This window comes from Mercurialis annua, linkage group LG2 (genome assembly GCF_937616625.2).
Source record: "Mercurialis annua linkage group LG2, ddMerAnnu1.2, whole genome shotgun sequence".
NCBI lineage: Eukaryota > Viridiplantae > Streptophyta > Magnoliopsida > Malpighiales > Euphorbiaceae > Mercurialis > Mercurialis annua.
In genome coordinates, this window is record NC_065571.1 from 56708392 (window position 1) to 56834734 (window position 126343).

General features: G+C 30.4%; 9 protein-coding genes and 3 long non-coding RNA genes across 20 annotated transcripts; 3 read left to right on the forward strand and 9 right to left on the reverse strand.

Moving 5' to 3' along the window:
• Nucleotides 1–16553: 16553 nt before the first annotated feature.
• LOC126667462 (uncharacterized) lies at nt 16554–23869 on the reverse strand. The gene is made up of 5 exons (XM_050360438.2): nt 23219–23869; nt 18499–19058; nt 18147–18329; nt 17858–18062; nt 16554–17395 (listed from the first exon to the last, which is right to left on the reverse strand). Exons 1-5 carry the CDS (start codon nt 23751–23753, stop codon nt 16710–16712), a joined length of 2169 nt encoding a protein of 722 aa, XP_050216395.1. The 5' UTR covers nt 23754–23869; the 3' UTR covers nt 16554–16709.
• Nucleotides 23870–27298: 3429 nt separating this feature from the next.
• Nucleotides 27299–29780, forward strand: LOC126666700 (E3 ubiquitin-protein ligase WAV3-like). Its single transcript, XM_050359547.1, has 3 exons — nt 27299–27883; nt 27957–28294; nt 28948–29780. Exons 1-3 carry the CDS (start codon nt 27314–27316, stop codon nt 29639–29641), a joined length of 1602 nt encoding a protein of 533 aa, XP_050215504.1. The 5' UTR covers nt 27299–27313; the 3' UTR covers nt 29642–29780.
• On the reverse strand, nt 28778–33862 carry LOC126666701 (uncharacterized). The gene is made up of 2 exons (XR_007637972.2): nt 33760–33862; nt 28778–33437 (listed from the first exon to the last, which is right to left on the reverse strand). It is a non-coding gene; the product is annotated as an uncharacterized LOC126666701 (long non-coding RNA).
• Nucleotides 33863–35357: 1495 nt separating this feature from the next.
• Nucleotides 35358–39330, reverse strand: LOC126666971 (auxin efflux carrier component 2). The gene is made up of 6 exons (XM_050359912.1): nt 37956–39330; nt 37334–37607; nt 36559–36644; nt 36304–36461; nt 36024–36100; nt 35358–35704 (listed from the first exon to the last, which is right to left on the reverse strand). The coding sequence occupies exons 1-6, from the start codon at nt 39166–39168 to the stop codon at nt 35638–35640; spliced, it is 1875 nt and encodes a 624-aa protein (XP_050215869.1). The 5' UTR covers nt 39169–39330; the 3' UTR covers nt 35358–35637.
• Nucleotides 39331–46618: 7288 nt separating this feature from the next.
• Nucleotides 46619–50298, reverse strand: LOC126667084 (plant intracellular Ras-group-related LRR protein 6-like). 2 transcript variants are annotated; one of them, XM_056104522.1, is made up of 4 exons: nt 50179–50298; nt 49809–50029; nt 49355–49524; nt 46619–47517 (listed from the first exon to the last, which is right to left on the reverse strand). In XM_056104522.1, the coding sequence occupies exons 1-4, from the start codon at nt 50267–50269 to the stop codon at nt 46803–46805; spliced, it is 1197 nt and encodes a 398-aa protein (XP_055960497.1). In that variant the 5' UTR covers nt 50270–50298; the 3' UTR covers nt 46619–46802. The 2 variants fall into 2 exon arrangements, with proteins under 2 accessions (XP_055960497.1, XP_055960498.1); XM_056104523.1 differs by having other exon boundaries at nt 49809–50009; nt 50179–50220.
• Nucleotides 50299–52726: 2428 nt separating this feature from the next.
• LOC126668777 (choline monooxygenase, chloroplastic) lies at nt 52727–56752 on the forward strand. Its single transcript, XM_050361954.2, has 12 exons — nt 52727–52837; nt 52885–52951; nt 53687–54025; nt 54110–54155; nt 54516–54651; nt 54753–54827; nt 54929–55141; nt 55348–55443; nt 55656–55777; nt 55872–55965; nt 56200–56250; nt 56330–56752. Exons 1-12 carry the CDS (start codon nt 52727–52729, stop codon nt 56465–56467), a joined length of 1488 nt encoding a protein of 495 aa, XP_050217911.2. The 3' UTR covers nt 56468–56752.
• Nucleotides 56753–58170: 1418 nt separating this feature from the next.
• On the reverse strand, nt 58171–80187 carry LOC126670710 (calcium-transporting ATPase 8, plasma membrane-type-like). Of its 7 annotated transcripts, none has more exons than XM_050364524.2 (38): nt 80040–80187; nt 79880–79931; nt 76566–76624; nt 71950–72014; nt 71487–71804; nt 71061–71177; nt 70921–70960; nt 70548–70660; nt 70339–70470; nt 70128–70217; nt 68470–68539; nt 66566–66636; nt 66381–66464; nt 66209–66286; nt 66056–66127; nt 65002–65085; nt 64839–64921; nt 64642–64750; nt 64516–64571; nt 64232–64274; nt 64062–64145; nt 63514–63651; nt 63350–63415; nt 63167–63265; nt 62344–62454; nt 61950–62120; nt 61679–61738; nt 61154–61318; nt 60936–61052; nt 60488–60586; nt 60126–60263; nt 59860–59960; nt 59637–59682; nt 59416–59550; nt 59219–59326; nt 59025–59116; nt 58603–58694; nt 58171–58505 (listed from the first exon to the last, which is right to left on the reverse strand). In XM_050364524.2, the coding sequence occupies exons 5-38, from the start codon at nt 71646–71648 to the stop codon at nt 58492–58494; spliced, it is 3240 nt and encodes a 1079-aa protein (XP_050220481.1). In that variant the 5' UTR covers nt 71649–71804; nt 71950–72014; nt 76566–76624; nt 79880–79931; nt 80040–80187; the 3' UTR covers nt 58171–58491. The 7 variants fall into 7 exon arrangements, with proteins under 7 accessions (XP_050220481.1, XP_050220477.1, XP_050220476.1 ...); XM_050364520.2 differs by having other exon boundaries at nt 71487–71768; nt 79880–79935; XM_050364519.2 differs by having other exon boundaries at nt 71487–71792; nt 79880–79935.
• A 1326-nt stretch (nt 80188–81513) lies between these two features.
• On the reverse strand, nt 81514–86524 carry LOC126667690 (suppressor protein SRP40). 2 transcript variants are annotated; one of them, XM_050360739.2, is made up of 7 exons: nt 86166–86523; nt 86003–86070; nt 85829–85872; nt 85077–85735; nt 83951–84040; nt 83814–83875; nt 81514–81961 (listed from the first exon to the last, which is right to left on the reverse strand). In XM_050360739.2, exons 1-7 carry the CDS (start codon nt 86415–86417, stop codon nt 81856–81858), a joined length of 1281 nt encoding a protein of 426 aa, XP_050216696.1. In that variant the 5' UTR covers nt 86418–86523; the 3' UTR covers nt 81514–81855. The 2 variants fall into 2 exon arrangements, with proteins under 2 accessions (XP_050216696.1, XP_050216697.1); XM_050360740.2 differs by lacking the exon at nt 81514–81961 and adding an exon at nt 82018–82201 and having other exon boundaries at nt 86166–86524.
• A 232-nt stretch (nt 86525–86756) lies between these two features.
• LOC126667692 (60S ribosomal protein L7-4) lies at nt 86757–89444 on the forward strand. Its single transcript, XM_050360741.2, has 6 exons — nt 86757–87021; nt 87110–87207; nt 87429–87486; nt 88585–88664; nt 88767–88869; nt 89039–89444. Exons 1-6 carry the CDS (start codon nt 86839–86841, stop codon nt 89252–89254), a joined length of 738 nt encoding a protein of 245 aa, XP_050216698.1. The 5' UTR covers nt 86757–86838; the 3' UTR covers nt 89255–89444.
• Nucleotides 89445–99612: 10168 nt separating this feature from the next.
• On the reverse strand, nt 99613–100193 carry LOC126669432 (uncharacterized). The gene has a single exon (XM_050362893.2). It carries the CDS (start codon nt 100001–100003, stop codon nt 99800–99802), a length of 204 nt encoding a protein of 67 aa, XP_050218850.1. The 5' UTR covers nt 100004–100193; the 3' UTR covers nt 99613–99799.
• A 4919-nt stretch (nt 100194–105112) lies between these two features.
• On the reverse strand, nt 105113–107579 carry LOC126666845 (uncharacterized). The gene is made up of 3 exons (XR_007637996.2): nt 107425–107579; nt 106095–106182; nt 105113–105385 (listed from the first exon to the last, which is right to left on the reverse strand). It is a non-coding gene; the product is annotated as an uncharacterized LOC126666845 (long non-coding RNA).
• Nucleotides 107580–112830: 5251 nt separating this feature from the next.
• Nucleotides 112831–115297, reverse strand: LOC126666844 (uncharacterized). Its single transcript, XR_007637994.2, has 3 exons — nt 115143–115297; nt 113813–113900; nt 112831–113103 (listed from the first exon to the last, which is right to left on the reverse strand). It is a non-coding gene; the product is annotated as an uncharacterized LOC126666844 (long non-coding RNA).
• Between the last annotated feature and the right edge of the window lie 11046 nt (nt 115298–126343).

The window sequence follows — 126343 nt, forward strand, 5'->3', positions numbered from 1 at the left end:
AGCTCCAGCACGTCCAGTTTGAAGTCCGAAACATCAATATCGGCTCCAAACCGGCCTCTCATATACTCCCCGGCCTGGACCTCCCCGATATACAGCATTTTTCGGAAGTCTTCATACAGACCTTCTTCCCGAACTACCGACTCGGCGACCTTGGCCTCAGCATCCCCGGCCCTCTTGGTGGCCTCCTCCAGCTTCTTCTTCTGGTCGTCCACGGCGTCCCGGAGCCCTTTGCTCGCCAACTCATTCCGGCTAGTTATGTTAGCCAGCTGCTTTGAAAAATCTTCTTTGTCAGCAGCCTTCTCGGTCTCCAGCCGACCAACATCCTTTCGCAAAGACTCCAGGACGCCCAAGTCCTCGGCACGCCGGTCCTCGGACTCCTTCAGCTGTTTTTCTAAATTCGCCACCAAGGAAGCCCCTTCCGCGGCCTTCTTCTCCGCTTCAACAGCTCGCTTCTCGGCATCCCGGAGACTAGACCTCGCCGACAGCAGAAGGTCCTTGGCCAGAAGAAGGTCGACCTCGCTCTTATTGGCATTTTGATCAGCCAAATAAGACATCTGCGCAGCCTGCAACATAAACAAAACATGACTAAAGGATAAATAAAAGAAAACACTTAGAAAAATTTTAGTCAAACTGAAAAATACCTGCAGACAGAGAGAGGAGACCGCAGCCAAGAGGTTCTCGGGCTTATGCGTCTTGTAGTGGGCCAGGTCTATGGGCAGCGTGGTCACCCGGGCTACGTCCCCCGCAATGGGCAGCTCGGTCAATGACGGACGGGCCCCATCGTTATGACGGCTCACCCACTCGGCAAAGCTGGTCCTCGTTATCGTCTGAGGACCGGGGGCGGTGGTGCTGGTATCAGACGAGATCTCCGGCAGATCCGAGATCTCACGTCTAGGCCGGTGAGTGCTCGGACCACCTCCCCCAGGAGCTCCTTCCTCGGGAACCTCCTCAGCTCGCCTTGGACCCACCACGGTCTCGGCTGACCCTAGGTCCACGAACGGAATGTCCCCCACGGGTTCTCCAGTAGGGGGAACATCAATCCCTCCGGGCAGTTGAACCCGAAGCGGGATAACGTGAATGCCAGCAGTCGAGGCCTCTTGATTACCCGCAGCCCGCGGAGCCGAGGTCGCATCCGCAGCAGCTTTTGGAACAGACGGGGGCGCCGGAGTGGCAGCTCGGGCTGCCGGTCTCTTGCGTTTCTTACTCGCGAGCTTGGCCACATCAATATTATTCACTGCAGAAAACAACCAACAACAATCAAAATAAAAACAAGCAAGTTCATAAAAAATAATAATAATAAATAAATAAACAACAGCACAAAGAAAACAAGCACCAGGATCCGAACTCTTCCAGAATTCAAAAAACTTCTTCGGACAAAGATCATCAGCATGAGCTTTGTCCGCCACGGGAGAAGCATCCCGGAGCTTAATAATGTCGGCCCGTTCCAGAGGGGCAGGGGTATGGAACCATTTATCTGGTTTATAACACTTGTCCTGCCAAGCAGTCACCATCCCCTCAAAGGCAGTCGGGTGGGTGATCTGGAAGTAATCCTCTTTGAAATCCCTTAAGGAGTCAGTTATCCCAGTAACTAAGCCTCCTACCACCTCTTTCCTCTCTCCTCGGAGCCGGATGTACGCGAAATGATTCCGATCTTTAAACGACAAAAGGTACAAGCAGCAGAACAGTCGCATAGAATCTACCACCCCGGTCTGCCGACACAACTCCAAGAAGCAAGAATAATGCCGAACTCCGTTCGGATGAATCTGAGATAGCGGCACCTCGAAATAATTGCTCAAACGCTTGTATTGCTCCGAGATAGGGAAGCGGATCCCGGACTGGAGATGTTCCAGGGTCAGCATAATAGTGCCCTTTGGAGGCGCGTCGTTCAGCTTTTTCCCCTCCGGGATCACAGACAGCTGGTACTCCACCGGGATACCAAAAGTGGCCCTCACGGCCTCCAAAAACCCAGTCGTGCACCGAGACGCTTTAATATCACGATCATCAGGCCGGCCACCAGCATCCACGGTTGTGCTTTTCCCCTTTACTTTCTTCGAGACTTGAGGTTGGGAGGTCCCCACCTCCTCTGGCTCCGAGAAGTTAGCTCGACTAGAGCGAACAACGTGAAATTCAACGGACGCCTCAGCTGTCCCTTGATCATTATCATCATATCCCACCCCTTCCTCGCGATCTGATGGGTCACCCGACATACCTAAAGACACAGAAACCAGCTCGGATGAGACAAGCTTCACTAACAAGAATAAACTAGCTAAGACTCAAAAGTACGAATCAAAAGACAATTTTAGAGGGTGACACCATCAGAAACACGAAGACAACGAACGTGAATTTCCAGATTTCTGGAAATCCACACCCCAAACAAGAACATGAAAAACACGCATGAACCTCCAGATTTCTGGAAATCCATGCCTCACAACAAAATCACAGAGAAACAAAGGCATGAAACATGAAAATCCTAAACAAATACACTAACGCAAGGAAGAACTCAGTCAAAATATAAGAACATGCATCTAAACCAGAAAAACAAGAAACAAACAGCAAATCAGAAACACTCACTTGTGCAAAGGAACGAGAAATTCCGGAGAAGACGATCGTAAATACAGAGAGTATCTGGAAAACAGAGGCAAACACAGCAGATGCAGCTTCAGCAACCAGGAAACGAAGACTTGGAGAAGACAAGGAACAGAAATCTGGTGATTCGCAAGAACAGGTTTCTTTTTCTTCAAAGGCAGAGAGAGAACAGAAATGGAGAAAGGAAGCGAAAAGTCTCTCAGTTTTGAAAAACCAAATTTATAACGGAAGAAAAGAGAGGGAAAACCAAAAGGCACCTCTTAAATTTTCTCTCTCTTCCCACTAAGCGTGACTCCTAGAAACCAGCACCAGCAATAACTGCTAGACACGTGGCTCAAGTGTAAGAAGAAGTACAACCGCCATCAAGGAAGTCCATCCCACCAGCTGTCAGAAGAGACAACTCGACAGTCACGTCCTTTCACATAACCATATCAGCTCACCCATCTTCCTGACAAGAGGCTCGGTGTCAGAGATCACCCAAAAACAAAGCAAGCATGCCCAGACTCACGTGACCTAATAACTCGGATGACACTACCATCTCGGACATAAATATCCGACACACTGGGGGGGGACTAGTGATAACGTAGCACATCTAGTAGGGGCGAAGCAACCTCGCCAGGAACGAACATCGCTAAGTCAAGCATTTCACCGACCTGGTAACAATTTCCGACCTTCTCGAAACCACAGAACGCATGACTTGGGGGGTCACCGGATCGATGGGAATTCAAACATCATCCGAGACAATCATGCCTGATAAGGTCGGACCAAGAATCTTACCCGAGCTCTGACGTATGCTCGACTTAGACCTGAGCCGAGCTCCGAGCTCCTAAGCCCGAAAGATTGGACCATCTGGTTCGAGCTCTGGGCTGCTCCAGATACGGGAACTATGATAACTTGACTCCCAAGTTATCCGGGCTCCGAGGTCCCGTCCAAAGAGCGCTCACTCGTGTACCAGATCCTGGGACCACAGAAGATCTTCTGACAGGTACGTGGGGAATGTTCCCTCTGACACACCTAACAACCCGTGCCTCCCGCAGGGATATTCTACCACGTCAGCATAACTGATTTCTGGGACCACTGGGCTCACAGCCTGCCAGCAAGGCAGGTTTGTCCTTAAACCCTAACTATAAATAGAGGGTTTAAGGACAAACCCTAGGTAATTTCTTTTTCTCTACTCTAAACACTCTCTTTTCTCTTCTTCTTCTTCCTCTACCTAAAATCTTACTTGAGCGTCGGAGTGAACGTCCGGTGACCCCCACCGGAGTTCTTTCTGACCTCTGTCTGCTTGTGGTGTGCAGGTCACTACAGCTCGGATTCAGTTTGGTGATTCATCAGTTCCCAAAAGTATTTTTTTTTGTCTTGGCTTGGTAAAGAAATTCTCCCATTCATGATAGTTTTCACATTAGATCGTAAGCACTAACTTCTAATTTCGATTTAATTAGGAGGGTGGAATTTAATCATTTGCCTGTTCTAAAAACTTATGTTCGATGACGTGTTTTTCGATTATTTTAAAAAATAATTGAAACGGCATTATCATTTGGCTTCTAAAATAAATAAACTAAATAATGTGTAGCTTAATATTTTTAAAATTTATTTTGCTAACCACATGTTCAATCCAATAAAATTTAAAAAAAATTAGAATTATTAGATAAGATATGAAAAAATATATATAAAAATTAGTTTTGGTTTTTATAATATATAAGCTGAAAAAATTGAAAAATTGTGGGCCAAAAATAGTTGAGGAAATTGCACAAAACACTCCCTTTTATAATTTATTTGCAATGAATACCTCAATTTTAAAAGTTTATTTTTTTACCTCATTTTTCTATTGTTTTTAGTTGTACTCCCAACTAAATTTAATTTATTTGTATTCTTACTCTCCTTTCTATACACACATGCACACCTCATTTTTCTTTTTCTTTTTCTCTCTCTTTCTTTTCTCTTTCTTCTTCCTCCTCATTCTCCTTCATCTTCGTCTTTTTCTTCTTCTCTTCTGCAACTTTTTCTTTTCATTTTCTTCCATTGAATTTCTTAGCAAATTCTATTTAAATTTCATATAATTTATTTAATATATTCGATTTATAACACAAACAATCAGAGATCTGAAACAAATAAGAAATTAAAGATGAAAAAATCAATCGTGTTCGTTTCAGAGAATTTGAAGTAACAGAATATTACGCCATCGTCACCGTCATATCCTCTTATTCTGGATGTTCTTCTTCCTCTTTCTATTTTTTTATGTATTAAATTTTTGTTCATACGTTTGAAACTATTGTAAATTGTTTGAAACTGTTTTTAAGAAATCGTTTTAAATTGTTTGTGTGAAACCTTTATAAATTGTTGAAAACTTTGTAAACTGTTTTAGACTGTTTTTATAACTAATTTAATTTTTTTATGCAATGTTTGAAACTGTTTTAAAAATCCGTTCGAATCTGGTTGAAACCTTTGTAAACTGTTTAAAACTTTTATAAACTGTTTTTGAAATTTTTGTAAGCTATTAGAAAATGTTCTATTTTTAACTGTTTGAAACCTTTATAAACTGTTTAAATATTTTTAAACTGTTTTAAACTGTATTTAGATCAAAGTTGCAAATTTTATTTTATGAAACTGTTTGAAACACTTGTAAACTGTTTGAAATTTTTGTAAACTGTTTTTTTTAAACTGTTTGAAACGCTTGTAAACTGTTTGAGACCTTTGTAAACTGTTTGAAGTTGTTTTTTAAAACTGTTTGAAACTCTTGTAAACTGTTTTGAAACCATTGTATAAACTTTTTTAAAATGATAATAAAACTGTGCTTTAGAATTTTTTTGAAACCGTTTGAAACTGCATTTGAAAATGCATTTGAAACTGTTTGAAACCGTTTTTAATAGATTTTTAATGCGACCAAGTAAATTAATAATTTACAGTTTTTTTGTTTTTGGATAAATTTATGATCGTTGGATTTGAATTCGATGTGAAATTTGAAGCGATTTCATTACGAATTAAAAATTCGAGCGTATCGAAAACTAAAGTTGAAACTCATAAAAAAGTGATGTTAGAATTAGAAAATCAATCTATTTAATTGATATGAATTGAAAAATTTGATTTATTTATTAAATTATTAGCTGTTTTGTTTTGATGAACTGAAACAATAAGAAGAAAAAGAAAAGAAAAAGAAAAAGAAGAAGAAGAAGAAGTATAAAATCAAAGCGGCAGAGTATAAAAATAAGAGAGGAGAGTAAAAAAATAAAGATGAAACACGCTGGAGTACAAAAAGAGAGTTGGGAAATTATGGTTAAGAAATACTAATATTTTTCTTTTTTAGGTATTCTCCTAATTAACCCAAAATAGTTTGGCTAGCTCAGCGCTGAAATCCAATTAAAAGAAAATCGCCAAAAAAAATGGGATTATTTTTCAAAAATCTGTTTTGGGTAAAACATTTACACCATCTATCCTATTTTTTACTCTTATCCTACATTACCTAATAATTTAACTTATTTACCAAAAATACCCAATATATAAAAAGCCTTATCTCATTTTTGGTTAAATTTTTATATAGCCACTTTTTTTTTCTCTCTCTTCTCTCTCTTCCTCTCTTTTCTTTCCTTCTTCTTTTTCATTTGATTTTCAGTTTATCTCCTCTGATTACTTTTCCGTTCGCCTTTTTGTTCGTCTTTCCAGTCGCGCTTCCGTTCATCTACTTCCGACAAATTTCTCGTCGTTTCCGGTCGTTTTTCCGTTCGTCTTTTTCGTTCGCGCTATGGATTTTTCGACTCGTTTTTAGATTTGTGTAATCTTTTAGGTTTTTTTTAATGATTTAAATATTTTGTAAATAAATTATTGCAGATCTATAATTTTTTGTTAATAAAATTGTTCTATTATTCATATAATTATTTATTTTGTCTTCTTTTATTCATAGATTTATTTGTTGCTACTGATTTTGTATTGATTTATGGTGCATTTGTAATAATTTTATAATATCTTTACGTTTTAGTGTATATTTGGTGTATTAATGGTGTATTTTTGCCGTTTTTTAGTATATTTATGGTGCATTTACAGTGTTTATGGTGTCTTTGCAGTGTTTATGGTGTATTTGCAGTGTTTCATGGTTAAACCACAAAAAACACTACAAAATGCATAAATACACCACTTATACACTATATATACACTAATTTATACTATATAAACACCATAAAAACACTATATATATACTACTGTTACACTATAAAAAAAAAAATTCAGGAAAAAAATATAAAAAAAAAATTAACACTATATATACACTAATCTTACACTATATAAAAAAATTGCCGGTCAGTTCGGTCGGTTCGGTCGACCGAACTGAAAAAGCGAAAACCGAAATCGAAAACAGGAAAAGGTATTTATGAAATTAAAAAAAAAGTATTTTTCGTAAATGAAAAAAGTTAGAAAAAAGTCAAAACTTGTAATATAAAGTTGTAAATAAAATGCCAAAACATGTATTTTAGGAAATTACCATAAAAAAAATTTAGATCCGCAAATTTGTAGACGAGATTAAATTAATGGAAAGAGTGAGAAATTAGCTCTAATACCATGTTAACAATAATAAAAAAAATCCAACTACCATTGATCAAGAGAAATTGAAGAAGAAGAAGAAGAAAATACAAAAAGATGGAAGATAATATTAAAAGAGAACTAAAACAATACCAGAAACTTTTAGGGCTTTTTACACAAACAACCTACTTTGCCCACTTTATAACTTTTATACGGGTGCAGGTTTGAGTTTTTTAAACTACCATGTGCGGACTGAATTATAACTTTTATACGGACTCTATATATCAAACCCTAACAGCATACAAATCATAATTTCATTTATTTTCTCTCTCCTCATCATTCAATTCTCTCTTCCCTCAGTTCTTCCTCTCTCTTTTTTACCGTTCGCCGTCTTCCGCTGAGCCGTCCTCTGTTTCTCCGCTCCTCCGTCATCGTTCTCATCACCGTCTCCGTTGTCATCTTCGTCAACGCCATCATCTCCTCGGCTCATCGTCGTCATCTATTTGATTTCAGATCTATAATTTATTAATTTTTCTTCTTCTTCTTCTTCTTCTTCTTTTTTATTTTCAGATCTACAATTTTTTTACTGTTTTTCACCATTAAACATGTATAGAGATTATATTTTAAGAATATTAAACTAATTTCATGTTATGTAATATAAATTTATGGTTATATGGAATAAATTTTTGTTATTTCTGCATTTTTTGTGTTTGGTTGTATTTCTGTGTTTTTTATTCTGCAGTTCGATTTATTGATGATGGTTGATTGCTGAAATATTATAATATTACAGTATTGTTGATTTTATGTTGATTTTGTGTTGATAATTAGTTGGTATTTCCTTAATTTTAACATTGAAAAAATTTATTCTAAAAAAACATTAGCAAATTAGATAATTTTGTGCGTGAAATAACTAAAAAAAAAACAAAATCTAAATGAGATTAAATAAGGATATGTTAGCATTATCATGTTGACATGTTGTTGACTTCTTGTTGATATTTTATCGATTGTCACAATTTTTCAAAAAATTATGTTTTATTTTATTCCTTATGTTGATTCGTTGTTGATTTATTGTTGACATTATGTTCATATGTATTTCAACTTTTTTTGATTTTTAATTTTATGTTGACATGTTGTTGATATACTGTTGATAATATGTTGATTTTTCAATCATTGAAAGAAAAATAAACTTAGTCTTAAATTGATGTATTAATGAGCTATTGATATGTTTTTGATAATATGTTGATTGTTTTTGACTTAAATCAATCAATGTTCTAATTTTACAAACATCTTGACTAAATTAGCATTAATTGTTGATTCTTTGTTGATTTATTGTTGACATTATGTTGATAAGTATTTTAACTTTTTTTGATTTTCAATTTTATGTTGACATGTTGTTGATATACTGTTGATAACATGTTGATTTTTCAATCATTAAAAGAAAAATAAAGTTAGTCTTAAATTACTGTATTGATGAGTTATTGACATGTTTTTGATAATATGTTGATTGTTTTTGGCTTAAATCAATCGATGTTCTTATTTTACAAACATCTTGACTAAATTAGCATTAATTGTTGATATCATGTTGACATTATGTTGATAACTTGTTAATATGATAGTAGTAATTATACTAAAGAACAACAAATGTACAAAATGTTTAAAATAAATGAATCAGATAAAGATATTAGCAGAGTAAGTAATCAAAACAATATGAAAAAACAACAACAATAATTCAAATGAAAAAATAAAATTATTCTTACATATAAAAATAAAAATATATTAAATATACACTAACACAACAGTTCACAAATTAAAAAAATCTATTTTAAAATATATTTTTTCTCAATTCTCTTTGCAGCTGCACAGTTTCTTCAAAATCGCTTGTATAATTGTTTTGCGTTCCACCTCTCATACCTAACTAAATTTCGACAAAGACGATTATGATACAGTTTCATTTCATCCAACGAAAGTTTATTTCACAGACAATATTATCTTATTTGTCAATGTTAAAATAAAAAGAATCAGTAGATATCAACATAATATCAACATAAAGTCAACATAAAATCAACAACACTGTAACATTACAATAATTCAGCAATCAATCATCATCAACAAATCGTTCTGCAGAATAAAAAAAACGCAGAAATACAACAAAACACAAAAAAATGCGGAAATAACAGAATTTTATTATATAAAATCACAAAATTATTCTATAGAACATGAAATAAGTATTGGATTCTTTAAAAATACTCTTTATACATGTTTAATGGTGAATCAACAGTAAAAGATAAACAAATTACAGATCTGAAAATAAAAAAAAAAAGAACAAAAAATTTCAGATCTAAAACTAAAAAGATAAAAGAAAGATGGCGCGGCGAGACAAAGGCGGAACGATGGAGGCGAAACGGCGAAGGCGGAACGGCGAAGGCGGAACGACGAAGGCAGAACGGCGGAACGGAGGAGGCGGAACGGCGGAAACGGAGGAGCAGAAATCGTGAAAATTTTCTTTCACAGCTCAAAAGAAATCGTGGAGAAGAAGAATAATTGAGAGAAATAAGAAAAATCGTATAAAAGAAAGGAATTTGAAGTACAAGTTATCAAAGTAAGAAAATGAGGTAGGTAAAGTAAAGATTTGGGTTGGGCCGTATAAAAGAAAATAGTGGCTGATTTCCTGTATTTTATATAAAAAGCCCAAACTTTTATATAGGCTAAGTTAATTACATAAGTAAAAAACTATAGTACTACCTTTTATAAATATAATAATTATATTAGCAGTTATTACAAATAATTTTTTTTTAAATTTCAAAAAATTAGATATCGGATATGGCAATTTTTTTTTTATTTTTTCTTTTTTAAATTTAATAAACAAAATTTTAAAATTATATTTAATTAATTAAATATTAAAACCACTTAATTAACTTATAAAAATAATAACCATTAAATAATTAAAAGAAATAATTAAATTTGACCCATGAATGTGTTAAAGTTGCAATTTTATTTGTAAAATATGATTTGACTCTGATTAGATCCGCAAAATTGTAATTTGACCTCTAAACTTTCTAAAAAGACCAAAATTCGTCTTATAAAATCATAAATTGATTACAAAATTTTAAAAATATTCAATTAATATATTTTTAAAAATCATTCATTTTGAGTTAAATGGCTTTGACTATCATTATTGAACACCAGTTCCCATCCTTCAAAATCTCTATCAAATGAATGGTTACAAGAGAATTAAAAGTTAAAAAGCAAAAGGTTTACACCACACACAATGAAAGTAAAAAAAATTACCTCGCTATCATCTATATATACCTATACTATGCTATAAAACAGAGCTCGAAAAATAATTTTTAAAATGATTTTGAAAATTGGAATCTCCTACCAGTATTCATCTAAATAAACCTTTAAACAGTTTAAAAAATGTTATGCTCTTCGGATTGTTCCTTATAACGATATCTTCAAACCAACGTTACATTACATTCTGTCAACTGTAATATTTGAGCAAAAGAGAAAGCTATGGCTAGAAACCTATTAAAACAACTCTCTAAAATCTCCCTCATCTATACGTTTTAACTTGAAATTCATTAAACACTATTAAACTCCAAGAATTTTCGCTTCAAAAACATCTAAGATACTCTTAAACGCACACGAGACTAAAACAACATCAGCATAACTATTTAATTCAATAATATTTGATAGTTTTTCTAATCAATTTAATTGTATCAATTTTCAGACAGATTATTATACTAACTCTGTAATTACCAAATCTATTTTTCATAATTCTAAAAATTTAATTTTAATCTAAAACTTAAAAAAATAACATTAAATATAATTCTAAATATTCTGATTTTTGGTGTTTAAAGCAAAACAAAAAACAAAAACAAATTTGAAAAATGATTAGAAAAATTAAATAAAGCAAATAGGTATTATATGAGGCAAGAGATTGGAAAAATGAAATTGATTGAATAAAATAGTTAGAATAGCAGGGAAGTAATGAAATCGGAATATTATTGTAAAGATTATAATGTTTGTTTAATTGCAATTATTTATAAAAAGTTTGAATTTCTTTGATAATTGGAACCTTTTGTAGGAAAAAAAATTAAATAAACAAAAAAGGCCAAATTTTTAATGAAAATTGTGTAAATCTTTCAATTTCATCCAATTTAACTTGAAACATATGATTTAGTTTCAATTTTGTTTAACCCTCAATTAGCACATGCTTGAGCTTATGAGCTGATGTGGCGTGCCACATAATATGTAACTATGTCTATTAGTAGGTAAAAATGCATTTAAGTTTTTAATTTTTTTAAATATCTAGACCTTTAAACTGTAAATCATTTCTTCTAAATAATCGTTAGTCTTTTTTGACCGTTCCACCTCGGACACTATTTTTCAGCCGGCACACCCTTTTCCGACTGTCCCACTATCTTCCGTCCGCCTTCCCTGTTTTTCATTTTCAAAACTCGATTAAATCAACTGAACTAATTTAAAATATCAAAATTTTATACGCCAGTTTTTCTGAATTTTTTTAATTTTTTTCTGAAAAACTAAGGAGCAACTGTTCCTCCTCTTCTAAGGAGCAGCTGCTCCAAAATTGAGGAGCAACAGCTCCTAAGGCGAGGAGCTGCTGCTCCTCAGACAAGGAGCATACCTGCTCCTAGCCGGAGGAGCACATCTGCTCCTCGTTTTTGGAGCAACAACTCCTTAGATGAGGAGCAGATCTACTCCTCGGAAGAGGAGGAGCATCCTCCTAAAAAAAAAGTAATAATATTTTTTTAAAATTGTTGGGAAAAATAATTATATTTGTTTATAAATAAAATAAATGAAGAAGAGGGTGAAAATGTGTAAACAAATTCATAAATATAAAATTAGTAAATATTTTAAAAATTAAGTTGAAATGATCTAATGTTTGAGGGTGTAAATATTCTTTTAAGAGATTTAAAAATTTATTTGGACTTTATACCTTGTATTCGACAAGGGCGTATGAGTGACATTGCATCGCTAGAGCCACATAGACGTCATATATACAAAATCAATTGAAAATTTAGAGTTGAATAAAATTAAAACGAAACCACATGTTTCAGGATGAATTGAAAATTTTGAAGTTGTGTGAATTTTTTTTTTAAAAATTTGATTTTTATTTATTATTTGGCCAAGAAAAAACTACCTTTATTAGAGCATCTAATTATGTTTTGTGAAGTTTCCTTCGAGATTATTTTTTAATTATAACTCATTTATGGAAAATAAAATAAAATTACAACTAATTTACTTGAACTAATAGTTGTACGTATTAAAATAGAAACTATTATCAATAATTAATTAATTAAACCGTTGTCATGTTGTATTAGTCTGATGTGGTCGTTGTTTGGTGAAGTCATTTTTTATTTAATCTCTTTTTCTTTGTTTGGTTAAATCATTATTTAATCTATTTGTTCAGAAAAGTCTTCTTTTATGTCTTGGCTTGGTAAATAAATTCTCCCATTCATGATAGTTTTCATACCCCCACAGTCCTAAGAAAAATAGGCCATCTTTTTATTTTTAAAGTCTTATATTATAAGTAACTTTTTATATTTAGTAAACAATTTAAAAATTTAAAATTTTATATAAATAAATATGTCTAGTTATTATCAAATAAACTCTTTTTCCTGGCTTTTCCCAGTAATAAATTCTGAAAGTACCTAAACAGCAATTTTTTTTGTTGATTCTTTTTTATTTTGATTATTAATTTTAAAAACAAAAAAAAATATTCCGACCAAAATTACTTAAATGGCAGCCGAATTTTGCTTGTTTTTCATTGAAAACTTATCCCGAATACATAATTTTATTTTGGAGAGAAATTTTAGGCCAAATTAATACATGACAAATTTTTAGATAAAATAAATAAATTATAGCTTCCACCTAAGTATTTTTTTCGAAAAAAGCAAAATTTTACAAAATATAATTTAGTCACAAAAATAAAAAAAACAACATTTAAATCTCCTCATCCATTGGTAAATTCCTCCTTAAAAACTCTCCCAAATGTGATTTTTCCATATCCTCGTATTTCAAAAATACTACCTTGTTTGGTGTTTATAAGCTTGCTTTCCAATAACTTGTTTGATCGAGTGGCGGAATCTGGGGATGGTCGGCCTACCCTTCTCGTCGAAAAAAACAAAAAAAAAACAGTTTTTTTCACGTAGGGGCTGTTTTACTACAGATGATATTTGCCTATTTTTCATCTATTTTACTATCGTTTTATTTTTCTAAATAGCTGAGCGTAAGAATTTCAACCCTCCTGAATTGAAGTCTTGATTCCGCCTCTGATTTGATCCTAATAGAGTCCATAGAGGCTAATTCCTCGACACTATGGCTCATAAACATCTTCCAGTTAATGGTTTGCGCTAGGGTAGGATGTTTTAAAAAGATAATATATACGTTAAATGGCTACTTTAATTTGTCCATTAATTATTGGAAAACAAAATCACATAAAACAAGCGAGATGAAAAACTATTTTAATTCGTTTAATACATGTTCGCATGAAAATATTTCCATACTCGAATTTTTAAATTTATAGATGGGTACTTTACAGCTCGATACTTTAACTGGTTCGGTCCGAAAAGTTGAATAAGGTTTAATTAAACTAAATTAAAACATTAATCTGGATGTTAAGAAACTCAAGCGAGATTATTGTTTAAACTACTCTTACTCCTAAACTACTTACTCCTAAACTACTTACTCCTAAACTACTCTTATTCCTAAATTAACAAACCGCGGAAATTGGGGATAGAAAAGCTCAGAGGTTTGAAGTTTGTTTTTGATTGATTTGAGCTGTAGAAAATATAAACCTAAAACTAGATATTTATAGGGGACAAACCCTAAAATAGAAAACCTATTTTAATAAGATACAATCTCTTATTAGATACTAAGCTAATAAATAAGATGATGACTAGCTAATAAATAAGAAAATGACTAACTAATAAATAATAGGGCTTTTTACCTAATATACTGAAAATCGGCCCAAGTTTACTTTTATACAGTTCAAAGCCAAAATTTACATTTCATACCATCCAAAATTAAAATTGTAACCTAATTTCTTTAAATTTTTATTTTTCTACTGTTTCTTCTTTTTCTCTTGAATTTTGGCAGCTTCTTCTTCTTCTCCATGAGTCCAGCAGAGTTTCTCCACGTTCTTATTCCTTCGCTTCCGCCGTTCCGCTTCCGCCATTCCGCCTCCGCCGTTCCGTTTTTGCTGTTCCATCCCCGTCGTTGCACCTTTGTCTCGCCGCGCCATCTTTCTTTTCTCTTTTTGATTTTAGATCTGAATTTTTTTGTTCTTTATGTTTTCATTTTCAGATCTGTAATTTGTTTATCTTCTACTGTTTATTCACCATTAAACATGTATAAAGAGTATTTTTAAAGAATTTAATACTTATTTCATGATATGTAGAATAATTTTGTGATTTTATGTAATAAAATTCTGTTAACTCTGCATTTTTTTGTGTTTTGTTATATTTCTGCATTTTTTTATTCTGCAGAACGATTTGTAGATGATGATTGATTGCTGAATTACTATTATGTTACAGTGTTGTTGATTTTATGTTGACTTTGTGTTGATATTATGTTGATATCAACTATTTTTTTTTATTTTAACATTGACAAACAAGATAATATTGTCTATGAAATAAATGCCTCATGTAAGTTTGCGGAATAGATGTTTATTTGAAAAAGCAGCAGGATGGAATGTGGAGTGCACATATTTGTTTGAATGATTGATCTCTTTATGTTTTTTCTCGATAAACGTTCTGAAATTCCCTACATAAACATATGTTATTGGTATTCAGCCATTTTTATATAACTTTCATTTTCTAGAGTGTTATTTTATTAGAATGTACTAAATTCATTTCGGCATTTTTGAAATTTGGTTGGGTTTTTTGCTCCTTATATTATGTTCTACGTACAAACTTTATTATAAAATCAATGTTGAATTTTATTTATGTACAATTATTTAAGCTATATTAATCAAAATCAACGCAAAATCAACTCGATGTCAACCTAATATCAACCTAAAATTAACATGCACATATCCGTAAAATTAATTGAAGATCAACACAAAATCAACATGTGTATACTATTTGTCATTAAAATTAATCAAATATCAACTCAAAATCAACACAAAATCAATATAAAATCAACATGTGTACATTATTTATTGTTGACATTTTTGTCAGTTTTAATATCAACACAATATCAACATAATATCAACCACATTTAATAAACTGGATACTATTAATTTTGTAAATTTTTTTTAACACTAATTTTTATTTTTAATATTTATTTACCTTTATTTTTGCTAATAATTAATCAAAATTTATTATTTATCATATATTTTATTTTTTATATATATCAATATAAAATCAACATTAAATTAATCAAAGATTAATAAATTATTTTTCCAATCTAAAATACCAACACAAAATCAACATAATATCAACATAAATTCAAATTTGTAATATTATAATAATTCAAAATCATTATTTATATTTTTTACCTATACCAAAATCAACACCATGTCAACACTATATCAACATAAGATCAACATTGTAACGTTACAATAATTTAACATCATTATTGTCTTCTTCACCCATGCTAAAATCAACAAAATATCAACCGAAAATCAACACCATATCAACATTGTAACATTACAATAATGCAACATCATTATATGTCTTCTTCCCCGATGCTACCATATCATTATCTAGTCTCAATTTAATTTAATTTAATTTTTTTAGTTTATTTCACAGACAATGTTATCTTAGTTGTCAATGTAAAAATAAAAAAAAAATCAGTTGATATCAACATAAAGTCAACATAAAATCAACAACACTGTAACATTACAATAATTCAGCAATCAATCATCATCAACAAATCGTTCTGCAGAATAAAAAAAACGCAGAAACACAAGAAAAATGCAGAAATAACAGAATTTTATTCCATAAAATCACAAAATTATTCTACATTACATGAAATGAGTATTAGATTCTTTAAAGATAATCTTTATACATGTTTAATGGTGAAAACAACAATAAAAATAAACAAATTATAAATCTGAAAATGAAAAAAAAAAAAGAATTAAAAACTTCAGATCTGAAATCAAAATGATAAAAGAAAGATGGTGGAACGGCGGAGGCGAAACGACGGAGGCAAAACGGCAAAAATGGAACGGCGGAGGCGGATTGGTGCGAAGAACAAATCTGAAATTTGTGTGGAAGGTGAATTGAAAGAGAAAGGAGAGAGAAATTTGAGGAGAGAGAGAATAATTGTAATTATGAAGATTTGTGTTATTAGGGTTCTATTTATATGGATGGTATAAAAGTAATAATTTCTCCATTACATGTTAGTTTTAAAATGTCAAATATGTGTTGGTATAAAAGTAAATCAAACATGAATGTTGGTTATTTGAATAAGAAGCCCTAAATAATAACTAAAACGATAAATAAGTGGCTTTTGGGTCAAAAAGCCGAATTAGCCCATATGAGCTCTTTTTGGACCAACGTAAATAATACAAATTTATTGAAAAACAAAATCACACAAACTAGCGGAATAAAAAACCAAGCCATTTAATAGAAACACAAAAGCAATCAACAACGCCTTTTAGGGATACAGAGATGACCCGTCATGTGCCAACTTTCACCTCCACCGGAATTCATGTAAGGGCATGCTGGCGAGTAGAAACCCTTGAAGAACATGTTCCACTGTGCATTAGGATCCTCCGTTGAAAACCCGGTCCAAGTCGGAGTAGAATTCTCGTATCTACTATGCGTGACGCGAACAAACTTTTTCAAATCCTTATTCTTATTCAGATTATCTGAGTCAATATCGACATTGAAGATGTCTCCGTAAGGCCTCACAGAGTGGTCAATAATAGGTAAGGAAACTGGATCAACAGACACAGCAGCAAAATCCGCAGATACAACAATGCTCTTCATGTCGGGACTGAAAAATGGATGGTTCACATGCCCCGCAAAGTCATCCCCGCTCCTTATAACTCTGACCACTGTCGAATCTCCCGCATTCACAATGTACACAGCAAAATACCCTGGATCGAGACCATTGTCAAGCAGTGGTGCATTTTTAGGTTTATCACGGGTCGATGAGAACACTATCCAATCTCCCTTTGGAGCCCATTGGCAATGTGTGTCGGTCCATGGACCGTTTGTTAGCCTTGTAATCTCGCCGCTTTCCCCTTTTTCTGCATCCATTATGTATAGATTCTTGTGTTTTTCATCTCCTCCATCCCTTGTTGATCGGAAAACCAATTTTGTCCCTTTTACAAATTTCAACACATTTTACAAATATTATCATATAATTAATGTAGATCTAATGGTCCAAAAACATTTAATTTTAGATTAATATAAAAGATAAATTATAATTTTAGCTAAATTTTATTAATTGTTCAATTTGACATGCATCTTTATTTTATTTAATTAAAAAATAAAAAGAGAATGGAAATGAAAATCACCGGTGTCTATTTAGTAGAGCCACGACTAAAAATTAGATTACCTCTTTAATGAGGACTAGAAAAATTATTAGGTTGTTTTTTTTCTAATATATCATGTTGCATGTAAATTAAACAATTTTGAAAACTATTTTCCACTATTAACTTTTCAAAATAATTTCTTTGATTATATTAAAAAAAAATTCATATATTTAGTAAACTTATAATAAAAGGGTTGAAATAATTTAATATTTTCAAAGAAATATAAATAATCATGAGTCTAGTAATTACCAGCTTCATTGGTGGATGGGAAGGCATTATTGAAGGAGCCTATTGTGAGTAGTCGACGTTGTCGTGCACCTTTAGATACTTCCGGGATGGCGCAAATTTGTAGTTCTTCTTTAGCCATGAACGAAGGTCCCATGCACACATACAACATATCTTTGTCTGGATTTGAGTTCCAAACAGGTGCAAAGATGTTGTTTGAAGTTTTTGTCTGCACAACCAACCATGCATGACTCAAATTTCATAAGGTGAAATATAAAACATTCATAGAATCTTATGATTGGATGAATTATACTTTGTAGACAATGCGCAAGCCTTGTTTGTCGGCGACCCAGACAGCTTTAAACTCATTGTCAACGAACGCAAGCTTGGAGCCGTCTTTAGAAAATGTGGGGAATACACCAGACACCCTAAATAGTCCAACATCTTTATGCGGAGAGTTGAGCTTATGGAAATTCCTATTGATCTGCTCTCCACTCTGCAAAACTAACAATTTTTAGCTTCACGTACATATTACATTAGCTATTAGAAACCTATTGCAGCGGTCACAAATATAGATGATCTAAAATTATTGCAATATAATTAAGGTATCGGTTTTTGTACATTCAGCTGCGGTTTGATATTGCTACGGATAATGATTTGTGTACCTGGAGAAGTTCGCTTTTGCTACGGTGAAAGCCAATGCGGTTTCCTCCATCCACCACGAAGGGGTTGAAATGGTCAGCCTCTGGTCTAGTATTCTGAGTTATTTTTACAGATTGGTCTCGAACATTTGAATCAAAAATCTCAATATGTCGATAATGTGCTTCTTGACGAACCTTGGTGTAGTCTGATGCTTGGCGTTTAGTTACCACAGCCACTTTGGTGTCGTTAATGGCCGCCGGAGTTACCGAATCAAATCCATCCGGTGTCACTTGGGCGATTTGACCGGTGCTAATGTTGGCTCGGAACACAGCCCAGAAATCATTTCTTGGGTCTCCACCTTTTACTATTTTCCGGTGGAAAAATATGATGTTGTCGCTTCCCCATGTTGGCCACCCACCATTTTCGATCACTCTGTTGCGATCCAAAGGATTATTTTCTACGTTCATCACATAAATATCAGTCTTCAGATCTTCAATCTCCCCATTCCAACCTTTTCCCTGAAATGAAGCCACTGCTACCTTTTCCCCAGATGGAGACACAGAAGGGCTTAGATCACTTACTCCTGTCGAACCATGTCAGGATAAGTTGATTTTGATATTACACCATCTGACTAAAATGGTATATACGGTTTCGAGCAAACACAAGCATAATACAAATGTGATGAGATTTTTTTTATCTTTTTCTATTTTTTTTTAGTTTCCTAATAAGCCTAATACCTTAAAAAAATCCGACCTTTTAGCCACTTTTCGATCCTACTCTGACGTTAAAAACTTATCAATTTTACTCTATTTCGCATTTTATCGTTTCAATTGTATCCTGAAATATTAAATTGACGTCCTTTTCATTTGGAAAAAATTTAAAAACTTTCTCCATATATAGCATATATTAATTGTACACGCTTACAATTTATTTAGATTTAGTTAAATTAATTAAGAATTTAAATTAGTTTTAATTTGATTATGATTTTTAGTAAATTATTTTTTAAATAAAAAACTTATTTGTACTTTTTTAAATGAAAATGCATTTAATTTTATCTTTAAACATGGTGAATTGTATAATTTCATCATTTAAGTAAAAAAAATTGACAAAAATTAAAAAATTGGGGTGCAATTGAAACGATAAAATGCAAAATAGAATAAAATTGATAAATTTTCAACGTCAGAATAAGATCGAAAAAGGATTATAAGTTTCTGCTTTTTTAAGGCATTAGGCCTTTATAATTATACAAATAATACATTACTCCATTCCATATACGTTTCGAAGATATACAAAAAGATTTAAAAGAGGAGTAATTCATATGCGTATAAAATAGTATAAAATCTTCAAGGTCAATTATTTTTGAGGTTAACAAACTATATAAGTTTTTCTATAAAATGATTATCTAACTATAAAAAATTATAAAATAGTTATCAAACTATAATCTTTTATAAAAATGGTTACCAAAGTATAAAGAGTTATAAAATAGTTATCGAACTATTATTTTTTATAAAAGGATTTTCCGTCGCTAAAATTGGCAGGAGCACTTCCACCAATTAAATAATGATTTAAAAATCCATCGGCAAAAAACAAAAGCAACGAAAATTGAATATGCCGCTAAATTTTTGTTTTTTAATTGTAAAGGACAAGGAAAAAATGCATAGTAAGAAATTCTTTTTTAAAAAATTAATAGTTCGGTAATTATTTTGTAATTTTTTATTGTTCGGTAACCGTTTTGTAAAACAATATGTTTGGTAACTATTTTGTAACTTATTAAATTAATTCGGTAGCCGTTTTACAAAAAAGTTACAGTTCGGTAACCTGAAAAATATTTAACCCATACTTATAATAACTTTCTCCCTTATTTATTACATCTGTATATTTTTAAAAATAGTGAGTAATAAAGTAAAATAGAAAAAATGTACTATAAATGCATTGGATGTTGAAAATGTCAATTTAATTGGAGTAAATTGTTTTACCCAAAAGACATCAATTAATATAAAATGGAGGAAGTAATAATTAGTTTTGTTATTATTGTATCAGATAAATTGAATAGTCTAACTTGTTTGTATTGTTATCAAAATTGATACTTATTCTATATTGAAATATCAAAAATGATATTCACCCTTTACATATTCATTAAGGCATTATTTTGGAATAATGGATTTTGAAAGAGTAAAATTTATGAATTTTATCAAAATTTATCGTTTGGTTTGAAAAATGTTATGAGAAGCTATAGATTATAATTCTTTTCATTTTTTAAAATATCTCATTTAAAATCTCAACTTTCAGACGGGAAAGTTGAAATTCATCGTTTAATGAATGACGGACAACGTCAAAATTTAATTATTTTAAAAATATCTCTATAATTTCATGAATTTCAATATACAATTCAAATAAGAGGAATTTATAAATATATTAGTTTCATGTCTTATGAACTCTCTATCCAAAGGGAAAAATTCGGTTTGGTTCGGTTCGGTTCGGTGAAAAACCGAATTTTTTTACTTTCTCTATTTTTTAATTTTTTTATCATAAAATAAATTTTAATATTAAATAATAAGTGTCTAATAAATATTTTTATATATTTATTAACATAATTATATGTTGTATGAAATTTATTAACTTACATATCAACTATAATTAAAATATTAAAACCAAAAAATATAAATTTACATATATTTAAATAATTTTTTTATTTTTTATTTAATTTGTTCGGTTTTTCGGTTTTTTCGGTTTTTAAAATGCTCAAACCGAACCGAAAACCGAACACCAAACGTTCACCTAATTACAAACCGAACCAAACCATATTCACCAAAAAACCGAACCGTAATTATAATTTCGGTTCGGTTCGGTGAAACGGCTCGGTTTGGTTCGGTTTTTGCACAGTTCTAAAGGTACGTGTGACATGGATATAAACTTTAGCTATTATAGTTTGTTTTTGGACCGATATCTCAATTGCCTAAGAACAATTACATTATTTATGTTAGTTGTGTGATAATGAGTTATGACTCTGGTGAGAATATATGGTTTGTATCAAAACTTTATTTTGATTTATTAAGTATATTCTGTTTTACTTCAATCGTTTTAATCTTCAATTTTATGCTTTAACTTAGTTTGTTTCTATTGATTTTGATTTTTTTATGTCATAGGGCATTTATATTTATAATAGCCACCATGAATGTTGTTTGACCCACGTAGATCTTTCTTATTAGGGTTTGCAACCATTAATGTATCACTTTTTCATCTAATTTATGTCAGTTACAACATGATAATAAATCTATATATGTTAAAACATAAAATTTAAGGACAACTAATTTAATTTAGTATTTTTTAAGGATTGTAAAATTTTATATTTAATAATCTAATTGATATTAATTAGTCATACAAATATTTTGTATGTGCTACAAGTATATTTAATAATTCAATTCATATTAATATCATATTATTCAATATTTTTAATATATAACGGGTCATATAAATATCGCTTACGTGCGTAGCACGTGGCGAAAAACTAGTACTATATATAAAAGCACGGATGGGGGGGGGGGGGGGACAGGCAAAATTACGAGATTAGTCTTCATTAAGGGTATAATTTATATTTATATCTAAATAATATAAAGAGACTAATTCTATTTAAATAACTTTCTCATAGATGCCGGCTAAATTAGTTATGTCACACTTATTCATTTAAACTAAACTACTACCACTTAGAATACTTAACAAAATAAACTACCTTGTAATTAGACCTATATATGTTTCAAATTAGACAGGAAACTAATTATTGCTGTTTAATAACGTTTCTTTGCTTGATAATGTTTGCTTTGTTCGAGTCCCTCTGTTTTTTTATCTTCACTATGTGGATCTCCATTAGCACTGAGCATGCATAATGTTAAACATAAAGTAAAGGTTAGTAGTCACGAGCTATACATAATTTTAATGTGTAAAAATATATGAAAAAATAATATTATATTATTCTATTTGTTTAATTTAGTCTTTTTTGTTAGATTAATTAAAGTTCAATATATTTATATATTACGTGGATGGTATTATTTTAACTTATATAAAACATTATATAAAAATACAAATATAATTAATAGTAATAAATTAAAATTATATATAGCGGGTCATATTAAATCACGAGCGTGATATAGTTTCTATTTAAAATAAACTATTATATTAAAATAATTGTTTAGAGTACCAATTAAAATAAACTACTTAAAATATTTAATAATTAGTATTTTAATTATTTTTAATTATATAAAATTTTAAATAAGATAAACTACTTTAATTACTATTAATACAATTTTAAATATCATTTTATAATTTGACGAGTCACACTACAAGCCACGTGTGAAACACGTAAAGCGACACTAGTCTATTTTAAAATGCAAAAAATAGCGAAAAGGTGCCTATCAATTAATGATGCCTAGTTTTTCAGAATCTATTTTATATTAATATTTAATTTTGTTTTTATTATATAATTTAAAAAAATATTAGGTTTCTTCATTTTTTTGTCCTTAGTGTACTAGAAAGGACAAAAACAAGCGGGTCTATATTTGTTTATCAAAAAAAGAAAAGAAAAACAAAGCAAATGGTGATCGCCTGTGAAAATAAAACTGATAAATTTTATTAATGTTAAATTTATATTTGGATTTACTAAAATCCGTTTGATTAATTTTTAAATATTCAGTCGCTAAAACATGAGATTGAAGAATAAAAAATACTAACAAAGAAGAATGAGAGAACCTGATGGAGTAAGGCGTTGAGTGATTCCAGTCCTGAGATTGGTTTTGTAAACGGCCGTCCAAGGCTGACGACGTTCCTCCGGACGTTCCATGGTACTGACATAGACGAGAAAATGATCAACACCGTCCTCATACCCACCGGCAACGCAGCCACCGTCTTCCATGCGAATACCATTGAACGTGTCATACACATCAGCTAAACTGAACACTTTAACTACAGGTACGTCGTCACCGAAGCGGAGTCCGATATGAAGCGTCTCGAGGCCGTTGTCTCGTTCGGAGACGAAAACAAACCCCGAGAGACGGCCGGTTTTAACGTCATCCTCGTTGGCTTCTGATCTTAGTTTGGGACGCTTGATAATTGTCATGAGAGCTTCTGTTGGAATGACTTGGCAGTTGTAATTGTAGGAGATGCCGTCAGTCATGTGAAGCTCGTCTCGGCTTGATGTTGCCGGCACCGGACAAGTGAATATGTCCAGCGGCACCGGTGGTCTGTATGTTGAGAAAAAGGCTATGCTACCTCTCTCTTCTGTCATTTTTTATTCTTCACTGTGGCAAGATTTGAGAGTAAAAGATTGAAGATACCTATAAATCCTTTCGCTTGGTACTCAGCTCTCTAAAAACCTTTCGACTATAAATAGGCCAAGACTAAGAAATTCTTACGGTGAACTGGTTCATGGTTAATTTCTGGATTCATATTTAGATTTATTGAATATTCAAGTCTTATAAGTGTTTTGTGTGTGTAAGAGTACATTAGTTGACCATATAAATCCTTTCCAAAGAATTTTATTTTTTGAACATTAACAAGTTTCGCAACGATGTTTTTTTGGAAATTTTTTAGGTGAACCCGGTTTATAACATAGGATTATGAATCATTTCTAAACAATTTCCGCATGATATGATTATAATAAATAATCCGATCATCTCATGACACATCATTCTAATTAATAAGCATTTAAATTTAATAAATGATTTTATCAAAAAATAATAATAATAAATGATGTGTTATGAAACGATTGGATTATTTATTATAATTATGCTACGTGACACATCGTTTATGGATGGTCCATAATCCTACATAATGGACTAAATTCACCTACGAATTTTTGTTTTTTGTCAACAATATCCCTTGTTTTAAGCCATGAATCATTATAGAAATGTTCTATTAATAATATTAATTTTATTACCATTTTCCGATATGATTTCATATATTATTCCTTCCTCTTCCTCATTTGAACTACAATGTTTTTTCAACAAAAAAAAAGAACCAGCATACAGAAGCTTTTTTTTTTACTCTCTTAAATCTCTTGGAGAATATAACCTGTGAATTACATATTTAAAGGGTGTTATTAGATGGATCCTTACACAGTGAAGTGTAATTCGTATTGTGACTGTTTTATCCTGCGGACGACATGATTGCTAGATTGTCATGTACGTCTGTGCAGAGCTCCAAAATGTCTTAAAGTAGTCAATGCCTTAGCTGGCGAATTCGATCGGTAATCTGTTCCAATTTACATATACATCTTTAACAATTAACAAATATTTTATTTGTTTTGTTCATACAATACCACTAATTTTAAAATAAGTTTATTCTGCCATGAATACCAAATGGATTTTCTAGATCTCGACCAGCCACAATTGCTTATGAGATTAATATCGGAGGTACGGCTCTTGCCAATCAATTATAATTTTACATCCTTCGTGGAAGGATTCATAAATTAATCTTGTTGTTTTTATCATTATTTTAATTGTTGTTTTGTGTCCTTCGTGCAAGGATTTTCTATACGTTTTTAGTCTAAAAAATAAAAGTTTTTAAGAATCAGAATTGTAAGGAGGCAGAAAAACATAACCATAAATTTGAACTTCTTATTGTATCAAACTAGAATTCTACTCGAAAGTTCAATTAGATTCTGAAGTCAAATGATAAAGTCTTCGAGAATCAGAATTGTAATTTAACTCGTACAAAAACGTTATCAAGCAGAAAGCGCATTTTAGAAATAATATTAGATTGCTTGTGTGCTACAACACTAAACCCTCTCATAATTAATACTCTATAAATTAATAATTCTAATAATTAATAAAATTTTAGGAACCAATTTGAATATTACATCTTATAAAGTATTCAATAAATTAATAATTCTAATAATTAATAAATTTTTCGTCCACCATATATATTAATTATCAGAAGGTCGACTGTAAATTATGTCATACGGTACGCAAATGTCCAAACAGGATTACCTCTGGTCCATAGACTAACCTGACTAAAACGCCACAGCTATATCAGAGAATTTGTTAGCTTTCTATTATATACTTGGAAATTTAATTATATTAGGGAAATTATGTAATTATATTTTTATTTTATAAAGTATGCGAATAAAGCTATACGTATTAATATTATTGTTTAGAAATATCTTTTTATGTTAGGGTATTAAAAATGATCAAAAATACTATTCTTGAAATTTTTATTTTATAACTATCGATATTAATAAAATATTTTTTAATGTGGATAAAATTATTAAAGTATTTAAATAATCAAAGCGTTGTAATGTTGTATTATACTGTTATGGTCGTTGTTTGCTTGAAGTCTTTTTCTATTAAAGTGTGCTCTGATTTTTTTATTAAACCTAATTTACTTGAACTAATCGTTGTGAATTAAACTAGAAATTATTATCAATATTTAATTAATCTAACCGTTGTTTTGTTGTATTGTTCTGCTGTGGTCGTTGGTTTGGTGAAGTCTTTTTTCAATTAACCTCTCTGTTTGAATTTTATTGTAAAGTTTTTGTTTGATTGAGTCATTATTTAATCTATTTGTTCCCCAAAAGTCTTTTTTTGGGTTATGTCTTGGTTTTGAGAAGGTATTTTCTCATTCATGATAGATTTCATATTAGATTGTAAGTCGGTCTTCTAAAGGGTTAGATCGGAATTAAAATATAAATAAATATAAATTTGTATTTCGAAGAATTATTTAAATGAAAAAAATCAAGAGTTCAGAATCTAGAAAAATTATTTATTATTATTATTTAGAAATCTACAGATATTATTTATTATTATTATTATTTGAAGATGACGTAGTGTTTTTTCAAGGACGATCACCGGTACTTATTAAGAGAATATATATATATATATATATATATATATATATATATATATATATATATATATATATATATATATATATATATATATATATATATATATATATATATATATAAAAATTAATAATTTCTTAGAAAATATACATATAATATTTCTAAAGTATTATATTTTTATCTTATTAATTAATTACTTTAATATTATAATTAGACCTAATTACTTAAAAATCACTCACGTTAAACTTTTTTTCGGCTTATACACACGTTGAAAAAAACCGTTTGTACCCTTTTTTGGGTTTTTAGGTTTCGTCTCTACCCAAAAACATTAAATTGATTTTTTTTATTTGAAACATAAAATAAAATTCTTTCAATTTAAATTTATGTACTAATTACATGTTAATGTTATTAATTGTATAAAAACACCTTCTTCCTTAAAAATTCAACTAACCTTTTAAAATTAAAATCCATAAAAAAATATAATTTACATGAAATATAATTTATTTCAACTTTTACAAAAAAAAAAAATTGATTTACTCCTCGAAGGAGGAGAGCAAGAAGTCTTGTCTAAAATAAGAAGAAATTATCTGACCAACGTCTAAACGGTCTTTCAAAGCAACTTCTTCATGGACTGTAACCGATTCGCCAATTAAATAGAATGTATGCAATAAATAGACACAAATATGACTATTTTGTTCATTTGGCACAAACAAGGAAATAGCTAGAAAGAAATGCTAGAGAGTTTTGTTAGGATATCATTGACTTGAGAAAATAAATATCAATTAAAAATGACTAATATCTAAAATTTCTTCCTATATATCAATGGGAGTTTTTGTAAGCCAGTAATAAAAACTTAGCAACCACTCAGGTTTATATTATGATATCTTGTTCATTAATTTTAAGCTACGAAAAACTTCGTTTTATGATTAAATTATGCATCATACTTGATAACGTAGTGATAACGTTTAGTAGGATCCGTGATTTATCAGTACTTTTTCTTTTATATGTTTAAATTTTCAGGTGCGAAACCAATATTGACACTGATAGGTGGAAGAGTAGAAGTGATCACCGAAGATGAATATACCGCACCACTTAATGAAAGCAAACTCAAAGTATTGTTGGAGGTCAGGGGAGGAGACTCCACCGATGACAGGCCCGGATTGGATCTTGTGGCGGTTTTAGATGTCAGCGAAAGCATGGACGGCGATAAGTTAGAAAAGATGAAAACCGCCATACTCTTCGTGATCAAGAAACTTACCCCTATTGATCGTTTGTCGATCGTCACATTCTCGGACACAGCCAGTATAGTGTCCGAATTGTGCCCGATAAGTGAGAAATCTCAAAAGAATCTTGAAAAGCTGGTCAATGGTTTAAAAGTAGAAAGCGGAACGAACATATTAAATGGCCTTATTGTCGGCTTAGAAGTGGTTAATAAACCTGGTCGTAGCAGCGACCGTGTGGCTGGGATCATGCTTATGTCCGATGGGGAGCAGACGGCGGGTGATGCTGCTACTTTTACGAAGGCCGTAGTTCCTGTATTTACATTTGGTTTGGGCTCAAACCATGACCCTGTGGTAGGTTCAAACAGTACTTTAATTATTGCTAGAGCGATCCATATAATTTAAATAAAAAAAATTGTTCGAATAGGTGCTCAAAGCTATCGCAGACAATAATAATGGAACGTTCTCGGATGTGCAAAAGACAGACAACTTGAGCAAAGCTTTTTCAGCGTGCTTGGCCGGGCTTGTTACGGTGGTTGTTGAGGACCTGAAGCTCACCATCTCACAAGTGGTGGACGAATCAAGAATAGAGCATGTCTCAGCCGGAAGCTATCCCAAATGCAAGGACGATGCGGCCGGATCTGTAACCATTAGCTTCGGCGAGCTGTATAGCAAAGAGGAGCGCAAGGTCGTAGTAGACCTTCTTCTTCCTGCAGTTACCGATGGGTATGACGCGGATGTTCTCAAGATTACGTACTCATACAGGTATTACTTTCATACCATGCACAAGTATTAGTAATATTCAAGTCGTTGAAACATTTTCTTAAGATTATTAATGAAATTATAATTTTCATTTAGTTTTGGATTACACAAAATCAAAGTTCAGAAATTAATTGAACTCTCTTTTGTCTACTCTTTAACTACGTTGATTAATAATAAAGTATAAACGCCAGCTATATGAATTAAAAATCTAATTGATATTAAAGTGTATCCTATATTTTATATTTGAAACTAAACCTTTAATTTATGTCAAAGTGGTACCAAGCCTTCAATTTTAATTTTTGATTATGACATCTAATTTTTTTCAATTTCATACGATAACTAGATTAAATAGTATATGGATGTCATTTGATATGGCGCCTAACATAACAACATATTTTTATAATATTTTGATATTAGATTGCTATATAGGCTCATTAAAATGAAAAGCTAGAAATACTTGGCCTGAAAACAAAAATAAAACTGTGATGCATCAGAATTCAAGGTTTGATTCCAAATTGAAATATAAATTAAAAAATTTGGCACAACTTAATTCTTAAGTTAAATACAACACAATTTTTGGTTTAGATAAAAGCTAGGAATTAATAACAATCTTTAAGTATATCATCGTTTTTTTGCTCGTATGTATGAATGTGCAGCTTTAAGGGACAGAGACCTATTCCACCACCTCCCTCGATCCTTTTTGCGAAGCGTGCAGGTACCAATCAAGAACAGCAAATGAGTTCCAAATTGCTGGCCGAGGTAACTCGTATATCGACTGCACAAGAGATGAAAAATGCGAGAATACTCGCTGATGATGGGGGCGAAACTAAGACAACCATGGCCAAGAACAAGCTAATCTACGCCCAAAATAAATTGAAGGAGGCTGACAAGTCTGATCCAATAATTCAGATGCTACAATCAGAAATCCAGCAGTTGATTGGATTAATGGAAAAGGAAATAATCTACCAAGAACAAGGGCGTTCTTTCGCACTTTCCTCCGAGACATCCCATGATCGCCAACGTTTCGCTACAAGAGGTGATGATATTGATAATGTGAAACTCTTTGCCACTCCACGTATGGAAAAATACATTGAGCAAGCTAAGTTGTTCGACAAAGATCCCGAAAAGCCACCGCATTCCGCGGAGGAGGATGTGAAGAAAGAAATCACTGCCAATTCACTCCCTCCCGTTGCTGGAGTTTCTAGCTTCTATATTAAAGCGGCCATTCAATCTCTGCAATCCGCTGAAAGATTTATCAGTAGGGGAAAAGACATATATATTGAAAAGGCTATGAATTCGCTTGATGAAGCTGTTCAATGTATCGAATCAGTCAAAAAAGCAGTCAGTTAAATGCCGCTAATTTTAATTTTCGTCCGATTTTGTATTGAATAAATGAAATTATTGTAGTATATGGTTTCTGAATTGTTGAAGCTCGTATATGTACGTTTTATCCTCTGTTGTAACATTAATACTGGTTGTTGAATCTTTAGTATTGTCTTGATCGGTTTATAACCGGACTGGTATGTGCAGATTCGGTAGGTATTTAATTCTGAATTCTATCAACAAATAATAATATAGAAAAATAATAAATAACACAAAATATTTATGTGGTTCGGCGTTAAAGCGTACATACACGGGCGAAAAAAGCGAGTCATCCACTAATCATCAAAACGAGTACAAAATTGGTGAAAAATCACCAAATAGAGAACACCTCTAATAAATATTCCCTTAAAAGAAAAACCCACAAAGTGATTAACTCACTACAAGAAGTAACCTGAAAGGGTTAGAATTAACTTTTATTCCTCACATCACACGCACCCCCTTTTTCCCTTATTCACATTAATATATATATATATATTGTGTGTTCGGTTTTTAGTGCAATCTAAAAGATGAATAAGGTAGTGTATTTATAGGGAGTAAATAATCTAAATAACATTAGGAGTATTAATTCTAATTAGATTTATACTTCCTAATTAGCCAAGACTTAACCCATCTAGAGGTACCTGTACTTTACACTTTTTTTCCGTAGGTCTATATACTTCATTTTTGTATTATCTGGTCCTTCTACTTACTTATTTTCGATTTTCAGGTCCTTTTTGAGTTTCCTCCAGTCCCTCTACTTACAATATTTTTTCCCTACAGTCACACAAAAGGACAGAAAAAAACTCGAAAAGAACCTGAAAATAAAAAATAGATAAATAGAGGGACCAGATAATACAAAAATGAAGTATAAGGACCTACGAGTGTAAAATACATGGACTTCTAAATAAGTTTGGCCATTAGCCAATAATAACAAAATTATCCTTCTCTCAAATACTCCATTAATAAAATCTTAATACAATTTAAAATTATAATTCTGGACATATTACAATAATTTTTATGCTTTATTTTCATATCAAATGCGAAATTTTTTATTCTACACTTCTAACTTTTTCAAAATGTTAAGGTTTGATTTTAGTAGAGAAGTTGTCAATTTCAAACTCTTTCTTTTCTCAAAGGCCTAATATTTTAAAAAAAACCCGATCTTTTAGCCCCTTTTCAATCATACCCTGACATTGAAAATTTATCAATTTTACCCTATTTTGCATTTTTGTGTTTCAATTGTACCCTAAAAAATTAAAATAACTTCTTTTGCGTTTAGAAATTTGTTTAAAACATTGTCCATGTCTCGCATATATTAATTGTATATTTTTAAAATTTATTTAAATTTAGTTAAATTAATTAAGAATTTAAATTAGTGTTAATTTGATTATGGTTTTTAGTTAGTTTTTAAAAATAAAGGACTTATTTGTACTTTTTTGAATAAAAAAGAATTTAATTTCATGTTTAGACTTAATTAATTGAATGATTTCATCATTTAAGTAAAAAAATTAACAAAAATTAAAATATTGGGGTACAATTGAAAACGGAAAATTTAAAAGTGGGTAAAATTGACAAATTTTCAACGTCGGGGTGGAATTGAAAAAAAGTTTAAAGGTGAGGGGTTTTTGAGTGATTAGGCCTTTCTCAAATACTTGTTCTTCATCTTTTTTTCTTCCATTGTCCGACTGCATTTTTTTATCAACCATTTCTGCACGTTCTCCATATTCTCCATTCTTTTATTATTATCGTTTCTCTTTGCTATTTAACTTTATTGTTTCTTTATTATTGTTTTTGTTCATAATTTACAGCATTCATTAGTAGTTAAACCTAATATTTTCCAGAACTCATATGTTTACTACTAAGGAGAATTCTTCGAGTGAATCTAAAATTAATGAATATAATGTTGGCGCGGCGGAAAGCGAAGGTCGGAAAATATTTCAATTCAAATTCAAAAATATACAATCTACAAATTGATTAAATCAATACCAACACGGTGTATCATGTATCATTAAGTGTTAGTAGCATGCATAAAGAAAGCAACGAAGAATACCTTAATCGGTTCTCCAAAGATTTTTAAAGTCTCGAAAGTGCAGTGACATCTAACTCGTCTACATGAGTATGCTTGTGATTGAATACTTGCCTTAAAGTGATCGGCTCGAGTTCCTCGAGACAAGAGACCCAACCCTCAACTTTTAATTGATCACTCCTTGTTAGAATGTTTGAAAATTTCACTAAGTTTTTTGATTTATGTGTTTGAAGAACATGTAAGATTGTACAAAATCATTGAACTCTTTCGAATAAACTTCTAGCGTTCTCTAAAGTTATCACTTAAACGCCTTCAAATATGCTTATAGCTTTCATTTCTTTATCTTTTCCTCATTTCTTTCTCTAAAGAAATAGCAATTTGAAATAAAGGAGAAGAGTGTGTGTAGTAACTTGTTAACAACACAAACTTAGCATAAGCATTCAATTGTTGTACAAATGCAATAACCTTCTCTTATATAGCATTGAATTAGTGGAATGTGTTGAGACAATTCACTTTATCTCTTTAAGACACATATCTTAGCTAAGTGTCACACACTTAGACTATTAATCGACATTTAAGGATTATGTGTCAAACACTTAAATGTCGTAAGACACATAACAAACTTATGTGTAATTAGGAGAATATATTGTAAACTTAGACAACATCCGTAAAATTTATATAGTCGCCTTTGGACATAAATTAATACTGTCGCCTCGAGATCTGTAAGGACATTCTAGGCTTTTTCCATAGAAATCCTTCCCATGAGTTTAGGCCGTCACCTCAGACTTTCCTGGTCGTCGCCCGGACTCGATAACTCATCACATGAATGCTATACTGGTGATCAACAGCACTATTGCCGCCCAATAGTAAGTATGTTTTAATAAATTCAAATCGGTTCCAAAACTATGTGTGCATCTTAATGCAATTTAAATTTCAAATTAAATAAATCATTTATAAATCATGTAAAGCAGTTTGCAAATATTTTTAATACTAATTTTCATCAGTATAAATTGCAAACACTCATAGTACTCGCTTATTCCACAAATAAGATATTGTCCGTTTTGAAAATCAAAGCCGTTGCTCGTTAGTACCCGCGACAAAATTCGCTTGATCTAATTTAGAAATTAAACATTAATAAATGAATTAACTTCTAATTTTTAATTTCATCAAAAAAACTTCTAATTTTTAAGATACACTTTAGACCGACTAAGCAAAAGAAATCAAATAATCAAATATCCAAATTTGATTCCAACTATCTCTTTCCGAGTAATCGTAACTCTTACGATAAATCCTATCTGTCATAGTTTATTTAAATAAATAAATAAACATAGAATTATAATCAATTATAATTCCAAAATCCATATAAACCATCAATATATCATATATAAACCAGTAGGACATATTTCTAAAAATATTGACTTTTTAAAACATACGAATACGTCAAAAACTAAACGTTTAATCGCCAAAACGTTTTGTCTAATCGTCACAACCACTCAGGGCCTTTGGTCCTTGGGCCCCCGAGGATGATGGTTTGAGCCTCTAGTCAGGAGGCTCTGCCTCCCCGTCCTCATTTGGGCAGAAACTGCCGAGTCACTTCGGTAATTTTCTACCGAAGCCTTCTCGGCAACAAACTGCCGAGACAAGCATGCTATAGGTCTGTCCAGCTCTATCCCTTGTTGTCCACCTCTCCGGTTGCCGGAATCTGGTGGCCGGTGATACGGAAATAGGCCAAAAATGCCTAGAAACGTCAAAAAATGCCTTTTTGATCGGTTTTAACCAACCAAAAGCCATCAGAATCAATCAAAACACATTTATTTTAACAAATTAAAAATTTACAGCCCATATAAACTATAAAACCATGATCAAAACTCGAAACAAACGTCAGAAATACATTCATAAACATTTTTATAAAGAATACCAACCATAAAATTTAAGCTCATCAACATCAGCCCTTAAAAGCACAAATATCACCTTTTAAAATTATCTTGATCGTAAAATAAACTTTAGAATAAAAATCTACCAATGCCGATCTATGTGTTTCGTTTAGAAATCATAAAGAAATAAGTTCAAAATCACATACCTAAGAGTTAATGGAAAGCTTGCACCCACACAACAATGGAAAAAATATGAAATCAGATTTTAGATAAGAAGATGGCTTGATAAAAACAAGTTTTTTGAAAAGTTGCAAGTTTGCCCTTGGATAATTTCGGAAATAGTCAAAGTTTAGGGCTAAAAATGACTTTTCATCATTTGACTCCAAATTTTCAAAAACACTTCCAAATATTATTTCACTAATATTTGATTATTAATTTTCGGGCTCTTAAAATATTTTAGTTTATCTATTTTAGCAGTTTTAAGCCTTAATTCATAAAAATCATTTTAAATATTCAAAAAATCACAAAAAATCCCAAAATAATATTTTAGGCTTTTTGTATCATTGTCCACTTTTTCCTATAATTAAATTCATATTTTGAATTTAAGAACTATTTTTCATAATCTCGGTCACACAAATCGGAATATGTGGCTTAAATACGCTTTTAAAAAAAACGGGGTATTACATTGTTTTAGTTCATAAACAGCATACCATTAGTGCTTATACATGAACGATAATCATTAACTAATTTTAGTGCATAATCATGAGAAATTCACTAATTTCTCATTAAGTCAACAAATCACTTACTTGGCTAAAGTTCAATTTGGTTTCTTTTAAAGAGGCTTAGACTAAATTATAAAATCCAAATGTAGCCAAAAATTCTTACTAAAAAAATTATCCATAACTTTTTTTTTAACTCCACCAAACCAATGAACAATAAATCATGAGTGAAAATCAAACGACGAATAATTTATGCTTCCTGTTGTTGAATAACCCTCCTCTACAATTCCAAAAAATGAAACATAGGGGCAAAGACATAGATGGAAAAAAATCTCGAAAAGAAAAAAAACCTTAATTTTACTAAAAGCCAGTTATAGAATCCATTTTTTGCGCCAATATACACAGGGTGGCTGATTTGGTTTTACGCTGAAAAATAATCAGATCATGTCCAATTTGCCATATCTTATTTGCTTCATCCTTTGGAGTTGACACATTCAAAATATCCCCCTCGAATCCATTGCTTCTATTAATATTTGCAATATTCACATCTGATAACTCTTCACCGGTCGCCACTTCCCTTATGATAAGATATTACCCAAATTATTAACTTTCTTTATCTGTCTATGGGTTGCAAGGTGATGAGACCTTAATTTAATAGTTTTAGACTAGTAATTAAAAGCAATAGGCAAATTTAGATTCTTCTGGGATCAACATCCTTCTTATTCTTTATTACTTGTGTGATTTCATATACTTCTAAAATAATCAATAGACGCATCGTTGTCAGTAAAATTGAAGTTTAATTATATAAATTTCAAAATCGGTTACCACTCTATAAATACATTAAAGTTTGATAGTTGTATCAATATTCTAACCGGATTATGAACATATAAATATATAGTAATAATATATAACTCATTTGTTTAACTCATCTTATTGTATCTTCTGATATGATAATAAAAAGATGCATACATTAAATTTTTATTTTTGCACTATACACTTTAATAAGGAAATTGAATAAAAAACAATGTTTATAGGTGGTGTAAAAAGGTAAATTATAAAATATTTTTCATGAGTATAATAAGAAAGAAGTAAATGGAAATCTTCTTGTCTAAACTATGTAAATTTTGGAATAAAACAATGCTACTAAGAAAAAGGAGGTACATAACTAAAATGCCCTACCTACTACTCATAATTTTCTATTTTTCCCCATTGATTAAAATAAATAAAAATTGCTGAAGGCAGCCACATGCATATGATTAAGCAATGACTGTGCACTGCGCCAATTCCAATGGTCAAAATTAAACTAATTGACTCAGATCTGATTTACACTAATTTGAAGGTCTGGTTCCCTTGTTTTTCTTCGAGTCATAGCCCCAGCAGCACATAATAAAGTATTGTTATCGGTAATGCAATTAACATTCCAAAGATAACCCTGCACATACACGTTACAAAAATTAATTTAACAGCCACCAAATTTTAAAAAAATATATTTTGTTTAAAAATCTTTTATATGTAAATATTTGAATATAGAGAAAAATCTAATAAATTTCAGAAAGATACAAAATTAAATATAAGTAGGAGTATTTTAATTGCAATCTAAACATAAACCTTATATGTAAACTGTACATAGAAACCTTCGAAATGGAAGAAATATTTTTTATTTCTCCAAATTCATATATTAAATATTAAATTGTAATTATATTAGTAAATACTTATAATCATTTTTATGATCAAGATAAGTTAAAACTTACCCTGTGCTAAGTATGTCAGGGTGGACATTGTACTCCTTGGCAAATACAAATGGTACAATCCCTTGGGGAAGAGCTGCCTGCATGCATGTATTAAAAAAAGTAAGTTGCAATTGAAAAATCATATTTTGTACTAACCAAAACATATACAATAATGATTTAAATTTAATGATATTCAAATCTTTGATATAATTAATTAAAAAAAGTATGAAATGCTTTTATTATTTTAATTTAAAAATTAATTTTATTTAAATTAATCATTTTGGAAGTATAGGGAGTGAACCTGAACAATAGCCACATGAAGAAGTGTGCCACGAAGACCAATAGCAATAGAGGTAGCAGCAATAACAGCAGGACCCGTCAGAAACCTCACCGCCATCGCAAATGTGGCTACAGATTTTCCACATGCTATCAGTTTTGGTTGCAGTGCCATGAACAATCCTGTTTTAACCCAAATTAAGTTTTAATTTCATAAATCAAAACTGAGTTTAAATTATTTGACATATTAATTAGATGTATTAGATGAGAAAATATATACCTAGACTGAACATAGCCATCCCAAGGCCTGCATCGGATAATATTGATATAGATCCGCTTACAATTGTTGGCATTCGGATGTTCCACCTGCAAATTCATTTCTTACATTTAGACCCCTATATATTCGCATAAATTCATAAATTAAATTTCACTATTATTAGTAGTATATGATTTTGTAGTATAACTGAAACTCGAACGGACACTAACACAAACGTTATGTTTTTTTCATGTAAACCAGTTTGGTTAGGGGTAAATAAAGAGACAAAAGAAACATTTTCAAAAAGTAAAAAGTATATCGTTTTCGGAAAATATACAATTTTGAACCAAGCAAATTTGATAATTAATGTCTATTACACACATTATTACTAGGTTTAAAAACAATATTTGTTTCTTATTTTTATGAGCTTATAATTATTTTTAGGCTTAATTGCGTAAAAATCATAAATTTTAGCGTGTTTTGCAAATTTAACATAAACTTTCAATTTTGACAAATTAATACACAATTTTTTGATTTTTTGCAATTTTAACACCGCTCAATTTTCCTTCAAAAAAATAGAGAAAAATGTTGATGTGTACATCAGAATAACAACTGTTCCGGCGTCCGAATCATCATTTTTTTCATGAAAAATTGATCGGTGCTAAAATTATAAAAAAATTAAAAATTTGTGTATTAATTTGTCAAATTTAAAAGTTTATGGTAAATTTACAAAATATGTTAAAGTTTGTAAATTTTTACGCCATTAAGCATTATTTTTATGTGTTAATGGTGCACTTACCTGAATGATATAAGAGACCAAACAACACCAATAAGGCTTGAATATGTATTAGGGTTTCTTATAAGCTTCCTCCACACCATGATTAATATGAGCCTAGTCATTACACTGGCTGGTGGCATTTGGTGCTTCTTCGATCCATCTCCACCGTCCATCTTCTTTTGGCAACTGAACGGTGATGATCCATTTTCTGCAAACTTCATTCCATTTTCCATGTCCACCTTTTCTCCATTCACTTTTCCAATTGGACTCATATTGTCATTTAGTTTGTGCATAGCTACATAAACATTAATCAAATTGCATTAGTTTAAATATCAAGAAAAAATTAATTCATCTACCATAAATTATAAATTTAGTTTTGTGTTAAATATTATCAAACTTTCAAATTTTATCGGTTTTTTGTGCCATTTTTTATTTTTCGCTAAATATAGTTAAGATTGTTGGGAGTCGACGTGACATGATGTTATATATGCTAAATAGACTATAGTTTATATTAAAAGACGTACAATGTTGTCACGTCGACTACGAACTAATCGTAGTTATATTTGATAAAAACAAATAAATCAAATTGGCAAAATTCTCATATATTTAAACTAAAGTAGTACTAGTAATAAAAGTAGTCTACCTTTTGAAGCAAGATTCTCATGTTGAAGTTGAGGAATTTTAGAAGAGTCAACGGCCCCAAAGTCAGTGGAGGCAGCTCTATTAACTGCATGTCTAAGGTTCCCTTCTGAAACGGGAGAAGCACTCGAACTCCAAACAAACATGTGCAAGTCTTTATTATTGATATTATTATTACCCATCTCCTTCTTCTTCGCTCCACCGCTCGTCGACCCTGAAAACATGGGATTCGGCGGTGGATATCCATTAAACAACTCACCGCTCATACTTCTCCCTCCTCCGCCTCTAGTCTTGCTCTTCATCACCGTCTCCTCGTCAAAATTCGACGCTCTCGGCGTCGCCCCTTTCGAAGATTGCACCGACGAGAACACATCACCGACCCCAAAACTGTTCGTATAGCCATGCTTCGGACTCGCACTTTTAGCAGCAAACATTGTGTAAAAATCTGTTTGGTTAAAACTTGAAGCCCTAGGCGTTGGTTCTCTCGAGGATTGCACTGAGTATATCTCTACTCCGGTCAGATTCGAAGCTCTTGGAGTCATGGAAGCTAACGACTTGTTGAAAGACGAAACCATGGAAGATGACGTGTTAGATCTTTTAACAACCACGTGAAGCTTTCCGTCGTCTCCGATCTCGGCGTCGGCTTGTAAGGGCTCCCGTCCGTTGAGGGAAACGACGTCGGAGTCGACTCGGAAGGAGGTTATAGAGCCGGCGGTTTCAGGAAACTGTTCGGAGATGAGTAGCTTCGCGCCTCTATATTCGAACATGAAGAGCATTAAAGTGTACCAAATTACACTCTGTAGCACCACAATTTGGACCATGAGAGTACCTGAGGCATCTCCGTACATGGCTTTGAGGAGAGGAATTCCCATGACGAGAGTGTTGGGGAGAGTTGATAGAGAGAAGAGTGTGATCATCCATTCAAGACTGCCGCGTTTGCTGAACGTTTGCCAGAGAATAAGAGCGGAGAGAATTACTACTTTTTGTAGCGAATCCGCCGCGATGAAACGGTAGTTCATCGCGTAAGGATCATTCGAGGAAATGAAATGGAAAGAAAGTAACGGGACCGCGAAAACCGCCACGAATCGGTTGATCCCCGAACATTGATCCGGGGTGAAAATTTTCCACCATCGGACCGACCCGTACGCTAATATCATAGCGACGTATAATGGGACGATCGCGGCAAGAACATCGTAGATGTCCTTACCCGTAATCATCGTCGTAAAAAAATAAGAATAAGAATAAGAAGTAGTGTTGGTTTAGAGTGTAAGGTGTTGAAGAAGAAGTTGTTGAAAGAAATAAAGAGTTTTTTTGTTTTTGTTGAACAAAACAAAGAGTTTGATCTAAATTTTGATGAGATAGTATATGTAGAAAAATAGGGTTTGATGCCAGACATGAAAAAGACAGTGACCAAAAAACACATTTTCAATGCAGAATTTGTCTTCAGACAGATAGGATTCTGTTCAGTGTGTTATAAGATAGGTAACATGTGCAACATTTGTTATTCCAAATTCTTACTAATTTTTTTTATCATGGATAGATACTTGGTTTTAATTTCTCATAATCAACGCAAATAATTTTATTTTTATTAATCAAATTTAAAACATTGTAGAGTTTATGGGTTAAAATCTTTTGCAGTTATCGAGCTATATATTTTTAACAAAACAATTACCGATGTTTTACCGTAACATTTTGATCATCCAATTAATATTTTTTAAAACGAAAGATATGTTCATTTTTATTGAGTTTTATCAATGTGTTGCGATTTGCTTCCTCCCTTTTCAGTTTTGCCATGTCATCTTTCATAGCGACAAACACTTAGTAATAACCATACGACAAATCAAGTTGCATTGTATTTTTTATATATACTGTTTCATTTTTTGAATATGATATTTTTAGATGTTTCGATTGTTTCATTAAGTCGCATTGATTTTTTGTAATTTTTTTTTTAAATTTTTGCCTCCCGCTCTTTATAGGTTGAACTTAATGTTAATCATTTATTTAGAAAGAATGACAGATTATATGCACAAATGAGAGAGTAAACCTCGCACATCTATAAAATGTTAATTAGACTATTAAAATGTTAAAAATAACATGCCAATTACTGTTTTCCGAAAAGTGTATAATTCGGCAATTCTTAAAAAAATTAACCTGAAATTTATATTAACTCATTCATGTCCAACGGATAAGTTTCATATTAGATGATCAATAACTTTTGAATATATAAGATCTGTCCACTAAATATTATATTAAATTGAGCATATGATTCGGCAGTCTACTCGTGCATGCACATGAGTTAGACAAGCATCAGTGATCTGCGGCTGCAGGAGAAGATCTTTCTCATATATAAGTTAAACTTCTTGGTTTCTCATTAGCTGTAATCTAATTATATTTTGTAATTTTACTTTTTAATCGGATATGAAAATTGGACGTGAATTAAATATACCAACTGTTTATCAACTAATAGATCACCGAATAGTAAACTTTCTGTTACATTTCTCATGTTATTAAGTAGACTCCATCACGTTATTTGTAAATTAAACACGTCATTAAAATAGTAGTACAATTGTAATTTTATTTGTTATTTTTTACACTTTTAAATAGTAATATTATGATAGTTCCACTATTTTAATAACGTGTCAGATGTGATAGACTTAATCTACTAACGTGGTGGACCGAATATACCTAAAAAAATTCTATTTTTAAGATTTGTTTTTTCTTCATACTGTTAACTAATGGGTAAAATCTCAAAAAGAATTAGCAGACTTTAACTTTCACATTTAGGAATTATATCAAAACAAATTATGAATTTTATATATTTTTTTATTTTAATCACGCAGTTTATATTTTGTTATTTTCATGCACGAACTATCATTTTTTTCAAATTCATACAGGAAGCTGAGGTATCACGGCTTTATTGGTTTACGTCGCTGAGGTGGAGGTCATTTTATATTTATCATTATTGCTGGGTCCGGCAGTAGCTCAAGAGGGGGGGGGGGGGGGGGGGGAGGGTGAATTGAGACTTTAAAAACTTTTCTGAAATAATACTATACTGAAATACTTATCAAACTGGTTGATTAGAAACCTTTTAAAAGCTAGTCAAATATAAGCTAACTAAAGTCTTTTAGAAAACTATTTTGATAAACACTTTAGTAAGTTAAAAGTCCAAGCTAATATAATTTGTAAAGCATTTCAGAGTAATGGTATAAAACATTTAAAGTCTTTCAGAAAATTCTTTTGTAAAACAGTAAGCTAGAAAAACAGCAAGCTAATGAAACAGTAAGCTAATAGAGCAGTATTGAAAGCATAAAAAAAGAACACCAGATGTATAGTGGTTCGGTAACCCTGCCTTTTATAGAGAGGATAGAATATTCTGGAATTAGGGCTGAGTCATCCTCCTATTTTCTTCAATTCTTATCCTCAAGGCAAGATGTACAAGGTGACAAAAGGAGGAGCCTATTCTAGGCTGACTTGGCCAATCAGGTTGTGCTCACTTTTGTTTGCTAGTGCTGGCAACCTGATTTGTGTAGTACAAGGTACACTGCCAGCCTGTGCTTGTCTGCTGAGTTGGAGATCCTCATGCTAATTTCGAAAATGCCCTCTAGGCAATATGCTTGATCTTCAAGATAGAATATTCAAGACTCTTCTAGAATGTGGGTCTTGCAAGCACTCAGATAAATATGGGCCTTCAATATTTTCTTTGTCTATAACCATATGTGTGCAAGATGACAAATCACTAGCCTGCTGACGAGCTAATAGAGTTGTTGAGCTATTTCTGTCTTATTTTGGCAGAGGCTGATTTGTCCGTACGAGTGGCAGACTGACGTATCACGTTGTCTGGTCTGGTGTCAGAGACCGTTGAGCTAATTTTGTCTTCTTCTTGCAAAGGCTGGTCTGTCCGTACGATTGCCAGACTGATATGTCAGTTGTCTGGTCTAGTGTCAGAGACCGTTGAGCTAATTTTATCTTCTTCTGGCAGAGGCTGGTTTGTGCGTACAATTGGTAGGCTGTTGGATTAGGTTGAGAGACCGTTAAGCTAATCCTTTAGTTTACTGATGAATTATGTTTTCCCTCTTTAAGATCTTTACTTCTCCTTTGTTGCACATGGATGATATGTCATTGTGCTCTCCATAGATGACATATTCATTGATATTCCTCCAAGGATATATTAACCATTTGATTATCGAAATGCCCTTCTAGGTTTGGCTTAGCCTCCAAACTAGTAGCTTTATGAAACTTGTAGAACCTTCATTACCTATTGTATCCTTCACAAACACTTGATAGAAACATTAGTAAATATTTTGTTATCATCAAAACATGGGCATTGGAGCTAGGGCCTTTAGCCAACAATTATCTAATTATATAATAGTAATTTTTTTTGTTTTCTTTTCTTTCTTTTCTTTCATTGACTATATATAACTTATAAGGGTATACCATTCGACAACAATTTCTTAATAATTATTAAGTATATTTTCATAATGTAAAATAAAAAAACTTATAATTGTAAATTTAAGACGGATGAAGGATTATTTTTAGTGGCCTAATGGTAAATTAAATTTAAATATTTGCGGATCGTTACAATTTTATTTAAACCTTTTAATTTTTATAATGATAAGTGATAACCTAATTTTAATATTTTTTTGCAATTTTAACTATATTTTCAATCAATTTAATTTTTTTTAATTTTTTACCTCAATATAATACCTATTAATTTTGTTTGACTTTCGGGTCATATTTAGCTTCAAATTCATATTTTTTTTTGCTTCAATCATCGAAAAAGTTAGAGAATTTGTAATTAGATTTAATGTTATTTGTAGTTTTTTTATATTAAAAGTTACATTTTAAAATTTGAAAAATGAGTTTTTATAATTAAGGAGTTAATATATAAATTCAACTAAAAAATTAGAACAATTTAATTAATTCAAATATTTTTTGGCTAAAAATGCAATGAAATGTTGAAATTAGACTACTATTATAAAAATTAAATTTTTTTTATAAAATTATAACAATACATAAAAATTTAAATTTATTTTACTATTAAGTCTATTTTAATTGTCATTTTTTTGCTCTTTATTTTTTATATATATTTTTTGAAATGAAATATCAATTCACCAATCAGATGTGCACGAAATATTAAAAAAAAAGTCAGATGCTTTCAGGTTATTTACAATCTACAATAATCTTACTAAGTACATATATATACAAGCTAAATGTATGTATTGGATTTTCACGTTTGGTTCGCTTTTAAATTTATACCCTAATTAACTTTTTTTTCACGATAGAGATATTTAACGTTATAAAAAATTTACATCCTCCGAACTTAAATATGCCATATATCCGTTAGTGACTGGCTAATGTGAAACATCAAATTTAATACGGCAATAATAAATTGGCTGATCGCTAATAAACATGTGACATTTTAGATTCGAAAATTAATTTAATTTTTTTTTATAACATTAAATACCTCCATCGAAAGCTTGAAGGAACATCAACCTTCATGGTGAAGATCACATGAAAACAAAGCATTAATTGAAAAGAATCATCAGCAAATCAGTGACTAGCCAGCAAGCATTTTATTTCTATTCAATGAGGCTGCAGTGGAGTTAAATAACAATTTGCCCTTTTAATTTCTAAGTAATGGACAATTAACATATAAATTAATTTTATGTAAAATTAATCATAAATTTGGTGGCTATAAACAATTAACTCATTTTGACAAATTATTTTATAAATTGAGGGGGATAAATTGTCAATTTATGAGATAATTAGCTCACAGTTGAGGGGCAAATTGCAAAATGAAATTAATTATTATAATTAAAAAATTTATAACTGATTTATCTATAAAATTAATTTATATGTTAATTGTTTATTATTTATAAGATGAGGGGGAAAATTGCTACTTAAATGGGCCGTACTGCTACAAAATAGAGAAGATTAGGATAATACTCTATTTTTTAAAATAATTTGATTTCCTACCTCAATAAGAAAAAGATAGAGAAAATACCTCATCATTCTAATGTTTTTATTTTTTTACTCTAAAGCATGTTTATATTATGATTATACCTACTTTTTATTAATTTTTTACTCTAAATATATCTTTACTCTTATTATATGACAACTGTCATATTTTTATTTTCTTTCTCTCTCTTCTCTTCTTCTTCTTCTTCGTCAATTTTCTTCTTCTTTTTTATTTCTTCTTTTCTTCTCCACTTTTTTCTTTTTTCTCTGTCGTTCCTTCATCCCTCCGCCGCCGTTTCTTCATCGCTCCACCGTCGCTCCACTGTTCTTTCATTTTTTATTTTAGCGAACTTTTCTTTAATTCATGGTGATTATGGCGATTTTTTAACATTCAGATATAAATAAATTACTCTTGAATTTTTTTCTCAATTTTAAATCTAAAAATCTGTATGAAAAAACGATATTATGATGAAAAAAACGTTTTTCTGCACAAAAACGATTTTCTGCAAAAAAACAGCATCTGATTATCATATGATTATCATAACACTGCAGAAAAAATGATTTTTTATAAAAAAAAATAGTCTCTGATTATCATATGAGTATCACAGTATTATCATATTGTTATCATAACACTGCATAAAGAAAGATTTTCTACAAAAAATTGATTATCATGTTGTTATCACTGTATTATCACCTCATTCTCATAATATAATCATATGATACCGAGATGATAATGTATTATTGTACCTAAATGATAATATTATGACAACGACATAATAATAAAATTATGATAACAGTATGATAATATGATACCTATATGAAAAAAATTACATAAAAATTATGATAACGAGATGATAATGTGAAGAAAATAGTATGATAATGAAGTATAATAAAGTCATGTTATCATACTATTATCGTCACCTTATCATCTTATTATCATAATTTTTTTATAATTGTTTTTTTTCGTACATGTATCATATTATCATATTATTATCATACTATTATCTTCACATTATCATCTCGTTGTCATAATTTTTTTGTAATTTTTTTTTTATATAGGTATCATATTATCATACTATTATCTTTATATTATCATCTCATTATCATAATTTTTATGTGATTTGTTTACATATAGGTATCTTATTATCATACTATTATCATAACTTTATTATTTTATTATCATCTGGTTATCATACTGGTGTCATGAATTTTTTTGTAATTCTATTTTCACGTACGTTATCATCCAGTTATCATAAACTTATCATAATTCATTATCATCTAATTATCATACTCCAGTGTTATGATAACGACATGATAATCGAAAACTATTTTATCATATATTATCATAGATATTATCATGTATGTACCATAAATATTATCATCTCGTTATCATATGATAAAACATTATCATATGACACTATTTCTGTAATTTTTTTTCCATGTAAGTATCATATTATCATACTATTATAAGCTTATCATTATATTATCATAAAAACATTATCATACTATTATCATTATCGTATATTTGTATTATCATAACCTTATCATAATCATATAATGTTATGATAATGATATTTTAATACAGTGTTATTCATATGATAATCAGACACTGTTTTTTTTAATAAAAAATCAATTTTCTCTGCAGTGTTATGATACTTACATGATAATGCAGTGATGATACTCATATGATAATCAGAAGCTGTTTTTTTGCAGAAATCGTTTTTTTGTGCATAAAATCATTTTTTTTCATCATAACATTGTTTCTTATGCAGATTTTTAGATCTAAAGTTGAAAAAATTCAAGAGTAATTTATTTAGATCTGAAAATGAAAATAAATCATATTTATCACCACGAATTAAGAAAAAATCGCTAAAATCAAGATGGCGGAGTGATGGCGGAGCGACAGAAGAACGGCGAAGAAGAAAAGAATAAAAGTAGAGAAGAGAAGAAGAAAAAAAATGGTGAAGAAAAAAGAACCAGAGAAGGAGAAGAAAGAGAGAAGAAAGAGAAGAAAGAAAAAAGAGAAAAGAAAGAGAAAAACGAGAGAAAGAGAGAGAAAAATGACAGATGTCATTTAGAATAGAATAAATATGATTAGAGTAAAATAACAATAAAAGTTAAGTATAATTATAATATAAACATGTCTTAGAGTAAAAAAAAAATATATTAAAAGGGTGAGGTATTTTTTCTATCTTTTCCTTATTGAGGTAGGAAATCATATTATTTTTAAAAAGAGAGTATTTTTCCTAATTTTCTCTACAAAATATGAAAACCTGTCAACCGCCTGTTTTGCAAATGTTGAATGGGCTACTGAAGAAATTCTACTTATACAAAATATTGGATTAGAATTATTATTTTTCTTCATATATAATCCGGGTCAAATACATCGGAGGTTATTGTTATTTTATGTTATTTTAAAAAAGGATTTCGAATTCCAATTTATTTTTCTAAAGTTGCAAAACTTGAATTTTTATTTCAAAATTATATTTTCGATCTAATTTTAATATGGCCATCCGAATTAAAATATTTTTAAAATATATGTCACGTTAAGAATCCAATTATATACCACATAATTAAATTAGAATTTCATTTTAAATAAAACATATTTTTTTTAACATTTGCCAATGTGACAAATAATTTTAAATTAAACGGCCACATAAGTAAAATAAGATCGGAAAAATGTGATGGGAATAGCAAAATGTTGGTGTATTACAACACAATATAGAAGCTCCATTAATTAAACTCACAAGAGAAACATTCTGTATTGCACGCATATTATTACATAAATATTTAACATCTCTTACATAATACAAAACTACACAAAACCACACCTAGCCAAGTATTTTATAGCCACACAAAACTCATAGAGCTCATTATTACACCATTTAAACGCTTACCTAGTTGAGAAAATATTTCTAGGCGAGAGAAGCCTGCGAGGTGAGAACATTCCGACATACCGAGGCGAAGCAAGCGCGTCGATAGTCTGATATTCCGGCATGGCAAACCCGTCTCTTGTCGGACTATTACCACCGCCATTACCATCGATATTCTGATTATTATTATTTCTCATGCTTCCGTTAAAAGTACTGTACCTTACCAACTTACCTACCCATGATTTCTTCTTTGGCGGGCTCTTATGCCCGCCATTCATTTTCTCACTCAGATACTCTTTCACAGCATGCAACCCGTGCTCCACCACCTCCATCGGTGGCGAAACAAGAGGGTTCCCTTCGACGCTCAGCTTCTGAAGCTTCCTGAGGCAGCCGATAGAGTCGGGCAGCGAAGCGATTCGGTTGTAACTTAGGTCAAGTTCAACTAAAGAAAATAGTAGGCCGATGGAGTACGGTAGGGTTTCGAGGTGTTGGAAATTCTGGCTAATGTTGAGAACTTGTAAGCTTATAAGATTTTCGAGATCTTCGGGCAGGGATCTTAGGCTGTTAAGACGAGCGTCTAATACTTTTAGATTGGTGAGATGAGTGATGGAATATGGAAGGAAGACGAGTTTGTTTGAGTTTACGGATAGTTTCTTCAGATTCACCAGCTCAAATCCAATTGTCTCCGGCAGTGTGATTAACTTGTTGAAGTTGGCATTCAGTTCTTCTAAATTTCTGCATGTACATCATGAACATATTTTTACTAAAATATTAATTATCAAATTTTGGCGTTTATTACCATTAAGCTTAATATCCAAAAATAACTTATTTTATTTATTTTTAAAATCATCTTATGACTAATTTTTTAATTTTCAGTTTTAATTATATCCATTTTTTTGAATTTGATCTTTTTAATTTTCAGTTTTAATTTTTTTAATTATGTATTGGGAAATTCTCATCCAAATTTAATACATACTTTAGTCACCCAGTCAGAAATTTATATGTTTTTTAGAATTAAAAGAAAAAATAAACAGTGAAAAGTACATTTTTTTAAAATATGTGAATTTTTTGAGTCATAAAATCTAAATGTTAACTGAACAAATGGATAAATTTGAACCAATAAACACTATTAGCTTATTACAGTAACGTTTTTTAAGTGGTTAGTAAAAAATTAGCATGCAGCAGCTTTTTGAAAGAAAAAAAAACTAAATTAGATCGTGCTGCTTCACTAATCTAATTAAAATTGTAAAATATCAGAATAATGAAAAGAATGATAAGTTGAAGTTTTTTCAATTGTGAGGGTTATTGATTCTGGGAGTCACTGTACTTTTCCAAAGTTGCAAAATGGTCACCGAACAATTTTTTGTTCCAAAATGGTCACTGTACTTTGTGATTAGTAACTTCCGGCGATCACTAAATGAAATCCGGTGACTTTTGTCCTATGTGGCTTGCCGGAAGCTGACTCACACCTTTCTTTTTGCCGGAAAATGTTTAAAAAATTAGGGAAGAAGATGATGATGTAGAAAAATAAGAGTGATATCGACAATGACATGGCAAAGAGGAAGGTGTGAGTAAGCTTCCGGCAAGCCACGTAGGAGAAAAGTCACCGGATTTCATTTGGTGATCGCCGGAAGTTACTAATCACAAAATACAGTGACCATTTTGAAATAAAAAATTGTTCGGTGACCATTTTGCAACTTTGGGAAAGTATAATGACTCCCATAATCAATAACCCCAATTGTGATATAACGTGTTATCCGCGTAAGCAAAACAAGCATGTTAACTAGTACTATATGATAAAAAAAATGTTGACTAATGTAACATTAATTTAATTATGCAATTTGGCTTTTAACAAATATTTGCTGCATTTATTATACTATTACATAATTAATTAAACTGAATTAATGGCAAAAAAAATAAAAATTAGTTTTAAATTTTATGAAGAGAAATAATAGACTGAGAATTTAATTTTAAATTTAATTTTCCACTCTTTGCAAAGTTTATCCCTTGTCCAGTTGTCCTTATTCATTAAAAGTCAGAGAAGATATCGTTATGAAAAACATAGATTACTAAATTCAAATTTTGTTTTATCTTGAAACTTCTCCTCTTCATTAATTTAGTTCACATTACCACATTTAGATTCTAATTTCTAGAATTATGACACATACTATAATTCAATTACTTACTACTTTATAGTATTAATTTTTCTTTCACAAATTATTCTCTAAAAGTGTCATACTTCTGTTAATGAGTTACTCTTTTGTTTGAATATATATCCTTAATTTCAAACTTATATTCTCTTTTTCATAATTTAGATTTTTCATGTTACTAATTATTCTTCAAATAAATTAATTCCATATACTTTTATTTTATAAAAAATATTTACTAATACTCGATTTTTTAAGATTGAATTTAGTAATACTGAAAACCCACATAAATGTTAAATTTTAAAATATATTTTATTCATTCATAACTTAATTCTAAAAGGGAAAAATTAAAGTTAATTACTGATTAATTAAGTTTAATTAACCATACATGCAAAGTGAAAGTGAAAGAAAAAGGAATTAAAAACCTGCAATTCTCAATACTCTTTGGAAGAAAAGCGAGAAAATTGCCAGCAACATTCAGAATCTTGAGCTTGGACAAACATCCGATTGAATTTGGAATACATTTTAGCTGATTTGAGTGCACATCCAATACCACAACATTTAGCAATCTAGCCGTTAGAGATTCTGGTATGCTCTGTCCAATTTTACAAAAACAAAAAAAAAAACTTCTTATTAGGCAATATAGATATAGTATTTATTATAAACACATATACATAACTAAAAACATTCAATTCTAATTCGAGACCACAGAAATTTATCATGATACTACGTTTCAGCATTTCATTTTCGCAAACTCCAAAACTCTACATGTAAAACCTATTTTTATATTTAAAAAAGGTATTGTTTCGCGCTTTCTGTTTAAAAACGTTTTTCATTTTGCGTTTCCGTTCTAAAAAAAACAAAAATAATAAGACTTACCTGAAGATTATTATTGGAGAGATCAAGTTTACAAATAGTGATCAAATTTAGCGACGGATTAGGAACAGACATCAAAGATAAGCCGCTTAAATCAACAATTTCAAGCTTTTCTTTTTCTACAGAATCATTACTGCTACTAGTATTATTTGCCTTGTTCCTGAAATCCACCCTGATCGTCATTTGATTTTGTAGTTGCTGCTGCTGTTCATAAATCATCTTCACTACATAAATTAAACAGACCCACGAAATATAAATTTACAGAAATAAAAACGAACGACTCAAGTTTAATTTCATACTAGACAGAAACAAGAAACCCTAGTTTGTAATAAATACTACAAGACTGAAGACTTTTAGACTTTGAGAAACGTACGGATGAGGATAAAGATTGATGGAAGGAGATGATGATGAAGAAGATGACAAGGAAGAAAATAAAATAAAATAAAATATAAGTAAGTAGACATGACGATAATTGAAAGTACGAGACCGTATTGTTAGGGGTTGCTTGGCCATGTCTCTAACTAGATAAAGTCAACACATCACTTTTAACCCTATTTTTTGTGTTTTAGCTATGCATATTTAGCCATACACTAACCCTAAATATTTGTTGTTTTGACTTTATCATATTCTCGTTAATTTGTCTTTAAATTTTTATTAGTATATGATAAAATATGGTACTGAGTTTTAAATTGTTTTTAAGAAGGATATTGGTTTTAAAGAATAATTGACTTTTGAGGTTACCGTACTTTCTTATTTTTATAATTTGGTTACCAAACTTCAAAACGTAACAAAATACCGTACTATACTTTTAGTGATTCCAGTAGATTTCTAATAAAATCTGGCCAATTTATGTCTACGTCACAGCCAATTTGCACTTGAATTTCCTCTTACCTACACATCTCAACCCTTTTATCATTTGACATTTTTTATCCTCCCAAATTTAAGATTTCAAAATTAAATTTGGATTCCATATAAGGATAAATTGACCGGATTTTGTTAAAACACTGCCGGGTCACTAAAAACATGGTACAGTAACCAATTTGTTACATTTTGAAGTTTGGTTACTAAATTATTAAAAGAGGAAAGTACAATAACTCCATAATTAATTATCCTGAATTTATATGTATTTCTTTAAGGTTATCAACCTTCACTTTTAATTTTTTGTTTTGAAAAGATATTTCGGATCTAATTTTGATGATGTGGCCATCTAAATTCGAATATCTAAATAATATTTATGACGTCAATTTTTCAGTTATTTCACACGTAAACTAGTATTATATTTAAATGAATCTGGTAACATTTTCCTGCGTAAAAAATATTTTAAATTAACTGTCATATAATAAAATAAGATCAAATTTTTTCTTTTAAATAAAATTAAAATTGGATGATTTTGAAAAAAAAAATGATATCCAGTATTCCTTTTAAATTAATTTAAGTTTAGTTTCTTTTTTTATAATTAGGGAGGAGGAACGCTTGTGGAAGGATTTAATCTCACGGTCTAGCAATTTGCTGTCTGATTGGTATTTAAAAGTTTAGTTAACCAGAAAGTATTTGAGTCTTATAAATGTAATAATCTATTATTACTTCATCATTGAACCAAGGATATTCTACGGTAGATTGCCTTTAAATTGGTTTTAATAACAATGACAATGACTATTCATATTACAATATTAGTAAGATTCTTTTGTTCCATCTTTCGAAATATTTTAGAGAACAAATTGTATTCTTCTGGTCTATTATTTTTTATGTCGTTTTTTTATTATGGTCGGTAGTATATATTATTGAATGTTTTAGTTACAAACGGTAGAGATAATATCCTGAGGTCATTGGCCTGTACAATATTGACATTGGAGCTGTACCAAAAATAAAAATAATAATTAAAACATAATAATATCTACTCGAGCTCGAAGTCGAGTTTAATAAAAACAAATATATTTTATGTATTTTATATTTTTTATATTTTTTTATTATAAAATATATTATATAATCAGTTAATATGATATACATCCAAATTGACACGCATAAAAAATTAGTATAGTAAAAATAAATCATTGTTGTATATGTAAAAGAAATTCATTGAGGCTCGCGACCCTCTCAAGCCTCTATAATTGGTACTCGAGTTCGTTTTAAAATGAAATCCGACCAGCTCGAGCTTGATTCGAATTTTTCGAGCCCATACCCCCCCTCTCTCTCTCTCGTTTTTAATCTTATTGGATATTATAAATAACTTTTTAGTATTATGAAGAGGGATCTTATGTCTGTTCTTGGATGGAAAGATGATACATTCAATCTGTTTGATAAAATGACCAAGTGGAAAGTAGGGCCTTCAGTTATGTTGCTGAGTTGGATCTTGTTTTTTGGCAAAAGCTGCGATTTCTCCCTTCAGTTATTGATTAAAAAAGTTTTAAGTTCTTAAACTAAAATTTAGATTATGAAACCTATAAAATAATAAAAAAATTAAGTTGAGCTGTATGGTAATTAATATTTTAATTTTCAAAAATTGAATGAACTAGAAAAAAATGGGTATTATTTATCCCAAAAAAGTTAAAAAAAAGTAGCAAATAAAATCGGTCATTTAGTTTAGAAATCAAATGACACATTGACTAAGGACTAATAATCATTCACGGTCCCTAACTTTTGGACTCTCAATTCACAAACTCCCTGATTTTTAATTTCGAACCCTCTGAATTTTGATTTGGAGACCGATAAATCCCCTACCGTCCATTTTACACTAACACTACTAAATATTGATGATGTGGCACATAAAAAAATAAAAATAAATAATATATTCACAATCATACCAACGCCACTTGACAAATTATTAAAAAACTCTAAAAATTCAAAAAATCTAGAATACCCTTAAAAATTTAAAACCAAAAATCTTAAAAATTAAAATCTTAAAATTCTACCTACCCTTCCACATGCCACCGCCATCCACTCCGGCCGCCTCCGTTGAGGACGAGCTGCCGAAGTGGGTGGCAACTGCAGTAGATGAAGGGGTGGCAGCGGAGCGGATGGTGGCAAGTGAAGGGGTTGGTAGAATTTTAGAATTTTTAAATTTTAAGATTTTTAATTTCAGGTTTCTAAATGTATTTTAGATTTTAAAAAAATTGATAATGTGTCAGGTGATATGGAGATGATTCTGCGTATATATTTTTAAGAAATAATTGTTACGTCTTCAACTAGTTTAAAATTGATGGTTGAGATTTTACTCGCCTCCAAACTAAAACTCAGAAAATTATTGACCGAAATTAAAACTCTGAAGGCTAGGTAGCACGGAAACAGAAAACGAAAACGACACGAAACAGACATAGAGAAACGGAAAATATTTAAAATGAATGACATGAAACGTGGGAAAATGTGTAAATAATAAAAAATATAGAGATATATTTATAATATTAGAAACTATAAAATATTATATATAGTAAATTTTATTTATAATTATATTAATTAATAAAATAGATTAAACATAATTAAATCTTATAAAAATAAGAAGATAAGTTTTATTTTAGATAAAATAAATAGTGAAATTAATTCAGAAAAATTATTAGTTGAGAATTTTTTATGTTTTTTTTATATATAAATTTTTTTATTTATAAAAACGGCTCGAAATATTTTCTTATGAGTTTCCGAAAATTTCTGAAAGTTTTTGATTTCCAAAACGTTTCCGAAACAGGACATGCAACTTCATCGATGTTTCCGTGCTTCAGAAGGTTTATAGAGGTTTTAAAAATCAGGAATCATAATGATTATCAGCCGCTGATTGAACAAAAGTTATCCTCTATTTAAAATTTCTGCTAGACGAATTCCAGTTGGCCACTGGCTGATAGCTGAGGGGCCAAATTGCCAATTTTCCGTGAGAGAGGGACTGAAAAGTTAAAAGTTCATCCAAAAGAGCAAAAATTTGAGTGTCAATACATTGGAGCAACCGTCAGTAACCATAACCTCAGCAGCAGCCATGATCACTTTGAAACCGATCATCACTGCCACCTTCCTTCAAACCAAAAACCATAACACCAATCACAAAAATATTATAATCACCACTGCTCATCTTCACAATTCACAACATAATACTGATCACTCTCAAAAATTAGTTTATGAATTTGACCCTCTAATTCCCATTGAAAAAGCATTTACACCCCCCAGTTCTTGGTATACAGACCCTTCCTTTTATGATTTTGAGCTTCAACATATTTTTTACAGAGGCTGGCAAGCTGTTGGTCAGTTCTTTTTTTTTAATGTATTTTTGATGTATACCCAGTAATTTCATTTATCTAATACTTTGTTTAGTGTTGAATTTGCAGGGTTTACTGAGCAGATAAAGAATCCTCGTGATTTTTTCACTGGAAGGTACAAAAAACAGTGACCATTCTGTTTTTCATAATATTTATCGCATTTCAAAATATTTATTTATCATAATTCATAATATTTGTCACTTTGAAATATCAAAAGAGCATTTATTGTTATTTTTTTCAAGTTTATCCCCGTCAATAAATAAATTAGTGAGACTGCAAGAATTAGTCAGACCGGAAAATAGCAGAGATAATATGGACAATTTAGTAAATGTATATATAAATCAAAATATATTTATTACTTTCTTAATCTATGTGAAACAGGCAAATGCGACATATATTATGAACCGGATGAATATTATTTTGGGGTTCATTATTGTTATCGATGCTTATTTAATCGATGATCAAATTGTTGTAGATTGGGAAATGTTGAGTTTGTTGTGTGCTGCGATGAAAATGGAAAGATTCATGCTTTTCATAATGTGTGTCGCCATCATGGCTCGGTTATTGCGTCGGGTTCTGGCAAGAAGTCTTGCTTTCTATGCCCTTACCATGTGAGTTTCCTTATAATAAACTGTCTGCGGGTTTAATATGCTATCAATAGATTAGCCGATTTCTTTTGGCTAAATGTGTATCCAACCGTTTTTTTGTCTAGGCATGGACCTATGGATTAGATGGAGCGCTTCTTAAAGCAACGAGAATAACAGGGATGCAGAATTTCAGTTTAGATGTATGCTGAAACATTACGGTGGTAATCTCAATTTCTGCTTATACTCGGCTTTTTAAGAATTGACTAATAACTAGTTTAATTTCTCTGATTATGGAGTATAGGAGTTTGGCCTTATTCCTCTAAATGTAGCTGCCTGGGGTCCATTTGTTCTTCTCAATGTGGACAGGGAGAGTTCACCTCAGCAGGAAGTTGGTGGCAATATGGTGGAAAGTGAATGGCTTGGCAGTTGTTCGGAACTACTGAAAACAAATGGAGTTGATTCTTCTTTAAGCTATGTTTGTAGGCGCGCATACAATATCCAATGCAACTGGAAGGTATGATTTGTACAAGTTACTTCTGAGTCCAGTCGTCTGATGTTTATAATATAAGTTTTAGACAAAAGACCCAGTAACCATATGGGGTGACGACGAGTTCCTATTCTTTATGAAAAATACACAAACATTGAAACTAGTATCCTTGTTTTGCAGTACGTCTAGCATAATTATATTGCCTACTGATTTTTCCCCCCCTCTTTTTTCAGGTATTCTGTGATAACTACTTAGACGGTGGTTATCATGTGCCATTTGCACATAAAGCCCTCGCATCTGGTCTTAATCTCGATTCTTACTCCACCACTGTACGCATCCATAGTGTTTTCTTATCCTTTTTGGATTTTCAGTTTGTCGTTGTCGTCAACCAATAGGCATTGGCTATTAGTTATCTAGAAGACTAACATTAACTTATCACACAACTTGACACCTATATTTGTTACCTCAGTTGTTATCTATATGAGTCGCAGTGGAAGAATGTTTTGCCCTCCCACCTGAAATGTCTGCATTTCTGAGACAGATGTATGAAAAGGCTAGCATCCAAAGATGTGAAGGTGGCTCAGCAGGAAATGCGGAAGATTTTGATCGGCTTGGATCAAAAGCTTTATATGCTTTCATTTATCCAAATTTCATGATTAATAGGTACTTTCTTAACTGCTAAATGTAATTGTGATTGATTGTTAGTTTAACACTCATTCCCGTTATTTTGTGTGCTAAGCTATTCTCGGTTTTGTAGATACGGACCTTGGATGGACACCAATCTGGTGCTCCCGCTAGGACCCAGCAAATGCCAAGTGATATTTGATTATTTTATTGAAGCTGACTATAAGGTACTTAATTTCTCCTGCATTAGGTGATAATATTCAAAATAATGGGTTAGTTGCTTCGACTTCGACACAGAACACATGCTCAAAATTTTGTACTATTCAATTTCATCGAGAAGGAATGTGAATTTTGATTATTTTTTGTTGTACAAGTATTTGTAGATTACTCTAGTGGACAATATCTTGTAATTTTTGTCTACTAAATGCAATAATTCTAATGAAAATATTTTTCTGTGTCAGAAAGACGAAGCATTCATCGAGAGAAGTTTAGTAGATAGCGAAAAAGTACAGGTAAAGATATTGCAGAGTCCCTTGTAAAACAATCTTTCTACGTTTCCTATTCTTTTCAGAGCTCACATATGATTTGCAGATGGAAGATATCATGCTATGTGAAGGTGTCCAGAGGGGCCTGGAATCACCGGCATACAATAAAGGTCGATATGCTCCTACAGTCGAGAAACCAATGCATCATTTCCACCAATTGCTTCATCATAATCTTAAAACATGAGTGTCATTAGCAAATCAGGTACAAGTTTGCGGAATGAAAAAATTTCAAGCTTCGGCCTGTCCACATTTGTGCTTAATGTCATTGGCTTTACCTGATGATGTTCCCGGTTCTATACGGATTGGAAGAATACCTGAAATGCGAATCCTGTAAATTAAAAGACTCTGTTCACCACCTTTTGTTCTTTTATACTCCTTGATGTTGATGCAATTCATAACTTGCTAGAACGAGATCAGCCAAGGTGCTGGCTAGACAATTTCATCATTTTTCTTTCAGAATCTGGTTTAATTGTTGATGCCTTATGTTAGTACAGAAATTTATATGTTTCACCTTTTCATTATTAAATCTTCTTTTTTAGTAGGAAATTGGACATCTTTAAATCCTCATATTAACCCCTATATTTGAAAATGAGCTGTTAAAACCTTTTCTTTCCTATTAAAAATTAGAGATAATTACTTAAAAACACGGTAAGATAAGACCTAACTAATTAAGTCCCTCCACGGTTTAAAAATATCATATTTTAATATTTGATCTAATTCACTAACAATCCCCCTTGTTAGTTAATTGTGTTAGTTTTTTTTTATGTCAAAATAATAATTATATTGATTTGGAAAAATAGAAGTACATGTTTCTCAACGTTAATTGCCAGTTAACTAAATTTACTGAATAACTCCTAAAAAGAAGGTTTAATTGTGTTAGTTGAGTTGGTCAAAATACTCGAATGATCAAATTGTCAAAAGTAAAATTTAAATACCTTAACTAGTTTTTCATTTCCCATAGCTTCAAAAAATTATAAAAGTCAAATAAAATTTTGAGAAAGTAATCTATTATAATTATAATTTGAAAAAAATTAAAAATATTAGTTTTTTCTATTAAAAACTTTTAAAAAAATACAATATTAATTTATTTTTTCTTGTAAAAGTATCAAACAAATAAAAATATTTACTTCAGAATATAGTAGATAAGAAATATGTTTTGTCTCCGCCATTGTTAATTTCTATTTCATATCAAATACAATAAAACCATATGGTATGAATATAAATTAAAGGCCTAATGTCTTAAAAAACCCCGACCTTTTAGCCCCTTTTCAATCATACCCTGACGTTGAAAATTTGTCAATTTTACCCTATTTTGCATTTTTGTGTTTCAATTGTACCCTGAAAAATTAAATTAACGTCTTTTGCGTTTGAAAATTTGTTTAAAACATTCTCCATGTCTCGCATATATTAATTGTATATTTTTAAAATTTATTTAAATTTATTTAAATTTAGTTAAATTAATTAAGAATTTAAATTAGTGTTAATTTGATTATGGTTTTTAGTTAGTTTTTAAAAATAAAGGACTTATTTGTACTTTTTTGAATAAAAAAGAATTTAATTTCATGTTTAGACTTAATTAATTGAATGATTTCATCATTTAAGTAAAAAAATTAACAAAAATTAAAATATTGGGGTACAATTGAAAACAGAAAATTCAAAAGTGGGTAAAATTGACAAATTTTCAACGTCAGGGTGGAATTGAAAAAAAGTTTAAAGGTGAGGGGTTTTTGAGTGATTAGGCCTAAATTAAAAGCATTACCCTACAACGCCTGCGGATGAAGCCCTGTTGTGAAATCAAACTACGTATAGGCAGATATCAAATATTCTTGTAAATTACAATTGCCAGAAAATATTAACTGCATATTAAAATACAGTACAAGATTCAAATAACACGACATAACAGATATATAGATAAACGTCTAAGACGAGCATTGAATTTGAAAATTATCTGTACAACCAGCAAGTCACTTTGTATTTTCTATTTCGACACCATCTCATCCGGGTTAGAAGTACTACGTAAAAAATTTGTGAGGAGACAAAAGCTTAGAAAGTTCCTAATCATAGACTGCTACCTAACATTTTTTTTCTTTAATGAAACCTCCAGATCCATATATGCGTGTAACTATGTACCCATAACAAACCAGCCGAGGGAAAAAGGCGATCTTGCAACTTCTATATATATAAAGATCATTGCAACTTCTTAAAACCTTAAACTGATTCACCTGAAATATAAAATATGACAGAGATTAAGGTGTCTGAAAAAATGTCAAAGCAAAAAACTGCGCCATATGAATGGTTTAACTTTAAGAAGACCCTTACTTTGAGAGTTCCGACGTCGAAAACACATGAAGAATCTATGCAACGGTTTTTCTGGAACAGGAATAAATTTTCCAACCAGAGCAAGAGGCCAACTGTTGAGAAATAAGAGAAGCTTTTTATCATATGTCAAGCATCAAATGGAGTAATAATCAAGTTGCTATAAATCAAATTTGCAATATTCCATTCAGCAGCCATAAGGGTGTGCATTCCGTTCAAACGGAACCAAAATTAAATTTTGAATATTTTTTAACCGAGCCAAATTTATAAAACATTAAAATGAAGTTATTATCTCCGCAAACTGAATCGAACCAAAGTTACTTCATAATGTCAAACGGAATCAGTTCGGTTCGACTATTCGGTTTAATTTGGTTTTGGCGAACCCGTAGCCACAAGTAGCATTGAAAAAATGTGTGCTGCCTAACCTGATAAAGGCAATAACAATTGAAATCAACCATTGCTTCCAGTTAAGCTTGACTGTTGAAGTGAATTTCCCGATGAACTCGATGATAATCACCTACAACAGAAACCCAAAACGTAAGAATAAAAAAATGAACAGGAACTAACATTAAGATACAAAATGTCCACGAATTGAACTATAAACATGAGCAAGTCGGACCTGAAGAACAAGTGTCACTGCAACAATCCCGATAAAGAGATGGTTCTTTGTGATTCCCTCAAAAACATTAAGTTCATCTGGCTTGCGAGCGTTAAATTCATTGAATATCTGAATAAGCATGTAAAGTGTTAAAGTCAACAATAGAAAGGCTCAAGTGTCATACTGCTGATGTTTTAAAGTAGGAGCTAGGAACTAACTTGACAGAGCACAAATGCATTGAATATCAAAGTATTCTTCACATCATTTGCATGCGCAGGGTTATCATTCTTCAAACCTAATAAGCTCTTGCCTTGGAAATTAAGGGTGAGCAGCACGCTCACCTGATATGCTGCCTGAATTTAAAAAAGAAAAGCAGTGAATACATAAAAATTACCACAACCGTATTTATTACCAGAATAAATCATGAAACCGTACACACCTGTATCAGCAGGTTTCTCCACATGATGTTTGTAATTAGAGGTTCCCTGAGAATAACGCAATAAGAACCCAAAATGCAAAAAGGGTTGCAAGTTAAATTGGTCCGAATAAAATCAATTCTCGTGCATAACACAATGCCAAATTACTACAGAGCCAGTACAGTTTCAGAAACCTAAACAACACATAAGAATTTCCAAGGAAACAAAACATGTAACATTTTATACCTGCGACCAACTGGAGGCCTATGCATTAGGTGATCAGTAGGTGGTTCAGTAGCTAATGCCAGTGCTCCAAGAGTATCCATGATAAGATTAACCCAGAGAAGCTGTGCAGCAAGAAGAGAAAAACAATAACCACATACACACAAGAAAAAAGTAAATATCACTCCCTTTTCTATTATGTCTATAGCCTTTTACTAATGGACATGAGAGAGAGAGAGAGAGAGAGAGAGAGAGAGAGAGAGAGAGAGAGAAAAATATGGAACACAAACCTGGACGGCGTTTAATGGGACATCACCAGATGAAATTGCAGCTACAACGTTTATAACAAGAGCTGCAACATTAACAGTAAGCTGGAACTGGATAAATTTCTGAATATTTGCATATACAGATCTACCCCATCGTACAACCTGCATGAAACAAATACTTTTAATCATTAACATGACTACTTCAGCAATAATCCACAAAATAGAGGTATTAAATAAGAATGAAGAAAGGAAATAATAGGACCTCTCCAACAAATGATTTAAAAAATGTAATTACAAAAAGCTGATGCTAATCCTGATCCTATAGTTGAGTCTCTGAAAACTATTTCAAGTTCAAACGAGTTAAATTAACAGAAGAATATAGCTACCTTCACAACTGATGCAAAATTATCATCCAGGATAATAATGTCCGAGTTTTCTTTGGCAACTTCTGTTCCTGAAATCCCCATTGAAAGGCCAATATCCGCCTGAAGATAAGACATAAACTACCATAAGTTTACCTGGACTACAACAAAAGCAACACTTGATCTTTTCAGAAGAACAAGAACAGCTACAAACACCGAGTTCGTATGCACACACATAAGGATGGTTGACGATAACAGCAGCCCAGTAATATATTACAGTAGGATATGACTGGCCAAATGTGAGACTCATAAACACAAACAAAAATAAAATAAGTAATTAACTAATTATAATCCAAACTATATAGCACATTTGCTAGGATAACTGTTTATTATCCTTAGAAGTTGCAGAACCAAGTGTTATTCAACATACATACAAATTTTCAAACATTTTTAAGATAAGAACCAAACATACCTCATGCAATGCAGGTGCATCATTTGTACCATCCCCAGTGACAGCAACAACATGTTTTCTTCTTCTCAATGCTTGCACAAGCAGTAGCTTGTCATTTGGAGAAGACCGTCCCATTACCTACGACCATATTGGAAACAGATTAGTTCTCAAGAATTTATCACTGCAAATTAACACCAATTTAGATACAACATTAATTTCAAAAATAGATCCAGTCATACTGATATCTTCTCAGCAACTTTTTCCCTTTCTTCATCAGAGTAGGCCCGGAAGTCTTTTCCTTCAATAAGGGTAGGATGCACAGCATCTTCATCTGAGCTCAGAATCCCACATTCCAAAGCAATTGCTCTAGCAGTTTGAAGATTATCACCAGTGACCATACGCACCTATAAAAAAGAAGAGAAAACATAAGACTTTCTTGACATAATTCAATAGGATGCAATGAGAAGGAACTGATGCTCATAGTAGCTGGAAAATGCAATGTTGGGTTTCATCTAATTGCAACCCTCAAAAGACCCAATTATGTGATTCTCTCTCTCAAGGAAAAGAGGAAAAAATATTTTAAATTCAAGAACAGCAGATACTATAATACAAAACAGAAAGAATCACCGCACACTGACCCGAGTCATAGTAAAAGAACTTTTTGAAGAAAGGGACAGAAAACACTATAACAAGCAACTAAACATATTCATCACATAGGGTACAACGTTTTCACCATTTCGATCAGTAATGGGCATCACAAATACCTTAACGCCAGCATTTTGGCATAGTTGAACAGCTTCTTTGACTCCAGGTCGACAAGGGTCCTGCATCCAGTCTCAACACAGATTAGCATCTTACGCAGGTGTTAATAGTTTAGCGTGGTGCCCAAATGAGAGCAACTTTTAATCAAATGTTAAGCCTATCAGTTTTTCTTTAGAAAAATTTAAATGCCAGCCAAATTTTAATATGATTGAACCCAAGATACCAATGAAAAATAAAGCCTCGGACAACTGCTATTTCTTTGAAAACTATTACCTTCAAGCCAATAATGGATAGCAAAATAAGATTATCATCAGGCAACTGCCATTGAGTTAGTTCTTGTTCATTGACTGGGACTTTATCCAACTCATATGAACGATAAGCAATCGCAATACAACGCAAACTGCGTGCAGCCATATCCTCAATGGATCTCCTGAAAAATAAAGCCTGCAAAGAGTAGCCAATTATTAGCAACAGGGAACCTCTGAAGTATGTAGAACTAATAATAACAGAAACTCTTGTGCAGGGTTTTAAACTAAAAAAAAGGAAAAAATTAACTAAATAAGAAGTATTGACATTTGGAAATTGGCGGAGTTAGGGGGGGTGTGTGTTTGTGTTGGGGGTGGGCTTGAAAACTATATTTCCAACAAATAAAAGAATTTAAAAGGACCTTTTCATCATCCAGTGGAACCACTTCACCATTTTGATCCATGTAGGCTGTACATGAGGCTAAAACTATTTCAGCAGCTCCCTTCCAGTGTATATGCACTTCAGAATCATTCTGAAACAAACAGCAGAATTTTGAACTTAAGAAGTCAACAGTATGTATAACTATTTCAAACAGTTAGGGCTCCTCATTTAACTGCAAAAGTCCAATTTTAACATAGAATCTGGTCATCAATCGTTCATAGAATCTGGTCATCAATCGTTCATAGAATCTGCTGGTCATCAATCATCAAGGAAGACATGGACAAAAGCTATTTCCCAAGGTTGATATTAAAAGAAAGTTTCAAAATTGACCGAAGACTTTATAATTTAGTTGTGCAAGTTCTGATTAACAAATCCTGGATCAATATCATAAAGTAAATAATACTGACAGCTCTGTAGTTCCTGTAAAACATAATTTTCTGTATTTCCATCAGTCTACTGCTAAAAAAGGATTATCATTATAGTTTGGTCCTCAGAATCACTACTGACTAGCTCAACTGTGAGAATAGAGAAGCAAAATAGCCTAGTTACAGGAAAGAAAATTCGACAGACAGCATAAATAACTCGAACTCGGTACCAATTCAACCAGTCAGATCAGAACACTCGGTGACTTCTCATCCAGCCCTTGACACAATGCTCTCAAGTTTAATGGCTAAATAAGTTCATCACTTCCAAAATTATTCTAAAACTTGGTAGAAAATATATTTTGACTTCTAATAGCTGTCCTAGATAGCATCACTAATTTTCTACCGAATACAATCAATGATATAATCCAGTCATCTTACCAATTTCAATGCAAGACCACCTCTTTTTTTCTGAGAGTTGAATGGGAAAACATGAATAATAGTTGATTCTGATCGAACATCTTGAAATTTCATCCCCATCTATAAACAAAAACCAGTAATCGATGAGTTTGATAATTGATAAAATCTTTGAGTCATAATATAACATGGAGCAATAGAAGATACCTTGACTCCCCAAACAAGAATAGCTTTTTCTGTTGGAGAACCAGAAAATTCTGTCTCTCCTCCACCCTTCCAAAACAGATGGACAAATATCAGAATCCATTGATGATATAGTAGCTGTCTTAACCAAATTGCTCTTAATAAATAGAACTAATAGACATTCATACCTCAGGAATATAGACACTTCCATTTGTGTTCTGCGCAACAGCTTCGATTAGTAAAGAAGATAGCTTAGGAGACAAATTTGACTTGCTGTCAGGTGGATCAATTTTCTGACCGCCAACATAAGCATCGACAACAGTCATCTGCGAATAGAAAAAAGAAAATGTTGCTCACTCAAACAGATGGAAGAATTAGAAAGATCGTATTTCCATCTCTCTATGGCCCAAAAGAAAAACAAACCCAACATGCACCATAACATTTTTCTTTCCAGCATACCCACCCAACATTAAGAAGCACATATTAATGTAATTTGAAAATGTGTAATACCTGATCTAAACTCTTAAGGGTATCAAAACTAAAATCTTATAACGGGAACCAAATTTCCATAACATGGCTCTGATGAAATTCAGCGACATAAAAAGAAGGGAACTTATAAGCAAATTCATGCATCTCTACACATCTCCAACAAAACCCGCCCTCCATGTGAGCGACCCACTCTTAAAAAGAAAAATTGTGAACCTCAAAACTATCTTAAAGAAACATTATAATTCACCTGATTCAGGGTTAAAGTTCCGGTCTTATCACTGCAAATGGTTGTTGCAGAGCCCATAGTTTCACAGGCAGAAAGCCTTCGCACCTGAAGTTCAACCACTAATAAGGACAGGTGATCAAAGTTGAAAAGAAAAAAAGGAAAAAACGCTGACAGAATAAAATTCAACATACCAAGGCCTTATCTGCCATCATTTTTCTCATAGAGTAGGCAAGACTGCACCATTTATAAAAATCAAAAAAATATGAATTGGTAAAGAAAATTGGGAAGGAAGAAAAAAAGAAAAAAACAACAAATTGAGAAGCACATTATGCAGTGTAAAATAAAGTTGGAAGCTATAATAAAACATAACAAGAAGAGGAAGAAAGAGAATAATAGTTGGACAAGAGTACTAGTAACAAAGGTTAAAACAGTATTGTACAGCATACAGAGATATTTTCTGTGAAACTAAACTTACGTTAAGGTAACAGCCAAGGGAAGTCCTTCAGGTACTGCAACTACTACGATGGTTACCTAAAAGAGTTAATACATTAGTTAACAGCCAAAAATGACTATACTGAAAGCATTTCATTAGCACACGTACCGCAACAGTTAGAATTTTAATGGTTCCATCTATTGCATCGCCAATTTTGGTTTTACCAGCTTTGAACTGAGGAGTCCCATCCGGATTCTCGGTGTGACCAGTATAGAATCTATTGCAAAACAATTACAAATTTTAAAAACAAACGCGAAGATTAGATGTTCGTCAAGACAGACAAATAAGAGCAAGAGACCAGTTACCTAACCAAAAGGACGACTAAGACAAGAAAAGCTACCGACAGCCCCACAATACCAATGAAGGTTGCAACCCCATTTAGGCGCACCTGCCAGCATTAATTTATAGATAAGCACCAAATGTAAAACCTAACAATTATCAACCTGCAGCGATAATGAGAAAACTAACCTGCAGAGGTGTTTCTTCACCAGTGTCTTCAGAAACACTAGCCATAAGCAATCCCCATTCGGTGTTGATACCAACACTTGTTACCTGGAAAAGAAATATATGAAAGGCATGAAGACATGTTAAGACCGCCAAGGTCTTATCAATTTTCTTCATATTACTCCAAACTAAAGAGAGGATTTTTATAAAGCAGGACGTAAAAAACAGCATTGGTTGCAATGACCTTCTCATCAACTATGATATGCAACACTTGTAATTTAATATAATTTTTTGATGATGGCAATGGATAATATACACATCTTGAAGACAAAGTTTGTATTGCCACCCGAATAAGTGAGAGAACCACCGTTGGTAGTTCAGAAAAATCACCAACATAACAGAACAAAGAGTGAGGAAGCAATCTGTGACCATGAGATTAAATATACGGGGAAAAGCAGTTGAAAATAAAATGTTACCATGCAGATTGTTAAACCCATTGACAGTACTATCCTGACCCAGCTAAATATATCATCAAAAACAGGTTCAAATCATTGCAACAGAAGAACTATGACAGAATTTTGTGAAAATAATTAACAAAAACTGTAAGGGAGAAAATAAACAGGATAATATACTTTTTCCGACACGTAAAGCATAATTCTATAAACACATTAGCTCATAATAATTCATTCAATCTCAAACATCCCCCAAATTCATCTTATTTTTTTTATCTTCTATCCTTTTCTGCGTTCAGGTCTAAAAGTGGGAAAAGCAAATTTTGACGAATTTCTGCCTAAACATACTAAATTTGTGAGGAAATACCCAACAAGATTCTGGAAAAGTTTACAAGTTCACTAACATGATACTAGAATTTGTTTCCTTGATTAGCGTACTGAGAAATAAGCAAGACATCACAAAATTGTCTGTGAACGAATGAGAGCATTGAGAGGTGCTTGCTCAAACAAATATTTCTTAAGATCCAAACAATAACTTCATGCAATTCCTACAAAGAACTACAAAAAATTGCTTCTTAAGAAGTATAAAATGCTATGGTTATAAAGAAAACCAAATCAAAGAATACCAGCATAGTGCCACTGCCATCTGCTACTTTACAGCCAGACATTAGAAATGGCTCCCTTGAACTCTTGTGTACCTGCAGAATCCATAATATACTTATATGATAGAGGCAACTTTAAGCAATTGGCCAAATTTAAGGATGAGTCACGACGCCTACAATCTTGCTTTCTCCGGTCATGCTTGATTCATCAATAGCAAGTGAGTGACCAGTGATTAGAAGTCCATCAGCAGGTACCTAAAGATGTGTTTGCAGAATTAAAAAAAAAACGCTAAAGAAAATGGAAGCAGAATACAGTAGGAAGAAGAGAGAGCAGAGATGATGTGCCTACCTGGTCACCAATGTTGAGTGGCACAACATCTCCAACAACAAGATCATATATGGAAACATCAACTCTTTTTCCACCTCTGATAACCTGCACAGACATTTTATAATACAATTAATAAGAAGAGAGAAGATTAGAAAAAGGAAAATAAACTTCAGGTGCATTATTATTGTGATGCTGTGAAAATTCACCTCCATATGTATGTTTCTCTTCTCCTCATTCAAATTTTGGAACTGAAGAGACTGTTTATAATCACTGACAGCTGAAGAAAATAGGAAAAAAAATGTTAAGATCGTGGACGTAGAAATAGTATACACTGACTTTTCCTTATGGCTTCTTAAAGTTGGGATTACTTAATGGAGAGCATAATAATAGAACTAATAATTTAATTTTGGAAGTAAAAAAGACGAAAAGCTTCTTTGACCATCAAATATGAAGTCGAAGAAAACTTCCACTGCTACATAAACTTTGTATCTGACTGTCACTGGCCTTATCCTAAAAACAATTTCAAAACAATAACGTCGCAGTGAAACAAGAGAATAAGATTAAGTCTTTGCTAGAGGAAGGAGAGGATGGGCCTTATTGTAAAGGAGAAAGTCAAAACAATGGGTATCTTCTATGTTCAGATGGAAGAGAACAATAGGTAAATCACCTATGTGCATATACTATGTTTTGTGCACATGTCTTGTCAAACCTCCACAAGCCGGTACAAATAAAACCAATAAAGATATGAATACAATCAAATGAGCAACACTAAAGTTTTAAGTCATTAGCTAATACATATAAAATTAATTTCTATGGTTGTTAAAGGTATGCCTCATGTGAGAGGCTCTAGAGACAATTAAGCTAGCGCTTCGCACATCAAAGTGGGTTATATCACAAATGCCTACAATGAACTTAATGATGATGAATCGATGATGATTCGAGTCGACTCCCTAAGAGACACTTTGTGTCATTTAGTTATTCAGTAGGATCAACGAATATGGCTATGGTTAAATCTCTTGAACATGGACATGGTAATTTTCTTTTTGGTTCTAAATAGGAAATTTCCATCCTATGGTTTGTATGTATTTTTTTTTTAAGATTATAAAAAATTGATTTACATATTATGTGGAAATCTTTATTAGCTTTACTGTGCAATTTTTGTCTTCTTTAGCACCTAACATTCGAAATTGACTTGCGGCTCGAGCCTTGAGCTCTAAGACCCCCTTTGTGCCTTGATGCACCTTATGCTTTTAAGATCTATGCCTAATTGCATCCCTACTTTCCCAAATAATCATGAGTTAAAGAGTAAATTAATGGATCTTCAATTCATCACCATTTTGTACAAATATGAGAGATCAAATATTCAAGGGTTTAATTCCTTAAAAAAACCCCACCTTGTATTTTTTTTTCGTTTATACCCTGACCTTGTAAAAACACCATTTGTACCAAATTTTGAGTTTTTATGTTTCATCTCTACCCAAAAGCATTAAATTGTATTCTTTTCATTTGAAAAAGAGTTTAAAACAATCCTTTATTTTTAATTTATATACTATTTAGATATTAATATTATTAATAGTAAAAAATACCATTTTCTTCAAAAAAATTAAAAATAATTTTAATTTTTTTTTAAAAAAAAATATTTCCGAATTTTTTTTAAATTTTTAAATTTTATTTTATTTTTTTAAAAAATGTTTCCGACAAAAAAAATTAAAATAATAATAATTTTTTTTATTATTTTATAAAATTAAAAAAATTAATTAATTATTTGGATGTATTTGATTATTTTTTAAGTTTAAGGATTTATTTGTATTTTTAAAAATAGAAAAAAGTATGTTTTAAACTCTTTTCCAAATGAAAAGAGTACAATTTAATGCTTTTGGGTAGGGATGAAACATAAAAACTCAAAATTGGGTACAAATGGTGTTTTTACAAGGTCAGGGTATAAACGAAGAAAAAGTGCAAGGTGGGGGGTTTTTAAGAAATTAAGCCAATATTCAATTGTCCAAAATAGAGTATCCCTATGATAGAGAAGTTCTTCACATATCACTCCACTGCTATATTATGCTTAAAGCAATATCAATTAGATAAAAGCTTTCACTAAAATGCATACCTGTCACAACAATAACGAGAATAACAGCAAAAGCAATGCTAGCTCCATCGTACCATCCCTCCTTAATACCCTACACGGAAAATGTAAATGAAGTACAAGACATGAAACAAAAACATAGTATATAGATATATTTGGTCATGCAAGTGGCACGTGAAAGGGACCATGACCAGAATCACAAAAGTACAGCAACAAAAAGGGGCAGAAGGTTTTCCAAATACTTGCAATTTATGATGAATTAGAGCTAGGGACAGGAATGTTTTCCGTTATACCAAAAAAAAGTTGGGGAAAAAGAATAATTGCTTTGCTTCAAACAATAAATTACATTACCAATCAGCAACAAAAAATAATTTCAATAACCCTAAGGAAAGACAATAACAAACATAAAGCAACTTACACATGCTATACAACAAGACAAGGTTCTTACAGTTGGAAACTAATCAAATATCCGGATATTAATTAGCTACTAATCTTAAGTTTTACATTCAATTTAGGAACCTCAAGTATCTTTTAAAGTCCTCTTCAGCATATCCCTTCATAGTAAGAAGCCGAAGTAAACTTCTCAAGGAAAGGAAAGTTTCAAATTTAGGCTTCCTTTGTTTTCAAAAAGTTATTATTCTTGGATACTTTTTTTCTACATGAAAATTTCTAGAAAATGACAAGATCTAATGCTGATATACAAAATGAATTAATAAATTGGATATATCAGTTTTTTCGGTGAAAAGGAAAACTAGAAAATGCATGCTGATCATACCTTCAAGTTTGAATAGCACATCCTAAATTGTGTGAATACTAATCAAGCCTTAAGTATCTTTAAAATTCCTATTTCAGCACATCCTCTGACAGTAAGAAGGGGAAGCAAACTTCTCAAGGTAAAGAAAGTTCCAAATATCACACTTAGGCTTCTTCTGTTACCACGGACATTAATTATTCTGGGATAATTTTCTCTCCAGAAAAGCTTCTTGAAAATGACAAATTCTAACATTTAAATACAAAATAAATTGATAAATCAGTTTTTTCAGGGAAAAGGACAATTCAACTTCGAGTCATCTCGAGTTGTTGGTAAAGTTTATTTTCTTTTGTAACTAATTTGAAATATTTATTATGACTTTGTATTTAAAAATGAGATTTTCCTAAAAGATTTTGCTGTCCCTTCAACCATTACTTGGTTAATTTTTCTACGAGCACTAAACACTTGAAAAGAAGAAATTGTTCTCGCCAAAAATATTTTACAAAGCATTGCTCGCTTTAAAATATCATATCACTGTTGCACAGAATGTCTATGTAAATGTCAAACCAACAATGTCGATCCACTAAATTAATTGCTTCCATAACTCTTGTTGTTCTACTACTACCATAAAAATTGAAAATCAGTATCATATCATGTTGATTTACATGTCTTTTCTTATCATATACTAATTGATGCCTGTGCTAAGATAACTATAGAGGAGCCATGTTCATATCTATGTAAACAAGATGCAAATGAAGTTAGTCAATCCAACTTGGCAACCTCACTCCTCATAGTGCTACTACCAAGAGAACAATTTTTTTTACCTAGAGAATAATTAGGTTTCCAAAAACTAAGGATAAATAAATGATCAAAAAATCTAAATAGATACTCATATATGGTGCAAAATAATAAGAGCAATGAGCAAACTCACCTCTGTTTTTATACCCAGCACCAAAGAAGCAACAGCAGCGACCATCAATATGATTAAAGTAAGATCTTGCCATGCTTCCCAAAGAAACATCTGAAAAATCAAATGCATCAGTGAAGATTGTGGAGAGCCGATTATTTCTTCAATAGTATCAAGTAAAATGTGGAAAGAAAAACTAAGAAAAAAGCAAAACACAAACTCCAATAGCAATTACCCAGAAACTTCTTCCTTTTTTTTGAGGATATGTATTTGAACCAAATGCATTCTTGCGCTTAAGTAGGTCAGCATCGTCTCCATAAATCCCCTTCTCTGTTTTTGTTTTTAACATATCAGCAAGCCCTTTTACCTAATGCAAAATGAACCAAGATAAATCTCAAGATACTCCAAAATCAGTCGAGAGAACTTCATATTTGATGAACTTACCCCTCCAATTTGCTCCAGCTCATCAAGTTTATGATCTCTTGTTATTGCTGATAGTTTTTCTTGTCCAATTCCAAAATCACCCTTAGGTATTGACTCTGATTCTACAACAGTTCCTGTCAGGAAAATATTACAAAGCAATTAGAGCAGTAGATCCACTTGGACATAGGTGACAGTCCACGACAGAATTACACATCATCAATTGGGGGAAAAAAGCTCAATAGACTTGCTAAGTTTAGCAATTTAGAGTCATGTAAGTGCAAATGCTAACAAGAGTTACTAAGACCTTAATAGATGGCAAACTCAACTCCTATAATGTAGTAAAGAATTGTTACATAAATTAAGAACAACAACAACCAGTAGATAAAACATATACCATTTGCTTGTTCCCCAGCAGCTCTAAATCGATATGCAGCCTGATGCATAAGAACACAAATATTAAACCAATAGCTTAGTTAAAATGCTAATGAATACAAATACATTAAAAAAAAGCATCAGCCAAATTCGAGAATGTACTCGTATCACTTGCGCATGTGCCCTAATCTTTCTCAATATTTGCTGCTTCTCTTCTTCCTTCTTCAAGTCCAAAGTGTACCGGAATCTACGCGAAGCATTAAGTACAAGTGCAGCTTGCTACAAACAAATTTAAAAAAGAACAATTAGCATAAAAACTACACTGAGCTATTTACTAAAAATAGAACATCCACATAAACCTATAAATAACTTAAAAACAAGACACCTTTTATTACACAAATAATTCTCTCAATGTTGAAAAAAATAAAACAAAAACAAAATACATTTTACTCAAAAGAATTTTTTATAAACAAAACACACACAACATTCAATTTAGCATGAAAACTACAATAAGCTAATCAGTAAAAAAAATCACAAAAATAACATTAAAATACACATTAAAAATAGAGTTAAAAATAATTAAATTACCCTCCAGCGACGAAGACGTTCAACAGACGCGTTCTTCGTGTTAGGAATATCGAACGGACTGGACAGAGCATCGTCATCTTCACTATTAGAACGACTCCTACCAGATTCGAGATCATGCCTCCGTCTATAAGGCGACGTTGAGCCTTTATTAAACATTTCCATTTCTTACTTTTCACTGTCGCAGGAGATGTGGCACCGTTAGTCAGTCTTCTTACTCCAATTTTTTTCCTCTATTTACGCCATTTTTCTCCTCTCCGGTCACCGATTTTCTTCCGTTTTTCTCTAGAACAACAAAAAAACGCGTTTCTATTTCCGAAACTTCAATTAGAAAGGAAAAAAAAAACAAAGAGTCACTGATGAACCGACTAGGTTTAATAAAATCGGAATAAAACGACAAATTAACGAACAGTCAAAATAAATGAAAATAACTTCTAATTAAATATAATTATAATAATAATTATACCTTTGCTGTGATATAGAATAGCTAGAAATTTTCTTCTTCTTCTTCTTCCTCGAGCTCTGGTTTTGCTTCAAAATGTGAGAGAAATTAAAGCGTTAAAATAAAAGGATTTTTTCAATTGGCATCTGATAATGCCTTTGAGAAGAAGCAATTAGTTTTAGGAAATAATGAAAGTAAAAAGGCGAAAGAAATATATTTGGTTCCTATTTATATATTTTTGACAGCGAAAAAGCGCGTTATATTTATTTTGTGCTCAAAATAAGTAAGCAAGATTCTTGTGTTTTTTGCTATGTATACGGTTACTGCTGCCTGTTTTTATGAGCGGAGTGTTGTCAGTTTAGGATGTCTGGTTTAACTATAGTTATTATTACAGGTAAAATTGGTAATAATTCTAAAATTTAACTACTGTTTTATTCTACTTTTAAAAAGAATGTTTAATATAAATTCAGTTAATCTTTATTTTTATTTATTTATTGATGTATTGGAGTTTTATTTCTATTAATCTAAAAGATAAAAGTAAATTGTTAGTGTTAAACATATAAGAAGTTAAATTAGCTTAAACTAACTACATTGAGATTCAAAATCGAGATTTAGAAGTGCATTTAGAAAGCTTAGCCGTCCGAGTTAATTAAAGATAATAATTATAGTTGTCTTCTTCTTATTCTCTTCTCCATGAGATATTTTTTCAATCGTTGAATTTTAAATTTATAAAATATATTAAAAGTTGTAATTTTTATTGTTTGAATTAAACATGAAATTCATAAAATTTGCAAGTTTTATATAATAGTATAATTTAACTTTATATGTACTTAATAAGTGAAAATTTCGAAAAAAGATTTTAAAAGATGAAAAATTCTAAAAAAAATATAAAATTGTAGCAATTTTGTATCCTTATTTGGATTTTGTTCAAATTTATAGGTTGTGTAAATCATTGAAAATCCTTCAATTCAAAGTGTATATATATATATATATATATATATATATATATATATATATATATATATATATATATATTGATGAATGTTATATTTTTGTGTGGAATTTTTCATATTACTCTTTATGAGTTTTGTTATTATTTATTATCGTCAATTTATAATTTAAAATAATAATTACACGAAGCATTTGAAATCTCTGAACTATAGGCAATTCTACTTTATCTATTATATAATTTATTTGATTCAAATTTTAAATTAGCTAGATGTATGTCTAACTCTAAACATACTTAACACTACCGAACATGAGTAGTTAGTTGTATCTAAAGCAAATTTTGCTCATCCAGCAGCTTAAGAATTCAACAACTTTTATCATTTATCATAAAGAATTTAATAAATTAATTGATCTTTTAAAACTTGTGATCTATGTGATTAATGACAGGCAAAAGAAAACAAATCATGAAAGTAGATAAAATGATAAAAGTAGTAAATGGACCATCCAATTTTTGAATTAGTACAATTTTAATTTTTCTAAAAATTAGAAGTATACAGTTTAAAGAAATTTAAATTTGAATGGTTTAATTTAGTTTTAATTAATTTAAAAATAAAACTTTACTATCTTTAATAGGTCTAAAAATATAAATCATAGTCCTTAGTTGATCAAAATAATTGAGAGTTGATTATTTGATCTCGAGTCATAAATTTAAGGGTTAATGTCATAAAAAATCACAAATTTTACACGTTTTCTCAATTTAATCATGTTTTTAAAAACTTCTTATAAACATACACCAACTTTTATTTTTTTTCCCAAATTCATACACGGTGTTGACTTGTCACTCATTCATTAGTTAAAAATGACTTACACCTCAGCATATTGCACCAATGAATAAGTGTCACGTCAGCACCGTGTATGAATTTGAAAAAAAATAAAAGTTGGCGTATGTTTATGAGAAGTTTTAAAGAACGTGATTAAATTGCGAAAATGTGTAAAATGGTGAATTTTTATGATATTACCCCTAAATTTAAAATAATAATAACCATTTATTTAAGCAAAAAATATTATTTACGAAGAAGCAATAAAGATTCAGTTTTTTAAAAAAAATTACTATAAACTACTGTATCAAACAAGATTGAGATTATAACTTTTTAAAAAAAATAGATTTAACATAGTATCTCGTTTTACTTGTTCAAATATGACAAAATATGATCAGAATATTATATATAAATTGAAAATGAAAATGAAGTGAAAATTATTGATTGAATAATTTGAAGCTGAAATGGTAAAATAAAACTAAAAATATTTTTTCTTAAATCAGAAATTAGTCCTGTTTGATTTTTGCGTCAAAATTAAGGACGAAAATGAACTTTTGTTGCAAAAGGAAGATGAGGGAGGCAAACTAGGGAGAAAGTGCCACATTACTACATTCCTCAAACTTGAAGAAAGGACGTGGCTTAATTTGCTGGCACGTCTCTCACAGCCAGGTGCAATGTGTCCATCATAACTCACTATTTTATTTATTAACAGATCATATATTATACATGTCCGTCCAATTAAAAATTTTAATATAATGTTTAGGTTGCATAAAAATGTTTGAACAAAATTCTGTAGTTTGATTACATATATTTAGACAGATGTCATCATTACATAAAAAGACAGGTTAAAAGTTAAAACTAGATGAGTAAGCATATTTTTAGTCAGATTTCAAATCGAGTTTTCTCGAATTAAGTCAATTAAATAATTATATAGTTTACATCAGATCGACCAAAATTTGACACAATATCATACCGACATAAACGAATAATATAAAGTTCATGAAAGTGTACACTGTATAATCATTTTTAGTCGGTTAATGTAATTTATAAATACCACGAACTAATTGATAAACAAAAATATGAATTTCAATTAAGTCAAATACTAAATTAAAAAAAATTGTATAAATTAATTTAGTCAAAATATGATTATTTTTTTGATCGAATCCATTAAAATTCTGCTGAACTAACATGAACTATCAAAATATGTTAGTTCATTAATGTAGTTAATATCAATATATATGCGTTCAACCCAAATTAACTAAAAATGTTTTGGTTGATTGAGATTTTTAAAATCATTCAAATAGACAATAATTGAGTCCAAATCATCATAAGTGAATTTCTTTAATTTTATTTTAAAAAAGGTTAATCTCAATAAAATACCAAACCTTTACGGATTTTGTCAATATAACCAAACCTTTAAAAAATCGTCTAATTTAGCCAATTTTGCAATATTTAAAACCTTTTTTAGCCATTCGTGAATAAAAACGAAGAATTTGTTATTCATCAATGAATTAAACTAACCGATTTTGAATGATATAAGATATTTGAAACTATTTCTATTCAAAATCATTCAAAATTGGTTAGTTTATCCCATTGACGAATGACGAATAGCAACTTTTCGGTTTTATTCACGAATAACTATAAAAGATTTTAGATATCCCTAAATTGGTTAAAATAGACGATTTTAAAAGGTTTAGTTAAATGACAAAATTCGTAAAAGTTTAGCATTTTATTGGAATTAACCCTTTTGAAAAATATTAATTCTCATATAGTTGTTTTAACATATTTATTTTAATTTGAAATAAATATGATTTAGAAATTAATGTTTATTTTAATATTGGATAAAATATGTACATAAATCATTTTAAATAGCATAATATTATATTAAAATAATTTTAATTATATATTTTTTTCTTTTAACGTCTTTTTTTGTTTTGAGTACCAACTGTTTTGTAGTATTATTTAAAGTGTTTTTTATATTTTAAAATTCATTGAATATCTTTATTATTATTTTCTAAAACTTGAACGGGCAATAGCAGCATCGGCTCCACAAAGTTAAAATCGAATCTTTCTATTGGCTTTTTCAATTTACTCGTGAATAAAAATGAAAAGGAAAGCCTGTTTTTTTTTTAAATGATGGCTATTTTGAGCGTGGCGAAAATGAACGAAAAACGATATCATCAACTATTACATAAAACAAACAAATGTATTCTAAAAGTTGCAGTATTTTTATTTTTAAATAAATTATTTACAAATTTTATTTATACCAAATACACTTTACAAATAATTTAAGATAAATTAGTTGTTGGTTAGGTGAAAATCATGGTCTTGTGCGTAAAAAACAAAAAAATAAAAACAAAGATAAAAAGATAAACAAATTTATATTAATAATAACATTTAAGAGAAATTATTTGATACCCATAACATATTTTTATTTTAAATTTCAAAATCAAATAATATTATCTTTAAAATTTATTTTCGTTAATAATTGTTTTTTATATTCTTTTTGAGAGTGAACTAAATAAAAAAAAAACTTAACTAATAAAATTAAGGGTTGTTGCTATAAAAATTCACCAACTTTACACGTTTTTTCATTTTAATCACGTAGTTTAAATTTTCTCATTTTCATGTACGAACTACCACTTTTTCTCAAATTTATATACGGTGCTGAGGTGGCACTCATTCATTGGTGTAAAATGACCTCCACCTCAGCGAATTATATGTTAAAATAAGATACAAAATTAATTTATACAAATCAAATTATAAAAAAATTCTTCAAACTAAAGGGATGTTAAGTAAAATAATATAATACATAAAAAGAGTAAAAAAAATAGTACATTTTCTTACATTTATATGAGAAACAATATTACATACCTTAGATATCTTCCAGATCAAAATGTTTCAATACAGATGAACAGTTGCTGGTTAATTTTCTGCAACTGACAACGGAAACAATTAAATATATAATACAATCATTTTTAAAGTGGTATAGATTATATATATGTGTGTGTTTGTGTGTGTGCGCGCGCATACAACGACGGAAGTATTTTAAAATTAGAATAAACTCTAACCTAAGCTGGGTTTAAAAAAAAATGTATTTTTTTAAATAAAAATAGAGAGTAAATATATAATTAAATAGAAATTATATTTGAACTACTGAAAAATTATAGGTTAATCAGAAAATAAGTATATATTATATAATTTAATGTACCAAAGCTGTATTATTTAAGGAGAATTTCATATTCCAATATTTCCTTTAATGTCGTAAAAAAAGGAAGGAAAATAAAAATAATGAATAGAAAAAATATAAAAAATAAATTTTCTTGGCATTCAACATTTTGACTGTACCTAATGAGAACAAGAAAAAGAGAATATTTGATGAAGGAAGCATTTCAGCATATATATAACCCTTTTGACATGTGGAGAATATACCTTTGAGACCTTATATTTAAAAAAGAAAAATTGCTTTAAATGATAAATTAGAATTACCTACTAGAAATAAACAGATTTTTCATATAATTTGGTGAAAATAATAATTTTATTAATTATAATAAAAAAATTCAAACTTTAAATTTTAATTTTTAATGTTTTACTGAACAACACATTTAAGGAAGGATAAATATATTTATTAAAAAAGTACGAATAGTTTTTTTTTGTTTTTTTTAATAAATTAGTATCTTTACTTGTCAATTTATTCCTATAAAAATGAATTGCATGTTTATGAAGCTAATATTAGTCTTATATGCGTCTTTTTTTCACTTTGTACTTATATCACTTATAATTAGGGTCGGACATGAACCGGTTAATCGGTTCATAAGCTTTATTTACAAACCGATTCATGTTATTATGATTTTTAAAATTAAAAATCTAATTTTATAATATATTATAATAATTGACTATTTAATTGGTTAACTTTTTAGAATGATTTGAATTTTTAATTTTATGGACTTGAACCATATAACCTAAAAAAATAGGCATATAAAAAAACTAAAAGTTCAGTCCATTTAGTTTGTTTAGTAAATCAAAAATACTGCAAAATCTTTTTTGTATATTTTTTTTAAAAAAAAAGCTTACCGCTACAAATGATTTAACATTTATCTATTTTTCAAAAAAAAAAATTGCACAAATCGCCACTTTTAATTAATCGATTTTGAATTTTGAAATTTAATTATAGCCAATTTGCAAATTTAATCAAATTTCAGCCACCCTGAAGTCTTTTTAAATTGCACAAAATTCTAGTTGCTTTTAATAACATCTGAAAAATTGTTATAATTGACAGTCAAAAATGCAAAATAAAAAATAAAAAAATTAGCACGTTTAGAAAGGTTAGCTAGATTGACAGTGTCCAATTTAATTTTTTAAGTCATCAAGTCTATTCAATAAAAAGTTGTTTGTTTAAATTAAAAAAAATACTTATGTTATTCCTCTCTAGGAATGGCAATGGGGCGGAGACGGAAATACCCATCCATCCCCGCTTTTTATGGGAAATCTCCATGTTCGTACCAATTTAATTGACGGAGAGGAATTCATCTTCATCTCCACCTCTATGGGATCCTTCATATTAATGGGGACTTTCATCTTTGTTAATTTTTAAAACACGACGTTAAAATTAATTGGCGCGTTTAAAAAGGTTAGTAGATTAATTTATTTTATTTTATTTTAATTAAAATTAATTAGTTATTCATATTATTTTTTATTTTAAATATTTTATAACAATTGATATACGATATATTTTGAGGATCCTATATAATCATCATGAAAAACACATATCTTAATCAATAACGATCAACGCACAAAATTCATCACCAACCACGAATTAGCTTTCGGTGCTATAGTATTATCTACGACATATCAATGGTCATATGATGGGTTATTTTCCATTGTTGTGATTTGTGAATATATATCACCTATCTTTTAGTAAAATTATATTATTTTATAATTAGAAAATTTATACTATTTAAATGGCCATAACAAAAGAAATTTCTTTCATCAATTTTGTACATTTTCTTGCTATAAAATATTGATTTAGACGCTACAAATATAATTACAGACTCGTCAAATTATCTATTAAGTGTCATTTTACCATTTTATTTTGAATTCTTCTCGAAAAGTTAAATATATCTCGACAAGACTTTTTTACAGTCTCCTTGTCATATTCATGTTGAACTTCTAGCAGTGCGATGCGTTTTTCTTTTTGTATAGGTATTCGGACCAGCATTTTCAAATGCAAAATGTGTAAAATTGTCTATAAATACTTTTTTGACTGAACTCATTTAAATTTTTAAGAAATTATGGTTATGGAATAAAATAAAAGAAGACTTTAGTGAAAAATATGTCAAATGAAAGGGATTGTGGTTGAAAATTAGCCTCATATAACACATTTTCCCTTAATTTTTGGCTGCGGCGTATAGTGACTAAACTTGAACAAAAAGAATTATTTTGATATTTTTTTTTTCTCTTAAGTTGAAGTCTCTAGTGGGTTAAGTATCCAATGCTACGATGAAATGGGCAGAAGCATAAAAATATATCTTTAATTTTCATTATTCTCATTATCCAAATTCCAAAAAAAAAAAAAATATTGCACACAACTGTTGCGTCATGTCATTCGTGCAACAAACCAATTGTGCATTAGCCATGTGAAATATTGAATGATAAAAAAATAAGTAATAATTAAAAAATTCCCTATCGCAAATGCTCATTGGCTTGATGTAAAAATGACGTGGCGCAACGGTTGCATGGAATAAACACTAAAAAAAAGAATAGTTAATACATAATTTAAATTAACTTATTCCACTAGATACTAGGTAGTTAAGTCATTATAGACATGAGAGATTTTCAGGTAGACTTAGTCTATCACGTCATTCGTGTATTAGCCTATCATATTATAACACGTCATTAAAATAGTGGCACAATCGTAATTTTATTTATTTCTTGTTTACACTTTTGAATAATAATATTACGATAGTGCCATTATTTTAATGACGTGTCATAATATAATAGGTTTAGTTCATGGATGACGTGGTGGACTGAGTTTATCTAAAAATTTCTCGACACATACACACTTAGTTAAATATGAGCTCTATCATACTTTAAATTTATGAAAATATGTAAAGATCTCGAATTTGAATTTTCACACGACTACATCCATTTATTTAGAAATGAATTTAAATAAAAGATATATAGCATACCTGGAAATTACAAAGAGGAAAATTTGGAGCAAAATCTTCAACCTTTGATTCTCTTCCTTTATATAAACTGATATTTAAAAAAGAAAAAGGGAGAAAAAGTGAAAGAATAAGAACAAATCAAGAAAATAAATCACATGAGCATATAATATCGATCTCTCACCTTGTTGCCTTGATGCACAAGTAATTAATGATGCCTTTTTCCAGGGTTTAATTTAATTTAATCAAATCGGCTAAAAGAATACAATTAATGCTTCATTAGCAATCAAGAACGAGAGATTTAAGAAAAGATAAAAATATTCTTAGAGATATTAAATTTTTTAAAAGGGGTATAATTTGATAAGTGAAGGTACTACGCAAAGGCAAAAATAAGTGAAAGGCCCCATATGAAACTTCCAGGAAAGAGCCGTTGTGGGTTGACATCATGATGCATGGCTTTTTTCTTCTTCCCGTTGTGGATATAAAAAACAACGGTAATGACAATTACGTATTTTTTGGGTATTTGCCTCTTTTTTACAAAATGTTATTCTTGACCCTTTGAGTGAAATGATTCTTTCATAAATAAATTATATAATATATGAATTCGAAACACGATAGAAAAGAGAGAAATTCAAATCGAAAACTCAATGACAGATATACATTTTTCTTTGAGGGAGTCCAAATTAAAGATATATAATATTCTTATATATAAAAGAAGAGAGAAATTAATACTCTCTCGTTTTTAAAAATCAACAAATTAATAAAAATATATCATTACATTTTTCTATTAATTTTTAATCTTTTGAAATGCGCTGCATAATAGCTTCAATGCGAGCAAATAAATAACCATTTAGTAGTTCATCACCCAACAGATTGCGTAACAATTTTTTAATGAAATTCATCGCAGAAAAATACTTGTTCGATTGATGTTTTATAGCAACTTGTTAGATTAATAACTTTTTAATTAATAAAGAAAATAAAGAAAAAATAATAATTTTCATGTATATTAAATGAAAATTCCAACTATTTTAGAGAAATTTATCAGAAATAAAGTTTTCAAGCTAACTTTCAAGTTTACATAGAAAAACTACAGAAAAGTGAGATGGAAGAGTTAATTCTTATCAATCGCAAAAAAATGACTCTTTAGGATGAAAGCATTTTTTTATCTTAAACTAGAAACAAATTATTGTTAAAAAAAGTAAACCAAAATGTTGTGTTTACCCCAATTCTCTATTTTTTTTATTAAATTCAAGAGGGGCTCAGTGCACCCCTTCGACCCTTTTCGTGCCCGCCAGTGCTCTGTAATTGAACAATACATCATAACTAAGACTTTTTTTGATAGAGGATGCATGAAGTGTTTTAAACGAGTTTCAAATGGCGCTTTAAACCTTTCATATTCAGACTACCATCTAACTCACCTAACCATATCTCACTTGACTGGCTATCAGCTCCACTAAACAAACCCTTAACATTACAACATTATGCATTCACCGGCTGTACGTTCAGTATGATAAGTTAGTTTCAGCTTCTGCCCAGCAGCAATTCATCAACACGAAACTGAGCAAAACCAAGGCAAGTAATTAAGCCTGTGGCTATATGCCCATCATGCTCATTTGTTCATACAACTCGACAGATCCTACACTAACGAGGAACCAGAGTTCTGCAGCTATCTTAAAATAACTTATTCACCACCAAGTGATCGGTAAAATGACAGTAAAGACGAGAAAGGCTGACTATCCTCGTCGACAAATATGTAGATCTGGCAATTAGATCAACTTAATCATGAGGAAGTAACCAGTTCGAAGGGCGTAATCGCCAAAAATCAGGCTAATAAAATAATTTGTCCATTTAAAATACAAAAGAACTCGCAAGCAATATGCTAAATTCCTCAATTTGACTCAAGTTTTTTTTTCTTTCCAATATGCAACTCAATGCCGAATAGATTTACCATATTGGCCATTGCAAAGTGACATCAAAATCTGCAGAAGAAAGTTTTGTAATCACTCCTCATCGGAGTAGTTGAACTTGACAGAATGAGAATCCAAATCAATCAGACCTCCTCTGTATGATCCACGTTTCTTCTTCGTCTTTTCATGCCTGAAACCCCTGCAGAAAATTAAAGGAAAAACTCATTAAATATGTGTGCAACATCAACGCAATTTAACAATATAGATGTTGTCAAAAAGACTAAATAAGGATAGTGTGTATCTACCGTGTTCATCCTGTGTTATAATGTGTAAAAGATAGACTGCAACTTTCTTTAGTGAAACATTTTGAAGTCGGGCATGGAAAGGATGGAAGAAGCTCATATAGTAATCAAATCAAATGTTTTATTTCAATCCGACTCTGCATAGTTAATCAATCTAATTATCTGCTATACTATCGAGAATTTATTACTACAATCTGAAAACAGTAGCTTATGTCATATGACCAACTTTGAACAAGAGGTCCAACTAAATCCCTAGACCGCACAGTGCAGTACCGTTAGGTTATGTTAAACAACAACATGATTTCTTTGCCAGTTATTAGCATAGAATCAAAATCATCCTAAACCCAACTTTCCAACTATTATCCAATTGAAACATACAGTAGGATATAATTTTAAGGCGAAGTTACTATATCCACAAGAGGTTCAGCACAATGCAGTAAAAGATCCTTCTGTTTCCAAAGATCATGTTAAAATGCTCCCAGACACAACTCTAACTCCATTTGCGAAAACATATTTAAGTTGGGTTTTTGCATAAATTTACAGCAATAAATGGTAGATGGCTAAAATATGTTTCTGAGGCAAACTTAGTACCAGAAGCCCCTTTCATGAACAAATTGTTTGTTACTAGAAAATAGAAGTTCTCTAATCTTTTTATTTCTTTTATTTATGGATCTTCAAGCTTAAATTTCAAAATCAACCTCCAATATAAATTATATAATCAATACCTTAAGCTACTCTCTCATCCATCGATTGGTCAGCATTGGAATTTAATTCCAGCTTTGAATTTTGTTTATTAACTGTTTTGTTTTTGTTCAAATAAGATAATGAAACTTTCCAATTGGTTTTAAACCTATAGTACTGTGAAATAACCATTCAGCCAAACGATTAAACGTGATAATAAAACATCACGGGAATAAGGGAAAAATCCCATAAAATCAACCAGGTCAAACTAACCACACCTCGAGTACACCAAGACCCAAGCAAGAGTCGAGCATAACAGATTTTAGACCGAACAACAAAAATATAAACCTGAATAAGAAATTTGGGTAATATATCTACTCAAAGAACAGGTGTCCTCACATGCAAGTGTAGGCATATTCTTCTAGACATAATACACCTCAATATCAATATAGGAATGTGGGAAGACATTCATTAGTCACATGATCTTATATATCAAATTATGGACAAACTATGTATTATTTTTTCAGGAGACTACAAATTCTCCTAGTAGGATAAAGTAACTCTTGCATAGAAAATGACCTAATGAACATGAATTTCAAAGCAAAAGAATTACTTATAATCTGCTGGCCATAATTATTAGTGAAGATAACTTAAACCTTAAATTCCCTTAAATAGCAAAAAAAATATTAATTATGAGAACTCAAAAGAAAAGACTCCAAGCTTGTCAAATAATAATTTAGAGGTTTAAGTTTAATTTTGAGAATCATAGTATAATGGCCAAAGTGTTTTTTTTTATTAACAACATAATTTACTTAATCCAAAAGTTCAGAAAGCAACTTAGCATAAATGTTAATCAACAATTTTCCAGGTACACCCTATGATTTTTGGGACAAACAAGCCATACCAACCAACTAAACTTTTAACTAATCTAACTGATCTTCTTGCTTTCAGAGGCAATGAGGTCATATCAAAAATAAGACGAATGCATATTCTTAGATATTTCTAAGAACATTTGCAAACAAAAATCGCAGTAATATGAAACACAAAGGCATTAACTACAAAGCATACCTTCCTCTGACTTGCCCAAGAATTTCCTGTGCCTTTGCACCATAACCAGTCTCAGCACCATCCTGTACAGAAGATAAAGGAATTAATATAAACACTGAAATATCGGAATAATGAAAAGAACTATGATAAACACAAACCTTTGCCCAATATGAATTATCTTTCAGCTTCTCATTAGAGAATACCACCTCATCAACTTTTATCCTCTGGAAATGCTCAACTGACTTTGGCTGCAATAACATGATTTCAGTTAAGTACACATAAGACAATCAGATACTTTTGGTTGTTTTTGTTAAAAAAGTTACAATTTAGCAAAAAATACAAATAGATGCACGGAGAAGAAAAGCGGAAGGAAAGAACATATAACAGATAATAGATGTTTTTCCATAAACCTCAAAAGGTCCTATCATCCAACCACCTTGGAATAAAAGTTTCCACAGGCTCCAGTGCCTCATTGCAATGGTATAGCACAGTAACTTTATAGTTGAAAAATAAGAACGAAAATGAAGGTTGTCATGTATAAATATTTTTATCAGAATCACCAGACACTTGTCCAGTGACTCCAGTCTCTAAAACAGTTAACTTCAAATAACTAAACTAATTCTCAATTGCCACTATTAAAAAAGAGACTCATGAGATATGTCAGGAAGAGGCTCATAAATATGCCAAGGGGCACTGCCTTGGGAGATCAAGTATATTTGAAAAAAAAAAATTAGAATACTATCATTTTTTCAAACACGTATCATTTACCAGTTTAAAAGCCAACTAGTTAAAATTTATAATTTGTTAGATAATCATGAATGTGTCCTTGAATTTAAGTATGAAAACATTAAAGATAAAAAAAACATAATATGTTACAATAAGACAAAATCAACAATCAGCATCATGATAATGGCCTTAGGAACATCAGATTCGTGTATGATTAGGTTTGATTTTGTGTCATGCTTACATACAATATATAGTCTTTGTTAACCTCTAGTAGAAGATTAAACCTTCCTCCCTCAAATTTACATGGAATTTCTGTTATAAATATTCAAGGCACAATACTAATCTTATTCTCTATACAAGCAGCAAAATGAACGAAATTCAACAAAAGGCAGATGCGTCACACAGAATTATTTGCAGCATAATTGTCAAAGATATAAATTTTAACAATGTCAACAAATATATTTCTAAGTTATAAATCTTGAACTTTGATGGGGCTTTAAGTTCAGAATATGAAGCTAAGCAACAAAGTATCTCAGATTAGATTGATCAAATTCATACCTCAGCTGAACCATTCTCGTACTTCTTGGTTTTCTTCATGGAAGATTTCTCTCCGTTTTCCTTGAGGCTCCAGTTTGGCTGCTCATTAAGCTCTTTAGTAAAGGGTTTCTCTTCAGTTTTAGGAGATGAATTTAGCTCTGTCTTTTGACGTTTGGATTCGTCTGTCTTCACGTTTTCAGATACCTCAACTGGTTTTTCACCAGCAGGCTCAAGACCATCTTCTTCAGACGCCACTCTTTTCCTCTTCTTGGAACTTTTATCCTTTTTTTCAGTAACATCCTTCTCTAGAGTCTTAAAAGCACTTTTTTCAGAATCAATTTTATTCAGCTTTTCATCATCGAGAATGGGATCAGAAGACGGTTTATTTTTCTTCTTCTTCTCCTTCTTCTTATCCTTCGATTTTTCTTCATTGGCCTCAGGTACCGATTCTTCAGGTGCCCCATCATTATCAACAACAGCTTCTGTATCCAAGCTGCTCTGTTTCTTTTTGCTTTTCTTTTTCTCTTTAGCCTTTACATCTAAAGCCACTACATCTTCTACCTGAATCTTCTCTTCACCGCCACCGCTCTTATCAGTCTTCTTCTTTTTCTTTCCATCACCCACATTAGAAGCAAAATCACCCTCTTTATCGCCTTTCGCAATTACATCAGTTCGCAATTCTGCAGTTTAACATAATCAAATAAATGATAAAAATCAAACGTTCCGCATAAAACAGGCATAAAGTAACGCCCTTTAAAGATTTAAATGCATACCTTCCGCCTTCTGACTCTTCGAATTTTCATACACATTATCACCACTGCAAAAAAAAAAAAAAAGAACCCTTACATTAAAATGCCTAATCAGACCAATAACATATTCAAAAACTAACAAATTTATACCATTAACATCATAAAATTGCAAACTGCATACAAATATACAATCCGTACCTTAAATTATCCAAAAACTTGCAGAAAATCTCTTCCAAATCATGAGACAAACCAGTCAACTCATCTTTCTAAAACCAAAAAACACACGACAAAATGTAAAAAAACACCTGTAAAAAGCAAATTAATCAATCAATAACAGAAATTAATTAACAGAGAGACACACCTTGATAACGGCTTCAGACAGAAACTTCTGAAGTGTTTTAGAGAACCCACTTTGCTTAAGAAACTGAGCTATGGAATGCAAGAGAAGGGTCCTCTTCTCAGGTTTTAAACTCAGCTTGTCCATGCTGCTTGGCTGCTGTTTAGACAATAACAGCAACACTTGACGAGGTGTAAATGCTAAAATACTAGGTTTAAACTCTTCTTCTTGAGCTTTTTTTACTGTTCTGTTATCAATTTTGACTTCTTCGAGCATGTAATGAAAGCAGAAGATGAGTTTAAACCCTAATAAAAGCTTCCAGCTTACAACAATGGCATACTCATTACCTAGCGAAGTGTTCAATTTTTTTAAGGTGGGAACTAGGGCTTCTTTGTCTGGTAAGTATATGGGAGAATTTCTATTTGCTCCCTGCGGTTTTGGTTAATATACTATTTGGTCCCTGTATTGATATTTAGTATATTATTTAAAAACAAAAAGGCAACTCCATGGAGGAGTGTTATTGTAATTAGCCCAAATTTGTAGTATGATAACACGTAGATGATTTCTGAACCGTCGATTTCATTTAAAAACCCTAAATCTCCCCACAATATTTAAAGAATCGGCCAATTAGGGTTTTTGTAGCTGAAAACAACAGCCACTAAAAGAGGAAGAACAGAGAGCCGCTGAGGTAACCGTAATGGCCGTCGCCGAAGAATCGAAACCGGTGGTACCCGAGTCCGTGCTGAAGAAAACCAAAAGAAATGAGGAGTGGGCGGTGGCTAAGAAGCAAGAATTAGAAGCTTCAAAGAAGAAGGCTAAAGAAAATCGCAAATTAATCTTTAACAGAGCTAAGCAGTATGCTCAAGAATATGATCAGCAGGTAAAATTTGTTTCAATTTTTAGTTGATTTTTCTGAAGCTGTTTTGATTTGGATTTTGTCTGCTAATTCAATTTTTGTTCGGAAACAGCAAAAGGAGTTGATTCAGTTGAAGCGAGAGGCTAAGTTAAAAGGAGGATTTTATGTTAATCCTGAAGCTAAATTGCTGTTTATCATCAGGATTCGTGGGTATGTTTTAAATCTTTTTAAATGTATTTTAAGTAGCTGTCAATTAGGTAGTACGGACACTTCACTCGATCAACCTTTCCCATTTCGGACATAAAACTTCAGTTTTAACGTAGCAACCCTTAAAATAACATGTTTTTCACTTTCTAAGTGTCCTGTGTTGCGGCGTTCGGGCTACCTAGGTTGTTAAGATTTTGATTGATATTCATATAATTTTTTTTCAGTATTAATGCCATTGACCCTAAGACCAAGAAGATTTTGCAGCTGTTGCGTTTGAGACAGGTGATTTATCTCTTGAACATGTTTTATTTTTCTTGTAATTATGTTTTTGGTACATCATTGTAACTGTACTTTTAGTATTCTTATTCAAGTAACAGAATTTGTTCGTAACTTTGGCGAGTAGGAATTTATTTATTGTGATCAGTTCTAAGCTGTCAGTAGTTCTTGAAGATTGTATTAATGATAGAATTTGAATTGCTGAAGAATGTATGATTCTGTTTGACAGAATAGGGCTTTGTTCTAACCATAGCTTTACTAAAGCATGTTTAGAGTTTCTTTGAAACCCAAATTATAGAATACCTTGGGTTGCAATTCACCATGTCTTCTATTTTGCTCCCTCATTCTTAGCTATTATGACCTGTTTAGTACGAAGGATAGTATATTCTAGTAATGGTAATCCTGAATTTAATATAATGTGTCTTAATATTCAGGTGTTTTTTTTGTGGTGGTTGCTATAGGATTAGTAGTAGACATGCTTTTATTTCCCTTTTGGTTGGGGGGTGAAGTGATTGTTTTTGTGGATAATGGCCTATTGGGTGATAGAAGAGTGCTACTGTGGGAGTACAATAAATGTATATTATCATGTGATAGATGATGTCATGAGAGGAATTATGAATAGATTTGTTTTCTGAAATTTCATCCGGGTTAAAATTTATGAAGCAGCTACATATTTTGAATCAGCTTATTGCAACTTCCAAACTTTTTGTTTTAAAAGGTATGTAAACTTAAAAGGCTGACAAATGCCATACCTAACATTCACAATTCCTCTTTAAAATGCATATTTAACATTCTGAAATCGTATTAGCTTTAGTCCTCGACTCTCTATATTAGCACGGGAATAGATGGGACCTTCCTAGGTCTCACAAATCACAATAATCAAATTAGAAGATGATGCGTTTAATGTTGTAGATTTGCATGGGATTTGTTTTCTTATTCCCTTTCAAGGATGCATATGTCGATTAGTGGGTGTGTGCTGTTGACGAGTTTTGCAGCATTTGCATTTTTCTCTCTCATGTTGCTTGCATTTTTTTCCTCGTGTCCTATGGATTTAAATGAATATTCAACAACATTTAGTTAAACATACTGGTTTTCTGACTGCAGATTTTTAACGGTGTATTCCTAAAAGTAAACAAAGCAACAGTGAATATGCTTCATAGAGTTGAGCCTTATGTGACATACGGGTACAACATATATATTTAATCTTTTTTTTCATAGTTCTAATATGGCCACATGGGAAATATTCATCGTTTCTGAAACTCATAATCTCGAGTATATGGTTTCAGATACCCGAACTTGAAGAGTGTGAAAGAATTGATCTACAAGAGGGGCTTTGGAAAAGTGAACCAGCAGAGAATTGCACTGACAGACAATTCTATTGTTGAGCAGGTTCGTCTACCAAAATGTATTTCAAGATGATTATATTTATCTCGTGCATGAAAATGAATTTTTGTAAAAAAAAGGTTATAAGTAGAAAGTTTCGGTGTTCTAAATTCGATAAGTTTCAACATTCATATTTATCTTAGCCAGCTTTTCTAACAAGCTCATAATTTTCCAGGTTCTTGGCAAGCATGAGATTATCTGCGTCGAGGATCTGATCCATGAAATTTTGACCGTTGGACCTCATTTCAAGGAAGCAAACAACTTCCTGTGGCCATTCCAGCTCAAGGCACCTCTGGGAGGTATGAAGAAGAAGAGAAATCACTATGTGGAAGGAGGTGATGCCGGAAACCGTGAAGACTACATCAATGAGCTAATCAGGAGAATGAACTAGGCACCTCAGTTTTGTTGTATTTGTTTTTGTTTTTGCAGCAGCTTGCAATTAGTGGTTCCTGTTTTTTTTTTTTTTTTTTTGCTCCTTTGACATAGTTTATTTTCTAAATATCTGAAGCTGTTGATGACAGGATTGGCCTCGAGACATTGGCTTTATTTTTATTTCTATATGCAGGACCTTTTATTTTTCATTGACCTTTATTTTATTTTTGCCCTTTTGAATTCAAGCTTTCAAAGACTATAAACACGTGCACAATAGTAATTTTTGGAGAAATCTTATATGAATCTACTTTGCTCCTCATTTTATTATTTCAGGATAAATAACTTTAGTAATATCACTTATTTAAATTTATATATACTTTGCCGTTCCTCATTTTATAAGTGTGATTTATACTCTTGCTTATCCAGTTATCCTTATAAATATATTAATACAATAAAAGCTGAACTGCCCTTCATAACTTAATTAGATACCAAATTTAGCAAGTTTTTAAACATTAATTAAAATTGAATTTTAGCTTGGGACATATAGCTACCAGTAACTATTTATTTTTCTCTCATAATAAAAAATAATATTGTCTTGTGTGTTTTTAAAATTATACCATTCAAATTATTTGCAGAACATTAATAAACTGAAATACGCAATAAAATTACTAATAAGAAGCTGTTCAAAAGCTAATCTGGTGAATTAAAATCTTTTAAAAAATTGTTTTGATAAACTTTTTAATAAATTAATATTCAAATTGATAAAATTTATAAAACATTTCAGGACAATAATATAATTATTTTAAGTGTTTTCAGTTTTAATAAAAAAAACCAAACTGATGATGTATCAAATAAAAAGCTAATCACGCAGTGGCAAATAACTTATGAACAAAGTAACGCGCCTCCTGAACTTATGACACGGGATCATTTTAACTCAATTTATATTTTTTTTTAACAACTAACTTCAAAACTCTACATTTTGAGGTCAAATAACTCCATAATATATATTTTTATTTTAAAAAATGGATTTAGGATAATTATATCGTAATAATTAGGGAAGTATTTAATTATTTTTTAAATATCTCACCTCCGATTTGTATTTTACGCGTTTTAAAAATACAATTATGGGGTTATTTGATCAAAAAATAAAGAGTTTTGAGATTAGTTGCTAAAAAAGTGTAAATTGAGTTAGATGATCCCGTATCACAAGGGCGCGTTGACCTTTTATCCAACTAGTTTCGCATTACGTGCTATGCACGTGGCTCGTAACGCGATTCGTCAATGTATATATTAGTAAATTTATTATAATTATATTAATTTTTTATTTATAATCAGTATTAAATTAGTTAAGAATTTTTGTAAAAGTAAATATAATATATTCAGTTATTAATTTTTTTTATACTGAATTTATTCTTATTTTGGTTTTATAATAACCATAATTAACATAATTAACATAATTTTATTAATAATATCTTTAAAAATAATAAGATGGAAATTAAAATAATAATATATCGATCAAATGCAGTATTTTTAAATTTATAGTTCAATCAAACTAAAAAATAGATGTTCCTACTAATTTGGAAAAAATTTAGTTATTTTCTACATGGTAAAAATTAAATTGGAGATAATTTAGCTATCTATTCTAATTAGGAAAACTAAATTGGAGATAATTTAGCTATCTATTCTAATTAGAACTTTAATTACAATATATGTTTAGTGATTAATTAAATAACTAATTAGTTAATTACTATAAAACCATTATTTAGTAATAAACTGAAAAGAATTATTCAGTAAATTTGCCTGTCCCCCCATCCGTGCTTTTATATATAGTATAGATAACTTATCTACATCCACTTTATAAGCATTACGTTCTTATTTACGGGTCTGCTGTGATCTCAAAAATCATTAACTAATGAATTTTGTTTTAAACCTTTCTTTTGGCCGAAGATAAATTTATTAATTAATTGAAGAGATTGAAGTACAAATATCAAAATCATGAAGCAACAAAGAATATAAATTTTCAGACTCTAATTTATCAAATAAATAATATAAATATGAAGATACAAAGAAATATGAAAGAAGTTAATCCAATTAAAATAATCAAGTCTAGATTCCGCGAAAAATGCAAACTCGGCTCTCAGCGAAGAACATAATTTTATGAATACAGTCTTAATTTTTAGTCACATTCGATTAAACTGTGAAACAGCTGGATATTTAAAACTCCATATTTTTTAAATTTCATCATATAAATGAATCCAATTCTTTTTTTATCTAATTAAACAAACACGAGCATTAAACAATGACTAACATTGAAAAAAATTCAACCACAAATATTCATCTTTTACTTTTTTGAGTTCAGGATCTTAAACCGATCAAGAAGATCAACTTTTTTGATTGGGACTAATAATCTTGCAAACCGATTCTAAAACAAAAAACCTCTAATAATTTTTTATTTTTTAACTACTAGTTAATTAAAACTAGAAGGTGATTTTCTTGCTACCGAAACCACCTTTATAAAATATGATCCTTCTACTATTTAAAATTGAAAAGATCTCTATAGAGTTTTATTAAAAAAAAAATTAAATAAAATATATTAAATAAAAACAGCAAATATTAAAGAATAGAGGAGGTGGTTTTCCGGCCAAAAGCTAAAACCACCTTCTTAATACTATGATTTTAATTTATTTAGTTTCAAAAAGGATTTTTTTGGGGGAAGTTTTTATTTTTCTATTTCTACTATCTCTGATCTTTAATTCTTTAAAGTACACGGATGATATGTCATTTGGCTCATTATTAAGAATATATTAATCATCATTTAATTGCCAAAATGGTCTTTCAAATTTGGGTTATCCTCTAAACCAGTCGTTTCATGAAATGTCTAGAACTTTTAACATACATCACAAACATTCAGACAGAAATATGAGTTGATCTTTTTCTTATCTTTAAAATACGGGCTTGGATGTAGTGCTTTGCCAGCAAAAATGTTCATTGGATATACATGAAAAAAAGAGTATACATGTGTACGGTTGTCCCTGTCTGCATGTACAAAGTCCACGTATTCTTGTCTATCAACCGCCACGCGTACATGCAGTATTATTATTAGAAGCAGTGGGAGATAAACAAAAATATCAGATTTGTAAGTATGGAAGCAAATAAGGAGAGAAAATCTGAGGAAGGAGCTGAAAAAAACAAGCAAAATATTTCTGTTTATTATCCAATGGCAAAGGCTGTGATAGAGAATTCAATCAGCAAAAATTCTAATACTGCCATTGATGGCCAGCAGAGTACTAACAAGAAGAAGAATAGGGTTGAAGATGTTTATGATGTTCTTGCTTTCTCTAGATCTGTTGCTAATACTGATTCTTCTCTTGAGTGATTTTTATTTTGCTTAACTTATCAATCTTGTAAGTTTGTACCTTATGTAATAAAAGTATCGTAACCGACGACTTTTAGTTCAAATGGTGTAAACGCTAGACAGTAATCTGTCAAGATCGTGAGTTTATAAGCATTTTTCCTTCTAATTAATTATACCATATACAAAAAGATATTGTACAGTTTATGATTAGTTTCTCTATATATTAGCTGAGCAATCATTTATAATGTGCTCTCTTGAATATGTAATAAATTGAATGATAATGAGGAAAGTGACATGTAATCCTTTATACGTTGATAAAAGAAATTGGAGAAAATTACAAAAAAAGGCCAAAAAGGAATCCTATTTTCACGCGCTACTTTTTTATTTGTACAGTTTACATCACCATCAATTTCATTACAATTTTGTCTTTTATTTCTAATAATTTTCACCAACACATTCTTTTTCTTAGACTGACACGCGTCAAAAGAGTTTGTGGAACTATAACAGATGTATGGCCGGCTTTCCCTTCAACTCCACCGGTCTCACCTCCGGCAACCGTCGCACAACCATTACAATCCAGTTCTTGACCATATCTGATGGTGTAGATCATGACTCACTGACGTCGGATTCGATGGGTATATTTGATTCGATGAAGCTGAAAAGGAAGCCGATTTTCAAGAAAAAATTGATTGATATTTTGCTGGAAGCTGATTATGTGATCAGAGATGGGATTTTAAGGTTTATCGCTGAAACTGGTTTTGAAGTTGGGATTCTGGTTATTCATTTTCGTACGGTTTATGTTTTTTCATTCCCATCTTTTGTTCTAGTTGGTGGGTTTGATTGGGTTTTAAGTCAGTGGTGGAAAGAAACAAAGAAATAAAAGAAAAAGTGAAGGAAATTTGAAGCTGGGTTTTGGTTTTTTTCTTGGATGGAAGGCATACATTAGAGGTCTGCATCAATGGGTCTCAAAGAATTAGCTGTGCTGCATATAACTGGACTATTGGTTAAGAAATTTTCAATAGTCAATTAGAAAGAAAGTTCGCTGCTTTTGTTTGGGTGTTTTGGTATCTTCTGTTTTCCTTTAAATCTACATTCTGTTTCTGAAATTTAGTAAACAGTAGAGAATTTAATTTGAGTTTAATTTTTTTGAAGATCTTGATTAGGTGAATTTATTTTTTCTCATTTTGTGTAGTTGGAATTTTTTTTTTCTTTGTTAATTGTAAAAATTATTGATTCATGATTTTGAAAAGTGACAATAACGATATCAACTATGAAATTAATTTTGGTTACGCATTTGGCCACGGTTTAGATTTGAAAATTAATTGAATAAAATTTAAAATTTCCACCATATTTACAAAAAAAGTTATAATTATAAATATTAAAAAGTTTGGTCATAATTGATAAAAAAAATGTAAACGTTTGGATATAAAAAATGGTTACCCCTATCTTTTATTATATTTGAACATCTTCAATTCATATTTGATACATTTACTACAATTAATATAATAAACACATCCTCGATACATAATATATACATGATTGATACAGGTTTGATACATTAATTAAATTTACTACAATTAATATAAATAAACACATCATTGATACATAATATATACATGTTTGATACATTATTTGAATTTAATTTATATTTAAAAATCTGGAATATGTTATTTTGCATTTTAAATATTATTCAGATATCGTAGTTAAATAATGGATACATCTCCGATACATATTTGATACATCTCCCATATATATAGGTTACATCTCAATACATAGTTGATACATCTCTGATACATAATTTTTACATGACAACTACACTTTTTAACTAAATTTATACACGGTATATATATTTTTTAAAATGTACTTGATAGATACATCTTCGATATATTATTATACATGATAAATAAATTTTTTTATTACATAATGTATACATGATAGACAAATTTTTTAAATGGAATTAATAGATACATCGTAGATACATAATTTATACATGATATATATATTTTTTAAAAATTTACTTAATTGATACATCGCTGATACATAATTTGTATATGATAGGTACATTTTTTTAGATGTACTTAATAAATAAATCACTTATACATAATTTATACATGATAGATACATGTTTTACCATATAATTAATACATGATATTTTTATGATGTACTTAATTGATATATCTCTAATACATAATTTATAAATGATAGGTATATTATTTATGCATCAGACTCATGTGTCGGTATGTATCAACAATGTATCTGATAATTAATTCATAAAATTATATTTTCTTTAAAACTGTATCATTTGTGTATTTTTATATTCTTAAAATTCAATATATTTATCTTTTTAAAATTGAAATTAATACTAGTATTTTTAAAATTTATATATAATAGATCATTTTAGATATAATTTAATAAAAAACATAAAAGATTATTTGTATTTAAAAAAAATAAAAAGAAAGTAAATGAAAAATGAAACAACCAATTGATATAAATATTGTCATGCGCATATGTCAATAACAAAAAAAAATGAAACAACCAATTCTCACGTGCGGGTCACAAGTACACTGATGCACCTTCACGCGTCAGCATTTGACATCAACGTCACACTGACGTCAGCGGAAAGGGTGCTGAACGAAAAAAATTTGAAAAAATTAGTACTGGTGAAAAGCTTCTAAAGAAAAGGTTACCGCATGAAATATGTTGGCTATTTTAGGATATTTTTGTTATTTTCTCAAGAAATTGAAGCATTAATTCATATAGTTATAAATTAACCGGATTTTATTAGAAGAGTGATAAAATTACTAAAAGTAGAGTATGTAAAATGTAGTATGTGAATAAATTAAATGATTTAATAATAAGTTTTCTTTTGAATTTTTAATTTTTTCAAATTTTCTTTTTTCTTATTTAGAAGCTATGAATAAAATAAGAAAATTAAAAGCTTATATTTAATAAATACAAAAATAAACTATATTAAATTTATACAGTATTAAATTTCATAGAAATATAATTTTATTTATGCTTGTATAATATACATTTAAGAAATTAATTGAGAATTTATTTTTTTAATTGAATATCTTAATTTAAATTAAATTAGAACTAAATAAAAAGATTAATTTTTTTATAAAAATAAAAAATAAAAATTATATTATTAAACTATTTAAAAAAATAAATAAAAGTTATAACACATACGAAGAATTTGAAAATAATTTCAAATATATTTTCAAGTAAAGATAATACCAAAATTAATTAAAAATATTATTAAAAGACCTTCATAAGCAAATACGTCAGATATTGATTTTCAACTTTTCTAGAATCTGGAATCTACGAGGATCGAATACATCATTTTACAAAAATATAATACATTCAAACTTTATTTGTTTATTATTATTTTCTCAAGTTTCTTATTTTCTAGGCTGTCAAAACTGACCGCTAAATAATCATACAGAAATTATAAAGAAGTTTTATCTCAAACAACCTTGATTGAAAATCAAACAAAATCTTTCCCATTTTAAAAAAACATAAAAGGCCTAATCACTCAAAAACCCCTCACCTTTAGACTTTTTTTCAATTCCACCCCGACGTTGAAAAATTATCAATTTTATCCACTTTTGAATTTTCCGTTTTCAATTGTACCCCGATTTTTTAATTTTTGTTAATTTTTTTACTTAAATGATGAAGTCATTCAATTAACTAAGTCTAAAGATGAAATTAAATTCTTTTTTCTTCAAAAAAGTACAAATAAGTCCTTTATTATTAAAAACTAACTAAAAACCATAATCAAATTAACACTATTTTAAATTCTTAATTAATTTAACTAAATTTAAATAAATTTTAAAAACATACAATTAATATATGCTAGACATGGAGGATGTTTTTAAATTTTTTTCAAGTAAAAAAGACGTTAATTTAATATTTCAGGGTACAATTGAAACACAAAAATGCAAAATAGGGTAAAATTGACAAATTTTCAACGTCAAGGTATAATTGAAAAGGGGTTAAAAGGTCGGGGTTTTTTAAGACATTAGGCCAACATAAAAACATATTCAATCAGCTAGCTATATCCAAAGCTCTCCTTTTAAAACATATAAAATATCTTTAAAAATTAATCTAATATTTGTTCTAATTTAAATATTAATACTATAAAATTCAACTGAAAATTAGAGTTGAAAAATTGACCGTTAAATTGTCTAAGAAAAACCGACACATTTGCAATACAATTGTCAAATTAAAATGATTTACAAAAAATAGAAAGCATTAATTTTGAAACCACTAAGGCATATCCATCTATACGTTGCGACATACTTTTTTTTAGAGTTAGTTTGGAAATGCTATAATCTTCTAAATTTCTAATAGAATTTTAATTACTTGAATTTAACTACTCTATACGATTGGGTCACTCTCTATTTTTAAGTTGGATTATCGATGTCCAAACTTTTTGATAAAGGTCCAAACGAGTTGAACTACTCACAAATTATTTGATATTAAATTTTCATTTAAATCCAGTTTAAGTTTGAGATATTCGAGTTTAATCTTAAATCAAATTCGAATATTAATTAAAAAGGTTAGTGGGGCTTATGAGTGAGTCTAAAGGCATCTCTAAAAGAGTCATCAAATATTAATTTGATGACTCCCTATCTTTAAAGGAGGCACCAATTATTAATCAGGTGACTCTCATTTTTCTTCTCTCATTAAATTAAGTGATTCTTTTTTGAGTTCTCAAATCACTATTTACTAAATTTTTACTATTTGATTAAATATATAATTTACTATTTATAGTTTATTTTTTATTTAATTTAAATAAATAATATTTATTTATTATAGAATAATTTTATATATTATAATATTAACATACTTTAAATGATTATTTTTCATAAAATATTAAAACAAACATAAAAATATAGCATAAATAATTTTACTAGATGGTAATCTAAAAACAAACATATTACGGTATTACATCATCAATTATCTGATAGAATGGTATCATATCCGCCAATTTTAACAAAATACTCACTAAGTGTGATTGAATTAGAAGATGATTGTTGTTATTGTGCTACTTTCTGAAATATTTGTTTGTTCAGCTTTCAAATAGACCCATATATATGAATCAAAAATAGAATCCAAGCCATCGCTAAATTCTTAATGTAGATCAAGTTTTAAATTATATATATATATATATATATATATATATATATTAACTGGATTAACATGTAACAAAAATAACCTTGTGCGTGTATTTGGTAAAAAAATATATAAATTTTTAAATTAAAAAAATGATTAAAAAACTGAAGATAAAAATCAATATTTTTTGGTGTAGGATTTAGTGATTTCTATTGGAATAAATTTTTCGCCAAATTAATATTTGATGATCCATGTTGAAAATAACCTAAACAAAGTTCTTATATACTTAAAATAATAATAATAAGATATAGTTCAACTCAAGCTCCAAAACTGTATCTCCTTTAATCTCAAATACAAATTCATATAGACTTATAAAACAATTTGCCCCCTCAACTTGTAAGAAATGGACAATTAACACATTCATTAATTTCGTGGGCAAATTAGTCACGAACTTGATAGTTATGTCCTATGGGCAATTAACCCTGTTTGGGCAAATTAACTTATAAATTGAAGGGGCAAATTATCAATTTAGAAAACAATTAGCTTACAAGTTGAAAGGCAAAATTGTCAAAATAGAGTTAATTGCCCATAATCAACAAATTCGTTATTAATTTGTCCATAAAATTAATTTATATGTTAATTGTTCATTGTTTACAAATTGAAAGGGCCACTTAAAACTCAGTACTAGTTTGAAGTCAGTATAACTCGAGTTCGGCTCAGTCCGCTTACGCCCCTACTCGGTAAACATAAAATGGGGATATGGAGGATGGTAGTTGGATTGTGGGGGAAGATTTATGTTGTAAGGACGTAATAAATGAGAAAATGAAGTGACAACCGTTTCTCATTTATATATAGGATTAAGACAAGCTTTATACAACTGGCATAACCTTTTCATTTCTGTTTTTCAGTGTCACCCCACACTGAACTCCAACTGAATTACAGACCCCAAGCGATGATATCTATCCATACAACATTTTTCATTTTCTATGTGTAAGTGTCAACAATTTTGAGACAAATCCTATGGTCCTCCTCCTCTTGAGTTTTAAAAGGACTTTTATGTTTTACTACATAATCTAAAATATCACTCAAAATGATAAAATTAAAACATCTAACATGAAATATCAAAAAATACGACAAAACAAGAAAAAAATACTCAACTTGTTCTCAAAATCATTAAAAATCAGTCTATTTTTTATAGACGGAAGAAGTAATACAACTATCAGATATCAGATAGCAACTATTACATATCACTTCATAGCAATAGCTAAACTTGATGAACCATTCCATGTCGACATAATAATATAATTTATATCCATCACTTAAAAGATTAAAAAACATTTTATACATCTGAAAACTTTGGATGCATATACTATCAAATTTCATACTAAATAATTGAGTGATAAAAGAATATAGCATGATATGAGTCTTTATCCAGAAAGATATGAAAGTGATAGAATTAAATATTTTATAACAGTTAGCTTTAATAATCGTTTCGATTTATTTTCTTCATTACATTAATAAATTATATTTCAAGCAAATTACAATAACACTCCGAACATTTATCATAATTTATATTTTACATTAATCTTATAATTTAATTAACAATTAAAGCGATATGTAAATGAGATCCGACAATTAGCGCGATATGTGCACGTGCATCTCATACTTCCACTGAATAATTCAGATACATTATTATATACTCAATCTAAAAGTACTTTAGAATATACTTAATCATAATCATTAGTTCATAACACAATGTTAAACTTGTTTAATCTAATCCTTTTATACTAAGTATATACTTCTATACTGCATGCTAAGATCCATTTACTATTAAAATAACATAAAAAACGAAACGTTTCGTTGAAAAATCAGATCCAGGCACTAAAAGAAAAAAACCCAGAAAATTCTGCAGCCAAAACAGGTCAAATTTATCATCCGCATACATCATCATAGAAATAAATAAACAGGTTTATTTAATGACTAGCTAAAAATCAAAATCTTCACAAAATAATTAAAGAAATGAAACAAAACCAAACAAAAAACAAAAATCTTGAGCTACCAGTTCTTGGTTTGGTTCTTCAAAGATTCAAATCAGTGATACAATTCCAAGCGACGAGCACATAAAGAACAGAAGAATTTTCGTTTGATTTTATAACAAATTGGTAGAAAGCAAAAACTCCATTTGCGTTCGACATCCATAGCTTCGACTTTGCCTCCGCAGTACGGGCATGAGCCTGGCGCTTGTTGCCGCCCAAGCTCCCGTTCTTCTTCGTCGCACAAGAACACCAAACACATTGTTTTGCCTCGTTTAAGCTGATGATCGGATCGGCTGAGGAATTTTTTTGATTTCTTGGTGAACTTTTTTCTTATTTTTTTTTTTGGTTTTGTAGAGATTTTAAGATTGGAATTTGTGAGAAATAGATAGAGAGAAAAGGGATGGAGAGTTGGGAGTATTTATAAGCGGAGAAGTTAAAAAGGGAAGATGTGAAACGGCTACACACCAACTTTTTCTTATACCAATCTCGAATAGTACTCATCTTTAAAATATACAAAAAAAGCATGTTATAAAAAAATTTAATATAAAAAATAATTTAATTTATAACATTTATTTTTATATTTTTATAAATATCAAAATAAAATCAATACTTTTTTTTTATTTCATGTATCTTTTATTTTAGAAAAAAGTATAATATGATAGTGTCAAAGGATAAAAATGTTTCAAAAATAGTTTAAATTTCATTCGATAAACTATCACTAAGATGAAAGTTAAGATTTGTTGGTTGAAATTTTAAAAGTACGGATTTTTTTAAGATAGTTTATGAGAAAATTTTCCAAAACACACAATTTTTTGACATAATTATAGCGGTACTTTATTTTTGACATATTTTTTATTTATCAAATTATATTTTTACTTTCTCGATCGAAATATGAGTTAAAAACAAATAAGGCATGTTTCAATCGAATGATATTTTATGGTGTTTTTTAAGGTTTTTAGAAGAGTAAGCAAGTAAGGTATGTCTCGATTGAGACATGAGTTAAAAAAGAAGAATAAGGCAATGTCTCGATCGAGATATGAGTTAAAAAAAATTACTCCCTCCGTCCCACTCTAATTGACAAAATAACTAAATTACAATAACCAATACAAACTAATAAATGACATAGATAATTACTTCTATACCCCTCTATTGATAATGGAGTTAATTAATGCTATTAGTATATTAGTCAAATTCTCATTAAATATTCACCATTTTCCCATAAAAAATTTAAATTTAAATGAGGGTAAAGATGGAAAGTTAAAGGAAAAAATTATAGTTATGTTAGTTTTGTCAATTAGAATGGGACACCAAAAACTCCATATTTTGTCAATTAGAGTGGGACGGAGGGAGTATTTTATAAATATATTATAAAACTAGATACCGAGTGAAATAAAAAAATTATAAAAAAGATCTTATAAATTTAGAAGTAGGATAGTTTTAAGATACTCCCATTATTTATTTTAATATTTAGTTTATGAAAATTAATAAATGAAAAAATAAAACTATTAAAATTAATATTGAAAATCGCATTTAGAGTCTAATAATTTGAATAAATAGATTATTTTGCCAAAGTTATCAAACTAGTCTCAAAAATTAAAAAGACAAAATTTTGTTATTTAAAATTTAAACACTTTAATGAATTTATATAAAAAAAAAATTTCTAATATTGACAATATAAAAAAAAATTCTGTTTGTTTCCCTATAATGTAACGTTTCCTATTTTTCTGCTCAATATCTTTAATGTTTTTTTTCTTTTTTTTTTTTCTATTTAAGAATAATTGTTTAGCTATAACAATTTTAAAATTTAATTTAATTTACTATTTTCAGTATTTTATCTTTAATTTTTTATTTTTTATTTAAAAATAAAATAAAATGTCGTGTTATGTCACGTGTGCTGTATTTATTTTCCTATTTTTAACTTGCCTTTACTCATTACCACAATTACTAAGCTGACTGTACTATTTTGTTTTTATTCACTTTACATTCTCTTGCCTTCATGCATGAAATGGAAACTGATACAATTACAGTAACAAACTAATTAAGGGTTTTAATAAATGTTTCTCAAATCCGACCCGAAATTTCACGAAAGGTTCGTAATTAGACCGGTTGCAATTTTAAATTTTGATAATTAAATGGAAAAGTTATATAAATATATTAATTTTTAAATTGAAAAATAAAGACAACTATAACTTAAAAATAAATATTTAATTTTATTGTGTTTAATTATATTTACACTACAAAAAATAGAGAAAACTAAATTTAGAAAAACATTTATGGTGAAAATTACTTTCATTGTGGCTGCAGCAATAAACAAGAGAAAATAATTTGGGACCACATCAAAGAAATATTGTTGGAAGTGAATCTATATAAAAGGAAAGATGGAGTTGTAGACTTGTAGTAGAGTTGGCTCACACAAATTTCTATTTTGAGCAATGATTTGGAAAATGAGTTTTACTGGTTTATTAGAGAGAAAAAAATGAGTTTAACCGGTTTAATTTGATTTTCAATTGCTTTTTTGTTATTTATGTTTTGGTATCTAATTGGACATACATCAAGTTCCGAATTAATACGAGTCAATCGGCATGTCCATCCGGTTTTAAAGACATCTAATTTTTTTTATAAATAGATTTATTCATTTGAGAAATTAAAATACAAATAAGAAAGCCACAATGCAATCAACCTTTATGCGCTTTCAACTTCTTCAAACTTTAATCTATCAAATAAAACAACATAGATATGAAGATACAAAAATATAAAAAAAAATCGAATTTAAAATAATCAAGACAAAATTCCACGAAAGATAACCAACTCGGCTATTAACAATGAATGTAGTTCTGTGAATACGAGGTTTTAATTTATAGTTAAAACTTAAAACTAGAGAGCTTTTCAAACTCCCGAATAAAAACTATCTTTTCTAAAAAATATTAGCTTTTTCAAATTTTTAAAGATAGACTAATTAAAAGATTTATAATTCTTCTATTTTTTTTAAGTTGAGAATCGTAAATACAATCAAGAACCCCAACAACCTTGATCTAGTTAAAGATCCTTTCAACCGACTCAAGTGGAAGAAAGACTTTCAGTTTTAAATTTTTAAAGACACTCACTAATTAAATTAAGTGGTCGTTTTCCATCTTAAAAGAACCTTCGCCTCTAAAAAAATAGTTTCTTCAAAATTTTAAAATAAGAGAGATCTTTAAGAATGAAGTTTTATTGTAAACAAACTAAATATACCTTATTGAGTAAAAAAGGAAAAAATAAGAAAAAAAATGGAGGAGGTGATTTTCCGGCTAAAAATCTAAAATCATTTCTTCAAAACAATAGTTTATCTTTCGTATTTTTCAAAGAAATAAAATAATTTGAGAGAGAAGCATACATTTTATAATAAATTTAAAGAAAAAGAAAATGATTTGATCAAGAAAAAAAAACTCTTTTACTCCACATGTGTTTTCTTAAATTATAAAAACACTCATTTTGATAGCAAAAATAAAACTTTCTTACTCCACATAGTCCACATCTGATATTGTAAAGTTGTAATCTTTCAATTTTACAATAAATAAATCAGAGTTTGTTTGGATCAGCTGTTGCTAGTAGCCGGTGATTGATAATCGTTGTTAGTAATTGCTAAAATTTTTTAAAATGAAAAAAAAACCAACGTTATAAAGAATATAATGTGATTATTTTAATGAAACAAAGACAAATGTTATCCAAAAACATAAGAGTTTGTCCAGTTAATAATCCTGAGTGTAAAAAAAATTACTCTCTCTGAAAAAAAACGTTTCTTCATTCTTTCTAACTACACCTCAACAAGAAGGGATGATGTTTGCCTTCTTGGACAGAAAATTACTTTTTCCTTATTTTTTTAAATGTTTAAGTTTTATTTTATTTATCTTCAATAATCACACCGTAGATGAAGTTTATTGTGTTTTTGTGTTCATTTTTAAAAACTTTTTAAAAAATCTTATTTTGTTCAAGATTTTTTGACTTGCATGTAAAGGACCTATGATCTGATCAAGAATTTTTAAAGTTTTTTTTGGCTTGTATATCAAAACAAAAGGCATATTCTATTAGAGAAAAGAAGTCTCTTAGTTCATCGAAAGGTATTTATTATTTTAACTATAATCCATGAAGTTTAAAACATTGAAGATTTTCTTCAATTATCTTGTTTGTTTGTTTTTACTATTTAATTTCATATTGTTTATGGTATTTCTAATTTTTGAATTCCTCTTGAAAAGCATGATTGAAAAATTTTAAATTTTAAAGGATCAAACAGTTTATTGGCAATACTCGAAATAGATTCAAGTTAATGTGCTCATATCAATAGAACTTTGTTCATTATTATGCGCCATGATGGCTTGGTAGCATAATTTCAGCTTAATCTTTCCTTTTCAATTATTATACTTTACTTGTATTTTTTTATTGTTTCATATTCAATTGTAGATTATACTATTTGAAAGATCGTATATTTGTTTGTTATTATATGGTTTTCATATTTGTATTTTAATCTCTCTTTTTTCAATCAATTCTATTTCGGTTAAAAAGACATAAAAAAACCTTTTCATTAAAGTAATTATTATCTATCTTTTCTCTTTATAATTCATTTAAGAGAACTCATATTTAATTGAATCCTCATAACTATTATTAGAGATATAGTTGAAGAATATCAATATACATATTTAAATTTGTTTTATCAAATAATAGAGAGAAGTAGAAAAACTAATAGGATAAGTACTTTCTAATTTTCATTTAAGAAGGAACGAGTGAATTTTACATCAAGATTAATAAAACATTTACAATTGGAATCTCACCTAAAAATAAACTAAATGTATACTAAATTAAATTGCATTTAATACATATTAATAATTATTAAAGGGATAAAAATAAAAGTTTAGTACAAATTGACAAAAAAAATACGCGGGACATGTAAAAATGAGATATATTTTTTTAAACGGAACAAAAATAATAATTAATTACCTATTTTTCTTTAATGTTACGTTTGAAGTCTATTCTAACCAAATCTTTTAAAAGCATTCTATTTAGCTCGTTTGAAGGTTTGTGTCACGACCCGATTCTCGGCGTCGAGACCGGCGCTAGGGAATGGGAGTGGTTGCTCCGAAACCCGTAGCAAGCCTTAAAAATACATTAAAAATCACTTAAAATTTTTCGCGGAATTCAAATCATTTTTGAACATTTTAAAATCGCAGTTTAAAACGTTCTGATGAAAATTACCATTTAAAACATGCACATAATTTTCTCTTTAATTATTGCATTTTAGTTGCAAAACCATTTCTCTATGGTTTATCATGCATCTCGTGTGCATACCATCTTACTATGGTAATTACTGCATTTCACTATGCAGGCCATTTCTCTATGGACTTAACTGCATTTCACTATGCAGATGCGTTCGCCGCATTTTATTCAAGTGCAGTCGCTCGGACTTTCGCACAGCATTCACATATTACATTATATCAGAGTTTAGCGTTATAAAATATAAAGCATAAATAAGTCCAACGACTATAAAGGTATCACCGTTCATTATTCTAGCTACTGCAACTCTAGACACATAAAGGAAAGTCATTCTCACTTATTCAATCCAGGGATTTCCGGAACAAGAAATTGGAAATCCTCACCTCAAACTACTTGCCTGTAAAAATATTAAATTCAACGGGGTCAGTTATAAAAACTGGTGAATGCGTACAACATGTACTAATAAACATTAATATGAAAGCAATGCATTCCAGATTACCGATTCATATGAAACCCTAAACCATGATTCATGTTCCTATATGCTTTCAAAACAGGAAACATAAATATTCCACATCATTTCATCATATTCGGGTTAACCTTTTTATGGCCGTATTTATTCATTTCTTTTTGTACTCTAGCCCGTCAAATCTGATCATTCATATTTTACGTATGTGAAGGTCTTTAGACTCTTTTCACCATACAACAGATTTCGGCAGTACATATATACCGTCGCCATTTTCACTTTTTTAAAAGGTTCAACCTCTCAGATCTCGGCAGTTTGCTGACTGCCTTTGGTCGTCTATATTCCGTTGCCTCTGAAGATCTGTTCACACAGAGTCTAGGCCGTCGCCTGACTTTCCAGGCCGTCGCCAGGATTCACACAGCACATTCACATGCAACCCATTCTAAATGCAATACCGGTGATCACACAGCACTATTGCCGCCCAATAGTAAGCACGTTTCAATGAATCTAAATCGGTTTCAACATTATGAATAGTTCATGCGATTTAAATTCAAAATAAAATAAAGCATTTGCAAATCATGTAAAGCAGTTCGCAATATTTTTAATACTAATATTTAGCAGTATAAGTTGTAAACACACTCACAGTACTCGCTTATTCCAAATATAAAAATACCACCCGTCGAATATTCAAAACCTTTGCTCGCCGGTTTCCGCGACAAAACTCGCTGGATCTAATTTAGAGATTAAACATTAATAAATGTAATAACTCTAAATTCTAGGATATACTCTAGACCGACTCAACCATATAAACCACATAATCACAAACCAAATTTGATTCCGACTATCTATTTCCGCGTCATCGTATTTCTATACGATACACCACATAGTTTATTTATTTTCAATAAATAAACATAGAATTATAATTCCATATAATTCTAACACACATTCAATTCACATAATTTTCTAAAATACACTTTTAGAAAATATCAACAAACATAGCACAATTCAAAAATAACCAAAAATATTTTTCCGTAAAATATTTTTGACCCGGGGCTCGGCCCCCCCTTATTTTCTGCCAAAAACATTTCGGCACTAACTGCTGCCAACTGAGTTTAGGACTGAGCCAACATGCTCTATCCCCTCTACTCATACTCCGGTCACCGTATTCCGGTGGTTTTGGCCGGAAAACTCAAAAACGCTAAAAACGCTTAAAAATCCATTTTAAGCCATTTTTATACCGAAATTCATCAAAATTGTTTTCAAATACATTTTTAATTTTTATCTTGTAAAAACAGCAGCCCAAAATTTTAAAATAATATTTTTCATTATTTTAACCATTAATACCGAAATATCAATTAATAATCAAAACCGATTATTAATCCGTCAAAACACTACACAAAAATCATTTAAACTCCACAAATAATTATCAAACACATTTCATAAATTTTTCACAAATATTTTCTGCCCAGAAATTAAAAATGACATAAATACCCTTTTTAAACAATTTTAGCCGAATAGAGTTAATAAAAATTAAACCCGATTATTAAACCGCTAAAAATTAACCATCAACCATTTAATTAACATCAACCACAAATATAACTCATACATGAACCAATTTATTTCCAGAAATTAAAAATCCCTTTATTTACCATTTTTAAGCTATTTTTAAGCTTTAAAACAATTAAAAATCGAAACTCCAACCATTAAATTAATACCCGAATTAATTAACATTTTTAATCCACAAAAATTTAACTTTAAAGCATATATAAATATCATCATATAGATCAGCCCAGAAATTTAAATAAATAATTTAATTTTCACGGAAAAATTATTTAAAAACCGAAACCCATTAAACTAGTAATTAAAACCAACTAATTATCCATCAAACATCACATATAAACCATCCTATGCATGTTTCTAACACTTAACCAACATCAGCAACTAAAAGTAAGGTTTTGAGCTTGAAATTATACCTCAAACGAACATGCAAACACACACACACGATCTACGCAATATTCCCGACAATTTTCGTGAAGAAAGTTTTGAGAGAAAATAAAAGTGTAAGGTTTTGTGTTGGGAGCTATGGAGTATTCGGCACCCACAAAATGGAGAAGATGAAATAGAGACTTGGGCACCAAGTTTAGCTTAGGAAAATATCTAGATATTTATTTGGTTGTTCAATTATTTACAAGTTTGCCATTATGGCATTCTTGTAAATAATTCGAACTCTAGGTGCAAAATAAACTCAACTTTCTCAAACACTCAAAAACATTAAATCATATCATATGGGCTGAGTTAAAATATTTTTGGGCCTTTAAAAAATATTTAAAATAATTATTTTTACGGTTTTTAGTGAAAAATCACAAAATTCACTTTTAACACGTAAAATTGCCAAAAATCACATTTAAGGCAAACACATAGCAAATCACATTTTACCCTTATAAATTCATCACGTGAATTTATTCACTATTTTCGAGGTCCTAATCAATTAAAATCGGACACACACGAAAATAGACACTAATAATTCTACGGGGTATTACATTCACCCCTCCTTATAAGAAATTCGTCCTCGAATTTCAAAACAAACTATTACCTTGAGCAAACAAGTGGGGATATCGTTTCCGCATATCCGCCTCTGTTTCCCACGTACATTCCTCAATTGTACGGCTCCTCCAGAGCACTTTTACCATAGGTATCTCCTTACTACGGAGTTTCCTAATCTGGGTATCCACAATTTCTACGGGTTCCTCCTCATAAGATAGTTCCTCGTCTATCTCAACCTCCTGAGGTTGAATAAGTCTATGAGGGTCAGGTATATACTTCCTAAGCATTGACACGTGAAACACTGGATGTACTAGCGACATCTCAGACGGTAATGCTAACTTATAAGCTACCGCTCCTATTCGCTCAATAACCTCATAAGGTCCTGCATATCTCGGCGCTAGCTTTCCTTTCTTTCCAAATCGGATTACACCTTTCATAGGTGATATTTTAAGAAACACAAAATCTCCGACTTGAAATTCTATATCCTTTCTCCTCACATCAGCGTAGCTCTTTTGCCGACTAAATGCAGTTTCTAAACGTTGCTTAATCAACGGCACTTTCTCAGACGTAGTCTGAACTATTTCAGCTCCTGTTAACTTTCTTTCTCCAACTTCCTCCCAACAAATTGGAGATCTACACTTACGTCCATACAACGCCTCATACGGTGCCATCTCAATACTGGAATGATAACTATTGTTATATGAAAACTCTACTAACGGTAGGTACTCATCCCAATGGCCTCCGAAATCTAAAACGCACATTCTTAACATATCCTCCAAAGTCTGGATAGTCCTTTTAGACTGTCCATCTGTTTGGGGATGAAACGTTGTACTAAAATCTAAGCGCGTTCCTAAAGCCTCTTGCAGACTTTGCCAAAATCGGGATGTAAAAACTGATCCTCGATCTGACACAATTGACACAGGAACTCCATGTAAACTGACCACTTTGTCAATATAAATCTGTGCCAATTTCGCTGCCGTATAGGTAACCTTGATCGGAATGAAATGAGCCGACTTTGTCATTCGATCAACGATAACCCATATCGAATCAAAACCATGTTGCGACTTAGGCAATCCAACGACAAAATCCATGGTTATTCTTTCCCATTTCCATTCTGGTATTGGCAATTGTTGCAAAAATCCAAATGGTCTCTGATGTTCCAACTTCACCTGTTGGCATATCGGACACTTAGCAACAAACTCTGCTATATCCCTTTTCATACCATTCCACCAATACATCTCCTTAACATCGTGATACATCTTGGTAGAACCAGGATGAACACTATACTTAGATCCATGTGCCTCCATCATAATTCTCTGTTTCAATTCCTCTACATTTGGTACGCACACCCTTGTACCAAATTTCAGAATACCATCTTTCAAATTATACTCAGAGTTCATTCCCTTTTGAACTTCTGCAATAACATGATTTAGTTGAGGATCCGTTGTCTGAAGTTCCTTAATCTGATCATTCAATGTAGGTTTAATCGTCATTTGAGCTAATAAACTCCCCAAATACGAAACCTCTAATTGAACCCCTTGATCAAACAACGAATGCACTTCTCTAATCATTGGTCTCCTCTCAACTAAAGTAACATGAGCTAAACTTCCTGCTGATTTTCTGCTCAACGCATCAGCCACTACGTTAGCTTTGCCAGGATGATACTGTATCGTACAGTCATAATCCTTTAGCAACTCCATCCACCTCCTCTGCCTGAGATTCAACTCTCTCTGATCAAATATGTATTTCAGACTCTTGTGATCAGTGAATATTTCGCATTTTGCTCCATATAGGTAATGTCTCCAAATCTTTAATGCAAATATCACCGCTGCTAATTCTAGATCATGGGTTGGATAATTAACTTCATGCTTTTTCAACTGGCGAGAAGCATAAGCTATAACTCGTCCATGTTGCATCAGTACACATCCTAACCCGATCCTAGAAGCATCACAATAGACTGTAAGTCCATCACTACCAGAAGGTAATGCCAGAACTGGAGCTGTTGTCAAACACTCCTTCAGCTTCTGGAAACTCACTTCACATTGATCACTCCAAATGAACTTCGCGTTCTTCTGAGTTAGCTTAGTTAATGGTGCAGACAACTTAGAAAAGTCTTGCACGAACCGTCTATAATAACCAGCTAAACCCAAGAAACTACGAATTTCTGTCACTGAACTTGGCCTTTTCCAATCCATCACAGCTTCAATCTTTTTAGGATCTACCTTAATCCCACTTTGAGATACTACATGTCCCAAAAATGCTACCTCTTCTAACCAAAACTCACACTTCGAGAATTTGGCATAAAGCTGATGATCTCTCAAAGTTTGTAACACAATCCTTAAGTGTTGCGCATGCTCCTCCTCTGTGCGCGAATAAATCAAGATATCATCTATGAACACTATCACGAATTGATCTAGAAACGGTTTAAAAATCCGATTCATCAAATCCATGAAAGCCGCTGGTGCATTTGTCAATCCAAATGACATCACCAAAAATTCATAATGACCGTATCTTGTTCTGAATGCAGTCTTTGGAATATCATCATTTCTGATCTTCAACTGATGATAACCAGACCTCAGATCAATCTTTGAAAAGTACCTCGCTCCTTGCAATTGATCGAATAAATCGTCAATTCTGGGTAAAGGATACTTATTCTTTATTGTGACCTTATTGAGTTGTCTGTAATCTATACAGAGTCTCATTGATCCATCCTTCTTCTTCACAAACAACACAGGTGCTCCCCAAGGTGAGACACTTGGTCGTATAAATCCACGATCAATCAATTCTTCTAATTGATCCTTCAACTCCTTTAGTTCTGCTGGTGCCATACGATACGGAGGTATCGATATTGGACTTGTACCAGGAACTAGATCAATACAGAATTCAATCTCTCGATCTGGTGGTAATCCAGGTAACTCTTCTGGAAACACATCAGAATACTCCGAAACTACTGGTACATCATTCACATTTCCAACTTCCTTCTGAACATCTCGTACCAGAGCTAAAAATCCTTGACATCCTTTACTTAACATCTTTCTCGCTTTCAAAGCCGAGACTAAACTCTTTGGGGTTTCCAACTTCTCTCCCCGTATAGAGATAAGTTTAGTTCCAGGTACATGGAACGTCACTATCTTTTCTCTACAATCCACATTTGCATAATGTTGCGACAACCAATCCATTCCTAGGATGACGTCGAATTCTAAGACATTAAGCAACAACAAATCCGCAAGCAACTTTCGCTCTCCAATTAACACAGGACACGACGGATACACTACAGTAACGTCTATGCTTTCGCCTACAGGTGTAGCTACTAACAGTGGGTTTTGCAAAATCACAGGTTGAATTCCTAGTTTTAATGCAAAACTCGACGATACAAATGAATGCGTAGCACCGGGATCAAATAAAATTGATGCATCATGCGAAGATATTGAAAATATACCTTGCACTACCGCATTCGACGCATTCGCCTCTTGAGGATTGATCGCAAAAACTCTAGCCTGACCTCCGCTAGCAGTTGCTCCAGATCCTCGTCCGCCTGTGGTCCTTCCTCCACCACGATTACCAAAACCATATCCTCTTCCACGTTGTCCATTAAACACATTCTGGTTCTGTGCCTGCCCGGACACTGCAGGATATACAGGTCTAGGTTGTTGAAACACTGGTTGAACAACACTAGCACTTGAACCTTGTGGTCCAGACATAGGACATTCTCTTGAGAAATGACCTTGCTGTCCACACGTGTAACAACCTCTCGTTGCCCAATAGCATGCTCCAAAATGCTTCTTTCCACAAGTTGGACATAGTGGCATCGTTCCTCCTGAACTTCGTCCACTAGAACTTGATCCAGACATACTGAACCTCCTATCTTTCTTTCCTTTCTTAAATCCTTTACGATATGGTCCAGTAAACCTATTCGTATTCGAACTAGCAGTTCCTTCTCTTACGAGCTCACCAGAAACATTGATCTTTCCAAATTGGATCAAAGTACTTTCCATCTGACGTGCACTATCGATGATTTGCACCAAATCCTTCCTTACATCAGATAGCAATCCAATATATTCGGGTCCTAGCCCCTTAATAAACCTTGAATTCACCCTATCTCTATCCAACATCACGTATCGCATCGTTATGAACGGACTCCTCATCATGAACATTCTCCTCTTGAATGTTTTCCTCATGCTGATCAGCCATTCTGATCAAAGCACGTCGTCTATTAAAAATCTATCTAAACGTTCTAATCGTATACTATCAGGCTCTACTTACTCCTAACAAGCATACAGACTCGATCCTAGAGCACAGCTGGGAATATTTAAAACAAATGATGACTTAACAAATGACATGACAGAAACTTATATGTTGCAGTAGACTCTATATATTAATTTCCTAGGTACACGTTCCAAACGGTATTTTACAATGATACCACCTTTCACATATTAGTAATGGTTTAAGATTATAAACCATCACTTTGATATCAAACTCGACAATGGCCCGTTTTTCGACCATTGCTCTGATACCACCTTTGTCACGACCCGATTCTCGGCGTCGAGACCGGCGCTAGGGAATGGGAGTGGTTGCTCCGAAACCCGTAGCAAGCCTTAAAAATACATTAAAAATCACTTAAAATTTTTTGCGGAATTCAAATCATTTTTGAACATTTTAAAATCGCAGTTTAAAACGTTCTGATGAAAATTACCATTTAAAACATGCACATAATTTTCTCTTTAATTATTGCATTTTAGTTGCAAAACCATTTCTCTATGGTTTATCATGCATCTCGTGTGCATACCATCTTACTATGGTAATTACTGCATTTCACTATGCAGGCCATTTCTCTATGGACTTAACTGCATTTCACTATGCAGATGCGTTCGCCGCATTTTATTCAAGTGCAGTCGCTCGGACTTTCGCACAGCATTCACATATTACATTATATCAGAGTTTAGCGTTATAAAATATAAAGCATAAATAAGTCCAACGACTATAAAGGTATCACCGTTCATTATTCTAGCTACTGCAACTCTAGACACATAAAGGAAAGTCATTCTCACTTATTCAATCCAGGGATTTCCGGAACAAGAAATTGGAAATCCTCACCTCAAACTACTTGCCTGTAAAAATATTAAATTCAACGGGGTCAGTTATAAAAACTGGTGAATGCGTACAACATGTACTAATAAACATTAATATGAAAGCAATGCATTCCAGATTACCGATTCATATGAAACCCTAAACCATGATTCATGTTCCTATATGCTTTCAAAACAGGAAACATAAATATTCCACATCATTTCATCATATTCGGGTTAACCTTTTTATGGCCGTATTTATTCATTTCTTTTTGTACTCTAGCCCGTCAAATCTGATCATTCATATTTTACGTATGTGAAGGTCTTTAGACTCTTTTCACCATACAACAGATTTCGGCAGTACATATATACCGTCGCCATTTTCACTTTTTTAAAAGGTTCAACCTCTCAGATCTCGGCAGTTTGCTGACTGCCTTTGGTCGTCTATATTCCGTTGCCTCTGAAGATCTGTTCACACAGAGTCTAGGCCGTCGCCTGACTTTCCAGGCCGTCGCCAGGATTCACACAGCACATTCACATGCAACCCATTCTAAATGCAATACCGGTGATCACACAGCACTATTGCCGCCCAATAGTAAGCACGTTTCAATGAATCTAAATCGGTTTCAACATTATGAATAGTTCATGCGATTTAAATTCAAAATAAAATAAAGCATTTGCAAATCATGTAAAGCAGTTCGCAATATTTTTAATACTAATATTTAGCAGTATAAGTTGTAAACACACTCACAGTACTCGCTTATTCCAAATATAAAAATACCACCCGTCGAATATTCAAAACCTTTGCTCGCCGGTTTCCGCGACAAAACTCGCTGGATCTAATTTAGAGATTAAACATTAATAAATGTAATAACTCTAAATTCTAGGATATACTCTAGACCGACTCAACCATATAAACGACATAATCGCAAACCAAATTTGATTCCGACTATCTATTTCCGCGTCATCGTATTTCTATACGATACACCACATAGTTTATTTATTTTCAATAAATAAACATAGAATTATAATTCCATATAATTCTAACACACATTCAATTCACATAATTTTCTAAAATACACTTTTAGAAAATATCAACAAACATAGCACAATTCAAAAATAACCAAAAATATTTTTCCGTAAAATATTTTTGACCCGGGGCTCGGCCCCCCCTTATTTTCTGCCAAAAACATTTCGGCACTAACTGCTGCCAACTGAGTTTAGGACTGAGCCAACATGCTCTATCCCCTCTACTCATACTCCGGTCACCGTATTCCGGTGGTTTTGGCCGGAAAACTCAAAAACGCTAAAAACGCTTAAAAATCCATTTTAAGCCATTTTTATACCGAAATTCATCAAAATTGTTTTCAAATACATTTTTAATTTTTATCTTGTAAAAACAGCAGCCCAAAATTTTAAAATAATATTTTTCATTATTTTAACCATTAATACCGAAATATCAATTAATAATCAAAACCGATTATTAATCCGTCAAAACACTACACAAAAATCATTTAAACTCCACAAATAATTATCAAACACATTTCATAAATTTTTCACAAATATTTTCTGCCCAGAAATTAAAAATGACATAAATACCCTTTTTAAACAATTTTAGCCGAATAGAGTTAATAAAAATTAAACCCGATTATTAAACCGCTAAAAATTAACCATCAACCATTTAATTAACATCAACCACAAATATAACTCATACATGAACCAATTTATTTCCAGAAATTAAAAATCCCTTTATTTACCATTTTTAAGCTATTTTTAAGCTTTAAAACAATTAAAAATCGAAACTCCAACCATTAAATTAATACCCGAATTAATTAACATTTTTAATCCACAAAAATTTAACTTTAAAGCATATATAAATATCATCATATAGATCAGCCCAGAAATTTAAATAAATAATTTAATTTTCACGGAAAAATTATTTAAAAACCGAAACCCATTAAACTAGTAATTAAAACCAACTAATTATCCATCAAACATCACATATAAACCATCCTATGCATGTTTCTAACACTTAACCAACATCAGCAACTAAAAGTAAGGTTTTGAGCTTGAAATTATACCTCAAACGAACATGCAAACACACACACACGATCTACGCAATATTCCCGACAATTTTCGTGAAGAAAGTTTTGAGAGAAAATAAAAGTGTAAGGTTTTGTGTTGGGAGCTATGGAGTATTCGGCACCCACAAAATGGAGAAGATGAAATAGAGACTTGGGCACCAAGTTTAGCTTAGGAAAATATCTAGATATTTATTTGGTTGTTCAATTATTTACAAGTTTGCCATTATGGCATTCTTGTAAATAATTCGAACTCTAGGTGCAAAATAAACTCAACTTTCTCAAACACTCAAAAACATTAAATCATATCATATGGGCTGAGTTAAAATATTTTTGGGCCTTTAAAAAATATTTAAAATAATTATTTTTACGGTTTTTAGTGAAAAATCACAAAATTCACTTTTAACACGTAAAATTGCCAAAAATCACATTTAAGGCAAACACATAGCAAATCACATTTTACCCTTATAAATTCATCACGTGAATTTATTCACTATTTTCGAGGTCCTAATCAATTAAAATCGGACACACACGAAAATAGACACTAATAATTCTACGGGGTATTACAGTTTGCGTATAGATTATAATTTTGAAAATAATTAGACTTTTTGTTAAAGTGACAAGCACTTGAAGGAACTAAATTTGACAAAATATTTTGATTAGACACACAAATTCACCAATCAGACTAAATGAGATTATTTTGAAATATCTGGTTATAATTGACCTCAAAAGTAAAACTTTAGTATTTTTAAATTATTAAGTCAAAATAAAATGTGCTAAATTTAGCGTTTCATTATTTTTTATGTTAAGTGTATTATAAAGAAACTAGCATAGCATTGAAATGTTATAAGATGTTATAATTCGAGAGTTCTAATTGATTTAAAATTTTATAAAGTCGAAAAATCAACAAAATTAATGATGTAAAATATAATTTTTTTATTCAACATATAGTCTGAGATTTTTGAGTCTCGACTAATTCAGCTGATCGAACAGGATAAATATTGTTAAAGCGATAAAGCTCTTTTATAACAATTTTAAAGTTGCTTAATCTTTATAATTTTAATTTGAAATATCTAGTTAAGGAAAATAGTTTTTATTACTCCATCTCAACTCCGCTAATATGAGAAAATCTTTGCCACATAAGATTTTTTTTTGTTAGAAATAATATTAACATTAAAAATTTACTAACAAACTGTAACTGATCATATAGTATAAGCGCTGGATAACAAACTGTCAAGATCGTAAGTTTGTTTCCTCCCACAAACGCTCTCCCTTTTTAATTATATAAAAAAAACATTAAAAGTTTCATATCAGAAACAGAAATTCCATAAAATGTGCATGCGGCTCCACTCACCTTACGTGCTATGAAAGTTATTTTTTCGCTGAAATTAGTATTACGATTAAAGTGGACATGAAACTATCTTTACCATTTTAGACCAAAAAAAGCTGAAAATAACAGAAAGCTGTTTTATAAAAAGATGCCTAAATGTCTTACTTTTAAAGTGAAAAAAATATTGAGTTTGATTTGTTTATAAAGAAAAACACTTTCTATTAAATCTTAAGAATAAAATACAACCACCTATTATTCAAATTTCAATAATCGACATTAAATATAAAATTTAAAATTTTCAATTAAGATTTAAAGAGTTATATTTGTCGACCTTTTAACAAATGCTACAGAACTATCATAAAACTGTAAAAATAAATTACTATAACCTTGACAAAATGCTTGTTTTTTTCTATTTCTTTTTTTTTTAGAAAAGAAAAATAAGGAGCTCAATTGTGACCTTTCATGTCTCCAAGCGCTAAATTACAATTTCAGCCATATTTAGAGAAAAGAGTATAATTCAAGATAATGCCACTGGTGGTCCCTTTAATTTTATTGTTTATTTAAATAATAGATATAACAATTGAAGTTCAATTAGTACTACGATCAAGAATAATAGTTTGATCTATTGTAAAATAAATAAAAGAAGTAAATTACTCTTTCCATTCCGTTTAAAAAAATATATTTTATTTTCAAAAAGAGTATTATTTAAAAAGTTCATATCATAGTTTTTATGTTATTTTATATAAAATTTTCTTTTTTAAGATAGATGATTCCCCTTCTTATCTCTTGTCAGAAATGGTAAATCATTTCACTAATCTATCACTAGAGCTCTAAGAGCATCCCCAATAGTATTCTTTAAAATAAAGAGCATCTTTTATAAAATAAAGAGCATCTTAAAGATAAAGAGTGATATTTAAAATTTTACTCCAATGGACTCTTTAATATCAATTTTTTATTATATAATTTTAATAATAAAATAAAAGTATTAAATAATAATAATAATATTAAATTAATTGTCTTTTTAATATTAAATTTTATTTTATTTTGTTTTCATAAAAAATATTAATAAAATATTAAATATTAATAAAATAATTTTATTTATTTAATTATTTATTTATTCAGTTTTTTTACTAAAAGTAATAATATAATATTTAAAAGTAAAAATAACCACCTTATTTTTTAAAATTTAAAATTTTACTATTTGAAAAATGAAGTAGAGAGTGAAAATGGCTCTCTACATGTGGAGAGCCATTTTTACTCTCTACTCTAAATATAAAGAATAGAGAGTTCATTGGACTCCTAATTTATTGTCAAACTCTTTAATTCAAAGAGTTTGACAATTTTAGAGAGTCCATTGGGGATGCTCTAAGCTTTGGGAATCCATTCATCTGGATTATTACACAGACTCGTAACCTTATTTCTCTAGCTGTGATAATGAAAGCATAATGAAAAAAATATGGGATTCCGATCACCAGAAACCACCCACTTACAATGAGATTTAATGAAAGCATAATTTTTTCCGTATGCCTTATTACTATCAAAATACTTGAAACTAAACATTGATGGAGTCAATGATTTCAACATAAAACAGGCCCATTTACAATATGTAATATATGAAAGGCAAAAAGTACAAAAATACCATTGAGTTTTTTCAGTTGGTGCAAATAACCCATTATACTAAAAAAGTACATATGACCGTCTGAATTCGATTTTTTGGTACAAATAACCCATTGCCGCTAACAGAATGTTAACTCTGTTATAGTTTAAAGTATAAGGTACAAAAAACCATCATACTTTTTAAAAAGAGCAAATAAATTTCTATACAATATTAAATCTTATAATTTTTTTAAATGTTTCTATTATTGCCTTAAAAATGCTATATATCCGTTATAGTTTTATAAAATACTATGTAAATTATATATATAGTATTTGAATTATAAAAATATTTTTCATTCACTGATTATTATTAAAAAATGATTAAATATTTCTATTTGAGCAACAACTCGTTGGTTATTATATAATATTTTTATTAAAATAGCTGTAGTATATTATTATTATTATTTTTACTATTATTATATTCTTAGAAATGATAATATAATTACATATTTATAAAGTATATTCATTGATATTTTAAAGAATGTATAAAAATTAATAATTTATATATGTTATTATTGAATGAAAAATATTTTTATATTTCAAATATTATATATATAATTTATATAAAATATGCTAAATTATAAGGAATTACCTTTATTAAGGTAATAATATAATTGTCTAAAAAATAAATATAACATTTAATGCTTTATAGGGTTATATTTGTCCATTTTAAAAAGTATGATGGTTTTTTTTTGTATCTTGTACTTATAAAATTAACGGAGTTAAGATTTTGTTAGCGGCAGTAGGTTATTTGTACCAAAAAATCGAGTTCGGATAGTTATATGTACTTTTTCTAATACAATGGGTTATATGTACCAACTGAAAAAATTCGATGACTTTTTTATACCTTCTGCCTTTATGAAATAGATAATGTTAAATTTACGAGGGTTAAATTGTAAACTATTAATTTAGAAAATTTGGGGGAGCATGACATGCCTCCCCCTCCCTCCGTCATTGAAGCTAAATTATTTGAACTTTAGCCAATTATTGCCTATAATGTTTTTTCCTCGAACAGTAAAATTCATTTATGTTTATAAAGAAACGTGCAAATAAAACAATTCAATTCTTTTACACTTAATAATCTTTTTTATTACGACTTGTAATTTATATTCTTTGATTGAATTGATCACATTAAATTTGTATGATCTAAAAAATTTATATCTTCGAAATGAAATGGCTTATTTATTAGGTGGACTTCTTCCAAAACTATACAACTGTAGTATAATTTTCAATTTTAAAGCTCAAAAATACTATTTTCACAAAGAAACGGAACTTAAAAATAAAAAATAAAAGAAAAATAATTGACTATGAAGTCGTAGTGATTAGGAGTGGGAAAAATTTGAGCCGACCGAACCAATGTCTTTTGGTCGGTTCAGTTCGTTTAAAACAGAGGTCAGTTCGGTTTTGGCTTTTAAAATATTTTTCATTTTGGTTTAGAATTTTAAAAATCAAAATTAATCGAATTGATCGAATAATTAGATATTTGAACTAGTTCTAAATTTTCTTTTAATTTTTTTGTTTTTATATCAGTTTTAACCAAACTGCCAATTGTTTTAAAAAAAATTAGTTTTTAATTCAGTTTGATTTGAGATTTTTTATGGTTGATTCAGTTTCAGTTAATAAATATTTTTGATTGGTTTTAATTTTAAGTTTTGAGAAATTTGGTTTGGTGGTTTGAAATTTATAATTCGGTTTCGACGACACCGGCGGAATGCTCAACCCTAGTAGTGGTAGATATGAGAGGAGTAGGGCTAGTTAGTTTTAGAAAGGTGACGAAAATGAAGTAGTGTACAAAAATTGATATTATTATTGAGTTGCGTTTCTAGCTTATTTGGCAGATTCTTTAAAACTCTTTAAAATTTGCGTCATTCTTTAAACAGAATGTATATATTTTTTTGTGATCTTAACAACTTTAAATATCTACTAAGCTCACTATATTCAGTTACATCCTTCAACTACATTACAACTTCTCATTTGTATTTTTGTCAATTTAGTGATGTCAGTGTAATGCACCTTTCACACACATACCTTCAAAATTAAAGTTTTCTAAAATAATTGAAAGTGTTGGTTTCTACCTAATTTTAAATCTTCAATGTGCTCTGGGTAGGCTTAACTGGTGATATGAGTGATATAACTTATATTCAAGTTTAATAATTTTAGGTTGAAAGATCTTTATCAGGTCAATCTAGATATATTTTAAAAGAGGATGATTTTTTTTACATTGAATTGTAAAGATGGACAACAAATTTATATAAAAATAATAATTTTATTTCTTTTCTCTTATAAATTTAATCAAGATTTTAAATTTTGATAAATTATCCGTGATTTTAGCATCATTTTACTAATTATTTAACTTAATTAATCTTTTTAATTTACTATGACAAATTTTAAAATTATTTTATACACTTTTTAAAGTCTAGCTGATTTATTTCGAAAAGGATAGCATTAATCTAGTAGGATCATTATACTACTTCTGTTGCGAGAGAATTGTTTTTTTTCTTGCTTATGCTAAAATTCTTATTCATGTTTAATAAATCATAATCTTTAAAGTTAAAATTCATATATTGTCCTAATTTAAAGTCCATTAATTAATCAGTATTTTTTGTGTGTTTTGGTATGTTATGTGATAACAGATGTGATATAAGAGTGTTTTTCAAGTTCGATCAAAATTTAATCATTCTAAATGATTATCTTTTTTGTTTTTTTATCTGTTTTCACTACCACATAAGTCACTTTCAGCAACACTAGCATTGCAACACTATCAATGCTGTTGCAATAGTATATATAAGGCAACAGAAAGATTACGATTGAAAACTGTTGCACATAAATTAATAAAATTCATAAATTTACAACATAAGGCAACATATATAGAAAACGGTTGCATTACCTTAAGAAAATGCAACAGTTTGACTGAATCTAGCAACACTTTTAAACTGCTGCATTTTATTATCTCATACCAAATTATGTTTTAACTATATTATAAGTCTTAATAAACATTAAATCAAACATTAAGTTGTAATCAAAGTCATTGATTTGGATTATTTTTTATATTCTAATTTATGTTTCATTTTTAAAAAATTAAATATTAAGTTGCGATCGAAGTCGCCATAACATCATAGATTTGGTTTGTATAATTTTTATAACATATCATTTAAAAGTTAAATATTAGTGTTATAAATTGTATAAAAAGAAAAATAGAAGTTCAAGACCATGGGTGAAAATTACCGTCAAAATCCCACAAGTTCAACTTCACACCTAACTGGACCCATATAAATATAAAACGTCAAGCCGTTTTAGTTCAGATATCAAGTAAATTAAACATCGAGTCGAGCACTTCATTCTCTGTATTCATTTTCTGACTTCTATATTCAGTTTCTCTTCTCCATCGATTTAAGATAGTTTCTCTTCTCCATCGATTTAAGGTAGTTTCTCTTCACCGTTTTCATTTTCGTTTGCTCTCTTCACCACTTTCATTTTCGATCGCTCTCAATTTTATTTTCATTACAGATAATTTGAAGATCTCTTCAGTGTCTTCACATGCTAAGTAAGTATAATTTCAATTATATTATTTAACTGTTACATAAGATGTTTAAAACTGCTACCTTTGCTATAAATTGCAACGGTTTTATTTTTATTGCTATAGATTAAAAAAATATGTTGCAATAGCTATCAAAACCTATTGCAGCGGCCGCAAATGTAGCTGATTTAAAACCGTTGCAATAGACTTATTGCAACGATTTTCGTACATTGAGCAACAGTTATCCACTGTTGCTGAAAGTGACTTATGTGGTAGTGTTTCATGAATTTTTCTTACTTCATTCAAGTTTTCTTGTGATGGTTTTAACTTGTTTACTGCAAATATTTGTTGATTGTAGCAATTTTTGCGACAACTAAAATATCCAGATACAGCTTTCTTGAAAAATCACGTTTGTATTCAACTCTGGCACAATTATTTGATTTACCTTTTATATAGGTTTTGTAAGACATATTTGTGACTATAATCTCGTCAAAATGGAAAATCTTACTCTGATTTTATCAATTACTGCTTTGAAAGCCAAGTCACTTTTTTAAGCTATGTAATAATGAAAAAGAGGAAAATTTTATTAAAATTGTATAATTATCGGTTTGAAATCGTTAAATTAATTTGAAAAAGAATAGATTTTATAAACCAATAAAGGTTCATTTGACCCTTTGAATTTGACACAAAAAATTAATTAAAGCCAAATTCATGGTTTTGGAGAAAAACATCTTAAATTTGGAAGTTTGAATCGTTTTACCCCTTCATTCAAATTATTCAATAAAAATATGTCATATCAGCTTTAATTTGTATATAATGCACCAACCAACGACTCATCTGAAACAATAAAATAAGCTAAAATACCAAATACAAGATTTTTTTTCTTTTCAAAATCACAAATTTGATCTTCATTAACTTTTTGTTTTAAATTCAGAAGGTAAACTGAACTTTTATTATTTAATTTATTTTACAAACTTTATAAAACTATTGAAACATTAATAAAGAAAATCTATTACTGCATAGACAAGTATAACAAATTTAATGCCGCCACTCATCTCATGGGAGGTGATTCTTTGGCCAATTTTTGGCCAAAAAGTCACCTCCCCTTCCTCTAAATTTTTCTATTTTTCAACAAATAAATACTACCTACCTTATATTTATGTCTTTAGCTTTTTATTCTCTTGTCCCTCTATGGTTTTATCTACCCTATATGGATTTTACTCATCCTAAATGAGTTATTTTTTCTTCAAATAGAAAGCTTCACAAGATATTTGCTTTTGATTTCTACATGAAATCTTAACAACTACAATCTGAATTTTATGTTCAAAATCGCTTGGTGGTTCTTCGTTTAGGAGTCGATCAGAACAAGTGTGCTGGCAAAGTTTGGATTTTCTTGTGCTTCCATTTGTAGATTAGTTTGTAAATTTAAATTTTACAGCTTGATTTCTACTCCTGACGATATTATAAATCTAAAGAATTATTGTTGTAATTTTAGATTTATTGTTGTAATTTTAGATTTATGTTTAGATCTAGTTTTGTGGTTTTATTTTGGCTGACACATTAAGTTGTCAAATAGCCTCACCTGTTGTAATTTTCTAGTCCCATTTTGTTGCTAGATTCGAGACTCTCGTAGTCGTTTTCTAATCTTAGATGAAACCATCTTCTGAAAAAAAAATTATATTTTATATTGTTTCATATTCTATTATTAGATTAATAGTATTTGAAAAGGCCTAATGGTAAAAAAAAACAATCTTTACAACTTGTTGTAATTTTATCCAAAACTTTTAATTTTTGCAATAATATCAAAATTGCATTTTTTTGTTGCAATAATAGCCAAAATTGATGGCTAAACTTGTTGTTTTCAATTAAGATTTTATGCTATTATTATTTTTTGATGTATAATAATATAGTAAAAATCCTAAATAATGGCAAAAAATTCAAAAAAAAATCACATAAAAATTACAATTTGGTTATTATTGTAACAAAAAAAATACAATTTGAATATTATTGCAATAATTAAAAAGTTTGGATAAAATTGCGACAAACTGTAAAGATTTGGGTTTTTTTGCCATTAAACCATTTGAAAAACCATATATTTGCTATTATTACATGACTTTCGTATTTATATTTTAATTTTATTTTATAAATGAATTTATCTATGCTAAAAAAATCTGGAATATAAAAATAAGATTTATCATGCATTTTGACTTTTAAAGGACAGAATTTACAAAAAGTAAGGATCCCATTTCCTTTTGCAAAAAGATAGAAATTTTGTTCATCCAATCATCAATTAATCACGATTTTAATTATAGAGCAGGAGAAATTAAAGAATTAGATTATTTAACCTTTTACCAAAAAATCTAATTCTTTAATCTAACTCATGAACTTTTTATCAAAAAAATATATTTTTAAATGAAAAAATAAAAAATTGAGGTAGGTAGAAGTAAAATATAGACCAAAGACTCTGATCAAAACAAATAAGTCAATGTTTAGACCCGTTATTTTAAAGTGTGAAACCATTGAAATGAAAACAAATGAATTGCTCACGTTTTAAGAATGTAAATAAGCTTTACCCTAAAAAGAATGTAAAAGAGCTTTTAATTTTAACAAACTGTTCCTTTAAACTTAAATGAACAAAGGATCACTTTACCCCCCGAACTTGGCGCAAAGTATCAAAAACGTCCAAATTAGCGAAACCGGATCACTTTTACCCCGAACTTGGCAAAACCGTTTCAAAAACACCCCTATGCTGATGTGGCACCCTAATTGGAGAGTGAGATTCTAAATTTCAAATAATTAACCCTAATTAACTTAATCTAATTAAATATTTAATCTTAATTAATTTAAAATCCATCTTCTTCTTCTACCTCTATCACCACTAGCCCCCACCTCCATCATCCACCACCAAAAATCTAAACACCACCGCCGGAACCCAAAACACCACCGCCGGAAACCAAAACACCACCGCCCGACATCTGAGCCGCCTCTCATCTGTGAGAGACGAAGAGTTCGTCTCTCACAGATGAGAGACGAACTCAGAGTTCGTCTCTCATCTGAGAGACGAACCCAGTTCGCCTCTCAGATGAGAGACGAACTGGGTTCGTCTCTCAGGACGAACCCAGATCTGGGTTCGTCCTGAGAGACGAACCCAGTTCGTCTCTCAGATGAGAGACGAACCTTCGTCTCTCAGATGAGAGATGAGGGTTCGTCTCTCATCTGAGAGACGAACAGAGACGAACTGAGTTCGTCTCGAACTCAGTTCGTCTCTGAAGATGAGCAGCTGCCGGAATCCGGCAGCTGCTCATCATAATTTTAAAAAAAAAATTAATTTTTTTTATAAAAAGTGCAAAAAGGTTCCTTATGTTTTTAATTAATATAATTTTGATATGTAAAGTTTTAAAATTAAATTATTATTTCTAATTATTATGGACTAATTTATACAATGTTAAAAGAATTAGGATTATTTTAAACCTTTTACCATTAAAAACCACCTATGAGAAAAAAACCACCTCCAAAACCAGAGAGTGTGCCTCACTCTCTTAGGTGAGAGTGGGGAGGGGTGTTTTTGTACCAAATTTGACAAGTTCAGGGTAAAAGTGATCCCGTTTTGCTAATTTGGACGTTTTTGATACTTTGTGCCAAGTTCGGGGGGTAAAATGATCCTTTGTTCAAACTTAAATGGTAAAATCCATCCAGAAACCCCTATATTTTACCGTTTTTATTCAAAAGACTCCTACTCCAAATTTGTCCACATTTGAATCTCTATACTTGGCAGAATCCAACTTTTACACTCTTACTTAAACGAAAATTGGCTAGTGTATCTCACTCTTGTCATGTGAGAGTGCAAAAAAATTATTCTAACTTCTATAATATTTTACCTTTATAAATAATATATAAAATACATATAAAATATACAGATTTCTAATTAAAATTTTCCATCATCTTCTACCTCTAGATCTCAATCTATATTTTGCCACACTCTTTTTCATATTAATTTTTTCTGATAAAACCTATTACACATTACAACTAATAGAAAAAAATTAACAACATAGCTTCAACAATTTCAATTAACTAGAACTCCATGGATTACACTATAAAACTTTCATTTGATATTTTACCCATATTGACACCAACAAAAACTTTCTCTTCAACAATTTTAATTAATCATAATATCATGGAGGGGCGACAAATGTCCGAATAGCTGGAAATCATGAGAATGACTTTAGGCATGCGATAATTAAAGTGTCTCTCTCACGGCTGTTTTCATTTCCAACGGAATATATAAGTCTCGTTGAAATTCCAAATCCATACACCAACCAAAGCTTATAAAAAGAAGAGTAAAAGAGTAAAGTTTAAAATGCACACACGAATTTTTTGTTTGTTCTGAATCAGTATCATCATTTTTATATAAAAATTACAAAAATTAAGCGTGTTCAAATTCAGTTTAGGTTGGGTTATAAGTTTTTTATAACCCAAACTGAATTTGTATATTAAGTTGGGTTATAACCCAACTCACCTGAGTTATACTTTTTAAACCATTTTAAACTAACTAGTTTCGCATTACGTGCAATGCATGTGGCTCGTAACGTAACTCGTCAATGATTATTCAGTAAATTTGCATGTCTCCATAATAACTATAATCAAATAATTAACTTAATTTTATTAATAATATCTTTAAAAATAATAAGATAGAAATTT

Excerpts from the sequence above, each read along its gene's own strand:
- LOC126667462 (XM_050360438.2), bottom strand. The coding sequence starts at position 23,753 with ATGACAGAAGAGAGAGGTAGCATAGCCTTTTTCTCAACATACAGACCA. Across the intron at positions 18,063-18,146 it reads GCTTGCGCATTGTCTACAAA|ACAAAAACTTCAAACAACAT; the intron begins GTATAATTCATC and ends TTGGTTGTGCAG. Across the intron at positions 17,396-17,857 it reads CCCATCCACCAATGAAGCTG|GGACAAAATTGGTTTTCCGA; the intron begins GTAATTACTAGA and ends AATTTGTAAAAG.
- LOC126666700 (XM_050359547.1), top strand. The coding sequence starts at position 27,314 with ATGTTTAAATTTTCAGGTGCGAAACCAATATTGACACTGATAGGTGGA. Across the intron at positions 27,884-27,956 it reads GCTCAAACCATGACCCTGTG|GTGCTCAAAGCTATCGCAGA; the intron begins GTAGGTTCAAAC and ends TTGTTCGAATAG. Across the intron at positions 28,295-28,947 it reads AAGATTACGTACTCATACAG|CTTTAAGGGACAGAGACCTA; the intron begins GTATTACTTTCA and ends ATGAATGTGCAG.
- LOC126666971 (XM_050359912.1), bottom strand. The coding sequence starts at position 39,168 with ATGATTACGGGTAAGGACATCTACGATGTTCTTGCCGCGATCGTCCCA. Across the intron at positions 36,645-37,333 it reads TGGTCTCTTATATCATTCAG|GTGGAACATCCGAATGCCAA; the intron begins GTAAGTGCACCA and ends ATGAATTTGCAG. Across the intron at positions 36,101-36,303 it reads TTCATGTGGCTATTGTTCAG|GCAGCTCTTCCCCAAGGGAT; the intron begins GTTCACTCCCTA and ends ACATGCATGCAG.
- LOC126667084 (XM_056104522.1), bottom strand. The coding sequence starts at position 50,269 with ATGTCTACTTACTTATATTTTATTTTATTTTATTTTCTTCCTTGTCAT. Across the intron at positions 50,030-50,178 it reads ATCAATCTTTATCCTCATCC|TGAAGATGATTTATGAACAG; the intron begins GTACGTTTCTCA and ends TAATTTATGTAG. Across the intron at positions 49,525-49,808 it reads TCTCCAATAATAATCTTCAG|AGCATACCAGAATCTCTAAC; the intron begins GTAAGTCTTATT and ends AAAATTGGACAG.
- LOC126668777 (XM_050361954.2), top strand. The coding sequence starts at position 52,727 with ATGCCACCGCCATCCACTCCGGCCGCCTCCGTTGAGGACGAGCTGCCG. Across the intron at positions 55,142-55,347 it reads ATATCCAATGCAACTGGAAG|GTATTCTGTGATAACTACTT; the intron begins GTATGATTTGTA and ends CTCTTTTTTCAG. Across the intron at positions 56,251-56,329 it reads TAGATAGCGAAAAAGTACAG|ATGGAAGATATCATGCTATG; the intron begins GTAAAGATATTG and ends TATGATTTGCAG.
- LOC126670710 (XM_050364524.2), bottom strand. The coding sequence starts at position 71,648 with ATGGAAATGTTTAATAAAGGCTCAACGTCGCCTTATAGACGGAGGCAT. Across the intron at positions 64,922-65,001 it reads GTGAAGAAACACCTCTGCAG|GTGCGCCTAAATGGGGTTGC; the intron begins GTTAGTTTTCTC and ends TAATGCTGGCAG. Across the intron at positions 64,275-64,515 it reads CCCTTGGCTGTTACCTTAAC|TCTTGCCTACTCTATGAGAA; the intron begins GTAAGTTTAGTT and ends TAAATGGTGCAG.
- LOC126667690 (XM_050360739.2), bottom strand. The coding sequence starts at position 86,417 with ATGCTCGAAGAAGTCAAAATTGATAACAGAACAGTAAAAAAAGCTCAA. Across the intron at positions 86,071-86,165 it reads TGTCTGAAGCCGTTATCAAG|AAAGATGAGTTGACTGGTTT; the intron begins GTGTGTCTCTCT and ends TTTTGGTTTTAG. Across the intron at positions 84,041-85,076 it reads ACGAGAATGGTTCAGCTGAG|CCAAAGTCAGTTGAGCATTT; the intron begins GTATGAATTTGA and ends ATGTTATTGCAG.
- LOC126667692 (XM_050360741.2), top strand. The coding sequence starts at position 86,839 with ATGGCCGTCGCCGAAGAATCGAAACCGGTGGTACCCGAGTCCGTGCTG. Across the intron at positions 87,022-87,109 it reads CTCAAGAATATGATCAGCAG|CAAAAGGAGTTGATTCAGTT; the intron begins GTAAAATTTGTT and ends GTTCGGAAACAG. Across the intron at positions 88,665-88,766 it reads GAGCCTTATGTGACATACGG|ATACCCGAACTTGAAGAGTG; the intron begins GTACAACATATA and ends ATATGGTTTCAG.
- LOC126669432 (XM_050362893.2), bottom strand. The coding sequence starts at position 100,003 with ATGTGTTTGGTGTTCTTGTGCGACGAAGAAGAACGGGAGCTTGGGCGG.